General features: G+C 39.2%; 2 protein-coding genes across 12 annotated transcripts in view; both read left to right on the forward strand.

The window, feature by feature from the left end:
* Nucleotides 1-12,763: 12,763 nt before the first annotated feature.
* pclob (piccolo presynaptic cytomatrix protein b) lies at nucleotides 12,764-107,093 on the forward strand. Of its 7 annotated transcripts, none has more exons than XM_084409317.1 (38): nucleotides 12,764-13,018; nucleotides 23,712-24,654; nucleotides 25,051-25,926; nucleotides 29,926-30,804; nucleotides 30,893-31,720; nucleotides 31,813-32,697; nucleotides 32,918-33,808; nucleotides 34,183-35,637; nucleotides 36,123-36,950; nucleotides 37,060-37,854; nucleotides 38,046-38,771; nucleotides 38,907-39,728; nucleotides 39,818-40,657; nucleotides 40,919-41,968; nucleotides 44,176-45,276; nucleotides 72,464-72,928; nucleotides 73,133-79,511; nucleotides 79,856-81,585; nucleotides 84,382-86,515; nucleotides 88,800-88,826; nucleotides 90,701-90,789; nucleotides 91,822-91,900; nucleotides 92,121-92,246; nucleotides 93,969-94,077; nucleotides 95,219-95,286; nucleotides 95,756-95,967; nucleotides 96,114-96,164; nucleotides 97,375-97,505; nucleotides 98,460-98,486; nucleotides 99,046-99,139; nucleotides 99,649-99,720; nucleotides 100,018-100,297; nucleotides 100,998-101,192; nucleotides 102,581-102,686; nucleotides 103,618-103,685; nucleotides 105,988-106,116; nucleotides 106,264-106,409; nucleotides 106,899-107,093. In XM_084409317.1, exons 2-38 carry the CDS (start codon nucleotides 23,818-23,820, stop codon nucleotides 107,040-107,042), a joined length of 25,674 nt encoding a protein of 8,557 aa, XP_084265443.1. In that variant the 5' UTR covers nucleotides 12,764-13,018; nucleotides 23,712-23,817; the 3' UTR covers nucleotides 107,043-107,093. The 7 variants fall into 7 exon arrangements, with proteins under 7 accessions (XP_084265443.1, XP_084265445.1, XP_084265447.1 ...); XM_084409319.1 differs by having other exon boundaries at nucleotides 91,825-91,900; XM_084409318.1 differs by lacking the exon at nucleotides 12,764-13,018 and adding an exon at nucleotides 21,652-21,793.
* Nucleotides 107,094-118,165: 11,072 nt separating this feature from the next.
* Nucleotides 118,166-126,380, forward strand: part of LOC311290684 (voltage-dependent calcium channel subunit alpha-2/delta-1) — a 108,549-nt gene continuing 100,334 nt past the window's right edge. For 3 of the 5 annotated variants that reach the window (XM_084409333.1, XM_084409334.1, XM_084409335.1), the window contains exon 1: nucleotides 118,172-118,660. In XM_084409333.1, coding sequence (XP_084265459.1) covers nucleotides 118,539-118,660 — 122 coding nt within the window. In that variant the 5' untranslated portion in view covers nucleotides 118,172-118,538. Of the gene's footprint in view, nucleotides 118,661-126,380 lie in introns of all 5 variants that reach the window. The other 2 variants (XM_084409331.1, XM_084409332.1) reach the window with 1 other exon arrangement.

Genomic DNA, 126,380 nt, shown 5'->3' on the forward strand with positions numbered 1-126,380 from the left:
AATGAACAGTATAAAGAAAGGCTATTAAATAGCAGTCTCAAACTAGTTTTGTTAATAATAATTGGTATGAGCTCCGACATTCATTTAAAAATATGCAAAATAACACAAAGTGAAAATAAACTGGAATTTAAGGGTTACGGAAACAACACTTATCATGGTAAATACACAATACTAACATGAACAGTTAAAAACATATGGACACTGATCCTGAGTATTGGCGCATTAAATCGAAGAGTGCGAGCTACGAGCACATTACAACGGCTGACAGGACAGGGAAGTTCTGGAAGTTTCTGAGGTGAGAGACATTAAAATAACGTTATAACAATGACACTGATGTATAGCCTGACAACATCTCATCTGACTGCAGATACTGAATAAGGACAACACATTTTCTTATGCACTCTACTTAAACTGTGTCTGGCAGAAGTGTCAACACCTTTCATCCATGTTTTTCAAAATAAAAGCCTCTCATCAGAAAAACATAAAATTACATTGTTTTTGTTTCTTGGGTCGCGACCCACCAGTTGAGAAGCAATATATATTCATCATATATCGCAGCGGAGTGGCTCTGCATTTACTGGGAGTCGTGGTGGGGAACAGATCGTAACACTCCCGCAGAATCCACCACAGCCACCACCATCACGGCCACCACACCAGAGTCCTCTGTTATTATGGCTGCCACACCGTAGTCTTTGGACATCATGGCCACCATGCAAGTGGTCCCAGTGCTTCTAAGTTTGGTGGTCCCAAGTCCAGCTCTTTCTAGTCCGGTGGTCCAAGGTAATTTCGGTAATGGTCACAGAATAGGTGTGTTTGGGCCACACGCACTTTTCTCGAGGCGGCAGCATCCGCCACAGCGCATCCTGACCACTCTGTCATGAAGGCCGTCCAAGCCTCTGCTGCGCCATTGCCTCCTGATCCCCAGTGGTATTTGGCTTCGTCTGCTCCACCCTGGAGGTTTTCTGCTCCACCATGGTGGTCTTCAGCTCCGTCTGCTCCGTCTTGGAGGTCTTCTGCTGTGCTGTGTGGTCTTTGGCTCCGTCTGCTCCGCCTTGGTGGTCCCCTGCTCCGTCTAGTCGACTTGGGGGTCTCCAGTTCTGTCAGTTTCGCCTTGGTTCCCTGCTCCATCAGCTCTGCCCTGGTGTCACCGTGCTCTGCTTGCTCCGCTCTGGCGCCCCGCTCTGCCGGCTCCGCCCTGGCTCCATGCTCTGCCGGCTCCGTTTCTTGGTCAATCGTTGTCTTTGCACATTTTTTAAAGCTGTTGCATTCTTGTTCCCTGTTTGGATTATGTTCCCGTTCCCTGTTTGGATGATCTTTGTGTATTTTGAACAAACTACGCTGCACTTGGATCCTTGGCCCTCCTTTTCCTTGCCTCTACTTAAAAAAAAATTATATCCTGGTTGTAGCACTTTTATATAAACTGGTGGTCATTATGTTTTTCATTCCTTTTAACACAATGAATCACTAGAACCTTATGACCTGATGGTCAGTCTTTGAGCCTTTTAACAGCACCAGAATTTGGAAATACAGTATAAAAGAGGTGCCAAAGCTGAAAGTTATCTATGAATCATTTCCTGAAGATACATAAGTTCTTCTTTTCTTACTGAGCACTTCTTTTCATTCCGTTGGTGTAGATTTAGGCTAATTTTAGTCTCTTGAAAGGAAAACTAGTCACACACTCATAAGCAGGGATGTATGCTCAAATTCATTCAAAGCAAGTTTTATTGAACTCATTCGTCTCATGAGAAGAACACCTCTCACAGCCGGCTTCCTGTCTTTAGCTTTACTCACCTCGCCCACAGACTTCTTTTTATAAAAGATTCCTGAAAAAGTGTGTGAATGTGGTGTGCTTGTAGATGAAAGGCTTCCGTTGACAGTGCAACAGCGTTTTGAGGAGGTGTCTTATCTCTTCTTAACACACAGATATCCTCCTAACATTTAGCATAGTCACCAAACCTTTAATTGTGAAGTCCTTTAATGTGAATTATGTTTTCAATTCATCTTGCTTCTATAATTTTATGTATTTTTCAGGATATTCAGATACTTTGATTTTATACATCAGGAATTGATTGTATCGTGAAAAGTTGGCACGGCATACCTTCATAGAGCAAGAAACAATGTTAGTTTGCTAAAGCAATGCTATATAGCACCGAAGAATCTGCAGCAACATGCGTGCATTATGAAAATAAAGTCCATTATTAATGAATGAATGAATGAATTAGGCATTTATATAGCGCTTTCATATGTACTACTGTACACCCAAAGCGCTTTACAATCACATCAGGGGATCGCTCCTTAATCCTTAAAGGTGATCTAAGTAACTTTTTTACCTTAACTGAACAGCTTCGGAGTCATTGGAATGGTTATATTACTTATTTCGGGTTGAATGGTGGTCGTTTCGCACCCCCCTGGTGCCCGTGAGCGGAAAATCCGCACTTGCAACTTTGAGCCGGCGGGCCGCCGCGTCAGGAAGTATCGCGTGATATCAGGTCTCGCGATGTAAACAATTGCTTTACGGCCAAAAGAAATCTGCTAAAATGCTGTCATTATTGCGCTCCCTCACGCTGTTCGAACCCGAATGAAGAAGACGTTTTAAAGAATGTCCCATCTGCTTTGATGTCGTTGATCTGCTAGCCTCTGGTGTCTGAGAATCGCCAACGAGTTTTTACAACAGTGTTGTCAAATATCTATTCCGAAGCTGTGGGGGAGCTCTAGAGAGAAACCTGCGAGCAAAAAGCGAGAATACAGCGAAGAAATCCCGAAACTACTGAGCTCCGCTTTAAAGGAATACTTCACCGATTAGCATTAAGCTTTGTATCAGTAGAAACCCGGTAGTATTTTTGAATGACCGTGCTTCCCTCCCTCATGTCCCCCTGAGACGAGATATTTTTGTATTGTGTGTCTGGAAAAAAAACTCAGATGACGCAAAAATCATCATTTTGCGTCATCGGAGGCTTTTTTGGCCAGAGGCTAGAGACTACAGCCAGTAGCTAGTTCCACATGTTTTCAACCCGCCCATAGGGGGTGGGATCTCACAATAAAACGGTGTCTTTTCAGTTTCGAGTCAACTACAGTAGTAGCCTATTTGTATCATTTCTTCCGATACTGCCCTCTGTAACCGGTAGGCGTGGCTTGGGAGTGGCCTTGAAGGGCAGCGAAGCAAGTGCATTCTGGGAGTTGTTGTCTTTCATCCACATGAGCCAAAAATACATTTTCTGGCTTTTCTCAGTCTAGAAGGCACCAACTTCTAAAATAATTTCACATTTCTACTACATAAATGACTAAATACATATTCATCTTTCCAGCGGTGAAATAACCCTTTAATGTTGACGTTAAAGGAATAATTCCACCATTAAAAAAAATAAAACTCAGTCATTATTTACTCACCATCGTGTTGTTCCAAACCTGTATGATTTTGTTTCTTAACGGAACCCAATCGGAGATGTTTAGCAGAAAGTTTACATTGTTTAGTTTTTTTCATGACTGTGATTTGTAAACATAAAAGGCACCATAAAAGTAACCCATTTAACTAAAGCATTGCATTGCAAGTCTTTTGAAGTCAAATGGCCTACAATAAAAATGGTTACTCAATAAAAAATATTGCCTTCTATTTTAGCTCTCAAGAACCAGTGAAGTTTGATGTGATGCATTTTAAAGGTCAGTAAATGATGGCTGAATTTATATGTTTGGGTGAACTGAAAGAAAACCATAAATGTAAAACACTATTAATGTATGCATTAAAGGGAGCTGACTGCAGTTTTAACTAAATCCAATTACTGTACCTGGTGAGTTACCATTTCAATAATCCATCAAACACATTGTAAGTACTAATAATTATTTGTAATCTTTGCTGACATTCTCTTTCAGCTTTACTCTGGCACTCTCAGACATGTTAAATCCTTTGAAAGGCTTTCATGTGATGCTCCGGCGCTGATATCATCACAGAGCACGGCTTAGTCCCACTGTTCTTTATCAAAGTTCATCAGCTCTCAAATAAACACTTGTCTTTGACTTCAGAATGATGCCAAAGGAGGCTGAGCAAACATGTTATCTAAAACCCCAGGCTGATTTTCCCAGCATCCATTAAAAAGCAGATTTTCCAAATATTGCAACTTGGTTCAGGATAAATCCCAAATCAGTTTCTCACAAATTTAACAGCAATAATTACTTTTTGCCAGAATAGATCTGATGCCGCTGCTGTGAGCAAATAAGACATGCTGCTGCTGTACAGTATAGCATACATGAATTACTCATAGCAGATCTAAACAGGTGGAGCTGGGAAAGGTGGAGGGTTTCTGAAAGCACACTGCAACTGCTATAGCAAATGGTGACCAGCTATTGAAGGTTGAGCAGCAAGCTCATAGGCTACTGATACAGCCGGAACCAATCAGCTGTGCCCTTTAGAGAATGATGTGATTGCAAGCAGATTGAGTTAAGGACCTATCAGCCTGCGCCATCTAGAGTTTCATGACATAACTTTGTTTTTTGATCAAATAAATGCAGCCTTGATGAGCATAAGAGACTTTTTTTTTTTTTTTTTTTTACTAAATCTTGTAACGACGTTCAAGTTCAGGGAAAAAAGAGGCATGAACCGGCAAACGTTCAACATACCCTTTAATGTCAAAGTAAATAAACACTTCACTTATAAAACTAAGGTAAAGCGACAGCACCTCACAGATGACTGCCGCACAAACAAAAATACAACACAACGTAAGAACAGGCCTGGTCCTCTCTCTTCCATGGGACTTGCGTCAGGTGTGGCGTGCAGGTGACGCTCATTATCACTCGCGGCATCAGCTTCGTTCTGTTCCCAGGGCTCTCGGCCCCACCCTGCTTGCCACACTTACCCAACCCAAACTTTTGAATGGTGGTGTATAATGAAATTGTCATTAAAAATGTTAGTGATGATGCTTTTTTTGGTTGAAATATAGCCTGGACATGCCCTTTGGATTTACCTGTTAACTGAAGACAGAAAATCCCATTAGGATAACCCTGAAAATGTTCTATTTTTCAAGACAGCAGTAGCTGCTGCTGTTGTTGTTAAGAACAGAGGTCACATAGGATAGCCATCAGTCCCTGCTCTGCAGAGCACAGTACAATACATCACATACAGTCACGCAAACACACTCAACGCTCCTACACTAAAGGCTCCGCTTTACTCACACAGCCTGGAGCACAGTTATGGAGGAGGACAGCGAGGGAGTGGAAGTAATACCCACAATTCATCTGCCTGTGTGACACTTCACCCACTACAACTCAGCGTGAGCACGCAGACACTGACTCAGAGAGATGGAGAGGAGAGATAGTGGCACTAAAAGAGACAGAAGAGATAGAAATGTAAAGCAGAGGACTAGTTTGAGTATTCATCAGCCCTGAAAAAAGAGAGGACTGACATTTATTATGGATACTAATCATGTACAGTGCTACCAAACCTTAATTTGGCAAAAAGGATGCTAAAATTCCTTCCATACAGCAACAATATAGTTGTTTTTTTTAATGCATTTAAAAAAAGAAAAGAAAAAAAGAAACATATACAGACCCTTTCCAAAAAATTTGAATCTCATGGAAAAGTTTATTTATTTCCATAATTCCATTCAAAACGTTAAACTTCCATATACACTCACCTAAAGGATTATTAGGAACACCATACTAATACTGTGTTTGACCCCCTTTCGCCTTCAGAACTGCCTTAATTCTACGTGACATTGATTCAACAAGGTGCTGAAAGCATTCTTTAGAAATCTTGGCCCATATTGATAGGATAGCATCTTGCAGTTGATGGAGATTTGTGGGATGCACATCCAGGGCACGAAGCTCCCATTCCACCACATCCCAAAGATGCTCTATTGGGTTGAGATCTGGTGACTGTGGGGGCCATTTTAGTACAGTGAACTCATTGTCATGTTCAAGAAACCAATTTGAAATGATTCGAGCTTTGTGACATGGTGCATTATCCTGCTGGAAGTAGCCATCAGAGGATGGGTACATGGTGGTCATAAAGGGATGGACATGGTCAGAAACAATGCTCAGGTAGGCCGTGGCATTTAAACGATGCCCAATTGGCACTAAGGGGCCTAAAGTGTGCCAAGAAAACATCCCCCACACCATTACACCACCACCACCAGCCTGCACAGTGGTAACAAGGCATGATGGATCCATGTTCTCATTCTGTTTACGCCAAATTCTGACTCTACCATCTGAATGTCTCAACAGAAATCGAGACTCATCAGACCAGGCAACATTTTTCCAGTCTTCAACTGTCCAATTTTGGTGAGCTTGTGCAAATTGTAGCCTCTTTTTCCTATTTGTAGTGGAGATGAGTGGTACCCGGTGGGGTCTTCTGCTGTTGTAGCCCATTCGCCTCAAGGTTGTGCGTGTTGTGGCTTCACAAATGCTTTGCTGCATACCTCGGTTGTAACGAGTGGTTATTTCAGTCAAAGTTGCTCTTCTATCAGCTTGAATCAGTCGGCCCATTCTCCTCTGACCTCTAGCATCAACAAGGCATTTTCGCCCACAGGACTGCCGCATACTGGATGTTTTTCCCTTTTCACACTATTCTTTGTAAACCCTAGAAATGGTTGTGCGTGAAAATCCCAGTAACTGAGCAGATTGTGAAATACTCAGACCGGCCCGTCTGGCACCAACAACCATGCCACGCTCAAAATTGCTTAAATCACCTTTCTTTCCCATTCTGACATTCAGTTTGGAGTTCAGGAGATTGTCTTGACCAGGACCACACCCCTAAATGCATTGAAGCAACTGCCATGTGATTGGTTGATTAGATAATTGCATTAATGAGAAATTGAACAGGTGTTCCTAATAATCCTTTAGGTGAGTGTATTATAGATTCAGCGCCCACAACTTAAATTATTTCAAGTATTTAGTTGTTTATTTGTACATAATTTGGGCTTCCAGCTCATAAAACCCACGAAAACATGATTTCAAAAAATTTGAATATTACATGAAATCACACAGTAATTACATAGTAATACCATGGTCATTGAACCAGGTTTTGGACGGCTGCTTTGACTCTGGATTTAATAAAGCACAGTGGACCAAAGTCCTCTTTTCTGATGAGAGCAAATTTTGCATCTCATTTGGAAACCAAGGTCCCATAGTCTGGAGGAAGAATGGAGAGGCACACAATCCAAGATGCTTGAAGTCCAGTGTGAAGTTTCCACAGTCTGTGTTGGTTTGGGGAGCCATGTCATCGGCTGGTGTTGGTCCACTGTGCTGTCCACTCAACGCAGCCGTCTACCAGGACATTTTCAGAGCACTTCATGCTTCCTTCATTTTCCAGCAGGATTTGCAACTGCCCACACTGCCAAAATAACCAAATCCTGCATGGTTCAATGACCATGGTATCACTGTGTAATTACTGTGTGATTTCATGTAATATTCTAATTTTTTGAAATCCTGTTTTCGTGGGTTTTATGAGCTGGAAGCCCAAATTGTGTACAAATAAACAACTAAATACTAGAAATCGTTTAAGTTGTGGGCCCTGAATCTATAATCTATGGAAGTTTAACGTTTTGAATGGAATTATGGAAATAAATAAACTTTTCCAAGATATTCAAATTTTTTGGAAAGGGTCTGTATATACCTATCATAGATGTCATAGAGATAAACCTCATAAAGATGGATATAAAACTGGTTTATTTGAATGCAGTTGCATGCTGTCAGCACATCAAAGAAAAATAAAGGCATGCATTTGAAAGAACGGAGTAATTTGGTGAATGGAATATTAAGGGGCCGAAAACAGATTCCTGTGGGACATCCATGGGGAAAGTGTAATGCCAATGTGTTTAGTGGGTCATGCAGTGCAGTGTTGCCAAGTCTGAGGTTTTCCCACAGAATTATAGGCTACTTTTAAAGTATGCCATGGCCTGATCTGAGCATTGAGCGTTTGATATGACAAGTTACTTGGCAATGATGACGGTTTATCAGGGTCAGTTTTTATTCATGTTTTCTAAAACTGCTACTTTAATCTAAGAACTTTGTATTTGCTTTGTAAGCAGTATTTTGAGTTTTAGTTTTGGACTAGTTTTGATTTGATTTGATGATCTTTATCCTGGTGAGAACATTGTGACATTGACTGATGAGTTCAGAGCATTCCAGGACTTTAATGAAAAAGGGAGGAAGAACTTTTGAAGGCCATTTCTTACATCAGTCAGTCCTGAAATGTTGACATTAAAATATAATGGGACAAAACCAGTGGTGTTCAAATAGAAGGACAAGCACCTTTGCCCTTGCAGGATTAAACGGCATCCCCTAGAATATCAAAATTGGTGTGTCTCAACTGACCTCTGTTCTCTTTCACTCTGTAAAATAGGAAGAGCTTATCCAACCACTGTCAGGATGGAATGTGTTTAATCTGAGAGTTATAACCCTCCATTTGGGTATTCACGTCGTCATATCCGCTCTGTAATCTCACATACTCGTGTACGCACATTACATAATCACGGCCGTTGCTCTGTAAAAACATAACATCTGTTACTCGGGCAGCAAACACATGCTGACAGCTCAAAATATACAAGAAGAGACACACCGCAGGAAATATTTATTTTTAAATCAATATAATTGACTTTTAGATCTGCATGGCTTGTACACCTCGACACACCATGTCATAAATCACAATTACAGTTGAAATTGGACAATGTCACCAAGACATTGGGTTTCATTCTCTAATAATGTTGATAAGTATCCTTAGGTGTGCTGATTTTTTTTCTTTTGTGTGTGTGTACGTGTGTGTGTACATGTGTGTGTGTGTGTGTGTGTGTGTGTGTGTGTGTGTGTGTGTGTGCGCGCGTGTATAAAGATAAAAAAAAATACATATATGATATGAAATACTATATATATATATATATATATATATATATATATATAAAACATTGTTTTACATTATACTTTATATATTTAAATTTGTTCTAAAATTTGTCGTTACTGTAGAACAATTTAAATGATGACTCATGAGTTCTGCATGGAAATAATTGCACAGGTTCTATGCATAAATATATGCTCACGGTTAGAGAACAAGACCTACTGTGTTTTTACATAATCTCTTACAACCCTCCAGTTGGTCAGCTCAAGCTCTAAAGCTTTAATCTGTGAGTGTTGGATATCGAGTGATACAAGTGATGAAAAGTGTTTGGCTAAGATGTGTGCTCCCTGAGCAAATTGAGTTTGTGCAAGGGACAGAGTGTCTCATTACTTCAGCTTCAGTCATCTAACATGAGAGGTTGTATTCTGTGTTAGAATATATGGTTCATTGCAGTCTCACATCACGACATCTGACAGTTTAATCATAGAAGTCAATGGCACTATTCTCGTTGCATTTATTTCCTTTCTAACAGGTGCCCTCATAAATTCAGCTAACCCAACACGTGTCATTCATACAGACCTTGTCCCTTAGGAAAGCTGCTGAAGTGGCGAATGTAATGTATATTTTTATTGCTGTATTATGTGATAGCATCAGTGTGGTGAGTGACAGGCAGGCTCTCATTGACCACGGGCCAGCTAGCGTGTGTTTGGACAGTAGCAGTGGCAACAGCTGTGTGGCAGTGACGGCCCATAAATATTTGAGAAGAGACTCGATCTCTCAGTGCAGCACTGGATTACAGTAACCTCCCTAACTTTACACCCCCGTGGGCATGCAGAGCCAGTGAAGGTGATATTGAAGTATAACTTCTCTCCTGGTCATGAAAGTTACACCTGAAAAGTGATGCTATTTTTCTTCTGTGTTCTCTTCCACAACAACCGGGACATGAAACTCAAGGTCATCGAGTTCAGTTGCTTTGAGATGCGACGAGAAGGCCAAGGACATTCATTAGCAACCATTGGGAAAATGTGCCTCTCTCTGCATTTACTGCAGTTTCCAACTGAAATTAACTCTATACCAACAATTTGTATTCCTTTCACAATTATGATTACAGGGGTAGATTATCAGTTAAGAAAGACTTATTTTTGTATGGTTCCTTTGTTAACTCTGTTAGCTAAAATGAGTCACAGCTAAAATGAGTCAGAATACTAATGTTAACTGCTATGCAATTTTATAGTGAATTAAAGGGGAAAACCAAGTGTAAAACAACAATTTTGATTCATTTTGGCAATGCTGCTCTTTGAAGAGGCAAATATGTGTTTCTGATGGTTTTGAAGTTTAATAGGTAACTCTGAATCCAGCATGATTGTTCACTCATTTGCTACACATAAAAGTGTTCAGCAGTGCAGATGTTAACACGGCACTCCATATGCTGGGAATAGTGTCATTAGGCACCTGCCTTTGTTATATCAAATCATAGAGAGAGAACAATTATGAACCTCTAAGCAACATCTCAGTGCTGCACCACTAGAAAATGCTTTGCATTTTTATTTGAACATTGTATGTGCAGTTTGAAGTCCCTTAAAATATTCGAAATAATAGCATGCTGAGAAATAGTTTACAGAGACTAAGCTGCAAAGCAAATATCATTGTGAATACATAAACACTTGATCACCCATATTTAAGCATCAACAAAGCCTTTTCAGCGCTGCATAAATGTCTGAAGTTTTGATTAAGATGATTATTATTATTATCATTATTATCATTAAACGATGGTTATAAGTCCTTGATAATTTCAGTCTGGCCTAAAAAGTTTTTGTGCCACATTTCAGGTCAGATTGATTTGGTTATTAAGAAGGCGTTGCACCAACTACACTGGACTCAACAGCAAACCCACAACCTGTACAGTAAGTATGCACTACAATTTATTTCACATGTAAAGATAGTATTCACATAGTCTTAAAGGAACCGTAGGGGGGGGAAAATCCATTATAATGGTCAGCAACAGCCCATGAGAGTTAATTTAGTTGCATAAAAGCTATAACTCACTTCCCTATCATTGTAATTGCACATAAAAAAAAAACAAAAAAACAAACACTAATGAAATCCCAAAAACTTTTGATTTGTAACCATATTGGAACATTCAAATGTCAAGCGCACAGTGCAGCAGATGGTCTCTGAATGTTTGCTTTCAGCTTGAAGACATGTTGAGGTCTGTATCCACATTGTTCCCAAAAGCAAACATTTACTAAATGATATGCCTGAGGTCTGGAGAGAGTGTGACTCATTAAAACAACATAGAGAGTCGAGGGCAAGACTTTTGAGATAGGTTTTATCCCCATCTTGTTTTACACTTCGTCAATTATACAGTGCTTAGTGTCTAGACCTTGCTATTGCATTACTCCATCAAGGACAGCATGTGGCAGGAAAATGCAGCTTCGGTAAGCACCTCACCTAAAAACTCATCAACAAGCCATGTCAGTCAAGCCTTCATGGTTTAAACATCCTCTCGCTCTGTGATTTATCTCATTCATTTATTCAGAGAATGTCAATGGTGCATCTAGCTGTAAATGTTTTACTATCTATCTATCTAACTATATATCTATATATCTATATCTATATCTATATCTATATCTATATCTATATCTATCTATCTATATATATACCCAGACAGCACCACATCTAGTACACGTGGATTTCTAGACTTCTAGACCTTCTGGGAGAGGTAGGATGTCTGTATAATATAATATAATAATGTATGGAATAATTGACGAAGGACTGTTGAATTATTACAAAATAATGCACTTGTTGCATTATAGTGTGTATTTACTGTATTTTCTAATAATTGTACAGTCAATTATTCCTCTTACACACAATTAAGACATTGTTCAGAAGTTGAATTTCAAGACATTTGTCAGGTTTTTTTGTCAAAATGCTCTTTTGTTTAGGACTAATTTCTTACGCATCTCATCCCACACCTCCGTTGCTAATTCCATAACATCATTTTAAAGCTAGTAATGAAGGCTTGAGCCATTTATAGCAGACTAATGCAGTTATTAATGCAGTTATCTGAGAGAGAGAGAGAGATTTAGCATGTGTGAATTGCCTGAGTCTGTGCGTTTCTCAACAGTATTCGGCAGCAATGTCTCTACTAATAGAAAAGGTTGATCTGCTTCAAGAACAGCGAAGTTATTACCTCACTAGTGAGAAATGTCTTTTAGCTTTTAAGTTGCTAAACTATTTTACTGATGAAATCGTCAGAGCAGCGCTGACAACGCGTTTCTGCATGAATGTGTCTCTGCACTGTATGTGTGTGCGTTTGAGTGGGAGAGAGAACGGGAGAAAGAGAGTATGTGCTTTCTATACATAATAAAACGTACATTTGTGGGGGAAAAAACATAAATATTTCATCGTTTTTATCCTATTGTTTTCTATATTTTCTTTATTGGTCAGTGTCGTTGTGGGTTTTGGTTCTTTTGCTGTTGTAGGCTGTAAGGACCTTTGAAATAAATTCAATCTTGGCGAAGTGATATGAACATGTAATGCGGTCAAGACCAACCAATCAGATTGAAGCATTCAACTGCCCCGTAGTATACAATACAATACAATACAATACAATACAATATATACAACTGTATTATATACTCATATGTACAGCAGTTGCAGTTTATAGTGCTTTCTGTAACATAAGCTGAACCAGTAATGGTAAAAACCCACCCACGCCATCCTCAAAACCTTCATATACCAGGCAGGATCTTTTAAGTACATAATCTCCTGCTGATTCTTGTCTATGCTCCCTCTATATCTGTTATCCACAGCTGCCTATCTCTCTCTCTCACTCTCTCCTGCTCTCTCACAACACATCACTACTGACTTCCTGCCTGCTCCTGATTGGTCTGTATGAGCAGGAGGAGATTAGGGCAGTCCCTAGTCAGCTGGAAGGGTGTCCAAAAGAGTGCCAGGATAGAGAGAGAGAGAGATGCTGTCGCTTTAAGAGTATTTTTAGGCTGATAGTTGATGATGGTCAGTGGTGGGGAAAATCAGAGTTAGTGGCGGCAATGCAGTAGCTTCCTGTGAATATGGATGACAAGGGGAGACGCTGATGTATTGTGGATTTAACAGCTTTTATAACGCCATTAAACACACTGGACTTGGGGTATTTGTATGCGTTCAACCTTAATTTGTTGGGGCTAAAATTAGGTAAGTAGTTGCAATTATGTATTTGTTTTATTATTAATATAGAAAAGTTTTTTTGCTAGACTGAGTATTCAGACATGTTATTGGCTTCAAGATTATATAGTCAACAGTGTAACCGTACACTTGAAGCTTTACATCACACTTGGCTTGCAGATATGAAATGATCTTATGATGGAGGATGGGGGCTGGTTGACCACTGTGAACTAGCTGTCAAGCTATTTGTTTTTCTAGCTGGACAACCCAGCCCATCTTCTTCCTCTCCGAGGCAGATATTTAAATTTAATGAAACTGGCGAACAGTGTGTGATCAAGTTACAGTATTGATTACAGCCTGACCCTCTGCTGTACTTCACATGCAGAGAGGTTTGTGTGCATGTTTTCCTTTGATTGTGCGTATGTGTGTAGATTATAGTAGATTATAACATCCAATTAATAATACCAGCATGTGTGCTTCAAATATACTCATATTTCATGAATATATTCTGCTGAGACAAAGCAAGAATATGCAAGACCTTGTGTGATGAGTGCATGTGTGAATGTGTATTTGTCAACATCAGCTTGTTTAGCTTGTCCATCTGTTTGTGTCCTCATGTTTTTGTAGCCTACATGTATATTTTTTTGCAGTGATAATGCATGTTTGATTCCTTTTCTATAACTATGTTTGTTTTCGCATGAGAAGCTGAGACACCTAAAGAGGCTGAAAGAGGGAAAGTTTGTTTAAGGACATGAAAAATGTCAAAAGGTTTAGGCATGGTTGATGGAATAACATGTCAGGGCCAGTGAAGCAGCAGAGCTTACCGAAAGCAGGAGCGAAGACTTCCCCAGACATCAGTCAAACAAACACACACACACACACACACACACACACACACACACACACACACACACACACACACACACACACACACACACACACACACACACACACACACACACACACACACACACACACACACACACACACACACACACACACACACACACACACACACACACACACACACATAAACAAACAAACAGAAGAGCTATACATTGTCCAGAGGCAAGCTTCAATAAACCATTAAAATTAGATCACAGTTTTAATTTTTTTTAAGGTGATCCTAATGGTCTTCATACAACATAAATACATAAGGACAGCTATATTATAGTGTGTGAGAAAAATATGAAGTGTAATATTATAAAGACATGTTTAAATTAATCTTGTCCTAAATTAAATGATTGGCTTTTATATAGTCATTTTACTAAAACAAATAAATAAAATATTATCTGGAAAATACTGCATATGTGTACATTCATGTATGCAGTGGTGTAAATTATCTGAGTAAATGTAGGCTAAATAGTTAGCCTACTTAAGTATCTTTTTGCCTACTTTTCTCTTTGACTGAGTATAAAGATATTAGCAACTCTCTACTTGACTACATTTTTGAATAAGCATATGCACTCTTTACTCCAATACATATCTTGTGCGTTTTGCCTTTACTCTTTGCCTTTTACTTAAAGGTATAGCGGAGGATTTTCTTTTTCCGTGTGGATCATCAAGACTATTGGTCCTCCTAAGTGTCAATCATTCTGGTGATATGTTTACGTAAGGCCGTCGTACGTGCTCGTGCACACGATTCACACGATGGCGTGCGCTCAAAACACAGGTTGGGCTTCCCACTGATGCCTCAGTCGCGAAGTTTCTACTTGACAGGTAAAGTTTGGCATGATATTTGGAGAAATCCATTTAAAATCACTGCTAGTAAAAGTTAATGTAAGCTATTAGCTCGTGCATGCTCTCTCGTGCACACGTTTAATAGGCGTTCCCTCTCGGGAGCAGGTAGAGTGTTGCGCATGTGCATTTTTTCAAAAAGTGAAGAGGGCGGTTCTTTTCTAAAATTCGGGAAAATCCTCCGCTATACCTTTAAACTTGTCAAAAAGGATACTTTATGTGAATGTGAGTGCATTAGCAGGTATATGAGATGAGGACATGGCTGCAGCCGGTGAAGAGACCAAAACCAGCACATCTAGTGCAAGTAGGCTGTGACTATTTACTTAAAGGCCCACTGAAGTGCCTTGAAACATGCAGCATTATTCAATGTGTTGACGGAATTTCCATTGAAACAGGAACACAGGACATATCGAGCAGCTCCTCCCCTTTTTTTAAATAGCCAATAGCTTTTAGTTTATTTTTGCAGAGCCGTTGAGCCCGGCAAAGCTGCGTTTGACAGCTTATGACAGCCACAGTCTAATAGATTCCCCTTTTAGATTTAATATGAAACTGTTAATAAAACAAAACAGTGAACATAATCATGCTGAGGATGTGCACTTTGAAAAGTGTGTAATTTATGCTGCTGCATGGCACCAGTGTTATCACTTGTACTCGACAGCGCTGTTTCTAAAGCCGAGTCTGTCTAACCGTTTCTCCTCCTACATCGCTTTAAAATATAGCATTCTGTGTAGAATTCAAATGGGTCTGATCCGTTTTGTGGTCTGTGGCGACTCACGCATATGATCCGCTCTGTGCCATCGTGTCTCTGGACCGGAGCAGATTGTGTGCGGGCTGCGGCGGTTCGCGTGATATTAACGTGAAACCAGACTTATTTCGCCCCAATGGAGAGCATATTTACACTTTCTGAATCGTTCCCTGTCTCCTATATAATACATTATGTGCTTTTCACCATGTAGAAAATAGTAATTGTGTGAACAAGTGACCGATTTTAGCCGCAGCTTGTCTGTTTATGATGTAAATAGGTCCCCTTTAATATGTGGTTAGTGTTTCTCATCTATTGTTTTAATATTGAACAAATAATGTTATGGAATTATGTAATAATAATTTAGATTCTAGAGAGCATTGATTGGACAAAAAAATCTGATGAGAGGATGAAGTGCAGGGTGATGTCATCAAAATTGTTAATCCATATTGGCGGAAGTGATGGACTGTAAGTTTTTAACGCTTAAATCTTCTAAATGCAAATTTTGGCATTGTTTTGGAGCGCACTAGCTTATAGATAACCTTAAGGCTAACATATTCATACTAAAAGCATTTTTTTTTTTTTTTTCATGAGGACTTTAAAGGGTTGAAAATGAAATGCCAAAATGAAAATTCTGTCATTAATTACTCACCCTCATGTCGTTCCAAACCTGTTAGGGTTTAAACAGTCCATGTGTGGTTCAAATATAATGTTATGAAGTGACGAGAATACTTTTTTTTTTTTTTGTGCAAAAAACAGAACAAATACAAATATAACGACTTTATTAAAAAATGTCCTCTCTTCCGTGTCAGTCTCTGACGCTGTTCACGTTGTAAACACAGTGCAGCGCTTCTGGGTTCTACGTTAGAACGGCTGATCAGTATTGGCCAGCTCCTGCGTCAGCACCACATGCATGCGTCGAGAAGTTTTTGAAAGTAGTTATGCTTGTTTTTTTGCGCTCAAAAAGTATTCTTCATAACATTAAGGTTGAACCACTGTAGTTACATGGACTATTTTTAACGATGTCTTTACTACCTTTCTGGGCCTTGAAAGTGGTAATAATATTGCAGTCTGTGGGTTCAGAAAGCACTCAGATTTCATAAAAAAATAACTTTATTTGTGTTCCGAAGATGAACGAAGGTCTTACGGGTTTGGAATGACATGAGGGTGAGTAATTGATGACAGAATTTTCATTTTTGGGTGAACTAACACTTTAACGTTATTTTATTTATCCGTTATATTGAAGAGACCTTTTTGAATTTTGAATTCTTTTGAATTTTGCATAATAGGTCCCCTTTAATATGTGGTTAGTGGTTCTCAGCTATTGCTTTAATATTGTACAAATAATGTTATGGCATTATGTAATAATTAATAATAATGTGAACAGGCATTGTTTCTGAAGATGCCTTAATGTTTTGATAAGACTTGCTGCAGCCACATTATAATAGACATCGAGTTTAATATAATATCTACAGACCAACATTACTCTGCATCGTGAAGAGTCAGTGTCAAGGTTTCATTTACATTTATGCATTTGGCAGATGCTTTTATCCAAAGCGACTTACAATTTCAAGGTATACACATTTACATTCTTATCAGTTCTTGCTTTCCCTGGGAATCAGACACATGACCTTGGCGTTGCAAGCGCAAACACTCTACTGTTCGAGCTACAGGAAAGCCCTGTAGCCCTGTCAAGGTCCAGCACTTCTGAAACGTTTTCATAATGCATTTCAGAATGGCAGGTGTCACTTTTATCACAATAATCACAATACCTGATTGGTAGAGTCAGTTTGTGGCACATGCCCCTGGTGGTTTCAGTTTTTTAGTTGTGGCCACAAAATAGTGTCTATATACAGTATATATATATTTTTTATACTTTCAAATGATACAGCTGAACTGTCAATCCTATGCAAATCGGGTGGGTGCTGTTCAGTGCGTATGTTACAACATCTACATGATGCATGGGAGAAAGCGACATGTGTCACTTGGCTATTGGAGGTGCCACAACATATGCCGACATGTTCTGCAACAATGTCGGTGGCACATGACACAATCCATCGGCACATGTGACAAGTTTTAGTGCAACATGCCACTTTCCACTGGCATATGCCAATAAGAACCGGATGTGCCACCGAATGTGCTGCTAAGCATAGCCACATGTGCCAATGGCTTCTGTGCGTAGGATGCCGTGCCACTTAATCTTAATACCACCTCTCTGGTTTTCACTAGCATGTTGAGGACTAGTGCATCTGAGCTTACATTCAGTCCCAGACTAAAATGCATGTTTGATCTGTTTTAACTGAAATATTATTGATTATTGTATTTGATTTTGATATTTTTTTTTATGAAACAAATGCAAAACCCTTTCAGTCTTCTGAGCTTTGAAAGAGCGACATCTGAGCAATCAGAAGGGTGAGAATGGTGCTGTAACAATGTCTAGAGGAATATTCAGCCCAATCTGGTCGTGTGTACCCACACAGACACCCACCCACCCACACACCGACAAATGGTGGGAGAGGAAAAATGTTTCCAGCTTCCTAGTGTTTACGCTTCCCCACGCATGACGCAACACATAATCAGCACAACACACACACACACACACACGTCCATGCTCCCTCCCCCAACGCATGACGCGCAGGCCGAGTGGGAAAGTGATGCATGGGGGACTGAAGACATGCACGACTCACCATACACACGCTCACTCGCAGGAACAGGCTCTGGAGAAATGTGACTCTCTCTCTGGCTGTCTTGATCTGTGTGTTTCAATGGCAGAATTCTGTCTGCCCAGTGGCAGAATAGATAAATGGGGTGAATTTCTTGTTTACGTTAACATTACTGTATTAGAGCCAAATTAATTTCGGCAACACATATGTTTCCAAACGATTCCTGGCTCTCACCACCTACCTAATTCAAAACAGTTTTATATCCTTTATGAAAATATTTGATCTCAACACAAACCATTAACCTCATGCTAATGTAGGAAATCATATTGTATTAAAGGAATAATTTAGGCAAAAATATGAAAACTGATTGTTCTATCTTTCTATCTATCGTTCTATAAATCTATCGTTCTATATATCATTTTGTCTATCGTTCTATGTATCGTTCTGTCTATCCATCATATCATTTTGTCTATTGTTCTATCTTTCGATCTATCAATCTTTTGATCTATCTGTTGATCTATCGTTCTACTGTATATGTCGTTCTGTCTATATCGTTCTGTCTATCTATCTATATATCGTTCTGTCTATGCATCTGTCTATCGTTCTATCTATCATTCATCTATCAATCATTCTATATATTGTTCTATGTATCAAGTTTTAAAAGTCTTGAAGTTAAAAATTACAGTTAAATAAAATAACTGAAATTCAAAGAGATGTTATTCTTATTCCCTAAATTTCAATTTGAATTGCATTTCTGCATCCTGTTTTCTACTGTAATTTTAATTCAAATCAAATGCTTTAAGTAGATTGTAATTTAAAATGCATTCTCAGTTCAGTTCTGAACTCCGGTTTCTGGGTGAACTATTCATTTTTCTCCTTACCAATTTTACATCCTTAAACTTTGGCAACCAGGTGAAATCCATTAATGATATGGTTTCTAGACGTGCTGAATTTGCTGGAATAGACATTCCTCCTAATTGCATCTGACTCTGCATCATACAGTGAGGTGATGTATGATTATTCCATAAACCATTGCTAGACCATAGCTCAGAATGATTGAGGGCTTATTCTAAATTGATGAGAATTAATTTACATTGGAAAGGAGTAAATGGCAGTTATAGTTTTGGGCTTAATCCCCAGAGAGATGCCGGAGAGATGCAATCTGTGATGTAGCTTCTTGGCAGATTGTTTAGACTGCTCTTGTTCAGCGCATTGCAGGGTGACAGGCTTGGTCTACTGTCTTGAATGAACTGCTTCTTGTAGAAAAGTCGCCTGGGCTGTAAGCCAAGCACTCTTGATTTATGTGACCTCAATCCAACATGGTTTTCAGACTGGCTTCTGAATGAGCAGGTTTCCACTAGAGCAACTAGACATTTTAGAGAAATGTTTGATGAAAGGAAAAAAGAGAGAGATCGAATAAAGAGTCAATAAAATGATTTGATTTGAACAGGTTTGGCTTAGCTCAAAGCCTGATTAAAAGTAAAAGATAAGCACTTACGAAGAAATGCCTGGCCTTTAACAGTGTGTATGTGGTAATAGCTACTCATGATCTGCAAACATTGAAGGCTGTTGGTTTTTATATACCGGCCTTTTTAAATTTTAAATTTTGAAAATTCAATTCAAATGCTGACGCATATCATGAAAAAGCATCATTGCTCATTAAAGAACAGATTAACACTTCATTAGACGTTTATGGATCTTTGCCTCTTAAGATAAAGCCAAAAACTTTTTGGAAGTTAAAAGGCAGGTAGTTCTGAAATACTTTAGCAAAGTGATTCTGCAATGGTTTCACTTCAGATTTGCGATCCGACAGCACCACATTTGTTTATTGCACAAAAATGTACTTTTTAAAAAACATGTCAATGAACGGCATTGGCCCTAAAATAATTATTAAAATGACAAGACGAGAGGAAACATGACAATTTTGTAAAAGCATTACAACTGAATTTGTGTCAAAATGCAGTAAACTTTGATTGACCACACAACCTTTGACAGCAACAAGAAAATATGTAAAGTGTTTTCTCCTCTCTTTTAATAGTTGATAATCCTAATTGTTGTGACATGCTACAATTATAATACAACCATTTTTTTTTTTTTTTTTTTGGTTGCATCCCCAGCAGTTGTGAACCACTGCTTTAGAGACAGTAGGAAAGTAGAGATCTTATGTTGGCCATGTTACTGAAATATTTGAAGTCTTTGGATTGCCGAGAGCTCTATTCTGAAGAGGGATGGGGCAGCAAGACTCAGGTAATGATACTGGCATGCCGGCACTGATGGTTTTTTATGGATTGACCATTAGCACTAGAGTGGAGCACATTAGATTCTCTCAGGACCATGACTGATTCTGCCAGGCAAAAACCTATAATGCAAACAGAGAAAAGCAGGCTTCTCACGCTGCCTGAGAACGGAGAGATGATGGATGTGAGTGAGTATACACAGATAAATGACAAGCAGATACAGAGAGAGAGAGAGAGAGAGAGAGAGAGAGAGAGAGAGAGAGAGAGAGAGAGAGAGAGAGAGAGAGAGAGAGAGAGAGAGAGAGAGAGAGAGAGAGAGAGAGAGAGAGAGAGAGAGAGAGAGAGAGAGAGAGAGAGAGAGAGAAGGAATTGTCATACCCTATCAATGTTTACTGTGAATTTGAAGGTGAACTGATTTAGGCCATTGCCACAGGCTCAATGTTTCTGACTGCAGTTGACCTTCTATATTAATAAACATAAACCAGATTGCATTTTATAGCAGCATGTATCCCGTTCAGAGTTCTTTGAAGCTTATTATTATTATTATTATTAGCCTATTGGTTATTTTTTTATTTGGTAACACTTTCTTTTACAGTGTCCTTCTTACATGTTACATGCACTTTCCCTAGTAATAACAATGAATTATGCATAATTAAGTAGTTACTAAGTAGTTGCTTACTATTACTCAGTACTTAAATATATTATATATTCAATATAATATATATATATACTGTAACAATGACACCTTAAAAAAAGTGTAATTTATTTTACACCTTTATTTTAAGGTGATGTCGATACATTGTACTTACTCAAATAAGTACTGAGTAATATTAATTAACCACATGTACTATAGAGTTACGGTTAGGGTTGTAATTATGGATAATTTACTGTTATTACTATAGTAAGTACATGTAGTAACGTGGAACTACATACCTTAAAATAAAGTGTTACCTTATTATTTGTTGATGTTTAACCTCTTTTGCACACTGTTGGTAACATTTATTTAGTATTTTTTCCATTTAAGCCTATATTTCTATAAGCCTATATTATAGAATTTTAATAAAACTGCTGTTCATAAAAGTAACCTTATGGTGTTTGTTATTTATATTAATGCACTGTCAACATTCTTATCTGTGCAAACGACATCAAACCCCTTACAGATGCCCGAATAAAACGTTAGCCGATTATTAGCGGAGAGTCTGTCAAAGACGAATGATTATGTCGCTTTAAATTCAATTTTCGTGAGGCGATGTATGCTGATCACCTGTCATGTGCGGCGCATGCGCAGAGGGGATGATTGTGAAAGCGGGTATGCCCTCAGTTCCTCGTAACCTCCATCCTAGACGCTGAGCAGCAAAGTCCGACTACCAAACAGCACTAGAGAGACAGAAATGGGAGAATAAATAGGGATGCTCTCACGCTGCAGGTAGGATGCTGTTTGTACGACTTAAGCTGCCCGTTCAGATGAAAATAATCGTGTTTTCCCGTGTGAACACTGGCAGTTTTGATGAAAGATGATTATGGTGTGTGGTAGTAGAGTAGTAGGCTACTTCTAGTCTGGAAATGCTTTCGGCTTCTAGATGCTCTCAGACAGCATGCAAGAAAGCGGTTTTAGTGATGAGGCTGGGAAATCCTCCCATCCTTGATCAAATTGCAGGGCTTGATCAAGGGCGAATGCATCATGATCAGGACAGTGAGGGAACCTCCATTTCTCACCGTTTGCTATTTTATTTCCTGTTTGAAAGCATGTTATGAGGCGAGATCAGTGTGATAACTGCAGATCGTGACCGTCTGAGATTGATCATCTACCATCTACAATCTCATATCAAATAACCAACCTATTCTATTCTATACTATTTTTGTGTCTATTGATGCATAAAAACAAACAAAAAGAAAACAGACTTATTTATTTTATTATTATTTATTTTTTTACTAAAACATCCAATCCTATAAATGATGAAATATTAAGTTTTCTTTCACATAATATTGCAAAACACCCATTGTGTTTTACACATGCAGCGAAGGTTTTCCAACCCGGATATGCCGACGGATGATTTCTGTAGACGGGCTATAGATGTTGGTTATGAAGGAGCAGAAGGAGAACAAAAATTGTCAATATATATTTGTAGGCTGTCTGAAGAGAACAATGTGACATTTAACATTAATATCAGGTTATCGATGTGATTGAAATGTTGACGGCGCGCTCTCTACTGAAAAACAATCATGCTTTTGCAAAAAAAAAAAAAAAAAAAAAAAAACATTCACACAGAAAACCTACTCTTTGACTCTTTAAAGTTTCTCATCATGAATGTGTCCGCATAGAGTTACTGCTGTGAATGGTATACCGTGTTGTATTTCACGCTAAACGGCAGCGCAACGTGATGCATGCGCTGAGCGTAGACCGCTGTCCAAGGTGCTGAAGGGAAACGTCCAAACACTCAGTCAATTGCAGGGGAATGCAGTCACGCTTTACAAGAAAAATCAGAGTTTTATTGCTGTTACATATTCATGCTACATTTTTAAGCTGTATTACACATGTGGATGAACAACAGATGTAGTAAAATTGCCATTGCCAATTGTCTTTAGAGTTGTCACTGTAACTGCAGAACTGCACTCGTAATTTGTATGGGAAGTTATTAAACTTTGAATCAACTTATTCAACCTATAATTATTTTTATGCTATGGTCATAACAGATATGTTGCAGATATTGAATGCATTCTGGCATAATGCCATTCGGAAGACCAAAGATCATGGAATCTATATACAATAATTATGGAAAAATTAACTCATGAATTATGAATTTTTTTTTTTTTTAAATAGTTTTATATGAAGTAATGGGTGAATGCATCATGATCAGGACAGTAAGGGAACTTCTGTCCATCACTATTTGCTTTGTTATTTACCATTTCAATAGATGTCGGTGTGATTAATGCAGATTGTGACTGTATAAGATTGATCATCATCTACCACCACTACATACTAGCTACCGATTACGTATTATAAAGTCCATGACTGTTTTTGTTTGTTTGTTTAATCTTCTTATTTCCTACTTTTGTGTTAATTAGGTTTTTACCTGCTTTGAAGATGACTTACAGTAGCTAGACTTAGCATGCCTGAAAATAACAATACTTTTAGACAGAGTACTCTTCTCATTTTACTCAATTTTGCTTTTATAATTGTTATTAAATCTTTTTTTTTTGGAGTCTGGAACTACTAATATTTTGATTTGATAATGAATATGTTATTATGTATGTGTGTGTGTGTGCATTAAAGGTATGTATGCATTAAAGACACAATAATGTGTGACTTCTCTCTTTTCCTTGTCCATTTTCTCTTTTCTAAGGGACACTGGAGGTAGATGTGAGGGATAATTGCAACTGGTGAGAGAAGCCCTCCACTGGGCCCCTCCATCCCAGCCCTCCCTTACACCAACATTCCCCACAGCCAACATGTTCTCCTCCAACTTTCTGAGTGGGGGGAATCCTCTAAGTGCGATGTCCTCTGCTGTGAACAAGTTCAGTCTTTTTGGGGATGAGGCAACTGAGGAAAAGCAACAACAGCAGCCTCCAGGTCCTTTAAAGCAGAAGGATCCTCAACAGCAGGGGAACGGCCAACCACCCTCACAGGGACCTCAGAGGCAAAGTGGACAGCAGCCGCAAGGTGTGGGACGGGGAGCCCAAGGAGCTGGACGGGGTGGACCTCAACCACAAGTAGCTGGACGTGGTGGACCTCAACCACAAGGAGCTGGACGTGGTGGACCTCAACCACAAGGAGCTGGAAGTGGTGGACCTCAACCACAAGGAGCTGGACGGGGTGGACCTCAACCACAAGGAGCTGGACGTGGTGGACCTCAACCACAAGGAGCTGGACGTGGTGGATCTCAACCACAAGGAGCTGGACTGGGAGGATCTCAACCACAAGGAGCTGGACGGGGAGGTCCTATACAGCAAGGAGCTGGTAGAGGTCTCCCACAGCAGGGAGTGGGGAGGGGGGGATTGCCACAAGGAGCAGGTGGGGGTGGATCTCCTAAGCAGGGTGTTGGGAAGGTTGGACCTCAACAACAAGGCCCAAGAGGACCTGGGTCTCATCCAGCAGGTGCAGCTGGGTCAAGGCCTCCTTCAGCAGAGCCTCAGGTGAAAGATGGAGCTGGGGTGAAATCCCTCTGTCCAGTCTGTAAAAATACAGAACTCAGTTTTAAGTCCAAGGATTCTCCCAACCATAACACCTGCACACAATGTAAATCAGTGGTCTGCAACATGTGTGGGTTCAGTCCTCCAGATGCAACTGTGAGTACAAATTCCTAAGCATTAAAACATAAAAAAAAGCAGAGGTATTTTGATATGCATGACTCTTTTTTTTTTTTGCGCTCATTTTTTTATTAAAATAGAAATAGAATCAAGATATTTGATATAATAGTGTTATTTTATATAATCAAGATATTTGATGCAAATAGACCACTCTAGATTTACCCATCGGTTTGTACTATCAGGCGATGGTCACCATTATAATTCCAGAGTGCACTCTCTCTGAAGCATGCTTTATTGGACTATGATGGATGCTGATACTTTTTTTATAATAACTCTTTAACAAAGTAATACTACATTTTCTTTGTTGATTTGAATTTTTGTTAAGTTAAAAACTAGCGATTGTATAACAGACATTTGTATCCTAAATGTACGCAGGCTAAGGAGTGGCTATGCCTGAATTGCCAGATGCAGAGAGCTCTGGGAGGGGCAGAAAGAAGTGAACCTCCTACGCTAAAAGCCCAGCCACAGTCCAAGGTGTCCGTACCATCACAGAACCCCGCAAAGAAAGACACACCTCATAGTAAGCAGACGCCTCCATCTGCCAGCCAGCCAACCAAACCAACAGACGGTCAGAAACCGTCAAGCCAGTCTAGCACAAGTGCAGCTCATCCATCGCCGCAAATGTCACAGCAAAAACTTCTTCCACAGCAGACAACAAAAGATGCTCCTCCTGCCAAAAGTGAGCCACCATCAAAGACTGAGCCCCCTAAAAAAGAAGAAGAGTCCAGTTTCTTTGGTTTCGGTTTTGGTGGAGCTCGATCCCGCTCTCCCTCTCCACAGCCTGGTGCCTCTTCTGTTTCTGGGAAGGTTCTAGGCTTCGGTTCTTCGTTCCTTAGTTCAGCATCCAATTTGATTTCGGCTGTCCAGGATGAGCCCTCGACAACTCCACCAACCTCTCGAAAGGGTTCTGCCGTTTCCCAAACTTCTGCCAAGACTACCACACCCCCTTCTACCAGAAAAGATTCAGAGGGCTCTAAGGGCTCCCCCAATCTTCCTAAATCACAGACACTGGAAGGAAAAAAGCAACAGCAACAAAATAAACCCCAAGACACTCAAAAACCAACAACAACGAAGGAATCCTCATCTGCTCAGGCTACTAAAATAGATCAAAGCCCGAAACTTCTTCCCAAAGCCTGTCCACTCTGCAAGGCAGGCCTGAGAAGAGATCCTCCCAACTATAGTACCTGCACTGAATGCAAGGCCACTGTGTGCAATCAGTGTGGATTTAATCCTGTGCCTCATCAAACGGAGGTAAGAAAAGGATGAATGTATTTTCTTGCAGTAGGTTCACATTATGGTTTGTGCAATGAACTGTGGGCAGGAAATGTCAAGAGCAATTTCAGAGGACATGTTCTGGGTGATTCCAGTGATTCTGTTGTAAAAGATGGATGTATTTTCTAGTCTCTTTGGTTTGTGTGGAGGCAGTCTTGTGGAAGGCAGACCGAAAATGGCTGTGAGAGAGACAAAATGTGCCTTGATTCTCAATTGCCTCAGACTACTCCCAGCCTAAACTTACAAAAATAAAGTGCTTGCACTCTCAAGGCAGAAAAGAAAACATCAATGTGCATATTCACATTGTTTCCTCCTTTTTTTAGTTATGCTTTAAAGTGATTTACATATCCATTAAGGCTTTGGGTGATAGATATTATGAATGAATAGACATTATTTTCTTTGTGACTCATGTTATGACGTTTATCTGGGTCAAACATTGCAGTTAGCGGCTTTTCTATTTTACATGCAAACGTTCCACCCAGTGTGTTGATTTCAGCCACTTTCCAGACCCAGCAAAGCTATCAAGATAGTCAGGACTGCTTGGGGAGATAGGTTCATGATGATCTCATGGGCTTTATATTGTCGTCTGTTTTGATCCAAGAGGATATATAATTCTCCTTTCGCATCAGAAGTTAGTAGATATTGTTTTACTGTCTATTATGTCTTTTATTTTGAAGGTCTAGTTAATTCAAGTCTTTTATTTAGAAAACTTTTTGCCAATGTGATTTCACTTTATTTTGATGGTCCCTTTAACACATTCTGTTGACTATAAGTAACGTTGCACCTACATGTCTACTAACTCTCATTAGAGTGTTAGTTAAGTATTAACAGACTGGTAGGGTAGGGTTAGATTAAGTTGACATGTAGTTGCAAAATTACTTATAGTCAGTAGAGTGTCTGTTGGAGGACCAGGACCATCACAATAAAGTGTTTACAGATATTAAGCAGACAGTCTACTTATACTCCAATGAAAGTTAGTTGACATATAGTTGCAAAGTTACTTATAGTCAACAGCACGTTCAAAAGGGACCATCAAAATAAAGTGTTACCTAAATTATTTTGTTTTGTTTTGGAAAACCACTCATTAAATATCCCTACTGCCAGACTGGTTTCATCACTGAAATAGGTGTTCTGAAAAAATATGTTTGTGACTGTCGTAAGACATTTTTTATTTTATTTTTATATTAATCAGAAAACTAGCTAATCAGAAGCACTGGTCTGAAATCACTTTCATTGTGTTTAACATTAAGTTTTGTTGGTTAATTTCCAGTAGTGTTGGGATTACTATTTTATCCTGAATGTTGGCAAGTCATACTGAATATTATTAGGGTTTGTTAATGTACAAATTTCATTTTTAAAAATAGCATAAATGTCGGTGTGTTGCAGAAATAATGTTTGTGTATATTTGACTAAACACAGACTAACTTTTGTATCATCTGTGGCCATCAGGTTTTATATTAAGGGAATAGAATAGTCAAGGCCAGAGATGTGTCATGTGCTTAGTCTTAGCAGTGAATCTGCTGTAATAATATATGTTCCCTAGAGAACCCTTATCACCTCTATTGTCATCATCTGGAAGCCCTGGACATACCAGACTGGCCCCTAAATGGCCATTTCATATTTTAAGATGTGTTGAGCACAAAAGACTATTGATTCTGTAATTAAACATTCAGACTTTACGTGCAGCCTGGTAAGGAGACTCCAAGGCTATTGGGTCACATGGACCAGCTGTGTGATGAAAAAACAACAGGCAGAGGATCAGTGGGCAGTCCTCAAAGATAAAATCTAAGACTTTTCCAAGAGAGTTCAAAAACACAGAGATGAGGTTTAGATTACAGTGGCATCCGCTACTCGATTGTGCTCAGTGTCAATCACAGGTTGTTGGAATGAGATAATAGTGAAAAACATATCTCTATAATATGAAGGTCACCTTCATTCATGGCCACAACTGTGTGTTTGGTGTTTTATCATGAAATATTCAAACCTGGGGAATTGCCTTAAGTCTAGAGAATTAGCAAATGCAACATATCTGTGTATATTTTTAGTCAATGCTAAAATTATCTAAATTATTTAGTTTCCTTATTCTTAAAAAAAGAGTGCTGCTGGCTTTCTCCAGAGATTAAATGTAGGCTTCAGGGTGAGCTGTGTGCTTGAAGTGTCCATGCAGCACAAATATTGCGATACAGAGGGAAATTAATTTAACCCTCAGCTCACACTCTGAGAATGTTGAGGGATATTTACAGTTCGATTTCCCCAACATCACACAGCACTAAAACTGCCTACTGCAATGCAAATGTAAAAATGTTCTGTAATATTTTACTTGTAATATTTTGTGTGTGTGTGTGTGCAGTATATGTACATATATAAGCTTGTGTAAATAATATTACTGTGGGTCTTAGTAATCAATGTTTGTTGTTTATTTTTTATTTGTAACACAAAAGAGCCCATTCACTAAATATTTCAAATGATTTTCATTGTAGCCAAATGGGACTTTGGAGATCTTCAGAGGACTGCTCTAAAATGAAAATATTTGTTTCAGCATTCTAGTTTACTGGAAAGACCCTTTTAAATCAGAGCAACTGCACTGTAGACTTCTAAAACATGCATTTTCAGAATAATAAAACATTTACTAGTGTCTTAAGGCTGGTTTGAGGTGAACATACTGTGGTTTCACCTTCTAGCTTATTGGGAATGCCGTTATAAAAGTAGTCATGTAGGCTTCTAGCAGAATATTCATTTTCAGTATACTTTACAGTTAACTGAGAGTTGTAAGGGCTGGTCTGACATGAACATATTCAAATTTCATCTTGCTAAGAAGAATTCTCAAGAAGTCAAAGACTTTGCAACATTCTTTCTAAAAGTCACCAAAGAAAAATATGCACAAAGGTCATGATTTTTATCTGTTCTAAATATTTAGATATTAATATTAATAATCAAATTCAAAATGGGTCAGCATTCAGAAATGTCTATTAAAAGAAGATCTTTTATTTGTAGCAACAATAGGTGCGTTTCCATTACAGATTTGTGCAAAACTTATTTATATTTAAACAAAAATATTTTCTAAATGTCGATAAAAAACGATTGCGAAATGACACCGTTTCAATTAACCGATGTTATGCGACTAAAACGTATTTTTTTCCTCCTGTGATAAGTCATTCCAAAAATCATGGCAACGGATGTTGGTAGGTTTACGTATATCCCAGCCACCGCACTAGACATTATTTTTAATTGTAGGAGACGTAGGCATGTTATCCAAGCATTAATGGCAAGGAAATCCACTTATACTTGGGAGCGGCCACGTATGAGGTGTTTTTCCCTCCTATCTGCTTCAAGGTATTGAAAAATTGTGGCATTTCTTTCTAGTTTAGAATCCAGTATTCCCATAATACTTTGTCTGTTATCTGAGTTTAATAAAGAACTCGTCTTCTGTCCAAACATACCGTGCCTTCTTCAAAGAATGATCGACTTTTACGTATGCCCGTGACCTGTAAATGCGAAACTGTTTCCATTGCAGTTTTGCAAAATATTCCTTTTTCAAATTGCCTGAAAAACCACCTCAAGCGAGGGTAAAAACTTTTTTGCGATATATGGGAGTTTTTGGCGAAATTGACGTGTTTCCATTGGGTGTATTTTCAATCCGCAATATCAATTCGCACAATTTGAAGGGTAATGGAAACACAGCTATTGAAATAAATGAATAGACATTTTCAGAGTGCAGACCAATTTTCTCTTTTTATTATAAAAACAACTTAAAAGACCAAAAAAAGTGAGAGAGAGAGAATACAGTATATCACCAATGGTTAAGTCTCTGATGTTTTTTTTTTTACATATTTTTTCAAAAGCAACAAGTAGTAATGTTATGATATCTGCTTGTAGTCAACTTAAACCAATCCTGCAAAATCTTTATTTTTTATTTTTTATTAATGTTACAAAAAATAAACAATGTGAAGAAATTACTCATAATAGATGTTTTTGCAGGCAAAAGAATGGCTTTGCTTAAACTGCCAGACACAGAGAGCGCTGAAAGGAATAGAGCCTCCAGGACAACCCACTGTAAAGCCCAGCAAATCTCAAAAAATGGATTCTACACTTGGTCCTTTAGAGAAACAGCCCAAAGCTTTGCCAACAAAGGCTAGTCATGCCAACCAACCTGCTGCTCAGAAAAAGGAGATGCATGAACAACAGACTAGTGCAGAAGGAGCAAAGCAAGCTCCCTCCCCTAAACCTTTACAGCAGCCGACAGCAAAAAATGCTCCCTCTTCTTCCATGTCTAAAGCAGCACCAAAGGCTGAGACTGAGCAAGAACAGTCAGGATTTTTTGGTTTAGGCTTTGGTGGAGCCCGGTCACGATCACCATCCCCTCAGCCCGCTGTTTCTGCCATGCCCGGTAAGGTCCTAGGATTTGGGTCCTCATTTCTGAGCTCAGCATCTAATCTTATTTCATCAGCAGTTCAAGATGAACCTTCTACGACACCACCAACTAATCCCCAAGCATCTTCAGTCTCTCAAACGTCTCCCAAGACCACTACTCCACCAACATCTGGCAAAGGCTCCACAACATCACAAGGGGCTGCAATATCAGTGTCTACAGGAAAGGCTAATGAATCAGTTGGTCAGAAAGAAGAGAAAAAGACAGAGCCAACTGCTGACCAAAAGAACAAAGCACCAATATCTAAAGAATCTGAACCTTTTTCACAGATGCCAAAAGCAGTCAAAGACCCTCAGCCCCTACCCAAATCATGCCCGCTCTGCAAGGTAGAAATAAAAAAGGACCTTGTTAACTACAGCACCTGTACTGAGTGCAAAAACACTGTGTGTAATCTCTGTGGATTCAACCCAACACCCCATCAAACAGAGGTAACATTATGTTGGCTTTTAATAGTTTTGAAAAGTTTTTGAATGATGCATGTGTACATGAGTTAACCAATTTGTTTTATTTATTCAGTTGAATGAGTGGCTTTGTCTAAACTGTCAGACACAAAGAGCTCTCAAAGGAATGGAGCCATCAGGACCTCCAAAGTTGGAGACCGCAGAACAGCCCAACAAAAACCCTGTTTCTCAACCACTGGCTTCACCCTCAATCCAAAAGAAAGGTGCTTCTGGATTGGACAAGTTTGACAAGAAAACTGACCCTGCTCAGAAATTATTACAGGACCAACAAAGCAAGGCTCCGAATGGTACTCTGCCAATCCAAAAAGCCCAGCAGCAAGAAAATAAAGCCAAATCTGAAGTCCCTGCCAAAACAGCAAAGGAAGAATCTGGATTTTTTGGTTTTGGAGGTGTTAGGTCAAGGTCTCCATCTCCACAGCCTGCGGTGTCTGCTGTTTCTGGGAAGGTTTTTGGCTTTGGCTCTTCATTCCTCAGCTCAGCATCTAATTTAATATCTTCAGCTGTGCAAGATGAGACATCTACAACACCACCAACCTCCCGCAAAGCTTCAACAGTTTCCCAGACCTCAACACCACCCACGTCTCGAAAGAGCCCTGCTGTTCCACAGACCACAAACACAGGGGACATAAAACAACCTACCACACAAAAACAAGACACAAAGATATCTGAGTCACCTCATCTAGCCAGCAAATCTTCTGTGCAAGCAAAACCAGACCAATCATTGTCTGTGGAAGTTGACAAAACTCCCCTGCCTCTTCCCAAAATCTGTCCACTTTGCAAGGCAGGTATTACCAGTGATCCTCCTAACTTCAGCACCTGCACTGATTGCAAAAACATTGTGTGTAACCGTTGTGGATTTAACCCCATGCCTCTTCAAAAGGAGGTAAGATGAGATGTTTCTTTTACTCTTTGGTCATATTTATTTTGATTGAAGAACAGTAATGTTGATTTGTGGTTTTGATTTTGGCCATGCAGGTGAAGGAATGGCTTTGTTTGAATTGCCATATAAAGAGAACACATGAACCTTCAACTCTAAATCCCCAGCTACAGGCTAATACTTATTCGCATCAAGACAAAACAGCTCCAAATCAGCCTTCTCCAGTAGACAAGTCAAAAACAGAACTTGGAAAACCCACTTCTACGTCTACAACACAAAATCCCCCAAAGGAAAAAAACTCCACACAAAAAGAAACTCTAAAACCTCAACAGTCAAAAGATGGTACTGCTTTAGCCAAATCCGAAACTACAACAAAAAAAGATTCCTCTAAAGAAGATACAGGTTTCTTTGGCTTTGGTTTTAGTGGTGCTCGATCTCGATCCCCTTCCCCTCAACCTGTTGTCGCTGAGAAGGTTATGGGCTTTGGTTCCTCCTTCCTCAGCTCAGCATCTAATCTTATATCTTCAGTAGTTCAGGATGAATCCTCCACAACACCACCAACACCTCGTAAAGGTTCAACAATTTCCCAGACCTCTGTGAAGTCTACGACGCCACCCGTCTCTCGTAAGGGTTCATCAGTTTCACAGACGTCTCTCAAAACCACATCTGCTGTTGAAACTGCGTCTACATCTCGCAAGGAATCTACAGCATCTCAGGACTCAACAAAAATGCAGGCTGGGGAAAGTAAACCTCTTTCTCAAAAGCAAGTGGAAGACAAGAAGTCCCTGCAACCTCAACCTTTCAAAGCACCATCTACACCTCCATCAAAGCCACAACAAGATGATAAGTCCTCTCATCCTAAAGAATGTCCACTTTGCAAAGTGGAGCTCAAGAAAGATCCTCCTAATTTCAACACCTGCACTGAATGCAAGAGCATTGTATGCACATTATGTGGGTTTAATCCCATGCCTCATCAAACAGAGGTAAGATTATTTAGAATTTGCAAAATGAGCTGTGGGCTCTACTGTTTTAACCTTTAATAGAAAATACCTTTGACAATATTATCATTCCACAGCTAGTTCACCAATATTGTTATGTAAATGTTTGTATTATCAAATATGTGTTTCTTAACATTTGTTTAAGAGAAACCTTTGTGAAATTAATTTTGTCTGGAGTTTCTCAACCTCTCTCATTTGTTGGCAGGCAAAGGAGTGGCTTTGCTTGACCTGTCAAGTGCAGCGGGCATCAATGCCTTCCAATGCAGAGCAAGCTCAAGCTAAGAAAGTCGTCCAAGTGCCAAAGGAGCAGCAAGATGTTCTAGAATCCATGCAGAAGAAGCAAAACGCACAGGAAGCCATCAATACTGGTCAGAAAATAGCTGTAGTTGGGGGAAAGAAGCCCACTGATGTTTCACCACAACAGCTGAATCAACCTAAGACCGCACAGCAGATGAAATTGGACAAGCCTCAAGAAAAACAAACCAAACTACCACCAAAAGCTCAACCTCATCAAGAGGAGTCTGGATTTTTTAGTTTTGGCTTTGGTGGGGCCCGATCGAGGTCTCCTTCACCTCAGCCTGCTGGTTCTGCTGTGCCTGGGAAAGTTTTAGGCTTTGGTTCATCCTTCCTTAGCACAGCCTCTAATCTGATATCATCAGCTGTTCAAGATGAACCTTCTACAACACCACCAACCTCCCGCAAAGGTTCATCAGTTTCCGAAATCACAGCTCCCCCTTCCCCCCGTAAAGGCTCTGCAATGTCTCAGTCATTGTCCAACAGCAGCACCTCATCTAGCTTACAAAAAGGTTCTGAGACCATGCAAGGTTCTCCAAAAGCTCTACGTAGTAAAGATACTAAACATTCAGTTGGACAGAAACAAGAGGAGCAGACAGAATTACTTCAACAGGCTAAGGAGTCATCAAATAAAGTGAACGAGGATAAATCAGAGACCCCAAATGATTTATCCAAGCCTCTTCCCAAGGTCTGCCCACTTTGCAAGGTGGAGCTCAAGAAAGATCAATGCAACAGCTGCACTGAATGCAAAAATATTGTATGTAACTTGTGTGGGTTCAACCCCATTCCCCATCAAAATGAGGTGAGTAAATCCTACTGTTGTGTTGAAAATGTCTTTAAAACAATATTTTGGTTTGTTAAATTCAGCATGATACGGAGGTGCATTTACATGCATTAAGAGAATAAATAGTGTCAATTTTGAGTTGATGCTGACTTAAATGAAAATCTCTATAATATTGGCATCATAATGCAGTTTTTGCATAAACAGTTTCATGTTGACAGGATAGCTTGTAATGCTCATCTCTTCTTTATTCTAAATTTGAGCTACCTTGGAACATTGCAAGTTAATAAGCATTGTGGTTTAGTCCACTGAACTGTTGGATGCTATTTAGCTTGCTTAATATACACAATTTTAAGTTGCAAAATTATTAATACATTACGCTTTACAAACTACAGGTGATGTGGCTTTGTTTGGTGTGTCAAATGCGGAAAGCACCAGAACCTCCTCCTGTGCAGCTTCAGTCACATGCCAAGGATTTTGAACCAGTTAGAATGGATATTCCCACTCCAGATGCTTCACAGAAAAAGCCACATCCTCCAGCAGATACAGTTCAAAAGGATAAGAAACCAGAATTAGCAGGGAAACAAGACAATAAGCAAACTTCAAAAGAAACCGAACAACCCAGCCAAGAAACAAAAAGAAAGCAACAGCATACTGCAGAAGTTACAAATTCAGAATCTCAAAAAATAGATCCGCAACAAGACAAATCTGGATTCTTTGGGTTTGGTTTTGGTGGAGCTAGATCTCGATCCCCTTCTCCTCAGCCTGCTGTCTCTGCTGTCTCAGGGAAGGTTCTAGGATTTGGTTCCTCCTTCTTAAGCTCAGCATCTAATTTAATCTCGACGGCTGTTCAAGATGAATCCTTCACATCACCTTCTAGTTCTCGCAAGGCTTCAACAGCTTCTCAAATTTCTGAAAAGACACCACCAACCTCTCGCAAAGGTTCTGCAGTTTCTCAAATCTTCGATAAAATTAATACCAGTCCACCTTCCTCTCGCAAGGGTTCTGCAGTTTCGCAGACATCTTTTAAAATGACTCCTCCAACCTCACGAAAGGGATCTGAAGCTGCAGTAAACTCTAAAAACAATCTTGACAATACAGATGGGACAAAAAATAAGGTTGCAGAGAAGGGTGAAGAAACCACTAAAGGAGTTACACCACAGCAACAAGAACAAGGAAAGATGGAAGATGAAGCTGTGCCTGTGTCCTCTGAAGTGTCTAGAGGTAGATCCCAATCTCCTTTACTTCCACCTGCAGCATCTGCTGTCTCTGGAAAGGTCTTAGGATTTGGTTCCTCCTTTTTTAGCTCAGCAAGTAATCTGATCTCATCAGCTCTAGACGAGCCTTCAACAACACCACCCACTTCTCGCAAAGGTTCCACAGCTTCCCAGCTATCTGCTAAGACTACAACACCACCTTCTTCTCGTAAAGGCTCATCTGTTTCCCAGACTTCAGACAAAATCACCACTTCACCTTCCTCACGAAAGGGCTCTGAAGTTTCTCTGACATCTCTCAAGACCAGCAAACTTCCCACTTCCCAAAAAGTATCTGATGCCTCTCCTAAAATGCATCATTCAGATGACAAAAAAGTAAATCCTGAAAATATAGAAGAGCAGAAAACAGATAAGAAATCTATGGTCAGTCTGGCACAGTCAACAACTGAATCAGTAACAAAAGATACAGCTGTACCTGAAACAACAAGTACAGAGTCCACTAAATCACTTCCCAAAGCCTGTCCTCTCTGTACGGTCGATTTGCAGAAGGAGCCTCCCAATTATGATACCTGTACCGCGTGCAAAAACACTGTGTGTACTCTATGTGGCTTTAACCCTATGCCCCACGATACAGAGGTAAGCAGCCTTTTTTTACATTGAAGAACATAAAAAACACCTTATTCACATTATTAGAATTATTATTTTATTAGTACTGTAGTAGTATTTGACATTATGGGCACCAGCATTTATAACCTCATATTACATTAAATATATAGGTAAATATTGGTATATAGTATATATTGTAATATTTTTGTCACACCACAAAACTTTTTAAAGGTTTCTAAAACTTAATATACATTTCATTTATAATACATATCAATATATGGTTAAATGTGTATTGTTACTTTATTTATTTTTTAAATATAGTAACATAATATAGTTTTGTATAAATATAGTAACATAATATAGTTTTGCATATTAGTAGATACAAATTTGAAATGCTTTTTTTTAGCATTCTAGTTCTTCTCTTTGTGATAAAATGACCACAGTGCTAGTGCATATGCTGATGCTTATTCTTAAGCCTGCTTAATCTCAAACTGATTATTGGAATGTTGTTTCAGAAAAAGGAGTGGCTATGTCTGAACTGCCAGATGCAAAGAGCGCAAGCTGAGGCTCACAAAGTACCTCCACCGCTATCACCACTAAAGAAAGTGACACCAGCTCCTGTTCCTCCACAGAAGAAGCCACTTCATGACTCCAAAGATGCCACTGCAAAAGAAAAGACTGATCTATCTGCAGGTACAACACCGGGGGCTATGAAGGAAAGTTCAGTTCCATCAACACAGAAGTCACCTCAGCAGCAGGACATCAAAAGCCCAGTACAGCCAGCACAGAAGGATGATAATGTATTCACAAAATCTACTGCACTGACAAAGACTGCATCCACAAAAGAAGAGAGTGGCTTTTTTGGTTTTGGACGCTCTAGATCACCATCTCCCCAACCTGCTGCTCCTAGTGTTTCTGGAAAGGTATTTGGGTTTGGTTCTTCCCTCTTGAGTTCAGCTTCTAATCTTATCTCCACTGCTGTACAAGATGAATCCTCCACAACACCTTTTGCAACACAGGGGGTTTCAGCAGCTTCTCAAACTCCTGTGAAGACTACATTAACACCAGCTACTTCTCAGAAAGGATCAGCTGATTTGACACCTAAACATGTAGCTAAATCTGTTGAAGAGAAGCAGAAAGACCAGAAACCAGAAGAGAAAATGACAAAAGTTCAGGAAAAAGCTGTAATAAAAAAGAATGACGACAAATCAGAGCCTCCAAAAACTTGTCCACTTTGTAAGACAGAAATAATAAAGAATCCACCAAGTTACAGCACTTGTACTAATTGCAAGAACACTGTGTGTAATCTCTGTGGATTCAACCCAATGCCACACCAAACCGAGGTGAGAAAAAAGTTAACTTTACAGATTTGTATGTATGTATGTTTGTTTGTATGTAGTGGTCTTTGTTTCTCACAATATTATATGGTTACCTTTAATCATCACCCTACAGGTGAAGGAGTGGTTGTGTTTGAACTGCCAGATGCAGAGAACTCCCGAACGTTCAGTTGTGCAACCTGGACTACAGACTACTAAATTACTTCCAACTGCAACGCCACAAAAACAAGGCATTCCGGGTGTTGTAGCAGAGGATCAGAAACTGAATGCTTCTGGGAAACAAGACAAACAGAATCTGGCAGATTCAAAACAACCTACATCAGAATCTCAAATGCAGAAAAGTGATGTATTTCCTTCCAAATCTGATCAACCATCTAAACCTGAACCTCCTAAACAGGATTCTGATTTCTTCAGCTTCGGTTTTGGTGGTTCTCATTCAAGGTCACCATCTCCTCAGCCCACTGTGTCTGCTGTCTCTGGGAAAGTTCTAGGCTTCGGCTCATCATTCCTTAGCTCAGCATCCAATCTGATCTCCTCAGCTGTCCAGGATGAACCTTCTAAAACTCCACCAACATCTCGCAAAGGGTCTACAGTTTCCCAGACTTCACACAAGACCACACCAACACCCCCCACTTCTCGAAAAGGATCAGTAGCTCCCCAGAACACTAAACTAAATCCACCTGCAGTGGAATCAAAGCCAACGTCTACACCAAACAAAGAACAGGAAAAGCCACCAGATGCTCAACCATCCAAACCTCTACAAGCTCAAGTAAAAGAGGAGCCTCCAAAAACCTGCCCACTCTGTAAAGAGACCCTCAAGAAGGACCCACAGAACTACAGCTCTTGCACTTCTTGCAAGAACATTGTTTGCAATCTTTGTGGATTCAATCCTAATCCACATCGAACTGAAGTAAGTCTGTTTTATAGTTATCACATGTAAAGGCACTCGTTTTGTACAAAACAATTATTGTGTACATATTTCGTAATTTAAACGACAGAGATAAGGGTAAACATATGGTTCAAAATTTGTTAGATCAAAGGTGGTACAAATACAGTACATATGTGACTCTTTTTGAGTGTAATCTTTCTTATGATCTACAGGTAGAAGAGTGGCTGTGTTTGACCTGCCAGATGCAGAGAACTGCAGGACCTCCCCCTGGTCAGCCACAACCACAATCTAACAAAATACTTTCACAAGCATCTCCACAAAAAGAAGAAACTTTAGTCTCACCTTCTCCAGAGAAGAAGTCAAGTGTTATAGTTGAGGCAGGCAAGAAAGAGTTTGATACTTCACCTTCCAATTCTGCTTTACCACCTAAAGATGAACAGATTAAAGAAGAGTCAAGTTTCTTTGGCTTTGGTTTTGGCGGTGCTCGTTCCCGGTCTCCCTCTCCTCAAACTGCTGTCTCTGATAAGGTTTTTGGTTTTGGATCCTCCTTCCTCAGCTCAGCATCTAACCTGATCTCTTCAGCTGGTCAGGATGAATCCTCCTCCAAAACTCCACCAACATCTCGCAAGGGATCTACAATTTCACAGACTTCAAATAAGACTACACCAACACCACCCACTTCTCGGAAGGGATCAGTTGCTCCTCAGGATGCTAAACAAAAGCCAGCTGCTATATCAATGCAAGAACAAAAGCCAGTTGAGAAAACCCCAGATCCTCAACTGGCCAAACCTCCACATGGTCCAGAGGAGTTTTCAAAAAACTGTCCACTTTGCAAAGAAACCCTTAAGAAGGACCCACAGAACTATAACTCTTGTAGTTCTTGCAAGAAATTTGTTTGTAATCTCTGTGGATTCAATCCCAATCCACATCAAACTGAGGTACCATATCAATGTATTTTACAATTATATGTTTAAAAGCTCTTTTAAAAATGCAACTAGGAATTAATTTGTATAGATTTTGACTTAAATGACTTATGTTTAATGGTTTAATTCACTTTTTAAAATAATCAACAGGTGAAGGAGTGGCTATGCTTGACCTGCCAGGTAAACAGAACTTCAGGACCTCCCCCTTCTCAGCCACAATCACAATCTAACAAAATACAACCAGCATCTCCACAAAAGAAAGCGACACAAGATCAACCTTCTCCAGAAAAGAAGCAGAGTGTTCCTGCCGAGCAGGAAAAGAAACCTACAGCAGAAACTAAAAAACCTACAATTACTCCTGAACCAAATGCTCAAAAGTCTAAAGGTGATGAATCTCCTTCCAAACCTGCTCTGTCATATAAAGTTGAACAGAATAAGGAAGAGTCTGGTTTCTTAAGCTTTGGAGGTGCTCAATCTCGGTCACCTTCTCCTCAGTCTGCTGTCTCTGAGAAAGTTCTGGGTTTTGGGTCCTCCTTCCTCAGTTCAGCATCTAATCTGATATCCTCAGCCATTCAGGATGAGTCGTCCACCAAAACTCCACCAACTTCTCGTAAGGGATCCACTGTGTCCCAAGGTTCTATTAAGACAACACCAACACCACCAATTTCTCGAAAAGGTTCAGAAGCTTCACAAGCCTCACAAAAAATTAAACTGGCAGAAGAGGCCAAACTTACTGCTGTACAGAAACAGGATGAAAAAAAGAAGACAGTGGAGAATAAACCACAAGATGAAATGTCCAAAGAACCAGTCACTAATGTGAAAATTAACAAACCAGCCCTGGAGCTTCCAAAAGCCTGTCCACTCTGTAAAGTGGACTTAAAGAGGGATTCTCTGAATTACAACACCTGCACTGAATGCAAGAACACGGTGTGCAATCTTTGTGGATTTAATCCCATGCCACATCAAAATGAGGTAAGAGTACTTTTTTTTCTGTGTGAGTTGCACATGCATCAGTTATTGCATTCATTTCTCCTTAATTTCTCCCATTTATTATCCTACAGGTTAAGGAATGGTTGTGTTTGAACTGCCAGGAGAAGAAAGCAAAAGGATTTCCCTCTACCCAACCACAGCCCCAGGTTAGCAAAGCATCTCAACCAACAATACCGGAAAAAAAGGAGGCTATCATACCTACTCCAATTTCAGTTTCTCCACAAAATAAGCCAGATGTCACTGAGAAGAAAATGACATCAATTGCTACAGAGAATCAAGAGAACAAACCCACACAATCTGCAACACAACCAACTGAAATGCCAAAACTTGATCCTTCTCCTACAAAATCTGCTGTACCACAGAAACCAGAACCTTCTAAAGAGGAAACAGGTTTCTTTAGCTTTGGTTTTGGTGGTGCTCGATCTGGATCCCCTCAGCCTTCTGGTACTGTTGTCCCTGGGAAGGTTCTGGGCTTTGGATCCTCCTTTTTGAACTCTGCATCTAATCTAATCTCCTCAGCCGTTCAAGATGAGTCCTCAAAACTGCCACAAACTACTCAAAAGGCTTCAACATCTGAAACATCTGCAAAGACTGCACCAATACCACCTGCTTCTTTGAAAGGATCTATAACTTCTCAAAAAGTTCCACCTACTGTTGACACAAAAGCACCTATAACAGAAAAACCAAAGGAGGAAAAAACAGATGAGAAGCAGGTGCAACAGGCTACAGCAGAACCTGAAGCTTTGGTAGTAGCAGCTGTAGCTCCTAAAGCAGAGACCAAAACATGTCCTCTTTGCAAAGTGGATCTTAATGTTGGTTCACAGGACACTCCTAACTACAATGCCTGCACTGAGTGTAAGGACATGGTGTGTAACCTCTGTGGATTCAACCCAACTCCCCATCAAACAGAGGTAAGAGAATACTACTATTGGTTACTACATTTAATCATTTAGCAGACAATTTGATCAAAAGTGACTTACAAATGAGGAGAGCAATAGAAGCAATTAAACTAACTGTTGATAACACTATTTTAATGCAGCAAATGTGTTTACTTACCTATAATACACTGCCGTTTTGTTTAGTGGTTTCCAAGAAAAATCATATCATGTAAATGTTTCATCCATGTCATGGAAGAAAGAATTCAAGAAATAATTTTTAATCTCTAATTACAGGCCAATGAATGGCTGTGTCTGAACTGCCAGACACAGCGAGCATTAAAAGGAATGGAACCACAAGGACCTTCTAAAATAAAGACCCATGAACAACTTGACAATGTCTATACCACAGCACTGCATCCAAGACCAGAAAGTACAACACCAGGGCCACCATCATTAGTTTCAACCAACATGGTTTCTGATGTTGCTGAAACCCAAAAGAAAGAGATTCAAGCTGCGGCCATCCCTGACGAAACTAAGAGCTCTGTTTCAGTGAATGTCCAAAAGAAAGAATCACCAAAACTACCAGAGAGTCACATAAAGGCACAACCTGCATCCTCTCAGAAGAAAGAAACATCAGATCCAAAGAAAGATAAAGAGACTGACACTGTCTTAAAAGAGTCCGACAAGTCTCCAGAAAAATCTGCTCCACCTCCGCAGGCAGAGCCACCAAAACAGGAACAGAGTTTCTTTGGTTTTGGATTTGGTGGTCCTAAGGTACAACCTGCTTCCAATAAGCCATCTGAGTCAACCACTGGGAAACTCTTTGGCTTTGGTGGTCTGACAGAAACAGCTAGATCTCGCTCACCCTCTCCACAGTCTGTTTCTGCTGTGTCTGGGAGAGTTCTGGGCTTTGGATCCTCTATATTCAGCTCAGCGTCTAATTTGATTAGTTCAGCTGTTCAGGATGAGCCTTCCACAACACCACCAACTTCTCGAAAAGGATCCATAGCTTCCCAGATGTCTGCTAGGACTACTCCACCCTCATCTCACAAAGGATCTGCAGTCGCACTAGACTCTAGTAATATTCCACCTGTTGGAGACACTAAACCACATGCAGCACAAGATGCAGTAAAAATAGTGGAGAAGAAACCAGAAACTAAGCAAGTCACAGCACCCAAACCACCCCAAAAACCTGATCCTAAAGAAGTCAAGACCAATTGCCCATTATGCAAAGTGGAACTCAACATTGGTTCTAAGGATGCCAAGAATTTTAACACATGCACTGAATGCAAGACAACAGTATGCAGCCAGTGTGGATTTAATCCACTGCCTAATCAAACAGAGGTAAGACATTTGACATCTACTTTTTAACATGTTTAAGATCCATGTTCCATTCTTGTTGTTATTTACTCCAACAATCAATAAATATTTACAGTGAGCCTGTATAATTTGCATTGTCATCATATTACAAAAAACTGGCTAACTGAAAAACTGGCATTCTAAATAGCATTCTGAAAAATAAAAAACATTATTGCATTTTATTAGAAGTAACAAATTAGGACAAAAATTACATTGCAATATTTTGTTTTTCTGCGATACAGTATGTATTATGATATATAAAAACAATTTCACCAGATGATTTGAATAGCTCTATTTGAAAATAATTAATCATTCTAGAATAATTGGGGTGATTTTGTAGGGGAGTGAATCTGCATAGAAAATAATAAAATAAAATTACAAGCATAGATAAATACAATAGAAGACAGATACAATTGAAATAAGCAGTGTTTTATGTTTTTCAGGTAAATCTAACAGTATTCAGGTACAGATATTGAATAATCAAATGTAAAATAACAGTCTTCACTATATAAATGAAATTAACTAATATAATTTATCTTTGTTAAAGCTACAAATCATTTTCTCTTTCTCTTTTGTTGTTTGATCACCATTGGTGACACAAACAGCTGCATGTACATTAGGCTGCTGCCCCTTTAAGACGAATGCACGGACCTAATATAAATTACACGTATTCGTTTTCTTTCTTTGTTTACAACACATAACCGACTGTGTTTACAAGGATACTCGCCGAGACGGGCATTTTGTCTTCATTTTGTGTGCACGTGTCCGTTTAAGCTCAAAAGAAAGAGAACTGATTTTGGCTCTGTGTGTGCGCACATAAAACAGTGTGCGAGAACTCTTGCTCTTGTTGCTTAAAAACACATGCAAATGAAAACTTTCACTCTATGATGGTTAAACTTTGAAATTAATCCGTGAATAACATGCATTCCAAACTGGGGGACAGCTGGCTTGTACGGATCATGGATCAACTACGACCCTTATACTTGATATTGCACATCCTGCTAAAATGTCGATGCTAAAATGATATATCGTGCAGCCCTATACCAAATACATCAAAATCTAAACCAAGACATTCATTCATGCATTTATTTGCTGTCTATGGTTACTTTAAATGCTTTTAAGTGCAGAATATCTTTGAATTTTTGTCCACTAATTGCTTATTTGTCTTTTGTTTTTAAAAACAACTATTAAGAGAGGTAATTTGTATTCATGCTGTCAATGTGGCAAGCCATTGCAATTCCCAAGACATGGTCTGTAGCAGTGTGTCTTGAGGCAGTTGGTTTGTGTAATTATGTAGTATACAAATAAGTTTAACAACAGTATTTGACCCTCACTGGCTTTTTTTTCTTTGAATTTTACTTAAAAGATAAAAGTAAGGGTAGAAAAAACTGTCGCACAGTCAATCTTAGGGGGCTTTCACACTGGGCTCATTTGCTGCGGTCCGAGCCCGGGCGCGATTGTTCCCGGCGCCCCCCACAGCGTTGGTCTGGTTTCACACTCAACTTGATTTTATCGAACCCTTTTGCGTTTGCGTGCATCTTGCGTCATCGCAAACTTGCATGGCGTATGATGGAAAACAGAACCCGGGTCAATATATTGTGTTTTTTATTAATTTGGTGCTATTATGCACAGCTGAGTGAACACCACAGGTTTACTGTGTCTGTGTTGCATAAGGTGGCTTTTTGCTGTTTGCAAACAGACTCTTTTGAGGAGAGTTTGCGCGAATACACTGCAGGCTCACTCTCAAGGTAAATCATCTACCCTATCATCCCTTACATGTGTTTTATTTAACTAAATACACCATAATCAGCTAAAACGCATGCGCAGGTTACTTTACTTCCTGAACAAGCGCGCACCCTAGTCCGTGTTGCTTTACACGCGGCACGGTTCGAGTGCAACCGAACTCAGACCACCTCCTCTAGGTAGTCTCGGGTTCGGTATTCCAGTGCGCACCCGGGTCCGCATGACAGCGTTCACATTAGCGATTTTTCATGCAAACCGTGCCCCGTTCCGAACTAAACTGCCAGTGTGAAAGCACCCTTAATGACATGAATTTAAGTGGTCATTTATTTTATTGTATAAATGTATGAAGCAGCTGTTTTTAGTTGTTATTAGGTTTTCTAGATAGAAACATAACATTAGAGTAGAGGATGTGTGTCTTATTGCCATTGACTGTCCTATAATTATTGCAGGTTGAGGAATGGCTCTGCCTAAGTTGCCAGGTACAACGGGCACAGGCAGGAATAAATACATCTGAAAGTCCCATAGTGATACCTCAGCCAGTTCCCTTAGTGATGGACAACCAAACTCCTTCCATAGTTGACAAGGTAGCTACAGCACAAGTTGAGTCCAAACCTGATGAGAAGCCCACCACAGCCACAGCTGAAAAGAAAGCAGCTCCTGCTCTGGAAATAAAGAAAGAGATCTCAATTCCAGGCCCTCAACAAAAGACAGGCACTGATGCCAAGACAACTGATATTATCATCCCTAGAAAAGAACCTCAAAAGCAAAATAATAATCAACCAGAGCCTGTGAAAATAGAACAACAGCCACTCAAAGATACAACCACTCCTGTAAAATCTGCTCCACCCACCGAGGTCAAACCCCCAAAACAGGAATCAAATTTCTTTGGTTTTGGATTAGGTGGTCCTAAAGCACAACCTGCTTCTAAATCATCTGAGTCAACCACAGGGAAGTTCTTCGGTGGCTTTGGTGGTCTGACAGAAACAACTAGATCTCGGTCACCCTCACCACAGTCAGTTTCTGCTGTCTCTGGGAAAGTTCTGGGCTTTGGATCCTCATTTTTTAGCTCAGCATCTAATCTGATCTCTTCAGCTGTTCAAGATGAGCCATCCACAACACCACCAACTTCACGGAAAAGCTCCACGGTTTCTACTGAGTCTGGTAAAGCTACCACAGCACCAGCTTCCCGGAAAAGCTCTGTGGCTTCTGCCAAGATTACACCGCCGACATCTCGCAAAGGATCTGTTGCAACAGAACCCAACAAGATACCTCCTGCAAAACAGACCAAGTCACCTGTTGAAAAGAAACCAGAGCAGCTCGATGAAGACAAAGTATCTGGGATACCTACTTCAGAAAATGATAAACATGAAACTATACAGGATAAATTAGTAAAACATCCTGAAAGTGTAGATCACCCATCCACCTGCCCACTCTGTAAAGTGGATCTTAACATGGGCTCAAAGGACCCTCCTAATTGCAACACCTGCACTGAATGTAAAAGTGTGGTATGTCATCTCTGTGGATTTAACCCCATGCCTCACCTTGCGGAGGTGAGTCATTGACTATTTACCTCTTTTTAAGTCTTTTTTGCTGGTTTTTACAGGAATCGTGTCAATTATTGTCCATTTCATCATTATTTTTAATATGTGTCTTTAGTAGATGGAGAAGCCCAATAAGAGTGACAAGGTTAGAAATTTGATGGATGGGGTCATGGCTAACATTTTAGTTTGATTTTATTTCTAATGAAATTTTATATCCTCACTGAAATACTTCAGACTCTCTTTGGGAGTCCCAAATGCAGCCTATTTGAAGGTGTCTAGAGAATAAGCTCTTTTGATGTCTTTCTTGTGTTTAGCTCTTATGTATTGATGACTAATCAGCTGATGTGTTTGGGTGCATGAGTCTGACAGACAGAAAATCTGTGCTGGTGGGTTCTCCAATGTGCAGTTCATAACCTCTGTAATGCCCACTCATTCTCCACATGGCTCTTTCCAAATGATTGTAATTTTACTAAAACTCTACAAGGGCTAAGGATGCAGCAGAAGAGCCAATAAATGCATTAGTGCTCTGCAGGGACCAATGAGTGATTGGCATTCTTTCAGGTTCAGCCAATAACGGCCAGTGTAGATTGAGTCAACAAAACCTTGCTAAGAAATTAAGTGACTTGTGAATCCAAAGCCTGGAAAATGAAAGTGGGCAATATTGTCCCTTTGGTGATTTAAAACTCCTAATAAATTAAACAATTTAAGGATTAAAAGCTTGGAAAATGGGAGTGGGCAGTAGTCTGTGATGATTTAATACTGCTGTTTGTGTGCAAAACAAGTCAGTTTCAAATAAGTTTTAAAATTATGCATTCGCTCTGCATTGCAAATTTGGACAAACTTTTATTTGGCGAGTTGCCCAGGCCTAAGCTCGGAGAGCAGAGGCGATTATCTGCATGAGTGTTATTTGTGAGAGCATAGCTTCATGCTAATGCTGAAACGTGCCGAGCGCTGACTCTGAGGGAAGAATCCCTGTGTTTGGACAAAATGTGTGATTACATAACAGGCTGATTGTAGAGAGCCACAGCTCATAGCACACTGTGTTCAAGTGATTGAGGGGTTGTGCAATAGATACCCCTCAACAGCCTTAAATATGATAGGATCGGCAGCAGCTAGGAAATGGGGAGGGGGTGTGCCTCATGATATTGCAATAAATTGAGCAGATTTTGAGTGTGGAGGTTGGGTGTAGGCTAGGGCTGGGCGGTACATTGAGTTTGTACGATATATCAATATATTTTTTAGGGCGAGCCATCTGCAAGTGAATCTCTGCTAAAATTCAAGCTTCTGTGAATGTGGACCAAACAGACGGAGCACAATAGAATAGTAGCACAATAATTCTGACTAAAATATACATATTGCTAAAATATTTGTTGTTGGAGACAATAAATGTGCCATATGTGGAATTTTAAACCTACAATTAAGTATTTTATGAAAGTGACCATTATAAAGGGGTAATCAAATGCAGGCTAATATAATTAGTTTGCTAAAAACAAAAGTATTATTTTTGTTTTTAGATTGTAATGTTACAATGTTAGAATGTAATGTGATTTTTAACCATCTTTTAGCACATCATATATTGCATATCCAGCCTACATTATATCCACTATATTTGTTTTCCTCAATATCAACATTGTTTGTAGGATATCATTGGGCAGGATGTGAAATAATTTTTCTTTTAATAAATACAGATTTTCTTTATCCAAATAGAAAAACTTAGAAAGTACCGAGATATATCGTATATCACCATTTAACCAAAAAAATACTGAGATTTTTTGGCCATATTGCCCAGCACTAGTGTAGGCAGGTAATCAAATGTTTACTTTGTGCAAGTGGACTGATGGACTAAAGCTTCCACGCCATCCACATGTCAACCATCCATAATTTATGCTAATGTGACTTCCTGTGCTTGTGACCCTAACAATCTGTATTCATTGCTTTCATCAGAGCTGTGATTGTGGAAGTAATTTAATGAGAGAACGGTTTGATGTCTGTTCTGTGTACTTTTGCAGCTGTTCTCTGTCAGTGGCACACTGAAAATCCTATACGATCATAGTGATTTATTTATTTATTTTCAATACTTTTCAATGCTGAAATGCTTCTATTTCGTCTTTTTTTTTAGATTTCAGTTACTTGGAAAGTATAAATGGGATGGGATAGAGATTTAAACTAATCAGTAAACACTTGACAGTGACAGGAAAACAGTTTACCCGCTAAAATATACTCCCAACAGCAGCTTCATTCTCACAAACTACAGAAGCTATTTTGACAGTTAGCTTGCATCTCATTTTCTATCTGCTGTGCATGCTAATCAACAATCGCATATGATCCACTGTTTCCTGAAATTGAGGATCTGTGCAAATACATTTATGCCCCATCTTTGTAATCAGTATATTTGCAGCTTAATGTACGAGGTGTGCAGTGTAGACACAGCTGTACATAGGCAAATTTAACTATAATATAATTGGCTCACCAGTGTCTTCTGTAAGTTCATTTAAAGGACAATATCATCTGATGGAAAAAGTATGCACTAGACTATTATGTGGACATTTTTTCTGTTAGTGGATATTTGCAGTGTTTCGATAATGGTTAAAAGTTAGTAGTTTATAAATATTTATTGTATTCAGAATGGACACATTGTTCCTGAAGTGTTTTTAGTTAGAACAAATTGAGTTTGATATTGATTTTTGACCCTTTAGTATCGAATCCTTCTTCAAATGGAGCCACACTGTCTAGAACATTTTCTTTTTATATTTAAAAAGACTATGCGTAAAAGATGGCCACCCTAGAAACAGACAGCCTTGCATTTGTATGTGCTAAATCATGTTTGGCATTGCACTGTCATCCTGCCCTTTTGGAAATGACACAGTCAGTCTCTTGTAATATGCCCTTAACATGAGCCTTTGACTCTGGCCTCTACAATCCTGCACCTTCACACAAGAAAACAGACCCTGTGCTTCTGATGTTAAATGAAAAATACAGTGTTTGCCCAAATAACCTTTTGTATGACATTGCATATTCACATATCTGTCATGTGTAAAGCTGAGGGCATTGCTTCAAATGCTGATGCATGATATTAAGATATTTAGTGATATGCTGTGTCCGCATCTGGCACACCGTTGGCTAAAAATAGCTTTAGATTTTAATCTACCTCAGCTATAGCGTTGTGACAGCGGCTCCAAGAAAGCTGTCGCTGGACCCAAGGGGACTTGTGTAATTTTGGATGCCATTTAACAGCCTGTGCTGATATCTTGATGAATTGAAATGCTAATCGATAGCTTTCTCCGGGTTTTATAGATCTCCCTTTTTTCTCATATCAGAAATACAACCATTTCCAGTTTATTTAGTGCAGATTTTATTTCAAAAGATGGTCTATTTGTACTTGAGATTAAGCTTTCATATCCATCCAGTTGTTAACATAGCTACTGTATATGAAACTCTTATTGCAAAAGAGAAATTCAATTTCATATATGACCCATTTAAAGAACAACAAGGGTTCTGTTGTCTTGAATGCAGTAATGGGTTGAGCAGCGGTGGTTACTGTCTGCTGTGTTTCCTCATTGTTCCTCTGGTGGTAATACACTGGTGCCCAGCTGTGCCCGAGAGAGTTCTGTGTGTTCTCTGTGGGACTGAGTTTCCTATGACATCTCATTAACACAAAACAATGCTCTGATGGTTTACACTACATGGCCATTGTCACCACACACACACACACACACACACACAGTTTCTCACCTATTTCTCCTTTTAGTCTTGAGCTCCTGTGTGTGCACACATGTGTGAGTGTTTTGGTGTGTTTGTGCCCTAGATGCTTTATGCACAGTAATATGATCATCCCAATGGCGCAGTGCGTGGAAAAGAGTTCAAGGTGTGTTCTGCTTGCTGATAAACGGTGTTTATTATTCTGAGACTCTGAGAGTCACGTAAAACCCGCTAGACTAATTTAATGCCATTAACTAACTCATATTGTGTTGCCTCACCTGCAAGAGCTCGGCCACAGTCATTCTTTTTATGGGGCCAAGTACCAAAGGCACATAGGCATATGTTGTAATGTATCCATTCGTTTTTTGCCTGTTAGTCTGCATTAGTGTTACGGTACGTGGTGTAGTGAAAAGCACAATTAAGAATAACAGTATTTAAAAAATATAAAAACTCAGGAGACACTTACTAAGGGAGAACACAGGGTATAAATGCATGGGTAAACAAAGGGAGCTGATGAGTGAATGACAGGGAACAGGTGAATGAAATGACTGAACTAAGTCACAGGACTAAACCAAAATGAAACATAATGAAGGGGGGAACACAGAATATACGTGTTACAGTTAGACCCTAAAAACGTATGGTAAATCTTTGTGAAATTTGGCACACTGATTGAGGAGGGCCTTGTTATTCTTGATGGCAACATACTTCTACCAACAGGTGAAAGTTTTAGAGACACTGCCATGAAAAAGTTTTGGGTCAGTATGAATTTGTTTTTTTTGTTTTTTACATCTTGACACTCTAGACTGGAGTAATGGCTGATGAAAATTCAGCTTTGCCATAACGGTTTAATTTAATTTCATACATTTTATTTTAATTTAATTAATTGCATTTTTAAATATACTAAAATAAAACATTAAATGTAATATTATTCCACAATAGTACTGTTTTACTGTAGCCTGGATGCCAGCCGAACTTAGCCCCGCCTAGGGGTGGCACGGTACATGAAAAAACATCCGAACCGTTCGGTTCGCTTGTCTCGGTTCGGTGCGTGTGTGCGTCGCACGGTTCGACGCATGCGCAATGTAGCGTCGTGCCCGTGCTAATACAATGCTAAATCATAAATCAGATGTATGTAGAATAACATTCGATATGTCCAGCAATTGATTTAAATAGTACACTGGGTTTACTTAGACATTTAATGAGATCTACTCCACTATGTTGTTTTTAGATCGATAGATCGACAGTTTCACGTAGCCTATGTAGCCTACTTTAATCTGAGTTCTAATCCGCACTCGTATATATTTTTTTTCTTTTTCATCAAAAGTCAAAACCGATTATGTTTATCAGTGGTTGTATATCAAGCAGGGACAGATTTGTGTGAATTTTGTTTGTGATTTCACCGGAACGAATAGAGAGTCTCCTCAACGTATTGAAGCGCGCGTCCGAGTGAAGACTGTGCGGCGTGTGCGCGAGCCACAAGAGAACACATCGCAGTGGCAACGAGCACTTTGATCACTTGATTAAAAAAAAATAATTTCAGCGCTAGATTGCTTCTTATTTAACAAACGAACGAAACGAATAATTTGCTAGTTAACTGGAGATGTTTTATTTATTTGTATTGGTACATCCGTGCCGCGAGATATCGACCCTGGCAAAAAGTGGTGGGTACATGTCCCACCCGTAAATTACGCCTATGAGACACGAGGAGAAATTGACAAAGAACTGTCCGACACAGCCCACGTAGCTCTCACTACAGATGGATGGACCTCCAGGGCCACTGAAAGTTTCCTCACAGTGACCACTCACTCACTATATTACTTCGAAATGGGAAACGAGAAGCTGCGTTTTGCAAACACGCCCCATTTATGAAATAAATAAATAAATAATTAGATAATTAAGCTATATATCATATGCTGAAGTACATTTTTGGAGTGTTAAAGATTAAAAGAAAAAATAACAACAAGAACCGTACAGAACCGAAAACCGTGACCATAAAACCGTGATACGAACCGAATCGTGGGTTTTGTGAACCGTGCCACCCCTAGCTAGTGATGTATGTCTCGAGACCGGTCTTGGTCTCGAGACCGGTCTCGAGACCACTTTTACGTGGTCTCGGTCTTGTCACGGCCTTGACGGTCTTTGGTCTCGGTCTTGTCTTGGTCTCGGACCTCTCGGTCTTGTCTAGGTCTCGCTGTCTCAGACCGACATGTGGTCGGGGATTTAGCAATACAATAGGCTACTACAATATCCAGGACGACACAACGTTCGATAATGCAACATTATTATCCGCAACGGAACGGTTGAAGCGCGCGTCCGAGTGAAGACAGTGCGGCGTGTGCGCCCAATATACGAGAAAACACTTTATCCGCACCACTGATCGCAGCGGCAACGAGCACTTTGATCACTTGATTTAAAAAACACATATCAGTGACATGATGGGTTTTAACTTCATTCAGGAGATTTTGGGTAACTGCACAACTGACAGATGACTTTGAGCGCAGTCAGCGCACCGCCAACGGTGTGTGTGTTGTGTGTGTAACCATAGCGACAAAACGACCAACTTTCGGATCCTGCACTTAAGCCTATAATTTTGTTTTTAAACATTTTATTATGAATTTAAAAGTTGCAGAATGGATTAATTTGGAGACTCCGAAATCGGCAGAGATAGGCAGGCATTTGCTTAGATGAATTTGTGTCTTTGATATCTCTGTGTGTGTGTGTGTGTGTGTGTGTGTGTGTGTGTTGTTTGATTACAGTATTGTATTTAAGATGGTGTTAGACTAAATAAATGGTCTTTTAAATATCATCTGCATATCTCCGTTGTGTTGACTAAACGGCCTAATCCAAGTTTATAATTGCGTATCTTTAATTTGATTTTACGATTTCATCTAGCACTACACATTAAGTATAATTTCAATTGGTTACATATTTCTCATTCTTTAGACAGTTGTTGGAGGAGCAAGATGGTGTTGGAGGTGTTTGATGTTTTGTCAGATGAACCAGTCAGTACCAGTCATGTCAGTCCTCAACAGTACACAAAAGTTAAGGGAGTCTCAATCCTCCAATAGTGCAGTAACAGCCGTCATGCAATTGCTACACATAGTTGATCTCACCCTGCAAAAACATTTACAGTGAGCTCACAGTCACACACATGACATGGTCTGTCTTTGTATTGTTCTGCCTGTGTAGTTGAAGTAATACCATCTAATATGTATTGAATGTAAACTGCGGCTGAACCCTAGTATGCTGCTGTTCTTGAATTCATATTGCTTAGCTTCAACACTAGTCTATTTTTTTCCCCTCCGGTCTCGACTTGGTCTCGGTCTTGACTAGTTCTGTCTTGGTCTTGGTCTTGGTCTTGTCTTGGTCTCGATACCCTCTGGTCTTGGTAGTGTCTTGGTCTCGGTTTAGGCGGTCTTGACTACAAGTCTACCCCTAGCCCCGCCCACAACATTTGAGGTCAGGAAGTTCGGTCTGGACTTGATCCGTTGTGGAGCAACTATGCTCGAACCAGAGCTGTTTGGACCAATCAAATTGTCAGGGCGGGCTTTATACGATGATTAACAGATGATCAACAGTAACGTAATCATCCACGTCACCAAAGAGCGCTTGGGTTGCAATAAGATTTGTTTGCTGTATTGTCGAGTTCTAATCCTAAACAGAGAACTTGGTCTTATATGCATTCACCTTTACTATTTCTCTCAAAAATGATGATCGTGTTGGTAATTACTCCGTGTATCCTTAAATTCTTTTTACAACACCGGCAAAGATCGTTTACACTCATCTTTTTCTACTTCTTCCAACGTGCGTGCAGTTGAGTTCTGTTGACAACTATGCTTGCTCAACATACGTCACTTACTCCGTTGCTCTGATTGGTTGTTGGTCTATCCAATTGAGTGCAGAGGCATTTTCTTTCCTGGTTTGGTTGAAACACGCCCCATAATCACAGCCCAATGGAGCAGTATCAGACTCATATTGACTAGAATCTGAGTATGACGACGTGGTGAGCATAAGATACTTATTTCAAAAAAAATGTAAAAGCTTAGCTTAAAACCTTTTAAACAAATTACATAGTATCATTTTCCACTCTGATTCCCTGGATTCCAGTAAGTTTAAAGAACTGATGATTTTAATTTGTGCCAGATATATAATTTTTAATTTTGTTGAAAGCATACTTTTTTAACCTCATCTAATAGTTTTCATTGAATTTTCCCTACATGTTCAAACAATGTATGCCATATGTATGGAATTATTGACAATGGGCCATTTCATTATTAGTAAAATAATGCACACCTGAGGTGGTAATGCGGCCACAGTGCGAAGCGGTGTTACACCTCAGGTGTGCATATTTTTCAATAGTTCAATGGCCCGCTTAATTCAATTATTCCACTTATCCTACAGTTACCACACCTCAAAACATTGTTCAGATGATGTATTTCAAGACATTTGTCAGGTTTTTGTCCTTAAAACACTCTTGTGTGTACGACTCATTTCTTATGCATCTAATCCCACACCTCCATTGCTACAGTAATTCCAAAATGTCACTTTAGAGCTAGTAACGGATGCTTGAGCCATTGATAGCAGACTAACGCAGTTATTAATGCAGTTAGAGAGAGAGAGAGTTATCAGGCGTGTATTAATTACCTAATTTTGTGCGTCTCTCAACATTGTTCAGTAAGTTCAGTAAGTGTACGTTTATCTGCTCCAAGAACAGCACCGTTATTACATTGCTAGTAAGAAATGTCTTGTTGCTTTTATGTTGTTAAACTATTTTTCAGATAAAATCGTTAGAGCAGCGCTGAAAACACGTTTCTTCTCGAGTCTGTGTCTGTACTGTATGTGTCCGTACATAAAACCTTATTTTGTGGCAAAAAAAAAGAGAAGGAAATAATTGGTCGTTTTTATCCTATTGTTTACTAAATTTATTTGCTTGGTCAGTGTCCTTGTGTGTTTTGGATCTTTTGCTGTTGTAGGCTGTAAAGGACTTTGAAATAACTGAAATCGTTTAGCGAAGAGATATGGAGTAAGCCTGGTACTATTTTAGCCATGCGTTTCCCTGAAAATAATTGCACCCCTGAGAACGTTCGTCAACCAATCAGATTCAAGCATTCAACAGCCCCGTAGTATAAAACCAAACAATTTACACTGTACAAATGAAACAAATGATTTTATATTTAAATAGAACTCTGTCGTTAACACTATGCTTTAGGTCAAAAGCAATAACGCAATAATGAATCTACTAGCCTTTGAACAGTTTTCAAAACACTAGCAGTTGGCAGTTGTCATGACTACACAAATCTGCACAGCCTTACAAGGTATATTCCACAAATCTACTCTACATTACAAAATTCTATTCCATTAGTGTGCTTTGCTCCATAATTGTTGCTTACAGCTATTTTTATTTTTTTACTGCATAGACATAGAAATAGATAAGAGAAAAGTACAGTGTCATTTCTTTCTACAAAAGATATTGGGCTGTTTTAGAAAGATTCTGCAGCAAGCACAATTTTCAGGAATTGCACTGCAACAAATCAGTTTAATTCTCTTAATCTGTGACCTACACAGTCTTAATGACATTTATAGGCTGCACGCCCCTTACAGAAAAAACACATGAATTTCACATGTTATCACATGTTTTCCACATGTGATTACATGTGACCTCATGTGATCACATGTGACCTCATGTGATCACATGTGTTCTCATGTGAACAACATGTCACCACATGTGAACAACATGTCACCACATGTGAACAACATTTTACCACATGTGAACAACATTTCACCACATGTGAACAACGTCACCACATGTGAACAACATTTCACCACATGTGAACAACATGTCACCACATGTGAACAACATGTCACCACATGTGAACAACATTTTACCACATGTGAACAACATTTTACCACATGTGAACAACGTCACCACATGTGAACAACATTTCACCACATGTGAACAACGTCACCACATGTGAACAACATTTCACCACATGTGAACATAATGGAGCATGTGGCACATGCGGAAAACATGTTTCTATAGGTTATAATGTGGAGCTCATGTGAAATATATTTGCACATGTTGTAAAATAATTTTTAACATGTGAATCATGTTTCCACATCACAAATACTGTACATTTTCAGCTTCTTTGTAATGGGAAGTTGTCCCATTTTGTCACAGTCATACTTAACTTCAAGTAAGTGCCAGTTAATAAATAATCAATTTTAGACTTAATAACGACAAAAATGTAAACCATATTCAATGTTTTTTTGTGTGTTGTTACGTCCTGAGACGTATTTGTGATTGGTATTAGAAATGTTTTATAAGTTATACATAATCATGTCGAGAGAAAGCCCACCCAGCACCAGACGTCATTAAGACATTGTTTTTTGGGCTGAATCAAGTCGGCCCGTCATAGTCTTAATTTAGCCCAAAAATAGACGTTGACATTTGGGCTTTGTTTGGTCCGTCTGTTTTAAACCACATTTAGCCCTAATATAGCATAAATACAATTAAAGTCTATTGTAGCAAGTGAATAAATAGATTGTAGAAATAGTTTCAAAGTTACGTGTCACTGCACATCCCAGAAATACATTATTTGTGAACACCTATGTTCGTAAACCATCTACCTACATGATTTGGCATAAATCCAGTAAAAAGCGCTCCCTAGTGGTTTGTATCTCGTTGAAAACTTGTGCTGAATATTATTACACCTATATCTGAACATTTGTTAACAGTTACTACATTAAATATGCCTATAATGCATCCATAAAAACATTAAACATCAAAGTAGTTTAAACACTGTCAGTGGCGGATTTAGCAAATCGGGGGCCCAAGGCGAAGGTAGGCTATGGGCCCCTCCCCTCCCCATCCAATCTTTAAAAGAGAACGAAAAAAAGATGTACTGACTGAATGGTGGATAGGCAGGTAAAGCTATACGGGGAAGTTAAGGTTAGAGAGGAGAAAGAAACGTCCCCTTTAAACCCTGCATACACTTCTTTACTCCTAACAGAAACATGTTACAATGTTTACATGGTACAATTTCTGGTAAGCAAGGTTTTTTTTTTTTTTTTTTTTGGCAAATTTCACCATTTCAATTCTTGTGATTTGATTCAATATTGACTAATTTGGATAAATATTAGGTAACGTTTCACAAGGCAGGCGTTACTTTTTCTCAAAAAAAAAAAAAAAGAAGCCCTATCAGCTGGTATAATTTAAGGTTAAAATAAGTAATATAGTACACATATTTAGCCAAATACTCTCTATAGCTCTTTTTTTTCTAGCCAATTAAATGGCTTTCCTGGGGTAAATGTTATGTGACGATTGTTCTCCAGCTGTTTTACCTCTTTCCGCGGTTGAAAAACACTTATTGATCGATATTATGAATGAGGAATATACATTTCGGTAAGTTATACGGTATCTTTCAACATTGTTAATTCGTGTTTATTTACTATTGGGTAGTTTTTAGAATTAGACCAGTTCACGTGCCGCTATAGGAATCTGTCATGTCACATTAAAACGGCAAAACGGTATTTATTGTTTGAATTTCGTAATAGTATTGACAGAATCTGAGAGCTGAGATTTTTTTAAATATCATGATTCATAAACTGCTCAGTTTTGTCTGTCGGTCTCCGTGTCCTCTTTGCTTCACGATTTTTCTGTGCGTTGGACATTGTTGTTCCTGATCTGTATCCCCAACAGTAGCCATAAAAAAGTTTGTCATCTTTGGCAGCGTTCCCAAATACTTATCAGTGTCTTTTCACTTTTTTTATTTTATTTGAGCGGCTTGGGTAACTTCGAAACGTTAAATTTTCGCGTTTAGACTCGTCTTGCTCTGGGGATCAATTGCTCTATTTCCCAGTCCTCCTGTTACTGCGTTTTGTTTATCTTTCGCGCCGCGCACTTTTTCGGACTTTTTGCTTTCCTCCCGCTTCCTCCTTTTTTCAGCACCGCTTGGGTAGCTAGCTTCACTTCATTTTTACTCTGTCTACTACTCTGTACACTCTGTCTGTCAATCACTTCTTTTTCTCCGTCAGTTTTTTGGCACAGCCTTGTCACTTTCGCAGTTGCGCAGTAAAAGTAAGATAATGGAATAGTCCAATGTAGTGAGGCGGGGGGGCCCCCTCCTGTCTGCGACACTAATGATTGATGCCATTTTTCGCAAATGGAGTTTTAGAAACATATAAAAATAAAATAAAATAAATTAAGCATAAGGTAATAGGGCATTTTGGGGGCCCCTAGGTAGCTCGGGGCCCAAGGCAATTGCCGACCTTTGCCTAATGGTAAAGTCCGCCCCTGAACACTGTAGACCCCGATAAACAACAGCACTATTAATATATTCACATATGTAAAGCACTGTTAAATATTGAAATACATTTAATAGATTTGAAATACATAAAAAAAAATACTTAGAATAAAGCTTTGTTCTTCGTGTCACATCTGTGAATTTGTGTAGAAAACGTTCATAATTATATCATGTAGTTTTTGCTATTTTGTTTCCACACCGCGTTTACCATTCCTAAAGGTAGGCCTATATATTATATTATAATGTAGCCTATTATATATATATAACTGACAGACTTGTACGTTTTCAATGCTTTTATATTTTCATTCTATTTACAGTTTGCGATGGCCACAAGCCTACTATCCACTTAATAATGTATCAAGTTTCAGGATATTTTAGCTGATTATCAAATAATTCACTCCATCAATTCAAAATGTATGTAAATGCTGCGTGACTTCTACGTGTTTTAATGGGCGCGCGCGCTGAATATTCAAGCCGCATTTGAACTGGAGCGGAGGGCGTTACCATGGAAACGAGGCAGCAGCTCAACTGACAATCAGCGAAACTCCGTCTCTCACTGTTGTTTTAACTACTTTAAGGTAAGTTTAGTCCATAAAATTACACAGATTGTACATACAAGTGTTTCTGAGACTTTCTTTCATGTAAATGACTCGCTTCCGTTGAATATTTACTTTATAGAAATGGCTTAGTGTCTTCGCAAAAGTCCGTTAGCATCTCAACCGTTAACGTTAGGCTAACTTGAGGTAACTTAACGTTAAGTTAGGTTAACTATAGACTTGAGCTGTAAGTATGGGCGTTTAATCACATATTATGTGTAGATGAGATATTTTGATAGTTTTGTAAAGGTTTTGCTGACAATTGGTCAATGGATGAATGGGAATAGTCTAATTTATTTAACCTAAAAGTACGGACTGTATGGTTAATTCATAGTTATCAAGTGACGTCAGGATGCAGCGAGCTGTACTTGACCTGGAGGGCAAAATAAGCCTTTCCTCCATTGCCCACCAGTCATTTTTATCAGGTTTGTAGTTAGTATTAATGTAGTAAAACAGTGTTATTAAAAGAGCAAATTCATACCACTTATTCATGATGCATACTTTGTACAGGTTAGCAGATGAACACAGAACAAGTTATTTATAACATAATAATAGTGTTTGTCTTCTCCCCTTTACAGTATTGTTTGCCATCTAGTCCTGATCACAGAGTTTAGCTCCGAAACCCAATAAAGCAGACCTGAGCAGCTGATCCAGGATCATCAGAAACTCTGCAGAACTTTGGTCTGGACACCAGTGTTGTAAGTTCAGAACATATTGCAGGAGATATAATATCGTCTCTCAAGGTCCACTTACATGCAGAGGTTTACTCCAACCTAGTCCAGCACACCTGAACAAGCTAGTCAAGGTGCTAAACTCTGGGTAAATATCACTCAGTTCTCTAGCTCAGTAGTCAGTGGTTAATGGCCGTCTTTATCACAAAATCCTTACAGTGCACTGAAACATTTGCTCCCTAAAAACTCACTATGTTATCGGAAATTCTGAAGCTCAAAACTTTAATCACACAAGACAGTTCGCTACAAAATTACATGTGATAGGCACTAGCGGCAATCAGGATTTTGATTGTAGGCGCTTTTCTGCGGCACTGAGGACAGCGACTCAGTAGCCTACCTGAATTTAATGCATAATTAAGAATCAAAAAAAAAAAACTGTAGGATTTTTTTTTCTTTCTTTTTAATACAATTACAATGTAATATTTTCAATTGTTTAATAACATTATAGGCCTATTATTTTTAGTTTATTAACAGTAGGGATGCACCGATCCGATACTCAGTATCGATATCGGCTCCGATACTGCCATTTTTGGCGGATCGGGTATCGGTCAGACGAGGCCGATCCAAATCCGATATTGTGTGTATACTATTCTGTGTTATTGTTAAGCCACACAAAAGGCACACAAACATTATAAAGCACCATAAATTTTTGTGCCAGGGTGGCCGCGGGTCCTTAAAAAGTCTTAAAATGTCTTAAATAAAGTTTTCCTAATAAAAGGCCTTAAAAAGTATTAAAATGTCTTAAATTCAGATTCGATAGGTCTTAAATATTTCTGGTCACGTTACCGCTAAAATTTATCCAGTCTGACGGACCGTCAAATAACCAGTGAAGCATCGAATCGCGAGAATGATTCAGATTTTATTACATAAACAGCTATTGTTAATGATAATGTAGGCTTTTTCTTGTAACGCTGTTTTGTTATTTCAAATGTAGGCGCGTTGCGCGTGGCAAGCGCGCTCATAATGCGCGACCACAACATTGCCCAAAATCAAATGGCAAACGTAATGCAAGCGGAACGAAACTGCTCGTTATTGTGTGGTTGAAGGACCGTTTATCAGTTTGGACCAGTTCAGCGCGAGCCGATCGTGATCATGCGACACTGTTACTACACAGCGCTAATAAGAGATCCAGTAAAGAAAGCATTTTAATTCGCCACAGAACTGACAGAAGTAATAACATCGCTGCGAGATCTAGTGAGACGCATTCATATTTCTCCGTTATTAACGGATCAAACAGCGCTGACGTGGAAACCTGGAAGAAACATTGTGTCATGAATGAACTATCAGTGTCCACAGATCAGCAACATTCACCATGGATTTACTGTAGTAACACTAACTGCAACCATGGACGTTTGGTTAATAGTAGGCTATAATGCCTTCAAGTAACACGTCGGTTTTATTTTGACATTATGAATACAATTGCTGCCCTCAAATGTTAATCTGAACTAAAATAATCCTTTGTTTATAACTACTACAATATGACATTTTATTTTTTCCAAGGAGCTGTTTTGTTTTATATGCTCCTAAGAAGAGCCAATAAGCTCTAGAATTGCTCAAAGTAAAAAAAAAAAAAAAAAAATCATACTTTATATGATGTTAGTTTTAATATAAAAAAGAATAAAAAATTTAAATCAAGGAAATTTCTCTGGCATTTAGTTCTTAATGCTGTATCAAAAACGTACCGAACCGAACCATGACACAAGTGTATCGTATCGAACTGAACCGTGAATTTTGTGAACCGTTACACCCCTAATATATACGCATGTAATATAATGTGTATTTCCATCACAGGTTTGGTCTTAAATTTCATTCAAAGTGGCATTAAAAAGGTCTTAAAAAGTCTTAAATTTAACTTGTTCATATCTGTAGACACCCTGTGTGCACAATATTATAAGTGTTCTGAAGCCATTATATAGTATAATGTGAGATATAAATGAATATTTAAGTCGTTAAATTCAAGATCACGTAAATGTTTCTCTCAGCTGCGGCTGTCAATCATTCTTCATTCAGCATTCAAACAGCGCGTCGCGTTCGGTTACGACAGTTAACACGATGAAACTCTCTCCAAGATGATTCAATGTTACTATTATTATACTTGATCTGTAGATAAAGGTCTATGGTTTCGCATAAAACAACTCTTATCTTGCTGGATTTTATTGCTGTACCTTAATCATGTTACTTTCTACCGGGTGTCTGTTAGATCACAACACTGGAGAAAAGTCAGAGCACTATTTGTTCTTCACACGCACAGTAACTGAAATTTAAAACTGTTAAAAGAAAATGCTGAATAGACTATTGCATAGATAGATACTGTATAATACACTACGCATCAATATGTATTTTCTTTGTGCTTGAAACTTTTCAATGCGGACTCGACGCGCTGCGCGCTGTGACTCATGTTGCTTCAAGCGCATCATTCTGAGCTCGGGATGCGCATAAAAGCGCTTTGTGCCGCACTGTATTGGAGCCTTTCATATCATAATACAGGGACGCAATGAAAGATTATTAATAGCCTTTCTTGTTCTGTCCTATCTATCATATGTTGCTACCTCATTAAACAGCTGTGCTATACAGTTAAAAAATGTCTCAATTTTATAGTAGGATATAAAATAATTGCTATTAATTGCTAAGTTTTACCAGATTTAGTGTTACACTTATTGTCTCTAATTTGTTCCCCACTAAACATTTTTTTTTTTTTCACAAAATGTTCAGATTTTATACAATTATTGTACACTCGTGATTTTTCTAGACTAAATTTTACTGAATTATCCACTAATCTAGTTTATAATAGCATTTATGTCAGATTATGATCATATATTTTTTGTTGTTGTTGTTTTTCTTTTTTTCAGTTCTTATTATCAGTTCAACACAGAGTTATAGAAATTCTACTTGATTAAAAAAAAACCTGTGCTGGTATCGGTACAGATCGGTATCGGCCGATACTCAGAATTTTTGGTATCGGATCGGTTCTGAAAAAATGGTATCGTTGCATCCCTAATTAACAGCAACAACAACAACACACACACACACACACTTCTCTGCATATCTTCAGACAAAATAAAGATATCTGACAAAACAATGAAGATATTTTACAAACCAACTGCCAGGGATGTGCAAACACTTTGTATTGTATAGCCATTGTATGTGTATTTCAATTATAAATACGTTACAATATGGAGTAAAATTGGTTGCAACTCTGGTTTCATCACAAATTTAAGGAAACAGGCCTAACTAATATAGTGATGTTACATTATTTTATTTTATAAGCGTCAAATTATTATTATTATTAATTTATTTTATTATTAATGATCAATTGTACTTTTATTTCTCCATCAGGGTGTAGCCAAAGTGATGCTCTGTCGTCATTGCAAGTTTTCTGACAAAAGCCAGTCAATTCTCCTACAGCAAGATCTACTGAAACACTGGCACGTGACCAGAACACTTCACTGCATTTACATACATTGTGTGTGTACATTCAAAACCAAAGGGTGCGTTAAAGACTCATCTGCCAAGATTTCACTCTGAGTTCAGTGATATCTGTGAGGAGAAGACATATTGCACTGCCCTAATCTTTGATTGTTTTTCTATCCCAAAACAGGATGCCTGCTGAAGGAGACACAGAGGACTGAGACAATACACTTTTTTTAAATGTATAATTTTAATTTGGTTTTGCTTTGTTTGTTTTAAACATTCAATTTGTACTGCATATTTTGAAATGAAATAAAAGCTAAATTTGAATTATTTGTTTTAATGTTGGGAAACATGGCTATAGGCCCTACAAAAGAACATGGTAGGACTACCATTTTCTGTGGTATATTGCTGAATGATTTTTACATGGGTTTCACATGAAGTTGCAGGTTTACGTGGGGTGTAGGTTTAACATAGATTGTTGATGGGTTTCAAATGTTATTCCATGGGTCTCTCATGGAAATTTTACGTTTCACATGTGATTATTGGTTTCACATGGAAATTTCAGGTTTCACTTATGATCTCATGGGTTTCACATGTGATTTCATGGGTTTCACATGTGATCTCATGGGTTTCACATGTGATTATAGGTTTCACATGTGATCTCATGGGTTTCACATGTGATTATAGGTTTCACATGTGATTTCATGGGTTTCACATGTGATTATAGGTTTCACATGTGATTTCATGGGTTTCACATGTGATTATAGGTTTCACATGTGATTTCATGGGTTTCACATGTGATCTCATGGGTTTCACATGTGATTATAGGTTTCACATGTGATCTCATGGGTTTCACATGTGATCATAGGTTTCACATGTGATCTCATGGGTTTCACATGTGATTATAGGTTTCACATGTGATTTCATGGGTTTCACATGTGATGTCATGGGTTTCACATGTGATCTCATGGGTTTCACATGTGATCTCATGGGTTTCACGTGATTATAGGTTTCACATGGGAATTTTACGTTTCACATGTGAGCTCATGGGTTTCACATGTGATCACATGTGTTTCACATGTGTTTCACATGCAATCACATGTGCAAATGTTCCAAAAGCACACATTTCCCGTGTGCAAAACACATGTTTCACATGTGATCCACATATTTCACATGTGCAAAGTCACATGTTTTTACATGTTAAATTTCACATGTGCAAAATCACATGTGCATGTGGTCACATGTGATCACATGAGTTTTTGCACATGTGAAGTTCATGTGTTTTTTCTGTAAGGGGCACCCCAACACATGAAATTGCCACCATCACAAATGCTGCAGGAATCAGACAGCTGCAGGAATAGATATTTCTTGAATATAGACAGCAACTGTTGACAAGTCAAAAAGGAGAGCTCCCCTGGAGGAGACGGTGGGTGTATAAATAGCCTGAGGCGAGACTAAAGAGATGTACCTACCCTTTTTTCCCTTCTCGCAAGCTGCTTTTAAACCTCTAACTCTAGATGCCCCTAGCTGTGTGTCTGTGCATGTTTGGCTTTTTAAATGAGAGCAGTCAAAAGAACATCACTAAGGTGGAAACAGATATTATTTTGAGACACTCAGCATAGTTTGGTCATTTGTATAGAAAATTGGAAATATATCTTTCAACAACCTGAGATAAATTGCATGTCTTCAATTATACATTTTGCTGAGGCACGCAAGAATAAAAGGAGGATATAGTTTTTTTCTCTTCCCCTCTCTCTTTGTTTATCTGCTTTCTGTCACACCGGTGGGCGGCACGGGCTGGCTCTGTGCCTTCTGTGGCAAGCACTCTGCTTATTACAGATTAGTAGGTCAAGATTCTCTATTATCATTGGGCCTGATTTATTGGGATTGTACCGCTGCGGGGGTGGTTGAAAGCTCACTATATTAGCCAACTACAACCTTCGCCAAAGGCAGTTGCCAGGAATCAATACGGTGTCAGACACAGCACTGCAATGCTGTGGTCCCATGAAGGGAATAGCACCTCCAATAAATAACTTTAGCTATAAATTAATCTTACTTCTCAAGTGCAAATATGTTTCTGCTCTGTAGTACAGGCAGGTTGACAATAAAACAAACCCTGGCTGATACTTACTAGGCTAGTCATTTTATTTTACCTGGAATGTGCCATGGGATGTTTTAATATGTTTGTTTGAATATAATGCAAACTTGTGGCATGTGACTACTTAATGCAATTGTAGTATATTTTGAGTTTTTTTTTAAAAAGCTGCAGCTTGGAACACTGTTAGTCTGCATTCACTTACAGAGCTTTAGGGAGCAAGCTTTTGCAGCAATGAATGTTGAATACAAAGTGTTATTATCCTAATGGCTTTTGGCATTGCAGATTGCACTGCCCTTAGCAGATGAATGCTAGAGCTATATCTTAAAGAGCTCTTAAAGAAAAAAATGCAATTCTCTAGATGGCTGCATTGGAGAGAAACAGGTTGCAGGGGATATAGCTTGAGCATTGTTTCAGCTATTGAAACTATGCAACTCTATTGGCTAAGCCATTCTCTATTACTCCTGGCTAGTTGAATGTTTGGTAATTTAACAGATTAGAACATGGTAAAAAGTCAGATATCTCCTTTGGTGGAGTGTGCCTTGTTGCGGTGCTGTAAGGCTTGATGTGTCTTTTTGTCAAGAGCTGGTGTGTTTTTCTCTTGGGTTAATCACTGAGAACAATGGCCTATGTGAGGCCCATCTCCAGGCTTGCTGGCCCTCGCTAGTTGTCTATAATTAAAGAGGACTTTGCATGGAGTGCAGCCAGGCCTGGCTGGTTCAGAACCAGCTGCGTCAGGCACAGAGATTTGCGCAAAAGGATCAGCTAATGATACTACTCATGGTCAATGTGCTAGGATGCTAACAATGCAACATAAAATTAGGGTAAGGACAGACAGGAACATTGGGCATAATAAAGCAGTAAACACTAATGTATATGATTAGTCTCATACTTAGAGAACCACTGAGATGTTCATTTGTTAATTTTTCTATTTTCCCCCTCTATATATTTTTTATGTTATGTTTGAATTTGTAGTATTATTTAATGTATTTTTTAAGTACTGGATGTTAAACCTTATTAGAAATACTTAATTGCTCATGAAACCTCTCTTGCTCAGCAGTGCCCTTGAGGGCTGAAAACAAACAAAAGCATTTGTTTCTTTACGGTGTCCCCATAGTCCTGGCAAACCCCAAAATATGAGAACATTTCAAAAGCGTGATTTCCAAGCCTAGGAAAGTCAATTTAATAAAATGGTATTTTTTTGTAGTCAATACAGTTTTTATATAGTCATTATTTCAACTATGTATATATCAACTGTATGTAGGGCTGGGTATTAGGGCTGCACGATTAATCGCAATTTCCATGTAATCGCGCTTAAACCGATTTGGCTTATCGCGAGTTTGAAATCTTTAGAGATAATTTTTTATGCGCAGCTTGTCATTTCATAAAATTGGTATCGAAAAAAGTATCGTTCAGGAACCGGTATCGAAGTCAAGGTATCAGTATAGATATAGCTTTTTTTTTTTATGATACCTAGCCCTAACTGTATAGGAAAATTCATGCAAAAATGCTGGAAATTAATTGAGAAAGTGTGAGAACCCTGTAATATTACCTGTAATATTAACCCTGCAAATGTTAGCTAATTAAATCAGCAGGTTGCATTTACACTACAAGGCCTGGCAGTTATCTGATTTTCTCCTGTATGTGTCAGTCAGACAAAATTGAATAACTGAATTAAGTCAGTATGTGATAATTTAGGACTTTTTTGTAAGTTTGTACCAATGTACTAGACGTTTTGGTTTTCATTTTTCACTGTATATGGCAGGAATGGCCAAACAAGTGCAACCAGCCATTCTAACACTTTGAGGTGGGAATCTATGATGCTGGGTAATGTTGCATGATTGTTCACTGCTGTGTTTCATGGAAAAAACTCAGAATTTGTGCAGAATTTGTTGTTTTCATTCTTATGTTGACTGGATTTTACTTGCTAATTGTAACTTTGGTCAGAATGTCCCCAAAATGGATTTGTTTGTGCTTTTTTGTTCTGTGAAACATTATTTTCTCATCTATTAGAGATGCATGGTTTCTGGATGTCCTTATCCCCATATATCCATAGTGTCAAATGTGAAACTAACAAATATAAAAGCTCAATTCCCTTTCAAGGGAACTCGCGTTGCGTCGAAATGACGCTGTGGGAACGCTCTGCGTGATTTGATTTGTGTTCTGCGCATGTTCTATTCGCAAGGAATCTTGGTCTTTTGAGTAGAGACGGCGCATACAGAAACCCGCGTGCAGTATACCGGAAGTAAACAAGAAGTAGAGGTAAACATGGCGAGACGCAGCACAGCACCACACTTTTGGAGCAAGGAGGAAAGCGCAAACAAAGGCGATCGCTATCTGCCCCGAACTATTCATTATCCGCGTGTTGCTACTGTTGTTGTTGCCTTTGGATACAGGAAGAAGAATCGGAAATGACGCATATTGCGTCTTAAGGTTGTCCGTACGTCCAGACGCTAACCGTGCGTCGCCGTTTACATCGGGATATTGCCAATTGATTACAAATTAACTCTCTCTGCTCACGCATGTAAACGGGTTATTCCGAATGTTTCAGAAACCCAAATAGTGACCTTAACCCGACCATAACCCTAATTTTAACAGCTTGTAAACGTAGTCAATGTCTCTGTCTTTTATTGTTGTTTGTCCACAAGCATATTATATATCTAGACAGGAATATAATGGCGAGCAAACAGCATTTTTGACCATGTGTTCCTCCCTGCCCTCGCTTAATTACGAGTGGGGATACACGCGACTTATGTGTTGTTTGTTTGGGATTAGAGCATGCACGGTCAGCTCTAGTAAAAGGGGTCTGACAGTGTTCATTCCCGACGTGCACTATCAAGAGTTTTAGCTCTGCTTCTGTTGGCTTTCTTCTCGAGGGAAGAAAGTCAATAAAGATTCTTTGGCCCTGATCTTGCGTTTGCCGAGGGAGCGCGTAGATTATGGGTCTGCATCTCTGCAATAAGAATCCAATGGCTCAGATCACGCGTTTGCCGAGGCAGTGCATATATTACGAGGCAATGTGTAGATAATGGGTCCGCAATATATATATATATATATATATATATATATATATATGCGGAGAGAACTGAGCAGATGGGAATTTCCCTTTCTCTCTTTCTATTATGATTGTGTGCAAACTAATTATGTGTTTGCAGATTATTATTTATGGTTATTTTTGTGTTTGAGATTATAATATTAATTTAATTTTCAGAAATTAAATGAAATATTTGTCTGGCTTTGAAAGTAGATGTATGAAAATAATATATTCAACCTTTCATCCAGACCAAGTTCTCTATCTGATTGATTTCTGGCTGCATTTAATTGTGATAAAATTAAATGTTAAATACTCAACTGAGTTGATGTCTGTATTAAGACACTATATTCAGCCTTTCATCTAGACTGTTTCTACTTGTCTGGTTGATATTTGGCTGCATTTCAGTTTTGAGAAAATTAAATATGTGTTTATCTGATTTCTGAGGAGTTAGATGTCTGTATTAATATACTATTCAGCCTTTCATCCAGACCGTGTTTACTTGTCTGGTTGATATTTGGCTGCATAGATTTTTTTGAGAAAATGTACTAATATGTACCCATCTGATCTTTGAGGAGTTAGATGTCGCTATTAATATATTATTCAGCCTTTCATCCAGACCATGTTTTCTTGTCTGGTTGATCATTGGCTGCATTTAATTCTAAGGAAATAAATGGTGAAATTCCTGAGGGGAAATGAATAACACCTCATTATACGGTGTTCTCAGGGGACGTTCTGCCAATCCCATCACCTCGTGTGCTTCGGGGCACATGGGTCTCCAGCGAGTTCTAGTCTCAGGCGAGCCCTTATCTCAGTGTCCGCCCTGAAATTGTCTGCCAACCCCGCCACCTTGTGTGCGTCGGGGCGCAACAGGCTCCAACGAGCCCATATCTCCGTGTTCGTCCTGAAACGTAGCGGGTCTCAGAAAAGTCTGTTTGGTTATTCCCTGCCGGTTCGCCGCACAGGGCACCGAATTGGTCACTCAAGTAACACCTAGACCTGTCTTGAGAGTCTGGTTCTCTTAGTAGATTTTTTGGCAGCGTGGGAACTTCTGCCAAACATATCTCTACAGTAGCAGAGCGTCTGCTCCCGAGCCCCCACTAAAGGACTGGGGGTCGGGCTGGCGCTCTCAACCACAGCCTTCAAGGGGTAAGATGGATCTGAGGACCGTCATTATTTCCAAGAAGACTGCGGGGAAAAGGTTTCATGCACTTTCATGAAATGCGTAGATGCAGCTCTGGCGCCTCGGCGCTTGTAGGGTATTCGCATCATGAACTACATCGACAATTGGTTAATTCTGGCTCAGTCGCATCTGTTGGCGGTTCGGCATCGAGATGTCGTTCTCGCCCACATGAAAGAGTTGGGGTTACGGCTAAACGCCCAAAAGAGTGTGCTTTCTCCACTACAGAGGACCACTTTTCTTGGCGTGGTTTGGGACTCAATGTCGATACAGGCATACCTCCCACCGGCACGCATAGAGTCCATCCTGTCGGCTGTGAAAAGAATAAAGCTAGGCCAGAAACTGTGAAACAGTTTCAGAGATTGTGGGGTCTGATGTCAGCAGTGTCCAACGTGATACCTTTTGGCCTGTTGTACATGAGACCCTTACAGAGGTGGCTCAAGACCAAAGGGTTTTCCCCGAGGGCCAACCCCTTTCACATGATATGGGTCACACGGCGAAGCTTACTTGCCCTATTTATGTGAAAAAAGCCTTGGTTCTTGTCCCAGGGTCCTGTACTGGGAGCTCCTTGCTGTTGCTTAACGCTTACGACAGATGCTTCCCTCATGGACTGGGGAGCGATCATGGACGGTCGCTCGGTGCCCTTGGACATTGTTGAGGGCACAATCACTCTAGAGCTCCCTGCACAGGAAACAAACCGGTTTCCTCGGTTTGGTGCATTGGAGCAGGAGGAGTATGGCGGCTTTGTAGCCTTGTATTAGGGGTATCCCTACAAGAGGTGTGTGATGCGGCGGGCTGTTCTTTTCCGCACACGCTCATCGGGTTTACAACCTAGATTTGGGCTTAACTCCTGGGTCCCAGGTGATTCTGTCTTTGTTGTGCTCGCCTGATTTCACACAAGACATGCACTGGTCACTATAGTGGTGCTGGTATAGACTTTTCCACAGCGTCATCTCGACACAACGCGAGTTCCCTTGAAAGGGAACGCCTCGGTTACGACTGTAACCTCGGTTCCCTGAAGAGGGAACGAGACGTTGCGTCACCCTGCCATACTTCCGGCGTGCCTGTGATCGACTTGCTTCAACCTATCAGAAGTTGACAATGTTTGGTCTAGGTGCACTTTACAGCTTCCTGCGATGACATCACCCACCTATACGCCATTGGACTGATTTCACAAGTGCTTCACGACGCAATCACACAGAGTGTTCCCACAGCATCATCTCGACGCAACTTCTCGTTCCCTTTTCAGGGAACCGAGGTTACAGTTGTAACCGAGGCATTTTCTCCTATAGAAGTATAAATCACCCACACATTATTAATATAGTCTTTGTTAGTCTTTATTCAGGGATCCTGACATGTCTTCCCAAATGCTTGAGCAGATGTAATTGATCTCAGAGAATGATGTCTTTTCTTAACTGCTCTTTGTAGACTGAATGTAATCATCATGGTATGTAGTTAAACTGAGCTGAAAAAGAATAAATCTGCTGTGCCACTGTCTCAGTTCTGTACTGGAATAAAGTATAGACAATCAGAGTAAAGGTGAGGAAACACAATCCCGCCTTTTTTGTTTTCGCTGTTTTATTTATGTGCCATGATCAGCACTCTACATTGCCTTCATGCAGGAATGACAAGCAGCAGTGATGAGGACATTCACAAATTTGTACACACTGAAGAAGAGGATTGGTTCCTTTTATGGTTAATTAATCTTTTGATTGGTCTCCCTGCTTCTCCTGATTTGCATATGCATAAGCCAGTCAAGTTATCAGTTAGTGGTGATGATTGCTCCTTTTACTGAAGCCACAGCCAGTATTAAAATGAGTTTGTTCTCATTTCTTTTTGCAACCATGGGCATTTCTGTTCATGTAATGGCTGTGTTTGTGAGTTAATTTATCTTGCTCTAATTGATACATTTGCATATCTAGTTTATAGTAGGCAAGTAGTTATCTGGTATATCCTGTTCATATTTGTTGTATTATTTACTGGATGTTGAACTTTATTAGAAGCACTTTATTCCTCATGAAGCCTCTCTTGCTCAGCAGTGCCCTTGAGGGATTTTCTCACTAAATAGGCTGCTCTAGGAGGTAGCCTCACCAATGTGCCATTACTACACATTATTCACACATTTGCCCAAATTCACAAGAACTACAAAGCTTTTCCAAACACTTGCTGTTTATTAAGAAACAGAGTATCTTTGTAGATTAAAATAATTTACTTTGTCTTTAGTTTTACTTTAACACTTTTTTTTAAAGGGGTGGTTGATTATGATTTCACTTTTCAAACTTTAGTTAGTGTGTAATGTTGCTGTTTGAGCACAAACAACATCTGCAGTTACAACACTCAAAGTTCAAAGCAAAGGAAGATATTTCATTGTTTAAGGACTAGCCTACAACAAACGGCTGGTGGGGACTACACGACATTCCTCCTGGGTTAGTGACATCACTAACCCTAAAATTTACATAAACCCTGCCCCCGGAAACACGCAGTCCATGTTGGGAAGAGGAAGAGTTGTTGTAGTAGAGCACATTTGTGAGTCTTTTCACATGCAATACAGTACGTAACACAAATGCAATAGCATGCCACTCTGTAGGCATGCAACAGTTCCCACACGAGCGATTTTTATAGATTATCATGACGGAGTATGATAATCAAAGACTTTAGTTAACTTTAGTTAACTCCACATCAGCAACATAAATTCATCATCTAACCATTCAGAAATGTCCTGTTGAATTCTACATGTTGTCACTTCTTCTTGAGTCACTCCATCATTGTCCAACTCCAGTTTAAACATAAAAGGCAGAACAGTTTCTGACATTTTAGTGCTTGCCTGCGTAAGGTAATCGGAGCTGCTAACACACAAGAGCTGTTGAAGAGCCGGGAGCAGCAGCTCATTTGCATTTAAAGGGACACATGAAACAATGCGTTTTTACTGACCCTTTACAACGGACAATTTTAATATGCTGTAAAAAATGATCTGTGGGTATTTTGAGCTAAAATTCACATACACACTCTGGGGACAACAGAGACTTATTTCACATATTGTAAAAAGGGGCATTATACCATCCCTTTAAAATTGCAAGGGTATAAAATGTATAATTCAAAGCTCTGTTCCAAAACATAGTGAGCTGCCTAGCTGGCCTAATCTTCATACGTGACTGATTTGGAACACTCTTTAACCCTTCAGAGGATTTCAGTGGAGTTTGACATTAGCATGTTGCTAAGATTACAATTCAATAGCATAAAAATACATTCACAACAATACTGAATAAACTAGTCTATTATAATGATGATTAAATTATGCTTAAATTGATCACTTTCTTTATTTAATTTCTCTCAACTTTGTTCACAATCTTGGATTATTTTTTCTTAGTTTTCCTTAACTTTTATTATAATATTTATCTCAATTATTCTTTTTCCCCCCTTAATTAATTTAGCTTCTGAATGATGCAATGCTTTGCATGTGGTCTTCCCTTTGAAAGCATGCCTAATGTGCCTTAAAATGCTGTCTGCTCACTAGGATTTGGTACAGAGCTAAAGGCTCTGAGAGAGAGAGAGAGAGAGAGAGAGAGAGAGAGACTGAAATACAAATGATCTACAAACAAAGACATTTAGTAGGATTTTCCTAACAGAATAGCTAAGTTGAGAGTTTTGGCGTCAGTCTGGTCTGGAGTTGGTCTTGGGATTTGTTTTTCAATTTCTTTCCTTTGAAATGCATTTGCATATCCCCTTCTTTTAAATTATTTGATTTACAATGCAATTTCTAAGAAAATTAAGTTTTTATAATCTCAGCTTTGTGAATAAGCCTTTGAGTATGACAAAAGAGACAGAGGGGGTGTTACATCATAAATAACAGTACTCAGACCATGTGCCAAAGAATTATGGTTTGTTTGCGTCACTGGATGTGGAAATAAACCCTAATCTCCTGTTAGGACAGAAATATGTGTGTTTAAATCCTACTGTAGCATGTTCTAAGTATGAACTTTTTTCTCTCATTCTTTCTCTCTCACACACACACACACACACACACACACACACACACACACACACACACAGACGTAAACATGTGTAAACATGGTTTCCTGTAGGAAAACCTTTTCAGGAGAGAGAGAGAGATTTAGAATCTCATTGTTTTGTTTTTTTGTTTTTTTTGCAGGCTGAGTGGTTGTGTTTGAATTGTCAAACACAGAGAGCTATAGCTGGGCAGCTGGGAGACATGGGGAAAATATCAATATCTGACCCTGTATCCACAAAAGACAAGCCTACAGTCACACCCAAAACACAGCTCTCCGAGACTCCTGCACCTTCACAAGCACCTACTCTAAAATCCAAGACAAAACCATCTCCTGGAAAGCAGGCCGAGGAGAAAACCACCCCTACTACTGTTGGAAAGTCAGCTGTGACCACTCCAGCAGTCCCTGCACCTCTCTCTGTTGTTCCAACCACAGATATGCTGCAGACTGAGATGACAGCTGTGGTGGCACCAATACCAGCTGCAGAGTCTCAGAAAGCTGTTATTACTGCTGCTGAGGTCACTTTGAAAGAAACTGGCAAAGACGAAGTCCCAGACGAGACACAAGTTAATAGAGGATCAATGTCTACACTTCCAGCAGTGCCAATGGTATAGTATTACATACACATTATTGAGCAATACACAAAGCTATTGTTTTTTTTACCTTATTTAAATATTTGTTTATATTATATTATATTAAATAGTATTGTTTTTTTATGAAAAATGTTTGTTTAAAGGAAACAACGACAGTAGTAATTTCATGTTTTTGGCATTACAGATTTAATTTAATAGTTTTTTCTTCATTATACGCAGGTTAAAGAGGATACATGCACTCATTCTGCAAAGAATGGACAACAAGAAGATGTTGTAATACAAATGGATAGCAATCTTTCAGCGATTTCTAAAGTAGACACCTTAAAAGCAGATGTTAAAGAGCAACAAAGAAAGGACATCATGCCGGTTTCGATAGAATCATACAGCTCAGCTGAGGAAGAGCTTAAGGAGATACAGAGAGTCAGTGAAATGGCCATAAAAGAAACTGCTACAAAACTCTTACCTGTTAGAGCACATGATAGTGTAAAACAATACCATGAGGACAGCAGTGAGAGCGAACACTCCCCTCAGATACAGAGAAGAAGAGTGATGCCTGCTTCCTCCAGCAGTGAGGACTACAAACTAGACAGTTCAAATTCTGGAGATGATGAAGAGTTCATAAGAAGACAACTTATGCATATGGGTGAAGATGAGAACTTACCATCTGATGATGAAAACCAAGTCAGAGAAGAGCAACAAACACAGCAGGAAACCAGAGAGGCCGAAAAATCGTATGATTCCATAAAGCATAAACATGCCCTAAAGAAACTTACTGTAGAACCTGAGGAGATTTCTGATATTAGCCTGTCTTCTCATTACCAAGATGATCAAGTTGCCCAAGTCATCCCTGTTTCAGAAGTATTGGAAGAATCCATAATGAAAATAGATGAGTCAAATTACAATGAGAATATCACAACTACTGACACAGCTGTTGCCATTACACAAAAAACTTCTATTAGACAGACCACAGAGGAGTATGAGAGTCTGATCGAAGACTTGTCCAAGGGTGATGGGTCTTCCAGTGTTCAGGTATCCAGCATTACGCCAGGAACAGCTTCTCCTACTTCTGTGTCTTCTATTGATGAAGACAGTGATAGCAGCCCAAGTGATAAAAAGGCAAGAGCAGAGAGTAAACAGCAAAGAAAGGCAAAACACAGACCACACGGCCAGGCTCTTCCCACTGTGGAGGACTCGTCTGAGGAAGATCAGATACGTGAGGAGGGTGATCAACAGATGGCGCAGGAAGATGAACGTGGTGATCAGCAGCAGTTAAGAAAGGTCACAAAAAAATTAAAGACAGAAAGAGATGATCTGGGCATGCAAAGGAGACGTGATCATTTGACTAAACCTGATAAACTACAGCTGGTTGCAGGGATGGAGGAACACAAGTCCTCCTCCTCTGAATTTTCACCTAGTGTTGAATCTGAACCAGAGAATGCAGAATACAGAACATTATCATCTGAAACACATGATGCTGCAGAGAATCCATTAAAGAGTGCTGAAGAGGTATATGAGGAAATGATGCAGAAAGCACAGGAATACAAAACATCAGAGAAATGCACACCACCTGATATTGAACCATTATATGGAGGCATGTTAATAGAGGACTATGCTTATGAAACTTTAGTTGAGGAAAAAGACCAGGCTGCAACAGCTTTTGGTAAAGTCACCCATGAGCAAGATTTCAGAAAGATGTCTGAGCATGAGTCGGTCAGGATACTTATGACACCAGATGAGGCTTATGAGGAAATGATGCATAAAAGGAACAAGATCTCGCAAAAAGAAGAGGAGGTTCAGCAAACGCATGCATCAAAGGTCGACACATCCTTGCCACTTTATGCCAGTGACACTTGTTATGTGACTATTTCTGGAAATGATGCGCTTACTTCAGATAAAAATGCAAAGCCACTGTTGCAAACAGAGGATGCATATGAAGAGCTACTGAAAACACAAAAAGATGTTTTAACACCAGGAACAAGTCCAACACATTCAACTCCTGTGTCTCCTGTCTCACCTCTGACTGTGTCTGAGTCATCATATGATTCTCCCGAGGTGATACTCATCCCTTCAAGTGGGGAAGAAGACAACCTTACTGAACCTATTGAGTGCATTTTGGAGCCTTACATTACAGAGTCAACATCTACTCAGGATGTATCTGTGTATAAAGCTTTATATCCAATTCCTGACTTAAAGATCACTCAGTGCTCCTCTGGTGAAGAGGAAGTTGAAGAGGAGGACAGTGTCACACAAGAAAAAATTTCATCTGAGCCAAGTGATATTTCTCAAAGTGAAGAGCAACCTCAAGCCCCTGAAGTATCATTTGAGTCTGTTCCCATTTCTGTAATCTGTGAAGTTCCTTCATCAAAAAATGTTGTGGAAACATCAGCAATATCACCATTGTCTCCACCGACATCCCCAGCAGTCTCATCCCCAGATTCAAATATAGAACTTTCAGCAGTACCGTCATCATCCTCTCCAGTTTCTGACCAGACATCTACTCCAGCTAGCCCCAGTGTTGCTGATGTTTCTGCCCCAGTTGTAATTCACATGCCGGACTTTGTGTCAGAGCAAGCCACAACGTACGTTTCACTTGCAACTGCTCCTATTGCATCGTCCACACAGATTATTGGATCCCCTTCATCAGACATTCCAGCCTCACCACATGTCTCAGAAAATGCTGGCACTTCGACTGAAACTTCTAAAGTTCTTGTTGCAAAGCCAACACTAGGTCCAAAACCAAACCTGGCTCCAAAATCAACAGTTATACCAAAGTCTACACAGGAAACAGTCCCTACTCCAGATAGGGTTTTTTCCCATACACTGGATTCAGCTAAAAAACCTTTGGCTGGTGCCATACATGAACCAACTTCAGTTGTCAAATCAGCCTCTACAGACAAACAAACTGTTGCACCAATGACTCATCCAAATGTAGAGCATGTGAAAACCCCTACAACTACTGTTGCTACACATATTGTTCAATCTCAAGAAGCACCTTTAATAGAAACTTATGTAGTTGTTCAAATGCCAGATCGTGTGCCCCCTGCATTAGAGCATCCAGTTCTAGAACAAACTTCAGTTTCAGAGCCTACATTGCCATTCACTGCACTCAAGAATCAGATTCCTACAACTACCCCCATTGTTGCCCAAATGCCTGACCTGGTCACATCTCAATCACAGTCAATCTCTGTGACTTGTCCAGTACCTTCTCAAACCTATGCCCCACTTCCATCAACAGTTTCAGCAGTGGATCAAGCACCTATTTCTGTTCCAACTTTTCTATCAGCCTCAATACCAGCAAATGTTCTCTCTACAGAGCAAACCAGCTCAGTTGTTGAACAAGTGGCCACACCACCATCTGCTTGTACCACTATACCTGCTTTAGCAAGAGGCACTCAGCCACCGGCCAGTGTTTCTATTCAAATTCCTATTCAGAGACCAGTGAAAACCAGATCAGACATGGCACCCACATTAGGCCAAGCATCCTCTATTTCACCTCCAACAGATCACAGAGAGCAAATTGCTGAAAAGACAGTCTCTGTTGTTTCTCCTACTATTACTACAACTGTTGCTTTTGGAGCTACAACCTACCAACCAGTTCAGTCTATACTGTCTGATATTCAGCCAAGGATGACAGAAATACTGCAGAAAAAATTATCAGATGATGCAATTTCTTCACAACAATCAGTTTCACAAATAATTTATCCTGATGTACAGACACAGGAAGATCAAGTTGCTGTCAGACTGCCAAATCTTGAAAATGTGGTGGGTAAAACAACTACTGAAGATGGGAGAGGCCATCCTGTTATTGTTAGTGTTTCTCCTTTTACTTATCCAGCCACAGTATTAAGTTCCATCACTGATTCAACATTTCCACCTTGTATGACATCTGCAAAACCTCATGTGTCTCAAGAAAGAACAGATAGACCAGTGATTTCATTTCCACCACCTCCCACAGCTTCACCACCAGAACTGCCATATAGGACATTGCCTAAGGCTGATTTTAACCAGCAAAAAACTGTTCCAACGCCCTCATCAGTTACAGTAACTCTACCTGAACCCCCAGCAAATATAGCCAACATGACTGTAATGACAGCTGTGACCCCAACACACAAATCACCACCCCCGGTTCCTCCCAGACCTGTCTGTATTCCGCCAGGACTGGTATTTAGTCACAGATCAAGAGAGAGCGTAAAGCCACCGGTTAGCCCCGAACCAGTAGTTGTTCAAGCAGTTCGTGCTGCAACTTTACCAAGAACAAGAGAACCTCCAAATGCATTGTCACTAAGTTTGGCTGCCCCTGTAGAGACCAAGCACAGTGCTTCATCACCAAAATCGCCCTTGTCACCCAGATTTGCTAGAACTCTTGAAACGTATGTGGTGATAACATTACCCTCAGAACCAGGATCACCTGTGGAGGGCATTACAACTCAAGCACATATGGGAAGATCATCACTTCCAAGTCCCAGGCAGCAGGTTCCATATGATGCTCCAAGAGTGTTTGCTCCAGCCGTAGTGGATGTACCCGTGTCATTAATTTCAGCACAAATTGTAGCAGCCCGACCAAAGGCTATCTCAGCTTTAAATGCAGCAGCGCCCTGTGTGGTGATGGCACCTGATTTTGCTTCAGTCACAATGGAGACTCATTATATCACTCCAGCTGTACATTCAACACAAAGTATTACAGCGCCTTGTGTAACAGTTCCAGAGATGCCACTTGCTTCTGTACAAACATCGGTTTCAGTACCTCTTGTAGTGGCATCATCAGAAGTAGCACAGACTACGAATATTGTTTCTCATGTCTCAATGGAGAATACAGTGCACTTCCCATCTGTGAATATAACATCACATGATGCAGCACCAGTTGTAATGGCATCTGCTGCTATGATTTCGGCAGCACCTGTTGCAGTAGCAGCAGCTCCACCACCTCCCATTGCCATGGAACCAATTTCCTATCCAGCAATGCTGTACACCACACCTTCCATGGGTTCTAATCTTCCCATGCCTTCAGCCTCAGTGGTGAATACATCAAAACCATCAGCAGAGGTACCAGTAGCCTTAACCCCAGTGTCAGGAGTTTCTGCTGAGTCTGTTGCTCAGCATACAGTGAGTGATGTACGACAAGAACTTGAGATGCAACAAATACTAACAACATATTCTGTACCAATAACAATAACCCAGATTCCAATCCCAGCTCAGAATGAAGACATTCCTGGTTTGGATATGGAAGAAGTACTAATAGTCTCGGCTTCAGAAGAGGCATTGACTGACGTGGATCCCTCACCAGCTCCTATAAAACAGCCGGATCCCTCACCAGTTCCAATAAAACAGCTTCAAGAGCAGCAAACAGTTTATGAGCAAAAACAAGAAACTCAATTAGTGACTTCTGCAATAGCTGTGCCACCATTACCAGTCACATTTACCCAATTTACGAAATCTATTGAGAGTCAAGAAATACATAGACAAGATAAAGTTATATCAAGTATGAGCCAAGTCTACTCTGCAATCTCAACAACTGAGCAGCATCCTGACACATTGCCTAATATTGTTACCCAAGTTGTCACAACTGAAGTGCAAAGAACAACTGTGTCAGTTGTCCAGGAGAGGATTCCTGTCGAACCAGTACCTGAACCTGTGATTTCTACAGTCACAGTCAAGCCAGAAATCCATTCTAAGCCCAAACAGAATGGAAAAATACACTACCCTGGTGATGTTATAGATCTTACTACTTTTAAAGTCAATGTTACAATGACTGATCAAGGGATGGATCTGACAGCCCCAGATTCAAGTAGGTCTTCCTTGTCAAGTGAATCAAGTGGACGACAGGCAACTGCTGTACAGCCAGAAATTGTGAATCTAAGTGCTGAAATAATCCCTACTACAACACTCTCTGTTGTTACTGATAGCATAACAATTGTCACTTGCACAGCTACAATTGCCTACAACAATAACACAGTTGATAAGCCTCTGGACCTGGGAAATGCTGCTTCAGTGCCACTTCCACTTACCGCATACAATCCATTTGAGCCACTTGCACAGATAGTGTACAGACCTGTGCATTCTCAACCTAAGCCAACAACCAGTGCAGAGATTCCTATTAATCTGTCATACAGAGCTGTTGCAAGCACATCTTCTCCTCTAATGCCTGTCCCTGGAAATGCCACTGCTGGTATGCCAATGCATACAGAGCCATCAGCAGTTGGACCTGTAGACCTCACCACTTCTAAGACAATGAAAACCATGGTTGCTTTGTCCTCATCTTCTGGAGTGATTACAACTGTTGTGGAAGATGATGGTACACCAGTCGATCTTACATCTGGAAGACAAACTGTTTGCTGTGATGTAATTTACAGGCTTCCTTTCACAGGAAGCTGCAGAACACAGCCACCTGTGATCACACAACCAGACAATCAAATTGGCTATCAAATTAATATTGCCACAACACCTGTCATTGAAGATCTCAGTACCATGAAGGCTTCGATATCAAACAGTAATTTCAAAGAAACTGGGCTTTTTGGGTATGAAAGAAAGAATGGTTTCACCTATCAGAATGGGGCATCTGAGGGGGCTATAGATTTGACATCAGCTAAAATGTCAACAGGTCAGTATTGCAGTGCACTTGTATCTTTTTTTGTATGTTAATGTTGAGAAATGTACTTTTTATTGGTCATGTCCCTTATTTTTCTGTTGTTTACTCTCTGAATGTCTTGATTTTCATTCTTGTATTCTTCTGTTCCTTTTTTTTTAAACAGATGCATGCATTTGCCTTCGTGTTGTCCCTCAGTGTTTTGGGTTTGCATCCTGCTAATCTGATGACTCTGACAAGAAATGTGCATGCTCTTTGGCTTCCATTTTATAGTTAATTAATGCTGCATGATACAGATAAATGATCCATTTAGATGCTGATGCTGCTGCTTTTTTTTTTTTTTTTTCTCAACATAACAGAAGAGGCCTTAGACTTCTCAAAGAAAGGCACTTTGGAATTTACCGGGATCACCACTACTCCATATTCTCAAGGAACATTGTTTGGCGTTAACAGTTTGCTAAGATCGACAAATGGCATTGTTTACTCATCTGTTGCTGCACCCGTTCCCTCCACGTATGCCATTACTACCCAACCAGGTTCAATATTTAGCACAATGTACAATAGTCTGACTGATACTACGGAGCCATTTTCAGCTCTTCAAAATCAGCCTGCTCCATATGGATTTGTAAACACCACAGGCACAGACCAATCAATATTCCCACAATCTGATATAGCAAATGATATCCTACCTTCTGCATTAGCCAGTCTCCTTCCCTCATTGACTGCCTTCCCTGAGCTCTACTCAGATGCTACACTTGAGGCAATAGCAGCCTCCCTGGATACACTGGTATCACCAAATTTCCTTGATTTAGATGACAGCAAGAGCCAACAGTACAAGGCTGAACATGAGTTTTTACAATTAGAGAAGTTGAAGCAGCTGTGTCTAGCTGAAGAGCTTGAATGGGAGAGGCACGAGATACAGCGTTACCGTGAACAAGAGCAAATCATTGTTCAGAGGGAGCTGGAGGAGCTTCAGAACATGAAGCAGCAACTTCTAATGCAGAAAGAAGAGGAACGCAAAGCCCATCTGATTCTTCAACAAGAAACCTTTGCACAGCAGCAACTTCAGTTAGAGCAAATCCATCGATTACAGCAGCAACTCCAGCAACAACTAGAAGAGCAAAAGATACACCCATATGGGTTTAGGCCAAGTGAGGGTATTTCACCACCCATGAGCTCAGACATTATTCTTGACCCAAAATATTCTGGGGGAGATAATGGGCAGTACTGGCCAGTGAAGGATGACAACTCAATGTCATCTGCAGTGTCCACCCATGACTCTAGATCAGGTCAAAACTGGCTAACAACTTCTGGGGCTTTTACACAGTATAATTCAAACACTCCTGTATCAGTGAGTGCACAGACAAAGGACAAGTTGCAGTTATCCACAAACCTGCCAGATACAACCAAGCAAGAGCAAAGTGTAGAGTTAAGTGGTAAGAAATTGGTTGAGAGTGGTGTTCAAACAGATGATGAAGATGGTGTTGAAAAGATTCCTTCTGGTAGAAGGAGAAGAAGTAGGAGAAGCGTAGATAGCTGTGTGCAAACTGATGATGAAGATCAGGATGAGTGGGATGTCCCCATTCGGAGCAGACGCAGGTCTCGTTCCAGTAGATATGTTGATGGAGAGAAGGGTAAAAGCTCCAAGGTTTCAAGTATTGCAATTCAGACTGTAGCAGAGATTTCGGTACAGACAGAGCATTCAGGGACAATTAGGAGATCCCCTGTTCGTGCTCAGGTGGACACAAAGGTAGATTTACACAGAGATGGTCAAACAGAAAGCGATTCAGATATTACATCAGACAGAGATAAAATATGTCAAACCCCTGCTGTAATAAGTGTTAACACACACCTGACAGCTGATGACGTTGGAAGCTTGTTGGTTACCAAATCTCCAAAGGTATTATGCTCCCCAGTTTCACCAGTGTCCCCTGGGAAAAGCTCACAGAAGATGCTTACTGTTGATTCATCAAGGCTTCTCAGTAGTCCAAGATCACTAAGGGCCTCACAACGATCTCTGTCTGACCCCAAGTCACTCATTCCGACAACTGAGGACAGAATGATGTACCAGTACTCAGACACCTATTCAGTAAGTACTGCACTTTAAAACTGATTTACTCTTCATATACAGTATTTGTTTTATTTTGTCCTCTCCTAATCATTGCATTACATACCAAGTTAACATGCTGTATACTGTATACCCAGATAGCAAGCAATCATTGAAACAATCTTGAGTCAATGTTGTTGCGTCAATGCTAATTGCATTGAATCAACGTTACAAAGTGATGTTGGTTCAATATCACTTTTGCACCGGCAATTAATGTTGAAAAAATTGTGACATTTCAACAGAAACATCAATGGTAATGCCATTGAATCAACATTACACTATGATTGATTCTACATCACAGATGTTGAATCAATATTAAAATGAACCCAAATAATCAATAGTAATATTGTTGAATAAATGTGGGGCTTTAGTCTCGGGCTGGGCGCCCTGTCTGCGGCCGGCTCCACGCTGAGGCCTGGGTGAAGGTTACTGCTGTGTCCTAGCGGGAGCGGCGGCAGGGGGACGCCTTCGGCGACGAGCAGGCGGAGGATCTGCCACCGGTGGACGGGTGGAGGCAGCAGCGGGCCCCCGGGGCAGGATGTGCCGGATGTCCTCCGTCTGCTTCTGGGCGGCGGAGAACTGTTGGGCGAAGTTGTCGAAGAGCCCAACCTGGGAATGGGGGAGTCCAGGAACTGAGACTTGTCGGCCTCCCTCATATCGGCCAGGTTGAGCCAGAGATGGCGCTCATGGACCACTAAGGTGGACATTGCCAGACTGACTGCGCAAGCCGCAACCTTCGTATCCCGGAGGACAAGGTCGGTTGCGGTGCGGAGCTCATCCATGAGCTCACGGTCTGGACTACCCTTGTGCATGTCCATGAGTGCTTTGGCCTGGTGGACCTGCAGCAACACCATGGCATGCAGGGAGGAAGCGGCTTGCCCATAGGCTTTGTAAGCCTTGCCCATGAGAACGGACGAGAACTTACTGGCCCGAGAGGGGAGATGAGGATCCCCCTTCCAGGAGGTAGCGGTCGCCGGACACAGCTGCATTGCGACAGACCGCTCCACTGGAGGGATAGCCTCGTATCCCTTCGCCGCTCCTCCGTCAAGGAAAGTGAGGGGGAGGAGGTACTAAGGTGGTTTCTGGCAGAAAAAGGTGCCGTCCACAACCTAGTAACCTCCTCATTCACCTCGAGAAAGAATGGCACTGGGGCGGCGGGCTGAGGACCAGAAACCAATCATCCAACCATGACGGTTCGGGACACGGTGGAGGTTTCACGCGAGCCTGACCGACTCGGTGGCCCATTTCAGCATAGCTGACATTTCTGGATCCAATTCGGGCAATGCTACTCTCCCAGAAGGAGGCAGTGCAGCCGAATCATCATCTCCAGAGTCCAGCTCCCCTTCCGATGCAGCGATCGACATCCTGTCCTCAGGAGGAGCCCCGAACGTAATGGCTGGTCGGTCCACTACAGAGGGACCAGCACGTTCCACAAGAAGCTCCACCCGCTGCGGTGCCACAGAGGAGTGAGGAGCCCTCGGGGACTGGTTACCGAGTGGGGACGCCCTCAGTGTGATCCTCAGATCACCCATCCCACACGGAGCAGTAGGTCTCCCCTGGGATTGGCCAGAGGGGACGCTAGGGTAGGGCATGGAAATGGGGACTCTACTTTCACGAATGAAAGCGTGTCTAGATCTTAACATAGAGATAGTCATGTTCCCGCAATGGGAACATGAACTATCCACAAAAGCTGCTTCAGCGTGCTGTAAGCCCAAACACATGATGCAATTATTGTGACCGTCAGTTGGGGACAGGGGACGACCACATCCAGAAACGCACGGGTGGAATGGCATCTTGAAAAAGAAGCAGATACACCCGTGTTGCTCTTTCAGGAAATAGCGCTCTCAACAAGTGCCGGAGCACACAGGGAATGACCGCGGCAACACTGACAGGAGATGGTGCAGCCTGTTCCAGTGAAGCACTCACCCTCTTCGGCCTCTAACCACCGTCAGAACAAACACACAGAAAGAATGCTGTTAAAACAGCAGTTGAGAGCTCAGAGGGCTCGCGATCACAGCTGCACTCGCGCTGTACACACCAGCACCGGGAGAGGCTTCCAGATGAAGCACCGACACACACGCTCGTTGTTAGAAAACACTCTAAAACTCTTCAGAGACATCAATCGATCAGCTCCGAAGCAAAAGACAAGTGGTGCGTGCATCCACTTTCGTGTTTATACCCGCGCTGCGGGGAGGAGCGCAAGATGCAAATCTCGCACGCCAGTGTGCATTGGCTCGTTTTTTCAATACTCAAAGATGACAGGCTCCCTAAGTGTGATCCCAATCAGTACGGTACATCCAACTACATCGAACGTGTCTGAACTGAAAGGGAACCAAAATTTTCGGTTTTTCATTTTCAAACTACAATGGATGGTTTTCAACCATTTTTCAACAGACTTGCTAAAATCATCAAACCCCCAGTGGATTAGAGCTAATCAGGTAAACCGGTTGAAAATGGCCATCATGGTTTGAAAATGCCCCACTGATTGGGGAACACCTACAGATACATACCTGCATGATCTTGTGGTCATCAATTACAAATCACTGTTAGTTCAATGTCACTGACTCCACCCATGTGTGCTTTCGGCTTTCATCAAAATGTCAATGCTGATCCAACACACTTTAAGCATTGAAATGTCAATCTCAGATAAAATTATGGTTTAGATCAAAACTCAACATTATATCACTGTCACCTTGCTATCTGGGATATATTGCCTATCATTTGCTTGTTTTTCTTTCTCTTTCTCTTTCTGTTTTATTTTTATTTTTTTATCTACAGAGCAAAGGTTCTCAGAGTGGCACACCAGTTGGCACTCAGAAGAAAGTAAAACGCACACTACCTCATCCACCACCGGAAGAAGATACCATCATTGGCCTGTCTGAGTACACCACTGCTTCTGCCAGAAGGCGAATGTGCAGGAACACCACTATGGCACGGGCCAAAATCCTCCAAGACATAGACAAGGAGCTGGATTTAGTTGAACGTGAGTCCTCAAAACTTCGTAAGATACAGGCAGAACTTGATGAGGAGGAGAAAGAGATAGATGCTAAATTGAGATATCTGGAGATGGGTATAAATCGAAGGAAAGAGGCTTTACTGAAAGAGAGAGAGAAGAGGGAGAGAGCCTACTTACAAGGAGTGGCAGAAGAGCGAGACTACATGTCAGATAGTGAGGTCAGCAACATCAGAGAGGCACGAGGTAATGGTCATGGACTAGAACGGCCACGGACTGCCCCACAGTCAGAGTTTAACCAGTTCATCCCACCACAGACTGAGGCTGAGTCCCAGTATGCACAACTTACAAGCCCATACTCCCATTATCAATATGCATCCCAAACAAGTCAGTATCCTCAGCAGACGTTGTACCAGCAGCAGTCTCTTTTCCATCAGCAGGTGTCCCCCTACCAATCCATCTACTCATCAGTGCCCTCACTCAATCAGCAGTCCCAGCAGACTGGCTATGACCATTCCTCACTCCTTCTGATGCAACAGAAACCTCGTCAGACTACTTTGTCTGACTTAGAGCCAAAGATTACGACAAACTATGAGGTTGTACGCAACCAGCCCCTCCTAATTGTCCCTACATCCACAGAGAGTGTCTATGGAGTGTCCCACCTCGGTGGTAAATACAGTAGCCTTGATCTGAGGATGGGTCTGGAAGAGAGAGCCAGCATGGCCAGCAGCCCCATGTCCAGCATATCAGCTGAGTCCTTCTATGCAGACCTCGATCATCACAATGCCAGGAACTATGTCCTGATTGATGACATCGGTGAACTCACAAAGAGCTCAGCGGGCCTAAGTTCAAGCTTCAGTATCGCAGATAAGGATATCAGCAAAGCGGACAGACTTCTCCGGACTGCTGATGTTCGTCGAACAGCAGATGTAGCAGACTTTCTTGCTCCTCTTCAGGCTGCTTCCCGACTGCATTCGTATGGTAAAGCTGACGAGGAGTCCATGGAGGAGCCATATGAATTGAAGATGTTGAAACAGCAAATTAAGCAGGAATTCAGACGAGGTACAGATAGCCTTGAACAGCTTACCGGTCTGCCTCACTACCTGCACTCTGACACTAGTTTTAGACATTTCCCTAAAGCTGAAAAATACAGCATTGGGAGACTAACTTTAGAAAAGCAGGCTGCCAAGCAACTGCCTGCCTCAGTTCTTTACCAAAAACAGTTAAAGAATAAAAAAGCTCTAATTGACCCTAAAATAAAGTTTTCACCTATTCAAGAGAGCAGGGACCTTGAACTAGACTACAGCAGCTTTTTGGCCTCAGCCAGCTCATCAGTTGGTGGACTGTCTGCCAGGGCAAGGCTCCTGCAGGATGAGATCACATTTGGTCTTAGGAAGAACCTAGTGGAGCAACAAAAATATTTGGGTTCAGCTCTTAATCCTAACCTGGCTCAGTCACTCAACTTTGGCCAATCTCTCAACCTAGGACCTACCATAAGGTCTTCCCTCCACGATGACGGCACCTATCCCAGCGGCACTCGGTCAAGACCTTCCTCTAGGCCTTCCTCTGTATATGGACTGGACCTATCTATCAAAAGAGACTTATCAAACTCCTCACTACGCCTGAAAACAGAGGGCGAGGGCATGGATTCACAGTTTGTATCTAGGGCTAAACCAACAAGTCTGCCAATTAGTCAGAGCAGGGGTCGGATTCCCATTGTTGCACAAAACTCAGAAGAAGAGAGTCCATTGAGTCCTGTTGGTCAGCCCATGGGTATGGCCAGAGCATCTGCAGGCCCACTCCCACCCATCTCAGCAGACTCAAGGGACCAGTTTGGCTCCAGTCACTCTCTTCCAGAAGTCCAACAGCACATGAGAGAGGAGTCCAGGACAAGTGGCTATGAACGAGACATTGCCTTTATAAAGGATGACCTTCAGGGGGCCATGTCAGATAGTGAAGGTAAATTTGTTATGAGATATGTTATCTTTAATCCCAGCTTCTGTTGATATCATCTTTTGTATGGCTCTGAATGCATTATTTATATCTGTGTGTAAATTCAATTGTTACGTTTTTCATCTTTTTTTAGATTTACTTTACAATTTGCTGGGTGTTGCATTTGCATGTCATACTCTTAAATTAAAATCTTCACCTTCATACTGTATGTATACATAGTATATTTTTTTATGTATAAAGGCATGCCTATTTGCATGCAAAAGGGAACTTGTGTCCTTTTCCACTTTTGCTTTGTCATATACATATAAGAGGAAAAACAATTTTGGAGATCTTGAAAACTATTAATTCAGCTATTATAATTAATTATATTGTGCATTCAGTGCCTCTGTTATTTATCGCAGTGCTCACGTTGATGAGGAAACTGCTCTGCTTTCTATCTATGGAGTTACAGCACCCTATATTTCTGTCAGAATTATTTAGTGACTGGTTATCTTAAGAGGGCACTATTTTTGTCTGTTTTTAATTATATAAATATAATTTGTATGATAGTTTTTTGTATAGGGGAAAACACTTCTAAATATAACTATAAATATAAATTCTCCCTCTATATCTTTCCATTTATTTTCTTCTTCTTCTTTCTTTTTAAGACAAAAGAAGTCTCAAATGTTATATTCATGGGAGTACCTGGTTTAGTTTGTCTCGTTTTCATTAAGCCAGAATATGTCAGGTTGCAGAAATGCAAGTGGGAAAATTAATGTAGTGAATTTATATCCTTCCCTTTGAATATAGACAAATTTGTGCTGTTGACATGTGATGAGATAAAGTTGTAAATTAAATGAGGGTTAAAGGAAGTTTATCTGTTTATAACATACATTAATTGGAGCTTAGTTTTTCATCACCTCCATATATACTACTTTTAAATCGCCTGTTTTACAGTTTTCTTATTTATGTCATGTAATGTCTGTCATGGGTGTGTTTCCAATTTTCATTCTCAATAAATTCTTGCTATTACAGTTTTTTGCATGGCTTATAAATGGGAATTTAAAAACATCTTGCATGTTACATGAAGATTAATATATTTTCAGTAAATATACTATTCATTCTCTTTCTGTGTTTTTCGTATACATTTTGTTCTTTATGCTTAAGTGAACATTAAGCAAGGATTGAAATTTAAAATCACCCAGGTATTGAATTGTTTTGAAGGTCTTATAGGCAATTTACACAAATGGTTTGGTTAATGAATATAATGTTTCATAAATTGTTTCCCCCTCTGTAAAACACATTTTTTTTATCTTTAAGCTGTCACGGGGGTCTCAATGCCAATAAGACAACATATTGAGAAACATTTTAAAATCCCCTCTAGATTGTGATATTGTGTTGAACGTCAAGCTGTTTGGAAGGTTTAACATAAGCCAGGTGTAAAGCTGGTATAAACGAGTGCAAATTGTGAATATATGTTGGTTTACAACACTAAATGCTCTGCTGGGTTTGCACAGATGTGACCCCATGCTCTGTTGTGAGAGTATCAGAAATGGTTTGTCTTTCTGAAACAGCCTATTTAGCTTGCTTATGTTCACAGTCAAAGGAACATTCCAGGTTCAAAAACTTTCAGTAGTCTCAGTTTGTATAAACAAGCAGAAATCAAAAATAACTGCTGTTTTTAAGCCACCCATTTTGCTTTAAAATGTATTTTGTGTGGTAATTGCAAATATACCGTTGATGCTGTCAATGGAGCTTAGTTAGTTTTGAACCTGGATCATCCCATTAAGACTAGTACTGCTGTTGTTACTAAACCAATAATTTGGTAACACTTTACAATAAGGCCATTTGTAAACATTAGTTAATGTATGACCTAACAATGAGCAATACATTTGTTACAGTATTTCTTAATCTTTGTTAATGTTAGTTAATAAAATTCCAGCTGTTCATTGTTTGTTCATGTTAGTTTATAGTGCATTAATTAACTAATGTTAACAAATACAACTTTTAATTAAAATTTGTAGTAGATGTTGAAATTAACATTAACTAAGATTAATAAATGCTGTATAGGTATTGTTAATGTTAACTAAAATAGCTTTTAAAAGGCTCTCTAGAGTAAAATATAGATTACAGTGGTGTGTTATTTAGATATTGTAGAAAATTAGATTGTTGCATGTATTAGATATTTAAAATAGTACAAGTTATCCACCTGCACTGCAAATATAACAGTGTATTTTTATTGGCACAACATAGCTCTGTTTTAAGGCTAATTTTACTATGAATTCTCTGAAATGCAATGTTTGCACTACAGCTGGAGGTCCTAGCTGGAATGTGAAAGGTGAGAACTGCTGTTCAGCAGCCTTCAAAATATCATTAAGCATAAACCTACTTTCATGCGTGCCATACTTTAGTCTTGAATGATGGGCATTTCTCAGTGGTGCACCTCAGACCCATCCTGGTGTTCATTATCACTGCACTTCCTCAAGGTCTCTCTTACATAGCCTGATCATATCAACCAGGGCACATACATGTTTACATACACAAGTAAATATGTGTGCATACCATAGTAGAAGCATACTACAACAGGGTAGGCTAATTAGGAAATGTCACTCTATCAACCTTTATCTTGCCCCACCAAAATATCACTAATGTAATGGAATTGCTGTTTTGATGGTGCAGGATAAAAGTCATTAGATTGATGTGTCCTTTTGATAGTGTGTTGGCCAGAATGGCAGTTTTCTATAAGCTATTGTTTTGTGCCATGGTCAATGGTTCCAATTTGGGTTATAAAGTGAATGCACTGTTGATTTAAGGTGACATTTCCTTGCAAAAGGACAGCACATCAAGCTATTCATTGCAAAACTCTTGCAGACAGATCTGGTTGTCCTTTTTCTTCTCACTCTATAAGGAGATAAATGATGATTTGTGGCATACTATAGTGCTGCCTCATGAATAAAAAAATTATTCGCTTACACAGTTTTGTAATAAAAGCACCTGCAGGTTGTGCAAAATACCCAGTAAACAAAACAGAAGATATTGCTCGTCTGATCTATTTTAGGTATGTGCTGACATGTCTGCCCTAGCTTGAGTTATGAATTATTCTAGGAATTCCCAGTGTCTTTGAAGAAAGTGCTAGACTACCTGAAATGAAAGCTGAAAAAAAAAACGTATATACAGTCTTATAGGATGCTAGACTAACATATTACCAGTGCAACTCTGTAGGTGAGACCAAGGGCACTGCAAAATCCATGTCTTATTCAGTATTTTTTTTTTTTTTTCTATGATATCAAACATTCTTACATGAAACATTCTAAATATTCTTAAAACAAAAGATAAATTTAGTTGAGAGGCAAAATAGCAGATCTTAGAAATACATTGAATTCATTTTCTATTTTACGCATGAATCTAACAAAATTTAATACAATTTGTGCTTATCTTAGTCTTATCTTACACAATTTTGCATCTCAACTATATTTGTCTTTAAGAATGTTTTAAAAATTTGACTGAAAAACAAGATGACAACACTGAATTAGAAAATGTTTTTTTGAGGGAGCTGATTAAAGTTTGAACTAAGATAATTGCATTTTAGCATCATGAAAGTCTGGTTTTATAGAGCATAAGCTGTGGTTTTGTTTGGTTTGAGTAGTGGTTTACTTGTAGTCTTAGTGTGCTAGAGATAGTGCTAACATAAACTGTATTTATCATCAGACATGGTAAGGCATCTCATCATTACACTGTTGTATGATGGTGTGTGTATGTGCGTATATCTGCTGTGGTTCAGACCCACAGCAGTTTTCGATCAAATTCTCGATGCATGACATGTAGACCGGTCCTGAAGGGACACAGCATGCATGTTCATGTGTGCATGCCCGAAACATGTCCCAGATCATTGTTTTTCCTGCCCTCACCATCCTCTGTCACTGCTTTCCCTGGGGAAAGGCTAATTATCTACATTTAGCATTTATCTAAAAATCTCTCTTGATTTGAGATGGAATGGAAGATAATGTCCAACCCTTTTGAAACATAGATGTTGTTCTTAGAAGCCCTAACCTAAATCCATCAAGCTGTCAGTTCAAACACTCTAGCAAAGAAGTGTCCCCAACTGGGGTTTGTGAAGGGATGGTTGTCTGGGAGAAAAGTGGTGGAGTGGGACACATGCCCCAGTTTTGTCACTTGTGATGGTACAGTGGCTGCTTTCTTCCTGTCTTCTAGCATATCACCTTCAGCATGAAGAGACTGACTGGTTTGACAAACCCTGCCAGGGACGTGGTGGACCAGAAGCCGGGCCAGACAGAAGACAGGTAAAGTGGCACCCACAGAGTGTTTGGGATGTGTTCCTGGAGGCTTTTTGTTGGTCGTGGAACAACATACCTATCAAAAAAACAACAACATGGTTTTAATCATAACTATTTTTCATTGACTTAAAATCTTTACAATTACAAGTCGATAACAATGCTGTTTAGTGCTCTTCTCGTGTCGGTCAAAAATGACAGAATTGTTATAATTTTATTTCAATTAAATGAATGTACTATATTTTAGTTTGATAATGTTTTTTTTATTTAATATTTAGTATTTTTAGGGGATTTCATGGTATACTTAATTATATTTACACTGTATTTATAATCCATTTATTCACTTTGTAAGCATAGACCTGAAAATTAAATTTCCAACTTAAACTGTCATAAATCTTGAATGCTTTAGAGCACAGACTTAAGTTTGATCTCTTTTCAAAGACGACACTTGGCAGATTATTGCTGAAGTGAGAAAAAGTTTAAAAAGTGATAGAATTTTACGTTTATTGTAATCCAAAATGCACAAAAACATATTTAAAAAAAAAACACGTAAAACAGCAAGAAAATTAAAGCCATGCATCTAAACAATTTTAATATCTCAAAAAATAAGCTTTCAGTAAGATTTTATTTGGCCGCAGTACCAAAAGGTTTCCAAGTTTTCATTTTTGACCGTGAGGAGCACATTTTTTTCAGGACCATTTAACCTTTTTGAATCATGTCCTTTTTTTTGTGTGTGTCCATGAAAAATTCTTACAATTCAAACCGTAAAGTTTTTCGGTCAAAAATTACCTAAGAACACCAGAGGGTTAAGCTGCAACACTCACTGTAAAGCTGACCCTACAATCTGATTGGTTATTAGCAATGTTATTCCAGGAACATGTCCTACTTCAACCACACTTACCATGCAAACACATGAACACACTGTACTCATCTTTAAAAGAACAGCAAACCACATCTGCAGGCACATAGTTATTGCAAAAGCTCTGTTAGAGCTCCAGGAATTGTTTAATCATTTGCTTCTGTATTGTGTTTTCGTTGTAGCAGATAAAAGGCAGCTATTACCCCTTCCCACACACTCATATCAAACTGCAACGGGACCCCAAGGACCACAGCATCTCAGGTATGTTTTCGCAGCAATTACTCAAAAAGATACACAGCTAAAAGTAGTTAATTAGGCCTGCAAACTAAATTACTGGAAGGAAGAACAAAATAACAATTGTAATCTACCTCGTGGATGATGTATTGGTGAAGAGATCACATTTAAAATGATACTGAGATGCTCTGATTAGGATCCAGTTACTAAGCCATTTATCAGTTAAACTGAACCCTTGTGATTTCAGGGAGAGGGCTGGGAATCAGAGTTGTGGGCGGAAAAGAGATTCCAGGGACCAATGGAGAGATCGGAGCCTACATCGCCAAGGTTTCAGCAGGAGGATGTGCCGAACAAACGGGAAAAGTTGTTGAAGGTAAGAACTTCTATATTATTCTGTCCAATAACATTAGCAAGTTAAATTCTCTTACAGACTTTCAGGGGTTAATGAAGCGAAAGACATGCAATAAACAGATAAGCAAATTCTATTTATATAAAAAAGTTGATGTACGTGCTTTTATTCATATGTTAAAAGGTGGTTAAAATAAGCAAGCATCAGCACATTCATTCATTAGTTTTAAGCATTCAGTTGTCTTTCAAAGCAATACGTGCCTAATTTGGGAAGCCATTTCTCATTTTAACGGGGACGCTGTTGTTGCAGTATGATTGCTCTCCTTGTTGACACTGTTGGCTCAGCATGCTTTGTCAATTTGGATGAGCTCCTCTGAGAGTAGCTCAACTTCCTGAACATGTTTTTTCTTGTTTGATTTGTACTCTTTCATAACTTGTGATTTTAGAAAATGCGTTTTTCCTTTATAGTGTCAAAACTTTTATATTTTATTTGTTTCATGCCTGAAATATGCAAGCACCAGTCTGCTGGTAGATTACACAAGCATCTGTTCTTTATCTTAAGTATGCATTTCCCTTGATACAATATAATAATATCTGCTGCCACAGTGGAAAAAGTGCTAGAGAGCAGATTTAATAGCTGATAGCTGTAGCGATATTATTGTTTGGGCCAAGAATTGAATGCATGCACAATTGCACAATGCATACTCATATCCATGCACTTCAACATAGAACCACAAAGTATGTGTGCTTGTAGTGCATACAGCAGGGATCTTATATCAGTAACACACTGCACTGGCTAAATAAGGATTAATCTTTTAACAATTTTAAGGATTAAGTTTCAACCATAAATTCCTATATGTTGCGATATGATGCAAAACATAGCATATTTTCTAACATTAAAGCCTTTTTAAAAATGCTCACTTTTATAAAGCTCACAATATTTTCAGCAAATCAACTGAATTTGATTCCAAATCAAGCATTAATCATTTCGATACTTCAAAGCTGAATTGATGATTTTGGCCTTGGGGTAATCTCGCAGAGTAATATGGAGATATGACTGACATGCTTGCTGAACATTTGAGAGATTTCTGAGTGGAAAATTGAGGGATTGATTGTGTAGAGATGAACAGACATTTTAATGACGTCCTGTTGTTATCAGCCGCTGAAGCGCTCCGTATGCAAAAGACCTATCTGAAGACTCGCTTTCATTTGTGTAAGTGCCCGGGGTTTGGCTTGAAGTGGGCTTCAGTTTGCAGTGATTTTTTAAATTTTCCTCTCACCTCTGCACTTGTTTCGGTCCCTGATGCTGCAGGACTGTTTTCTTGTAGTGAGTGGAGTGCTTAGGAAGCATGCTATTGAATAAGTGTGCATGTTTTTTTTATGTTTGTAGGTAATTCAGTGCTTTTCCTGAATTTCCCCTCAGGAATCACAAAAGCACACATTTCCTGTCTATCTGTGTGTGAATCTATCATAATAGTTTTTGACATGTTTCCCCAATTTACAGCGCCTTCACTTTTTTAGTGACGCACTAAACCCAACTTTGGCTCTCAATTTGAGGCTTTTAAAAATAAACTTACTGTAGGTGACTTTTATAAACAACATCTCTTCTTAATAGTTTCCATAACAATCTTCTGACAAATAATGTTTACTTTTGGTCAAGACAGACTGTGAGCATCTGTTTTTACTATTCTAGCATAATAAATGTATTTCACTCACTGTTCCTAATGGCATGTGTTGTGTTCCTCAGGAATGCAGGTTATGGAGTGGAATGGAATCTCTCTGCTGGGAAAGACATATGAAGAGGTGCAAAGCATTATGGGTCAGCAGTATGGAGAGGCAGAAATATGTGTGCGCCTGTAAGTTACAATGATGTATTCAATGTTCAAGGCTCAGTCTAGTCCACCACATTGACAAAAAAAGTACCATGTAAATGCCACGTGTATATTAATTAATTAAAATAAATAAGACTTAGACTTCCTTTATTGATCCCCAAGGAGAAATTAAAGGGATAGGTCACCCCAAAATGAAAATGTTGTCATTTACTTACCCTCAAGTTGATCCAAACCTGTATGAGTTTCTTTCTTCTGTTGCACACAAGATAATATATTTTTAAGAATTTTGGTAACCAAACACTTGAGGGTAAGTGACAAAATTTTCGTTTTTGGATGAACTGTGATACAAACCAACTTCAATTTTATTTTCACGAAGATATTTCATAAAAATACATTTCTAATAACTTTACAAAACTTTGAAGCTATGTATAAAAAAAAAATCATTATGACAATACTTAATTCTAATTTTATTACAATAAACTGCCAAGTGTTGGCTTTCAAATGAGATCATACTTGTGCTTTTAGTGCAAAGGGTTCATGAACTGTATCTGTTTTAGTTTGGGTATGCCATTGCTGGGGATTTTTCAAAAGTGGGGTTGCTGGCTAACAGGTTAAGGTGTTACAGCAGCAACAGAAAAAACTAAAACACAAGACAAATTAGACAATACAATCAATCACTAATCACAATCTGAATATTTACCAATTACAAAATACCTAAGTAGCATTGTACGCTCAACAGCACCTCTAATTCACACTCTACTCTCACAATACATAGTATAACCATTAGACAAATGCCACTCAAATGTCAAATCCTTAGTCCAAGCAAAATTCGATTACATGTATTTAATCGAATAATCATTAACATAGGCCAATATGTAGGCTATTCATATATCATGGTGGATGAATATGTTATATCAAAGTACCATGGTTACCACCTGAGACCCTCACTGTACTATGGTAGTGCAGTGCTTTTTTTGTAAGGGCATATAGTTTCACACAATTATTCATGTACTGTAAGACACTTGGAAGAAATTTTCAGTTTCAGGTTGTGCCATATTAACAATTGATGTTATGCTGATTTAACTATCAAATATGTTCTACAATACAGTGACTGTGGTGTTTAAGCCTATATGCTAATACAGTTGTTAAATTGACTTCTTTTTAGGGACCTAAACATGCTCTCCAACGCAGAGCACCCACAACAATTGGAGCTCCATACTCAGCAGAGAGCTGGTGAGTTTATCTAACATTTCATTCTTCCCTTCATACTTACTTGTCTTGATGCCTTTAATAAGCTTTTCATACTAACCAAGCTTCCTTTAAGGTAAACGAGTCCACTCTGCAATCATCTTTGCCATGCATAGGCTCCAAAATACTTGAATGGGGAAAGACTAAATCGAAAACAAAAACCGTGGCTAAGATTAAGTTTCAATAACATATTTCAGTGATTTCAAAATTTAGCCTCTTAAGCAGGCTAAAAGAGACATTTTCAGATCCTGTTCTAGCTAATATGCTTGAAAAAAGACAAGGCCTGGAAGTTGTTACTTCCTTTCCTACAGCTTTCCTTAGCACTTATTTTAACCCTGGGTTATGAGTCTTCTTGCACTCCTGACTGTGGAAAAGGTGCTTGTATTAATCAGTAGGTTAAAAAGGGTTAGTTTTGTGTTATACTGTAGCTGTTGTGTGTGTGTGTGTGTTGTAGGTGAGCGTCAGCGCTCTCCAGGTGTAGACCCAAAGCAGCTGGCTGCAGAGTTGCAGAAGGTGTCCCAACAGCAGGCTCCTGTCTCAGTGCTGTCTGCTCTGGAGAGAGCGGGACACTTGCACTCTGGCACCGGATCTGCCGCTTCCAGTGGCGTCCCTAGCCCTGGACAACCCGGGTCCCCTTCCGTCAACAAGAAGCGCCATGGTAGCAAGGTACTGTATGTGGAAATGTGTGCAAGAAGGTGCATCTGCATGTGCCTCTTACTGTATATGAAGAATATATATCAAATGTTGTGTCTGCATAGGGAACTGCGAAATAATTTTATTAGGGATTTATTTTCCATTATTTTGTTTTTCAGTCAGCAGAGGTTCTGAAGCCACAACCGCATCCAATCACTGGTGAAATACAAGTGAGTCTGTGCAATTTCACAATGACCTATTTTGCATGTACTGTACAAGACTATTCCAAAGTTAATTTGAATGATATGGTTATGTTTTGACTGTGTTTGCATCATCTAAGCCAGTCATTATTCCCATTTCCAGATATTTGAATATGGCAGCCAACTGTATTAATCACAATTTGGCAACATGTTAACTGTTTTGGAATATCTTTAATCATTTTTAATTATTGTTTCAATATCAAAGCAAATATAATTGTGTAACATGAGATGTAGAAATTCAGATTTTTGAGTAAACACAAAAATTGTGCTATTCATGCTCTTGCCTGTTACTGTTAAAGGTAGTTATGCAGTTATGCTTTTCATAAAAACACTTTTTGTTATACTGGATGAATCTCTCTTCATATCCTGATAACAAGCAATAATAGAAGTGGTCTAAATATTAAATAAATATACATAAATCTTCTGTGGAAGTCTCAGTCCGATTGCAATGATAGGATGCCCTACCTCCCTGTCAACGTATGTATTTGCATACCTCCGAGCACCCTGCTCGCGCAGACATCACGTCATCAGCATGTTTCATGAGGCTATGCAGAGTTTTAGACAAACAGCCACCTTTTACAGTTCCTTCCTAAACCAAACCAGCGATCTTATGCTCACAACGAGCTTACGGTAACTATGACAAGCCGTGAACATAATTACGAGATGGCAACCCTGTGACGTTCTACTCGTAGCTGTTAGCATCCTCAGACTCAGAATTATGCGTTTCTATGACAATACTATCAGCGCCGGCATGAGTCTGCAGCAGTCAGATGGTACAAGTCAGAGCTCTAAGTTGTTAACATTCATTATTGTAATGTTATGTGCTTTGAAACATGAGGTAATTTAACGGTGTCTCTCGTGACGCTTTCAGACTCTGCTCTGGTGTGCGTGTTATTGTGTTTTGGAGGAGGTGTGGCTTTGGAGACGCTCTGATAGGGAGGGTGGGATCTAATGCTTTCAAAGATAGAGATTCTGAAAATGCCTATCCTACCTTTTTTTTGCTTTGAAATATTTAAGATGCATTTTATGTAGAAAATTGTGATCAGCCCTCCCTCGCAACTTTCTCCAGTATTGACTGCTTTATTGGATTTAAATTGCAGCATCCCAGTGCTAATTTGATTCATTTGAACGGGCTACCTTAAGTATTGTGTGTCATATACAGTAATTATCTTTCCCTCAGCTTCAAATCAACTATGACAGGAATATGGGCAACCTGATTGTTCATGTGCTGCAAGCAAGAAACCTCGCTCCTAGAGAAAACAATGGATACACAGACCCTTTCGTTAAGGTCTATCTCTTGCCAGGGAGAGGGTGAGTGTCCTTGTGTACATGGCTGTGTGTGTGTGTGTGTGTGTGTGTGCGTGTGTGTGTGTGTGTGTGTGTGTGGGTGTGGGTGTGTTTGTGTGTGCGCGCGTATGTTTGTGTGCGTGCAAGTGTTAAAGTAAGAGTGAAGAATGAAAGATTTATAGACTCTACAGTACCTGTATTTCTTTTATGTTTGTCTTTGTCTGCATATATAAGTGTTGTAATTTTGATTAATTTATTGTCAGATTTTTCTTTTTTAAGTTACTTGAATCTTTAGTCACTTAATTTGATTCAATTCCCCTTTTTTGGGGATAGCTCCTGTTGTTGTTTTTCTCCCGGTCTTTCAAAAATTCTCTTTGAAAATCACTTTGTTTTTATAGTATAATGATGCATACAAATTATTCCATAATAATTGGAATGGAACAAAAGTGTATAAAGTGTTTCATAATCATTTGAAACACTGGATGGCAGATAAAAAAAGTGACCTATAATAGCTTGCATATCCAGTGGGCTAAAAGGTCCCTTTCCTGGGTAGAAGTCCTTACCTCTTTAGTACTGAAATGACTTATTGGAAGGCTAAAGTGGAAGAGATCTTCTTTGGAGAAGTCAATTTTTATTAGCTTAGCCTTCCTCTCTTAACATGCTACCTAGTAATCAGTGCTCAGTGTCTCAGACTGCGGAGACAGCACAATCGATATGGCTTCCACCAGTATGGGGTGTGTAATGCTATATCTGCCATCTCCTAATGGCCATATCTGCAGTGTTTATGAGATTATTTCCTATTACCTGCACACATGATCCTTCTGTCTGGTGCTAAAAGCTCGGCAGCCATGACTCCACCCAGGCCACAACTTTTTTTGGAGGGGTCTCTGTCTACCCTTTCCTTGGATTCTCTGACTGTTGTCTGTTTGTCTGTCTACTTTTACTTTGCATTCCATACAAATCTCCGGATTGGTTCAGACAAGTCATGGTTGTCCAGAACGCAAGGTAGCGTGGTGATTCTTTTTCTTTTCATTTTACTTTTTCATTGGTGCGTGGGTCTGTGTGTGTGTTTGGATTTCCTTTCTTTCATTATCTAGCTGTCATTCGTGTGGTGAAACCTACTGCGTCATCTGTGAAGTGTCTCAGTCAGATCTACCTCAAAGCAACCTCTACCTCTGACGTTTTTGATGTGAAGTCAATAAATTCTTGAAATGATTCCCTCAAAGACAGTAAATATTATGTACAGGTGTGCAACTCAACCATTTTTTAAATTCACATCAGCTCATTGTAAGAGTCTACCGCTACTGTATGCTTGCATAGATTGCCCATATACTCATGTTGAAGTAGACATTTTTCCACATTTTACTCTGTGATCTGATAATGTCATCATCATTACTGGTGCCATGGACCGTAAATGCATCGGTGTTGACTCTTGTGAATGTCCTCTCTTGATGAAACTCAACTATCCTCAAGTGTGGCTATATAAATATACTATATATCCATTGAAATGCAGAATCTAAGTCTATTGCTCCTTGTATCCTCCCTCAACATGATGACCTCACAGTGCTGAGAACAAGAGAAGGACTAAATATATCCAGAAAACTCAGAACCCAGAGTGGAACCAGACCGTTATTTATAAAAACATCCTTCTGGAGCAGGTAAGTACGACATTCATTGTTGAATATATATATTTGGAGACCATAAATATTATTTATACAGTTTTTTCTCCAGACATATTGTTTATAAGCATTTGCCAGTGCTATCTTCTAATGAGATAATATCAGTAAATCATTATATCTATATGAAAAGTCATTCTTCATACGGAATTCATCTTTCATCTCTCTTTTTGTACATTCCTCTTACTCTAGCTCTATGTAATGTTATATATAGTCCAAGGAATATGCACAGAATGTATTACATGTAATTACTAGTCTAAGACACAAGGGAAGTTTGACATCACAGTCACATTTCCCATGTGTCCCATTTTTTTCTATCCAAACTTGACATTCCATGCTTGAAAACACTAAAAGTTGACCCAGTTTTGCTGTCATTGCTATGCTGTTTACTGAGTCACAGATTTCCTGTTAAAATATGTTTGTGCCTTCAGAATTATGTCTTCAGCCTGCATCTGACTGAAAAATTGTGTTTGTGTGTGTGTTCGGCTTAGCTGAAGAAGAAAACTCTGGAGGTTACTGTGTGGGATTATGACAGATATTCCTCAAATGATTTCCTGGGAGAAGTGAGTGTTGCTAGATGAGTGTCATTCCATGCACCAAAAAACACTTATGGCAGCGATAAACATAATTTGCATTGCATCAATCACTTAGATGTGATTCAAAGTATGCTAGCATTTTGTCTTCTCTTCCATGGGTTATTGTTATGAAATGTGTAATTCTTAAATCATTTAGCATCTGTCAGTATCTATTTGCATTATTATCGACCAGAGAATAGTTTATAATTGACTAAAGGAAAGACATTTCTCTGAAGTCAGAAGAGTAAATATAATCTAACACATTATGAATACGCTTTTTTGTAGGTGCTCATTGATCTTTCAAACACGACTCAGCTGGATAACACGCCTCGCTGGCACCCCCTAAAGGAGCAAAGCGAGAGTATTCAACATGGAAGGACCCACCCTCCACAGGGGCCCGGCGGCTCTGGGGGACTCGGAGGTCAGGGCGGCCCTGGAGGTCAGGGAGGCCCTGGAGGGCCAGGAGGGTCTGGAGGTCAAGGAGGGCAACCGGGGAACCACCAGTCCCCTAAAACCTCTGTCATCAAAAGCCGAAGTCATGGCATTTTCCCTGATCCTGCTAAAGGTATGCATACTAAACAGAAATAAACACAGGTGGTGCTTCTAGTTATATAATACAGTTCAAAGTCAACAAGACTGTATTTGTTTGATCAAAATACAGTAAAAACAGCCATACAGTGAAATATTATCACAATTCAAAATAAATGTTTTCTATTTCAATAGATTTTAAAATGGAATTTATTCCTGAGACTACAAAGCTGAATTTTCTGCAGTCATTTATCCAGTCTTCAGTGTCACATGATCCTTCAGAAATCATTCTCTAATATGCTGATTTGCTGCTCAAGAAATATATATTTATTGCTGAATAAAATTAGCAAGAGGAAGCTGTTTGAAAGGGATGTCCAGGTACTAACCCAGATTTTATCCAAAAAATATAAAAGCACAGCTGCCCAACTCACTGCAGAATTAAATGTGCACCTCAACTCTCCTGTTTCCATCAAAACTATAATTAATATTCATGGTCAGGCTGTTATAGCCAAACCTTTGGTCACTCGTGCCAATGCCAAATATGGGTTTCATTGGTGCCAGCAGCACAAATCTTGGGTTAGTTATTCATTTATTTAAAAAAAATAAAATAAAAATAACGAAACCTTGCTGACCCCAAACTTTTGCACGGCTGTGCATATTTAACAGGAGAAGGAAAGTTTAAGGTATATTTGGGATCTGTGCAGGATTAATCGAGGGCACGTACTGTATTTTCACAGACACACAGGTCCCTACAATAGAAAAGTCTCACAGTAGTCCCGGCAGCTCCAAATCTTCCTCTGAGGGTCACTTGCGCTCACACGGCCCCTCGCGCAGCCAGAGCAAAGGCAGCGTCACCCAAGCACACCTGGAAGAAGCCGGGAACGCCATCGCTGCAGCCGAGGCTGCGGTGCAACAGGCCCGACTCCAGCCAAGTAACCCTTACTACTTCACATGAGCTCACAGCCTATCCGTTCTCTGTCTTTCTTTCTTCCTTCCTCTCATTCTCGCACTCTTCCGCTATTTATTTTCCATTCCCTCTCGTCCTCACCTTTCTGACACATTTGTTTTATTTTCTGTTTAGTTTAGTTTTCATCATTTTATGTTAATAAATTAAAGCCTACACCTAAAATCACAAAATGAGAACTTATCTTAATAATTCATAAATAGACAATATATTATTGAAAAATACATTTGATTGTCCTAAAGTACTTTTTAAACCTCCCAGCATTTAAATTTAGATATTTGAGTGGCAAACCGGAAATTATCTCATCTAAAAAAGACAAAAAAACATTAAATCATTTAAACAACCAATGTCTGTTAAACTCCCGTAAGTAAATAAAAAATCACAAACCACAAAATATTGCCTTTAGCTACAGTAAAACTTGGGTGAGTCAGCAATTAAAAAATGTATTCCCCATATAAAAGTAAATGCCAGACGTAATGCCAGGCTCAATCTTTCTTTGCAACGAGACAGTTGTTGCATTAAAAAAAGATCCCTAGAGGTGCAGCACATAGGCTGATTTTCACAACTAAAGTGCTATTCTTTCCCGAATTTCCCTGCCGGCCTAGAGATACTCGATGCTAAATTTGAGTGTATATTGAAGACACTTCACACTGACATCCAGAGCATGATGAACCCCTCTGTTACCTCATTTCCCCTTGCAAGTAAAATCCCAGGCCCTTACCCCAGATCAAACCCATATCTATGTCCGCATGATTGTGGTGTGTAAAAATCATGAGCTGGTTTCATGTGAGGGCGACTATGCAATCTGTGGATGAGTCCGTGTAGAGAGACAGCCCCATCTAAAGGCAGAACTGGCCTCATACTGATCATACGACATCTTCCAGCCAATGAGAGCAAAGTATCGAGTCAGATGACCATCATGGAGGGATCTCTGCTAGAGGAGGTGAGAGACACGTGACTCCTCCCTCTCTCTAAATATAAGAATAAAAATCAACACTAATCAGCACATTACACGTCCATTTTAGAAGCAAAACACAAAAATGTTTATATCTAAAGTCAAGAAAGCCATGAAATTTGCATAAATTTCTGTTCTGTGGTTAAACCGATGTTTAAGTTATTTTAAAAAGAGTGCATTACCTTTCATTTCACCGTGGTCTCTCTTTCTTTCTTTTTTTTTTGCTTTTGCTTTTCTTTTCCGTTCATATGTGGAAAATACATATCCATTGTTTTTGCATAAATTGTTTAAGTTAGTAATGTAAATAATAAGCCCCGTATTTATATGGCACATGTCTAATTTCAGCCTTCTCTCTCTTTTTTTTTTTTTGTGTGTGTGTGTGTGCATGTGTATTTTTACAGATAAAACAAACCACAGAATGATTGATGGGGACGGATACACTCTGGACAGTGAAGATGGCATGGGCACTAACACTTTGGACAGCGCCATATTTCAGGTCCCTCATCTGTAAGTATGCCTATTCAATCCTGCAATTGCAATTAATCTGCATCATATGGATTTCATGTATTTATTCAGTGAAGTGATAGGCCGATGTATTGGATATTTAAGATTATCTGCATTGGCTAGTGGAACAGAAATGCTAGTGTAAATAGTGCAACTAGTGCCAATATATGCCAAATGTTTGGAGTTAATGCTATTGTTTAGTCTCTATGCTCACCAAGGCTGCATTAGTTTAGTAAAAAATACAGTAAAAACAGTAATATTGTGAAATATTATTAGTATAAATAATATACAGTTTTCTGTTTTAATATATTTTAAAATGTAATTTATTCCTGTGATGGCAAAGCTGAATTTTCAGCATCATTACTCCAGTCTTCAGTGTCACATGTTCCTTCAGAAATCATGTGAAGAAATGGTGATTTGCTGCTCAAGAAACATTTCTTATTATTATCAATGTTTAAAACAGTTGTGCTGCTTTACATTTTTGTGAAAACTTTTTTTTCTCAAGATTCTTTGATGAATAAAATTTTGGGACATTATAAATGTTTTTACTGTCAGTTTTGATCCATGTAATGTCTTTGCTATATAAATAAACGTACAAATATAAATATATTTTTTTATTTACTAGTGTGTTATCAACAATTTGAGTGAAATCTTTTTATGCAAAACTGAATGAATTTTATTTATTGAATTTTAATATTATTTGATTTGTTGCCAAGAACTCTGAACTCTGCAGAATATGAAATATTTCAAATTCATTTTTGTAAATTGTCTTTATTTCAATATTAAAACATAAAACTTCCAGGTTTAAATGAGATTTGAAATCTTTTGTTTTTTAGACCCTAATTTTTATATACTAATATAATATATAATCAAAAGAAAAGTTGCAGTACTCACACCTTCAATTTCTTTGCTCTATTATTATTCATTTCATCAGGAAAAACATTCCTAATGGGACAGATAAAAGCAGAGGAGTTGAATCTTTGAACCTGCCAGATTCGGAAGGTAATGATCTGTTTCGTATTCCAGGTTCAGTTCACACACACAATCTAATTATAGTTGTTTCCATGCTCATAACAGTGAACCTTATGAGAACAAAATAAAATTGGTAAACTGTGAGTCATAATAAAGCTTTGTACTATGTTATACAGGGTAGTCAGTCAGTACAGGTCAGGTTCATCCCTGAGGTTGAATTAGCACTTGTCAGAAAGCTGTTTGGGAGACTAAGAACCTGTTAAACAGAGGAAAACAGCAGTCATCCCCTTCTGTTCTGCTCTAGACGTGCCACTGCCACACATTGCTGAATAATTCATCACAGCAGAGGGTGTGTTTTTGTTGCTGACAAAAGAGACAGACGTCGGCACAACAAAACACGGACAAAGTGTCAAACAAAACACTGTTTTGCATTTAGTTGCCACCAATATCTTGTTATGATGTCTAGTATTTCATTATACTTAATGTTTTATAGTGTATATAACTATTGTTTTAACATACATACAGGGTTGGACAATGAAACTGAAACACTGACCAATATAGTGTTGTTTCACGCATATATACTGTCCCACACAACGTAATGGGAGACATATCAGAGTTCAAAAGAGGACAAATTGTTGGTGGCTCATCTGTGACCAGGACAGAAAGTCTTTGTGGTGTATCGAGAGCTACGGTATCCAGGTTAATGTCGACATAACACCACGTAAGATGAACCACATCCAACAGGAGTAACTGTCAATGCAAGAGGAAGCTGTTTGAAAGGGATGTTCAGGTATTAACCCGGATTGTATCTAAAAAACATAAAAGCACAGCTGCAGAATTAAATGAACTCTCCTCAGTTTCCATTAAAACTGTTCGTCGTGAGCTTCACAGGGTCAATATTCATAGTCAATATTCAAAGCCAAACCTTTGGTCACTCATGCTAATGCCAAATGTGTGTTTCATTGGTGCCAGCAGCGTAAATCTTGGGTTTTGGATAATTAGAAAAATCTTGTTGAAAAATACTTAAAAAATGTAGCTCACTGATGAGTCCATCCCTGTCTTTCCCATATCTGTGGGAGTTACGGTGTGAAGAAGCCCAAAAGAGGTTTAACACCCTGCCCAGAGTGAGGCACGGGGTGGATCAGTGATAGTTTGGGATGCAATATCATTACCCCACTACTTGTGCTAGATGGGCAGGTCACTGTCAAGGACTGCTGAACCATTCTAGGGGACCATGTGCACCTAATGGTTAAAACATTGTACCCTGAAGGTGGTGTTGTGTATCAGGATGATAATGCACAAATGTGACCCTGGATCACAAAACCAGTCACAAGTAGCACAGGTATATTTGTGGCAATAGCCAACAATATTATAGGTCAAAATGATCTATTTTTCTTTTAAGCCAAAAATCATTAGGCTATTAAGTAAAGATCATGTTCCATGAAGATATTTTGTAAATTTCCTACTGTAAATATATAAAACATTTATTTTTGTGAGTAAATGCAGCATAATTGCAAACATAAATGGACAACTTTAAAGGCGATTTTCTCAATGTTTAGATTTTTTTTTGCACCCTCTGGTTCCAGATTTTCAAATTGTTGTGTCTCGGCCAAGTATTTTCCAATCCTAACAAACCATACATCAATTGAAAGCTTATTTATTCAGCCTTCATGTGATGTATACATCTCAATTTCATAAAATTGGTCCATGTGACTGGTTTTGTGGTCCAGGGTCACAAATACACACAGCAAGACTGGTGACAGAGTGGTTTGATGAACATGGAAGTGAAGTTGAACATTTCCCATGCCCTGCACAGTCACCTGATCTCAAGACAATCAAGCTACTTTAGGGTATTTTGGAGAAGTCAGGAAACGCTTCTGGCACATGTCTGTCATTCCCAAGACAAAATGATAAATTATTAAACCATTAACTTATTGTGATCTAAAACCAGGTGTTTCAGTTTCATTGTCCAACCCCTGTAGTTCATTTCTCATGAACGTTTTGACTACTTAGGTTAAAACCATTTCCTGTTTGCTTAGTGCAAAGTTTTAGTTAGGCACGTGCCCACTAGAGGTCGCCATTGCCCACAACTTGTATTAACAGCTGACAATATGCAGTAAGTGAAGATACATACAACAATATATGAAAAAGAAGAGGTTGTATTTTGTTATAATTTCTATGTATGTATGTATGTATGTATCTATCTATCTATCTATCTAACTATGTTTCTATCTACGTACTGAATGTATCTATGTATGTACTGTATGTATCTATCTATCTATCTGTATATCTATCTATCTATCGATCGATCTATATATCTATATGACTGTAGGTAAGATGATGGGTGAGATCAAGGTTGCATTGAAGAAGGAGATGAAGACTGAAGGAGAGCAGCTGGTTCTTGAGATCCTGCAGTGTAGAAACATCACCTACAAGTTCAAATCTCCAGACCACCTACCCGGTAATGAAATGTTCCTCAACAGATACTCATAAATACAACTGACATAAAGTAATGTAGTCAAGATAAGTGAATTGCATATTGAGAAAGATGTTGATTACTTGAACTTGAAATGCTGATGAATCTATTATATTTCAACTATCTTTGTAGACTTGTATGTAAAGCTGTATGTGGTGAATGTGGCAACTCAAAAGAAGATCATAAAGAAGAAGACCCGAGTGTGTCGCCATGACAGAGAGCCATCATTCAATGAGACATTTCGTTTTAACCTGAATCCTGTTGGCCACTCTATTCAGGTGAGAGAAATTACAAACTATGAATAGATATAGTCACAACCGCACTACCATAGCATTCAAAAGTTTAGGGTTGGTAAGATTTTTCTAATGTTTTTGACTCACCAATGCTGCATAAAAAAAGAAAATCTATTTATTATATTTTAAGATGTCATTTATTCCTGTGAGGACATAGCTCAATTTTCAGCATCATTACTCCAGTCTTCATTGTCAAATCATTCTAATATGCTGATTTGCTGCTCAATAAACATTTAATATTATTATGTTGTAAACAGTTGTGCTGCTAATTATTTTTGTAGAAATCGTGATACATTGTTTTCAAGATTTCTTGATTACTTTTTACGGTCACGAGATAAAAGTATACATTTATTTTAAAAAAAACGAAAATCAACAGTAGTGTATGTATAATATTTAATATTTACAATAACTTAACTCTTTCACTCACCCTTTGTTTCCCCTTTCCCCTGTCTTGCATCCCCTTCCTCTTCACAGATGTTTCTGGTGTCAAATGGAGGGAAGTTTATGAAGAAGACCCTGATTGGTGAGGCCTACATCTGGCTGGACAAAGTGGACATGCGTAAGCGGGCGGTCAGCTGGCACAAGCTAGTGGCCACCACCAATCAAACGCAGCCATAATCAGACGCCCATCCGGTATCCCATCAGTGCCCTCCAAAAAAAAAGAAGAAATTAAACAGGAAACGGTGGGTTTGGGAATCTGGAATGGCTGACAGGTGATGGAATGAGAAAATCAAGGTGAAGAAATAAACTGACTACTGTGTCGAACAGCCTGTAGGGTGAGACTGCTGGTTTTCTAACTGAAAATTGTACTCCAAATTCCCAACCATTCCCAATCAGGATATGTAAATCCATTTCCACTCCCCATGCACTGCTGTTGTCTTTTTGCAACTACATTCTACATCTAAAATATCTTAGGCATGGGCCAATTATTACTTGAGATTTTCTACATTTCAATGCCATTTTACCTGCCATCACATGTTCAAGGTCATATTTCTCAAAAAACAAAGAAAAAAAAACATTTACCATTTAAATCATTTACATGGATATAAATGTAGCATAATTTAAAGTTTTTGACACAATCATGTGATATATAACGACCATATCAGACTATGTTATGCACTGTATGGAGGTTATACTGTAAGGAAGAAAGACAATCGTAAATATAATGAATTTCCCTTTTTGAATGCAGCATCCAACCGCACACAATTTAAGATTCCTCAGTTTATATTGTCTTGCGTGTCGTCTTCAACGTTTAGGGAATGTTAAACCTTCAGACTGACGTCAGCAGTTGGACACGGATGGCTCATTGAAGTTGAGATGATTTCCACACAACCTTCTTGATGTTTGTTGGATGCTAAATGAGGGCATACTTTGTTTTTTAGCATCTCAAGCCCTCAAATTAGGTTCTCTGAAGTTAAAGGGCATCTATTCTCTGTCCAGAAATATGATTGTACGTGTCCCTGATATGTGTTTGTTTTATGAAGAGCATCTTGAAGTAAATGTCATGTTAGTGGTCTGATGTTGTCAAAATAGTCTCCGTTTTGTGACCAAGTTGTATGTGGAATCCAAATATGCAATGAGAAAAAAATAATAATAATGAACGTATACCTTTTTGGCATTTGTATAAGGGTTCTGGCTCAATTGGCTCGACTAAAATTCAGATGTAATGTTTGTTGTTTATTTAAATGGTGCAAGGTGTCTGTCCTACGTCACGTGTCACTGTTCCATGGTGGTGCACTTTAAAATATTGTTTTTCTGCTGTAAAGTTCATCTGGTCATGTCAGTTTAGCAATGAAGGATGGTTCTTTTTCATTATGATCACTGCCTCTGCACCATATCAGTGTATAGGTACACTAGTATGTGCCATTGAAGGATTAAGGCACATGTTTTTGTCTGTCTAGGTCCTGAAAACACCATTCAGTAATTTTCTAACTTAACGGTCAGTGTTTCCATGATCAATATATCAGTGGACATGTCTCACACATGGAAACAGAGTGTTTTGTAACCTGGCTAATAAAACGTACTCCAACATTTCCATTTTATTTAATCTACATCTTGCACAGGTGGTGCACAGATGTACCTGAGTAAAAGGTTGCTGTCATAGTAAGATAAACTATCGTGTGCCAACCTGATGTTTTAACCAAACCACTGGTTCTGTTTGGGTAAATCTATGCAACATGGATCATGTTCTTTGAATGCATATACCTTAACATGCAGCATCCGGCGAGTGTCTGAATATATGTATATCTGTTAAAGAAAACAAGACATAAATTATATGAATATTGTATAGTGCTTATTTTTATTTATTTATTTTTACTTCCTCTTTAAGGCACAGTACATATTAATCGTATGCACTTTACATTCTTGTTTTCATAGGTTTCCAAATGTCATCATAAATAATGACAAAATAAATACGCTTACCAGAGAAATTGGTAAAAATAATCATAATGCATATTTTATATTGTGTATAATTATGATGGCCAATCAAGACAGTTACAAGTCATTGTCATAAATTTTTTCACCTATAGCATCACACCTTTCAAACGTTTTTTTCTTCAGTTGTTCCCTTTAAGCAAGCACATTTAATTTTTTGACTACTAAAAATGATCTTCTATTCTTATATTACCCCATTTCTTTTAAAATCATGATGCGTTTGATGAATTCAGTTGCCGTAAACAGTGTGAATGTGATTTTTTTTTTTTTTTTGTAAATATATAGGATATTTTCTACGAAAAGATGTCTGAATATTTATTTGGTCTGACGTTGAGCATGTGATTGTGATCAAGGTCAAACTCTGTCTGTACATATTGTATTTGTCTAACTGTGTAAGAAAGTAATATCTGGATTGGTTTAAAATCATGTGTTCGATCAACCCATTCCAACCTGTTTGATGAAATCAACAGCGTCTCTCAGAATGAAAATGGTAAGGTTTAAAAAACATAAAGGATAAAAAAAAAAGGAAAAAAGACAACACAAAATTTCCTGTCAAATTGAATGTTGTCAAAGAGTTTCTATGTTTTTACATAGATGTTGCATGTTTTGTTAGATGTTTGTTGATATATTTTGCCTCCAGATTCAGTTTAAAAAGAGAGAAAAAATGAACACATCACCTGAAGTTGTATGCGGACTGTAAAAATGCTTGTAAAATGAGTCTTGTTTTTCACTTCGTGTAAAAAAAAGTAGAAAAAAACTCTAATGTTATGGTTTTGTGGTTGTCCACAGGATGTCATGAAATTATGCAAATTGTGCAGTAGAGAAAAGATAATATATGAAAAATAATAAATAAATAACTTTCTCCCTGCGTCCAAATAATAAAGAATAGATTCTATTTCAAATGTGAAAATGTGTTTCGTATGTTTTGATTGTTGATGTATTAGTATCTGGTGAAATCTTTTTTTCATTCTTATTTGATGGAAGGGCTGCAAGATTAATTGAACTTAAACCAAAATCGCAATTTGGCACAGTGCGATTATGAAATCGATTTTTAATTTATTAAGTATATGCACAACTGTGATCAGTAGTAAATGCTGCTCCATCTCAGAAAGCACAGAAAGTTTGAGTCACTTATAATGTGTATTTCAAAAAGCAACAAGCGTCATACATTTTTCCAAACTTATAATGCAAAGCGTTCATTAACCTGTTGTCCAAAAGACATTTAATAACATGTTTTTACTCCAAACTCACTTCATAATGTCAGTCAAGTGTTTGAAATAACTTCATTTTGAGAGCTGATGTGGCTTCTTATCATAGAATGAGGCAGACAATATATTATTTTGTAGCATTTTATACAGTGATAAAGGCTATGTCGATTAGCATTGCATTATACTTTATTATTTTGAAAATACCTGAGAAGGCTTGAAGAACGTCTCGGTTACATATGTAACCCTCGTTCCCTGAGTAGGGAACGGAGATGTTACGTCAGTGACGACGAATGGGGTTTCGCTTAGAAAGCCTCTCACCTTCGAGTATACAAAACGAGCCAATGGCAAGAAAATGCCATGGGTCTGCAGAATTTGCATAGCGTAAGTCTGCCCCACGTCATGGGTATATAAGGAAGTACGCTGGCAACATGCAGATATGTTTCTTTGCTGAGGAGCCAAGACTGAACTCTGGTGTTCCAGCGGTACAGCGGAAGTGGCAGGGAGACGTAACGTCTCCATTCCCTACTCAGGGAACGAAGGTTACATACGTAATCGAGACGTTCCCTTTCGTGGTCACTACGAGTTACGTCAGTGACAACAATGGGGTTCCCAGTCTAATCACGCCACCTCGGCTGTCTTCCATTGCCCTGCGTAAGTCTGAGCTCCCTGTCGTGAGACTGGCACGGATGAAGGACTCCTACTTAACACAGGAATACCAAGGTACACTGGGAAGCATATCTGCAAATATGCAATCATGCCCAGCCCGAAGGGGTGGACTTGGAATACACATATGACCCGGAGGGGCTGCATATGGAGTATCACTGGGGTGTCCAGCCGCAGGTGGAATATTTCAACCCCAGGGGTGGCAAGGTGACTTGCCAAGGGAAAGACACATGCTCAGAGAGGCTTACAGTGGAAATACACATGTGGGGGTCGCCCAGAGGGGGAACCATGCACATGGAGGCACCTAGCCAAGCGCGAAAGCTGCCGGTGGCATAACTCTGGCGTTGACGTCGACAGTGCTGGAGGAACTCAGGGCCTGCGGGAGGAATATCGCACGTATCCCGTCCGTAGAGAGGAATGGCGAGCAAGCGAAGACACCTGAGCAGAATCTAGTACCTGCTGGTTGAAGCGAGTACATGAGAAGAAACTGGCTCCACTCAGAGATTGTAGAATGTCGCGAATGTGTTAGGTGTCGCCCAGCCTACAGCTCTGCAGATGTCTGTCAGCGAGGTGCCATGACCTTGCTGCTGGTATGTGCGTACTGGACAGAGCCCTGCAGAGTGGCTGGGCTCCAAGGCTGGGTCTGCCTCCTCTGAGGGCAGCGCTTGCAGGTTCACCACCTGGTCTCGAAGGGTGTGGTGGGAACCTTGGGCACATATCCAGGCCGGTGTCTCAGGATCACGTGAGAGTTAGCCGGCCCAAATTCCAGGCACGCTTCGTCAACCGAAAATGCCTGCAGGTCCCCTACCCTCTTGATGGAGGCCAATGCAACCAGGAGTGCTGTCTTAATTGACAGGAACTTAAGCTCCACTGATTGCAGAGGCTCAAAGGAAGCACTCTGCAGGGCAGTTAAAACCACTGAGAGGTCCCAAGAGGGAACGAGAGGAGGGCGAGGAGGATTCAGTCTCCTCGCTCCTCTCAGGAACCTGATGATCAGGTCGTGCCTTCCCAGAGACTTACCTTCAACTGCATCGTGATGTGCGGAAATTACGGCAACATACACTTTCAGGGTGGAGGAAGACAGCCTTCGCTTCAACCCTTGCTGCAGGAAGGAAAGCACGACACTGATCGGGCATTTCGTGAGGTCTTCACGACGGGAAGAACACCAGTTGACGAAGAGGTTCCACTTCAACGCATAGGCATGTCTCGTGGACGATGCTCTAGCGGAAGTCATGGTAGCCACCACCGCTGGTGGTAGGGTACTCAAACCTGCCTCGTCCCGTCCAGGAGACACACGTGGAGGTTCCAAAGATCGGGACGAGGGTGCCATAGGGTGCCCCGTCCCTGAGAAAGCAGGTCCTTCCTCAGGGGAATTAGCCAGGGAGGTGCTGTCGCGAGAAGTACTAGTTCGGGGAACCAGGTCCGGTTGTGCCAATATGTCTCGATCTATAAACATCGCGATGGTCATGTTCCCACAATGAAAACATGACTCATCCACGAGCGCTGCCGAGCGTGATTAAGCCCAACACACGAAACAGCGCTCGTGACCGTTAGGCAGATAAATCACGTGCCCACATCCAGTAAATACACGGGCGAGCCGTCTTGAAAAAGACGTGCCGTGTGCAGCTCTTTTAGAGAGAGGAAAAAGCTCAGCAGAGTGCTGAAGCGCCCAGGGAGAACACACACACTGTCGGCAGATCACTGCACAGATCAGCAGCAGGCAATGCGATCTCACTGGAACGTGCCGTCACACCAACACACTGAAGAGCCGCTCGTCCGTAGAGTGAAGATGATTCAGAATGGCTTGTAGGAGTGAAGAGAACTCTTGGCACATATCTGCATGTTGCCAGCGTACTTCCTTATATACCCACGACGTGGGGCGGACTTACGCTATGCATTTTCTTGCCATTGGCTCGTTTTGTATACTCAAAGGTGAGAGGCTTTCTAAGCGAAACCCCATTCGTTGTCTCTGACGTAACTCGTAGTGACCACGAAAGGGAACTCAAATACACCATATATATTGAGGCAGTTGTGTGTTTCTTCATGTTTAATCAGTCAAAGCGTTTCTATCTTCTTTTTATTCAGCTTCACATTAGGGATTTCCTGTAATATAATAAGTATATTAGCCTACTTATGTGAGGCATATTTGGAGTTTCTACGCGAGGGCGCTCTCTGGCTTCCAGTATGAATGAAACAGACATGTGTTTAGTAATGCTCACTGTATCCTATTTTGGGTAATAAATAGAAAAAGTAATACTTATATCTAAAGAAATTTATATGATAATCCATATGTTTTTCTCTAGTGTAATATTTTCCCCACAGTGGATGCATAAGAGGCTTATATTTCATACCAAAGACACGATTTTGCATACCTCCTGACAAAAAATTGTTACAAGAAATGATTGTCTCAGATATGAAGACATATATATATATATATATGTAATGGTCCTTTTAAAGTATTTTCCTTTAAGCAAATATCGTTTATTTTCTAATTTTTTTAAATTATTTTTTGGGTGTAAAATATGTGAGTAAATGGATGGACAGGTTTTGTGTGATACACGGTTTTGTATTTACAGTGTTTGGTCAGCAGAGGGAGACATCTGTCTAATAATTACATGGGGCCACACTCAGAGCCTGGCCAGATACATGAGTATCCAAATAGAAGTTAAATTAGCTCAGCTGTTTCAGTTTATGAAAAGAAAGCAATATCTTAATTGAGTTGACCAACTAAACGATCATTGCCTTAACTGCAACAAACATGCACATACATACTAAGAAAACAAAAGAGGAAATAAAGGAGAAAGAGGGAGTGTGACTCATCCCGGCCTCATTATCCTCTCAGCATTTTGTCAGGGCTAAATTAAAGAAAACAAGGCAGCCTTACCAGAACGATAACAAGTCCTGCCACCACACAAAAAAAACTACCACATGCCACTGTAGCCTCAGGTTTGTTTCAAAGCAAGAGTAACAACAGCCATATACTCGAAACCGACTATGAGAGGAGTGTTTGTGAGCATCCATTCTCTCTCTGGGTAATATGAGGCAGGGCATGTTGCCATGGAGACGCGGGTACAGGGGTAGGAGGGCCCAGGGGAGTGATGTAGCTTGGATAGCAGGATGAGCTAGTGAGTGTGTGATACTCATCATCCTCAGTTCAGTAGACCATGATAAATTATGGTTTCCACTGTGTCTAATCAGCCAGCATTACTCGATAATACTGTGCAAATGAGAACTCTTTCCCTGAAAATCGAGCGAAAGCCACTCACGATTTTTAGCTCGATATCCGTCGCAGCATTGCTTTGACAAAAGTCTTCTTATATCTGAAGTTAATTAGCTTCCTCAAAACTCTCCCGAGAGACTATGGTGTGTTTGTTTCAGAATCAGGCCTATTCAACGCCGTAGCTAGAGTTACCGAAACAAACCTGTAATGCACACTCTTAAGTTTCATAAATGTAGTCTAGGCCCAGGGGCCGGGTGCATAAACTGCTAAGAATAGTCTTACAAGTCAGTCATCAATTTGTTTTTTCTTTAAGGCTGTTCATAACTTTTTTAAGTCAGTCACATAAAAACGTTGGCCTAATTTAACAAAAGTATGACTGACTGCCCATTGACTAACTGGTAGTTATATTAAGACACTGTCTTAACATAATGGCGAGGTTTATGCAACTGGCCCCAGAGGGTTTTTACTCTTTTAGATGCTACGGACCCTCAAATATGAGCATTCACGTGCGAGGGACCCTTATCCTAAGATTTAAAGGTGCAGTAAGCAATTTCTGAGAAACACTGTTGAAAGTGAATTAGACTGAGCACCAAAACACACTTGTAGCCAATCAGCAGTTAGGGGCGTGTCCACTCATGAGGGGGGAGGCGCCTGTGCTACATAGCATGTTTGTGAATTTGGAGGTGGAGCTATTAAGATAGGGGTGTGATACTTTTAGGGGCACGTTTGCTTTGGTGATTTCAAATATCAACAGCGTTTCTCAGAAATCGCTTACATCTACTGTTTCCATGTATAAAGACCCTTTTTGTAAAATAAAATGATGTGTAAAAAAATTATTTGTAAAATATTTAGTTTCTGTTACGTTACATCATTGCGTTTTTATTCTACTCGCTGTGGTACTGTACAGTAGATGTATTATTAATGTATTTAAATTAAGTAGTATTTATATTTATCAGTATATTTCTTTGGTCAAATTAAGTTATTTAATTCATTGTGTTATTTATTTTGATCAAATGTATTTATCAATTTATTGTAATAAAATGTATTTATTAACTCAAATGTTAATATAGAGATGTTATTGAGATTTTATGAGATTGTATTTATTTATTTTAATCAATTCATTCTTTTAAATAAAATTACATTTATTTAAATTAATGTTTATTTTAATAAATATAGTTAATCATTTTTATTATTTATTTATTTAGTAAATCTTTTAACACTGCTTTTCTTATTACAAACCACTGTATATTTAATCAATATATATAGGGGAGACCGGGGAATGTTGTAACAAGCGATCAGTTGTAGCACTGTCAGTTCAACAAACTAAGAAAAGAGCTATGGTGATGTCATTAATATTATACACCTTTTTAAACTTATGAAAGAAGTGGCATGTGACTGTGAGCAACATATATATATATTATATATATATATATATATTCAATTTAATTACATTTCAAGCAATCGTTGTATTATAGAGACAATTATTTGACTTACAAAACCTAAAGTAGCTGTTTCAAGTTGATGCTTTGCATTCATGCTAACTTCAATTCCACAAGTTAAAACAGTTAGCTATGCTATGGCTGTCTGGGGTGAGGGTAGTTGTAACAGTTCATTAAAAATGTTACAACCAACCCCTTATGACCAAATTCGTTTTTTGTTGCGCATCAAGGGATTTATGTGGTACATTTGTTTTCATTGTAGTTTATGTGCTTGTCTTCTTATCAGATATGAGAATATGAATATGAGCCAGATGCTGAATGTACTGGGAAATAGGCTCTGATGATGACAGTGAGGATGGTATAAAACATCTGCTCAAACTAAACCCTTCCAAGCTCCAGAAGGTAACAAAATATGTTTTATTTTATTCTTCTGTTTTTGTTACTCTAATGTCAGGAGAGTTTTATATTCTCGCGAAAGGTGGAGATCCATCCATGTTAGATATAGATACGTGTTGCTAAAGACCAGAATATGTAATATGATTGGCGAAACATTCATGCAAGCTTGGAAGAGCCAGGATATTTTTGTCCCATTTCGATCTGATTGTGTTCGTCTGAAAGAAGATAGTCATATGCACCTATAATAGGATGGCTTGAGGGTGAGTAAATCATTGGATAATTTTCATTTTTGGGTGAACTATCCCTTTAAGGGTTAAATTGGTCACTTTATTCAAAAGTGATTATTCTTTGTTCTTCAACAAGGTTCTTACATAAATTAGATAGTGTGGATCTTATTTCAGCAAATCACCTCTCATGGTTACATCTATCCCCAGCCTGTGTTACAACTCTCCCCAGTATAGTGGGCTATATGTTGTAACAATAGAACTCTTTGTATTTGACATTAACTCACATAATCTGCGATTGTGTATACATGTCCAAGTGAGTTTTAGTTTGGGAGCTCTAGCACAAACAACCACCGAGTTAATGATGCTTAATGATATATTTCCCCATCCCCTATATTTACAACTTTTCCACAGACTCACTAGCACTTCCTCGCGGCCCCCCAGTTTGAAAACCCTGGTCTAGACAAACAGATCAAGACTCTCCTGCCATCATTAAACGAGCTTGGTCATTAGCTTTCACTGAATGGCCCAGGGTCAAGCCACAGGCGTGCTCGCAAACAGACTAACACTTCGCCGACACATAACGAGTTTCACCCACAAATGCACCTGGAAGGTCCTCGGAAATGCTTTTAATGCACATCGATGTCTAATACACTTCACTGCCAGAGCCTCTTGTGTGCAGGCCTGACCCCATAAACACAGACCTGTATGAAAAGAGTTGGATGAACACATTAAACTGCAAGCAAAGTGCACATGCACTCCGCTTTCCAGCATCCTTTAATCATCGGCTGGGCCGTGCATGAGAGAAAAGAGGTCACAACAGCGCTGTCTATTTAAGACCTATTGGGAATTTTAATGAGAAAGTGTGTTTTTGATGATGCATCTTTTCATTTAGCCGAGTGCTGGCCCGGGGCTTTTATCCTGGCCTGTTATAGTTGGCTACTCTCTGTACCTGAAGCTAAAGGGTCACTGTATCTCTTCTCCATCAGAGGGGCTGCTGTTGGTGCATCAGTACAAAAACCTCCTCTAGGCCCTTTTGGATCCTCAGTTCGATGGGATGGATGGGTGCTAATGGACCTTCATGCAGACCGGGGAACAAAAGCACAAGGCCCTTCCTATTAAAGAGCTCGCGCTCTCTCTCAGTCTCGCGCCCTGTTGCACACGCCTTGCTTTGACACTCGTTGTTGCCTCGGAGAGCGCGGTTGCTAGGCAACGGGTGAAAGCCGAAATCCCTGGGTAACTCGCCGCTTACTGCCCCGACCTGCCTCCCATCCCTGCTCGCTCGCTTATTAACTTTATTGCATTGCGAAGAAAAATAAAGAGTATCTCATTTAAATGACCATAGCTATAACTCGGCTGCGATTTATAGCATTGCCTTACATTATAAAAAAAAGATGCTGTGCATGCAAAATATAGGCATGCAAGCGTTTATGAATGAGATGCATCATTTAGCGATGCCCTGAATGAATAATGAACGGATGTATTTTTTATTTTTTTTAAACAACAATGATACGCCTTCACTTAGCCTAGATATCCGGCTAATTCACCTATATTGCTCAGTGTCTTTAATGTAGTTTGGTGCTGCTATTTTTTGCATGTGTTGTGTTGTTGTTTTTATAATACTAATAATAATATAATACTAATAATATATGCAATATATAATATGTGAAATGTATAGGCCTATGATTTATTTAAATATTATGATATTTATAAATATAATAATTTTAAAAATTAGAAATAAATAATTGGCAAATCTAATAATGATCGAATTATCATAGTATTATTATTATTATTATTATTATTATTTGTTGTAGCATACAGACGTTATATAATTGAATAGCTTTAATTTAATTTTATCAGGCTAATAAAAATTAATAATTATTATTTTTTTACATGTAGATGACTTTGTTTTGTTAATGTACAATTAATATAAGTAGCTATTTAGATAGACGTTGAGTGAGTATTAGTATTATTTAAAATAACAATACAAATAAATACAACATTTTTGAACAATTATTTTGTATTTCATTTCTTAATGCATGCAAACACATATCCACGTAAAATCCTTTGTGTTGGCTTTCAGGAGAGTATCTAGGCACTTTTGTGCGCATTCTTAATTGATTTCAGAAGGGTGTTACTTAGTATGTGTTGAGGAAGCATAAGAGGGAGAGGAGGAGGAGGAGAAGAAGAGGAGAGGGACTGGAGAGGGTTGCTTGAAAGATAACAGGCTATTGCAATAAGAGGGCAAGAGAGGTGGGGGCAGAATGACGTTGATTCGGGGCTATTGATCTCTCCTTCCCCTCTATATGGGGTCAGTAGTTTGATCAGAGCGCGCGCGGGATCACACAGAAGAACCACACACGCGCTTTTGCCATGTAACACGAAACGGTGCGTATATCCAACAGGACACTCATCACCAATCCGATCCCGTCTGTCTCTAAACTGATGACGGGAATTAATCAGATTATCCAGCAGGACAGGAGAGCGACACGTTATATCTCTGAAGAAAAGTAACTGGTGTGGATTGACAGATGATGGTGCGGTCGGGATCAACAGATCTGATCATGAATCCGGTCCGAATCTCCGTGATGATGATGTTCTTCTTCGCTTCTGTTCATATCTCGTGCCCATCGCAGTTCCCCAGTCCTCTCATGTAAGTACTTTGATGTTGTCTGTGTGGAAGAGCATCATGGTTTCAACTGTTGATTAAAATGCATTTTCCTTTCATTCAGATCGTGCTGGATGCACGAGGCACAAAACTATTTATTTACTTGTGTTTAACGCAGTTTTAACTTGCCTTGCCTCTATAATGGTCAATAACCTTAAAAGCTGAAACAATGTAAACTTATACAGAATAGGCTATACATTCTTTCGGCTATGTTAACAGGCAGAGGTTGTTTAATAATAAAGCAGAAACATTCGCAATCAATCTTATGAATTATCCTGAATGATTAGGGTGAGGGGTCAGACATATTGCAGTTTCACATTATTGATTTGTTTAATGAAAAAAGCTTTCTTTCAAGTAATACTTCACTTGAAAATGACAATGCTGTCATCATTTACTGACCTTTGTTCTTATGGGTTATTCTTGTTCCCATGATTTAAGATTTTCCACTATCATTCAGCTCTTGATATTTAAGTGAAAATAGGGTCATACTTTATTTGACCTTTTTATAATAATAATAATAACAATAATTTGTAAAGATGTCCAGGTTATGTGCCTCAATGTTACCTAAACTTAAGTTCATTATGTCTGTTTATGTACAGTAGCCTATTGTATAACAATATTCAACAGAAGTGCAATGTGACCTGTGGCAAATGATTGATTGTGTTTGTGAGAGACATATGTGATCTGACAGATGTTTTAAAAAAATCGCTTTTGAGTTGGCAAGACTTTTGTTAACCTGATGATATCTAAATTAGTCTATAGCAGACAAGTTGTGGATGTGTAAATGATTTTGAATTTGTACAGGAAACTCATATGTGGAGAGAGATTACTGTAAGACACCAGTATTTTTTTTTTGCACGTGCAGGACAGATGCATCTGACATGAATCACCCTTATTGTCTGCAACTTCTTAAAAAGTGACCGTTTCGCAGGTGGTTGTGACAGCAGGACAAGAGAATGCATGGGGCGTTTTCTCTCTGTTATAGTCTTAACATGCCACGTATATATATTTTTACATGCTTTTAGAAATCCATCAAATGTAATTTCTGAAAGCAAGAACAGACCGAATTAGTGTATTTTTACATTGTGACTGGTCTCAATGTGACTAATTTACAAAGATTATGTTGGACCTTTTGATTTGACCACCTGTTTGTTCTGTTTGTCCACCGGTCTAAATAAAACCTCTTGGGTGGCCTGAACTGACGTAGATTGATACATTTGTAATGGCCGTAAAAAACAGGGTGCAATTGTTCCGGATAACAAGTGTTTTTCTTAAATGGGCTCTTCCACTAGATTTCTGAGAATTTACGTCAATAAAGCCTTGCTTTAAAACAACGGGGGAGGAAAATACTACGCCTTTGCTATTTTCAATTACTGAAATTGTTTCCGTGAAAAGGTTACAGCAGCATAGTATAGAGTGAATTAAAAGTAAGGGGAACAATTTAAGTTGACTTAAGTTTTAACTACTTAACCATCTTCATTAGTTGTGAGAGATATTGCAAATTATTAATTCATAAACACAAAAGGAGAAAATCTGTTGCATTGCAAATTTATATTGCACACAAATATATACACTGGCGGTCAAAAGTCCCCCCCCCCCCCCCCCAACATTTATATAAGAACAGTTATTAATAATTGAGCACTTATAATAATTGATAATAACTCAGCACCAAATCAGCATATTAGAATGATTTCTGAAGGATCATGTGACACTGAAGACTGGGGTGATGATGCTGAAAATTCAGCTTTGCCATCACAGGAATAAATTACATAAAAAAATATATATATATACACAGTATATAATAAAAAAATAAAAAAATCTAATAATATTTCACAATATTAATCTTTTTACTTTTTTTCCTAATAAATGTATTATGAGACTTATTTCAAAATCATTGTAATTATTCTAAACTTTTGACTACCAGAGTCACCAGACATTTTTTAATCAACTGTGCAATGCAAAAATGCATTGAGCCATAAACACTTTATTCTAGAATGTACGGCGGTTGTTGAGATCAAGAAAAAAACATCAAAAAATGAATTAAACCCTTTTCGCTTTTCCTCCCATCTTTTGCCATCTGATACACTTATAAAGGAAGTGAGAGTACTCAGTAACTAATCCACTTAAGGACTGGAGTGACATAAGCCACACTGCTCTTCTGGTTTCTTTCCGCTGGTAGTATTAGTGCAGGAAACAGGCACTTTCGAGAGGGAACTGAGGGAGGATTCCCACAGAGAGATGACGCAGGTAGTGATGTGATTGTGTCCTCCTGACAGCCAGAGACACCTGTCCCCCAGTCCCACACTGGCCCGCTTCAAGACACAGAGACGCAACTCACCTGTGGAGGGAACAAGATATAGGTTGTGCTGTAGAAGACATGTGTTTGAGAGCACACGCATGTATGGGTCGTAAAAGACAAATGCCCTTTTAAAGGAATAGTTCACCCGATACTATCATTTCATTCTAGTTGTGCAATGTTTTTATCTTGAAATAATAGCATTTAAAATAGAAGCTTAGCAGACAAGCAGGCCAAATGGTTAAAATGTATTACTTAAATTCTTAATTAAAATGAGCTGTGCAGCTTGTCTATATCATCCTTTTAATTATTAATTTTAATAATTCCATTCAAAAGTTTGGGGTATGATTTTTTTAAAAGAAAGAGGCCTACATTAATACTTTTAATTATCAAAGAGGCAAAAGTGACAAACTTTATTATTATTTTTTTTTTCAAATAAATGCTGTTTTTTTTATCATTCTATTCTTCAAAGAATAGTTTCCGCAAAAATATTAAGCAGCACAACTGTTTTCAACACTTTTAATACTAAAGAAATGTTTCTTCAGCTGTGACATCACAGGGATTTTAAAATATATTAAAATAAAAAGAGGTTGTTTTAAATTGTAATAATATTTCACAATATTACTGTATTTTTATATTTGGCTTGGTGAAGATAAGAGACTTCTTACTGATCCCAAATTTAGTGTACTCTATGTGTTTGATAGATTTGCATTGTATTTAAAGTATATGGTTTATTAATTCACATATTTCCTGAGAACACTGACTTTGGTGTTTTTAGTGCCGTGCTCTGCAGTTTAAGCTACAGGAATGTTCATTCTTTCCTCCATTTGTATGACTAATGCAATGTATTTAAGGAAGAAATCTTCACTTTGCCACACTGCAAATTTAGTGGCATTAGAGTTTTGTTTTATCTGCCCTAACTGAAACAAGTCTGACATCTACTGGTACCCCCTTAAAATTAGGTGTTTGGTGCCCCTCCTAGAATCTTACATTGTTCCTAGGAGCAACTCTACAATGTAATGGAGCTTAGTCATAAGTTCTTTTAAGAAAAAAGCTTTGAGTCACAGACTTCTGTTCCCCTGTCAGATGAGCGTTAATCCTCAGCCTGTAAAGGGATTAAATAGCTTATTATAGAGGAGCGCAGGGAAATCTCTGAATGGACCTTGGAAATGGAAGTGAATGAAAGCACACATTCGCTGGAATAAACTCATTATGATCACTGACAAATGACCTTTTTAGCAGAATTTATCTAAAGAACTGTGGCCATTTCCTTTGACTAAACATTTTATCTTAACTACTGTATTAGATTAGATCTTATAATTTAGGATAATGCTGTGTGAAAGTATACCATTAAAAGATACATGAACAGTGCACTTACTTGTTGCCTGTATGTATAATACATTACAAAAATATTCTTATTGCATTAATTATGCCTCATACTACAAGGAACTAAACAGGGGTGTGTTTCTCATAAAACGATGCTTAACTACCATAATACGATGCATCGTTGAATAAATCAACTATCACGACTGTTTCCCGAAACCGTAGTGTCGCAAATTGGTCGTTCAACCACATTGGTGTTGGAGTATGAACTTCTTTTAATGAATCTGTTTGAGATCAAATTCATGCTAGATGTTTTGCTATAAATTATGGACATGGCATCTGAGGATTATTTCTCATTTTTCTTTGTTATTTTGCTTTCTTTCTAGATTCAATCATAGTCTCGTTCTTGCACGTTCGCACATGCACACTATTCAAAAACGACGCTTTAAAGGTACAATATGTACGAATTTTGCATTAAAATATCCCATAATCTCAAGGCCAGTGTTATATATTTTGTTAAGTTGATTACTTACAATATCCCAAATGTCTCCAACTATTTTTAAATCGTGAGAAAATTGCGATTTTAACCAAGGAAACGGGGCGTTAGAGCAGGGGTGAGCTGGGAGTCGCCAGTCAATTGCGTCATATCCGCGTTACCCTCGGTTTCCGCTCGTACTGCGTGGAGTCCTGGACAAATGCGGAAGTTGTAGTTGTAGCGTCTATCAAGCAACAAACGTTAGCTTGTTTCGTGCATTCGTTATGGAACACAATTAATCTTTACCGATTGCAGCTGGTTCTGTCGACAAAGCATGCTTAATTTTATATTTTCCAAATGTAGCATTCGGTAATAGTTATGTTTATGTAACTTGCTTTACATAAATTTTATTGTATTATTGCTTTAGATTTGTGTTTAGTTTAGTTTATTGACACGTCTGGTGTTTATGGCCATGTAAATAAATATAGCATGTGTTATACATAAAGATTAATCAGTATTTTGGCAAATGATGTGGGTATGTTCGAATGTACTTTTACAACAATTGTTTAGAACACGTAAAACTGTGCCGCGTTATCACAACAATGAATTCGACATACAGTAACATCTATAACCAATTTAGTATTAAACCTTACTTTTCTTGCGGTTAATTCATTTTAATGAAATAAAAGTGTGATGAGGTTCAAGAGTCAGGAAGGAAGAAGACAGGGGTCGGCGTGACTGGGACTCGTACTTTATTAAAATAAAGCAAAACAAACAAAAGTCGCACACAACGCGCATTCACCGTGGCAACCGCGACGGCACAAAACAGTTCAAAAATGAGAGCTCGGATCCACCGGTTTTCTTTCTCTGCGTCCAATTTTCTCTCCAGTCTCTCTCTAGTTCCAGCGCGCGGCTTATAAGCGGTCTCTCCACGCCGATCACTGCAATAAGACACAGGTGTTCGTCATTTGCACTTGACCTACTTGCGGGACGCTCGTCTCTTCTCTCTCCCATTACAGACCGCGCTGAACCACGCCCCCCTCGCCACAAAAAGCATGTCATTATAAAAATAAAACTTAACCTCATCCATGAACATGATTTTTCGATTCCCGTCTGATTGATTTACATCCACGGTGGAGTTTAAAACGACAGTTCCCATCATTCCACGCTCCTTCACATCGTCATCAAGCTACGCCGTTGTTGTTGTTTGGAATGTAGCGCCCTCTAGCGGCAAAACATTCTTGCATATTGTACCTTTAAATCTCTTGACAAACTAAAAGACGTAAATGACATTTGTATGTATTCTAAATAAAAGACACCGGTTGCACTGAACGTCAGCTTGCTTATTTTGCTCAAGATAAGGAGATGTCAAGATGTCGTTCCAACCACACAACTTTGCGATGCTGTTTCCGATTGTTCGTTAGAACTATGGTTTCTGGAAACACCGACTCGTTGAACTGTGCTGATAACGACGGAACTTGCGACCATCGTTGGCTAACGATGCTTTTGGGAAACGCACCCCAGAACAGGGAGTATATACACACAGGCTTACATAAACAAGGATTAACAAGGGAACACAGGTGAACATAATCTGTAATCAAAAAGAGAACTAGAACAGGTGCGTGGATTTAGGAACTATGGAAACTAATTAACAAACAGGGAAACAAACTAGGAACTAAGGAGAATCGGAACTGAGTGAAAGCAAAACTAAAACATAACATATATAGGTTAGAACACCATTGTATGTTCTCATGTATAATTGCAAAATCATGGCTTTACCTTTAAAGAGTGCAATGCATTGAAACACATGATAACCAATTTTGTGCATAACAATAAGGGGCTGTTTACACGACACCGTTTTCAACTAAAAACGCAAACTTTTGAAAACGGGTTTCAAAGTGCAAGTTTTTGAAAACGGTCTCTGTGTAAACAATAAATATTTTAAATAATAAATAAATGTAAACGTCATGCACATACGTAATACATACGTAATACATATTCAGTCTGTGTTTCATCGCCATCTAATGGCCTGGCAGATGAATACAGGGTTTTAGACTTTTTCGCAGATTAGTGTGAAAGGGGATTGTTGTGACAATGGTGTCGTCTGGAAAACTTAAAGGAAAAACTTCTCTGTTTTAAGCATATCGTTGTCGTGTAAACGTACCCTAAGTTTGCAAGTATTCTAATATACAGATATTTGAACTGTGATTAGACCTGTCGTGATAATTGAGATTAAGGTTATTCTTTCTAATCACAATAATTTGAGATAACCACAATAACTGTGCAGTTGATGATTTCGTTCAATTTAAGTGCTTAACGAAATGCCATCCGTAGGCTGGGAGTAAAGAATAATATAAAATATTGCTACTATATATAAAGGTCAAAAAATATTATATTATATTATATTATAATTTATATAAATATTATATTATTATAAATTATAAATTATATTTTATAAATTTTATAAATTATAAATTATATTTTATACATTATAAATTATATTTTATAAATTTTATAAATTATAAAAAATATTATTAATTTTCACTGTAATATAGTAAACCATAAGGGCATATTTTATTTGTGTAATCATATTAATCTTTAATTTTTTATATTTTTATTTTTATGTTATATTTCGATTACAAGTAAAAAGTAAAAAGATTTTTAAGAAAGATAATTATTAGGCTAACACTGTAAGTGACATGAACAAAACAGCATTTAGTAGCACAATATTCATGATTGTGACAGGCCTATCTGTGATAAAAATTAATTATTAAAATATCTAATGCATTACAGTATACATTATTAATATTTTTAATGCATTATACTGTATATCAGGCTTCTAGGTAAGTGTTACCAATATCTGTAGACATTTAGACTCGGGTGCATTAGTGCCTGAAAGGGTGATGAGGTTGTGAGAAAATTTGCTTTTTTTGCACCATAAAACCTGGCAACATGTGTGGTTGTAAGTTTACTAGTAAGCGAGCCAAAGACCCGTGAGGCCTTATTTACAGTGTGTTTTAAAGAGTGTGTCGGATTTTACATTGCTGGAGGCATCTACTTGCAAACAGGATATTGTGAGTTTGGAGACTTAGTGGTATAACCACATCTGTCCACCTCTGCTTGTTAGAAAGCACCTCAGCCAACAGATTGTCTCATTGCAACCTACATCTGTGCTTCTGTGTTTCCAGTCCCTGAGGAAAAAGGCTATGACAGAAGAATAGAATGAGAACTAGAGGAAAAGAATGGAGGAGCCTATATTAAATTCAGAATTGTTTGCAGCCCATATATCTTTTTCACTTTCCTTTTCAAATTCAGTTCTGACCCCAATACAGAGAGCACCGGAGGGTTCTGTTATACTAGTATTGACGGTTTGGGTTCAGGACCGAAACTTGGATGGCTGCTGTGGATATGTGTGTTTTTGTTCTTCTGGGAAAGAGTTAGACCCTGACCTTCTCTGGTACACAAAACCAATCTGAAGGTCCTGAATGCAGCCACTGAACATTTGCTACTCAGCTTCTTTGATGTGATTGTCATTTGGTCCCTCACAAATACATCAGAGAGCAGAATGCTTTAAGGAAAATGTATGTGCAGTACGGCATATGTGAGTGAGT

The sequence above is a fragment of the Rutilus rutilus genome, assembly GCF_951802725.1.
Source record: "Rutilus rutilus genome assembly, chromosome: 5".
Lineage (NCBI taxonomy): Eukaryota > Metazoa > Chordata > Actinopteri > Cypriniformes > Leuciscidae > Rutilus > Rutilus rutilus.

Excerpts from the sequence above, each read along its gene's own strand:
- pclob (XM_084409317.1), top strand. The coding sequence starts at position 23,818 with ATGTTCTCCTCCAACTTTCTGAGTGGGGGGAATCCTCTAAGTGCGATG. Across the intron at positions 32,698-32,917 it reads CCATGCCTCATCAAACAGAG|GCAAAGGAGTGGCTTTGCTT; the intron begins GTAAGATTATTT and ends ATTTGTTGGCAG. Across the intron at positions 106,410-106,898 it reads CTGTTGGCCACTCTATTCAG|ATGTTTCTGGTGTCAAATGG; the intron begins GTGAGAGAAATT and ends TCCTCTTCACAG.